Below are 124,415 nucleotides of genomic sequence, written 5' to 3'. Positions count from 1 at the left end.
TCTTGCAATTGTACACTGTTTAAAAGAATGAAACTCTGAACTCTGAAGTATCTCTGAATTTGAGATAGTCACAGATCATAAGAATCTCAAATACTTCACAACTATCTGTAAACTCACAGAATGACAGATATGATAATCTGAGTTCTTAAGCTGCTTTCATTTTACAATACACTATCATTCTGACAGCCAGAACTTGATGACAGATGTCCTCTTATAATGAGAGTAAGATATGTTATTCAATGTAATAGATACTCACTGAATGAACTGAGAGCACTGACTCTTAAATCTGAAGATACTAGTTGATCAAGATGAAACAGCTCACAGCACTATACATACTTCTCTGATTAGAACTATCACTGATATCTCAACTTCTTCTGAACCTACATTAGATAAGCTATGATATACAGCAGCTTAAACTGATAAACTTCTCTAAGCACTCACTGAAGCAGTATGACAAGAAGTATTCTGATTTCTCTCAGAATTATATGTAAGAACTGACATCTCAGAATATTCAATTGATGATAATAATACTCTATGATTTCATAAACAACACTGAGTCTCTCACTCTGAACTCTTACACATCTGAATAATGCAAGAGATGTATGATTCATGTATAACTGATTATTCAGGCTGTGAACAACTGTATAGAATGATCTTCTGAGAGTTTTATTAATCTGAGATATTAAACAGCATCAGATACTTCATTTGAAACTGTAATCACTGTTCTTTCATTACTTTATGAAAGAACTGTAGAAAAGATCTACTGAAATCACTTAATATTTCTGATAGAATCTGATAAAATATAGTGATTGACTTCACTGTTAATCTATCTAAGAGCAAGAATTGTAAAAACATTCTGATTATCATTGACTGACTAAGTAAAGATGTAATATTAAAATCTTGTGATAAGATGAATACTGAACAAGTCACTGAAGTCTTCTTACAGAGTCTATTCTATCAGATACATGAGTTACTGAGATCAATAGTATTGAATCAGAGCTGTCAATTTATAAGCACTCTCTGAACAAGAATCTGTCAAGTTCTCAAGATTATACACTGTCTGTCAACTGTCTATCACTCTGAGACTGATGATGCATCAGAATGAATAATTCAGACTGTAAAGAACTATCTCTGTAAGTTCTGCAATTACTCACAAGATAATTGACATGACCTGCTTCTACATGCAGAGGTCACTATCAATGAATGAGATGTCATTTCAACAGATATAAGCCTGTTCTTTCTTACACACAGTTATTACATAAAGATGTTGAATCTTCTAGAGATCACACAGTTCACACTGAACCCCTGCAGTCTGATTCAGATCACTGACAATATAGTAATGAAGCTCTGAGATGCCTGCAATTGAGCAGAGGTCTTCATAACAACTGTGAAACAAGATCAAGAGAATCAAATCAATGTTCACTGAGACTCTGCTGAACAATATAAGATAGAAGATCTAGTATGATTGAATCTTAAGAATATATAAATCACACATTCATCTTGTATGTTAGATTACTGCCATATCAAGTATAAAGTGATAGAAGTTCTAGATAGTCACAACTACTGTCTTGACACATCATCAGAGATTCATGATGTCTTTCATACAAGCTTGCTCTGCTGCACTGCCACTGATCTGTTCTCTTCTCAACTAACTTCTGACTGACAGCTGCCAGGGATCATAGAAGAAGATAATGAGCTTGAGTGAGAGATTGAAGATATTCTTGATAAGAGATCACACAGCCGCAGTTGACAATATCTTGTGAAATGAGTCAGCTATAATCAATCACTCTGAACTCTGAGTTCTGTGTTATCTGAAACAGCAGTTCTTGACTGATGAGAACTGCTTCTGAGAAGAGAAGACTAATGTGGCAGGCTGTGCCTGATCAATTATATAGACTATTTCATACACTTCATAGATTTCTATCATCTCATTCCCGATCACTAATCCTCAGCTGCTATGAATGTGTATGTTTCAATCACTGATCCTCGGCTGCTACAAATGTGTGTATATTCTTCTGTTCTGAAGCATCACTGTATACACCACCACATATGTGTATAAATATTCACTTCAATCACTGATTCTCATACTTTCTCTTTCTTTCCTTCTCTAATGTTTTTCTCTTTGTTATATAAGACCTATCAATATAATACTGATCTATTCAGCGTAGGCCTCTTACATATAGAGTAATATCTCTGTTGAACTGTTTGAGAAAAGTTCTAGAAAAGATAATAGCTACTAGATTATCTTTTACAAGCTCTATTAGTGATTCTCTTCTATTTAATGAATAAATGAGAGATAGAAAACAATGTTCTGCAATTGACACTGTTCTCTCAGTTATTCATGATGTTCAAGTAGCAAAGCATGAAGACCTGATCTCAACTGCAGTTTTTATTGATATAAAAGATGCATTTGATCATGTTTCAAAGTCTAAGATGATTCAAACTTTGAAGATGTTAAAACTGCCACTTTCTCTAATAAAATGAGTTAATTGTTTCATGTCTAAAAGAATTATACAACTATTCTTTGATGGAAGAAAACAAGATAAAACTGAGATAAAAATAGAAGTATCACAAGAATCTCCAATCTCACCTGTTTTATTTGCAATATACACTGCATATCTATTCAAGAATAGAGAGATGAAAATAGTGAGATCTTCAAGTTATGTAGATGATATTGATCTACTCTACAGTTCAAAGACAATCAAAGAGAATTTAGAAGTGATTGAGAAAGCAGCAAAGGAAATCTTTGTTAAAGCAGATATCAATCTAATTCAATTTGATATGAATAAAACTGAGTTAATTCACTTTTTTCCCAGGTTTAATGAGAAAGAACTAAGTCTAACTCTTTTGAATAAAGAGATTAAACCCAGTTTGAATGTCAAATGGCTAGGAGTATGGTTAAACTCCAAGTTGAATTTTAAATATCATATTCAACAAAGAATCATCAAGGCAGAGAGACTACTGAATAGTATTGTGATGAGCTGCGCCCGATCAATCATATAGACTATTCCGTACACTCCATAGATTCCTACCGCCCCATTCCTGATCGCCGATCCTCGGCCGCCATGAACATGTATGTTCTGATCACTGATCCTCAGCTGCTACGAATGCGTGTATATTCTTCTGCCCTGAAGCATCACTGCATACACCACCACATACATGTATAAATATTCACTTCAATTGCTGATTCTTGTACTTTCTCTTTCTTTCCTTCTCTAATGTTTTTCTCTTTATTATATAAGATCTATCAATATAATACTGATCTATTCAGTGTAGGTCTCTTACACTAGAAAAACATTCATTATCTTCTTATTAGAAATGATTATTCACACATTATCTTCTTATTAGGAATAATTATTCATTGAGAGATATCTGAACATGTAACAACATATAAGAAAGAGAAACAATCAGTTAAAGTGAACACTGAGTTCTCAGATAGAAGCTTGCTTATCAGTCACTCTGACTCTGTAATAAGATCTTACAAAGAGAGTAAGATCTTATAAGAGAATATCAGTGAAAGACCTGAGAGTTCTGACATTCAGATGTATGAGATATTCATACAATTACACATTCAATGATTGATAATCATGTCTAACAATAATATGAGAGAACTCTTGAATGTGAGTATAGAAGTGATATCACAGTGACTCTGAGCAATATTGAAATTACAATAGCAATAAATAGCTGATATGCATGCAACTTAATAACATCAATATGAAGAGATTTAACAATTATCATAATAAGAAACTCAGACAATTTCAACATTTACAGAATCAAATACAAAAGCACTGAAAGAACACTTAGATACTTCTGTATATTTCAATGCTTTCAATCTCACTCTCTACTCATCATGAAGAATGAAAATGCTCACAAAACTGAGTGTAGATGAAGATGTCATCAGTTCACTAATCAATCAAGATTGATATATCAATAAATAATTGAAGAATTGCATGAAACAGAAGTTTCATTCATGAATAAAAGCATGTGAATCAGCATTATAAATACCTGACAATATCATCAAATATCTTGATATTCTGTTCTGAGACACTGTCATGCAACAGAAAGTATTAGATTGATTACAGAGTATCTGACAGAGAAACACTTCTCTTACAATATTTATTCCTGACTTCAACATCAAAATTCTAGAAGCAGGAGATTAATCTTGAGAGAATCAAATGAAGATTAGTATACTCAAGAAGATATTAACTTTTGAACTCCTACAGACTCTTGTAAGTGTAGATAAAGATCAGACTTATGAAGACTTCTGTATACAGCTTCAGACATTGAATGATCATCTTATCAAGCTCAAGAGTATACAGAACAGTGACAGAAGATGTTATATCTCAGTGACTCATACACTCATGCTGAAGAATAACAATGATGCAGATGTCATAAATTGAGTAGACTTGAATATCTACACACAAGCAAGAATCTCTACTATTCAAACAGACTTCTGAGTTCCTGAGATCACTCTCAAAGAAGTCACTGATTGATGTCAATGAGAAGTGTGCATCAACTGTAACTGATCAGGGCATATTACTTTCAACTGCTAATCAACCTATATATCTACTCAATCAAGAGAAAGATCAGTGTCTTCTTATTCAAAAGATGAATCAGTACCTGTCTGCATCAACCACATTGCAGTGAAGAAAGATTCAGAAGATAACTATAAGAATGTCTCAGTGAAACAGAGAAAAGATTAGCTTCTGTTCAAATTTATAAACAGAAGCTTGAAGAGATTGAACAACAATGATTTGAAGAGAAAATAACAATGAATATGATTCTTGTATCTACTGTGATTGATAATATGTATAATATGAAAGCCATGATAGACAGCAGTCTATATCACTATATAATGATAAAATCTTCAGTTGTAAGATGTCATAATCTTCAGTATATCTCTTTATCAAAACTCTGACTCCTTGCAGGATTTGATGATCTGAAGAATGTTTGTACCTGTTACATGATAAAACTAAACATAGATATGAAAGAATATTAACATGAAGATGTCTACACATATAAAGTTGATAATCTTGATTATAATCTTATATTAGAACTTGTCTGGCTATCTGAATAAGGCATCTTACTGAATGCTTGAAACAGGAGCTTGATATTCTCTAATGATGATAGAATTCACAAAGATGATATTCACAAGACTATGAATCTTACACAGATCTCTGTCAACACTTATAAAATACTCTGAAAAAGAAGTCATTATCAAAATCACTAATAGAGTCACTAACAAGTTCACTGACAGTAGAATTATATATCAATCTATTCTGTCAGTCTGATCAATATCAAAAAGGCTCTAGAAAAGTTATTCTGTGTTATAATAACAGATTCTTGTACAAAACTCTCTTAATAATATCATGAATATCTAGATATCTTCTGACAAGATAATATTATGAATATACCTCTCTTATAAGGTTCTGAAGTGAATCACAGTATCAAGTTAGAGAAAAAGAATGATAAGAATCTCAAACTGTTATAAGGCTCTCTTTATAACATGTTCTGAGATGAACTTCTTCTCCTTCAAAAGACACTCAATGATCTGTTGAATAAAGAATTCATACACATTAGCAACTCTTTCACTGCAGCCCCTATTCTCTTTACAAAGAAACTAGATGAAGAACTCTGATTCTGTGTGAATTATCAAGAATTGAACAGATTAATAAAGAAAGATCATTATTCTTTATCTCTTATCAATGAAACTCTAGCTTGCATTGAACAAGCTCAATAATTTACAAAGTTAGATGTTATTATCATGTTTTATAAGATCTGTATCACTGAAGAAGATAAGTGACTTACAGTATTTCAAACACAATATAATCTCTTTGAATGAGTAGTTATACTCTTTGAACTGATCAATGCTCTCAGTACATTTCAGAAGTATATCAACTGAGTACTCTGTGATTCGGAAGAACGTACGACCGTCGGATAATAACGCGGCCGCTTCCGAACTTGCTTACAAGTGTAAAGGGGGCCATAGCAGCCACTAATTAATTTAGCGTATGATATTACAATATATAAGAAGCCGGCGTACGCCTGTAATCATACACTGGCTTAAGCAATCTTTGAATCACATCTGATAGCATGTCTAAAAACTGGTGAGAAGTGCAGACTCCTCCAGGACGTGATAATTCCATCTACAAAGTGATTTATAGTTATCATGCCAGTGTGGTCCTGAAATGTCTCAAAAGATAGTGTACAAAGAGCAGTGAGCAGAAGAGCATCTGATTGATGCTGCTTCACTTGTTGAGAGAAAACTCCACACCCAGGTGAATACCATATATGCGAACAGATGCAGTGTGAGAAAAGGAATAGAAGCAGTGAATCAGATTCAAAGGAGTTCACTCCCTACTTAAAAGAAGAATAAAAAGAGAGAGAGGGATGGCCATCACTGAAGTTGTACAATGATAACAGAAATCATATAATGATACAGTGATATAATGATAGACATTGTATGATTAATGAGAAAACACTGAAATGAAGACCTCTTCTAGTCAATACAAACAACATCCTTCTCTGCTACCTGAACTGAAAGATATACAGAATCTCTCAGAGGGTTTACTTGAAGCAGTAAGAAAAGTGGCTGAAACTGCTGAACTGAAATCAAAGCTCTGTATGTGTATGAGGATTCTAAACAAGATTGAGGCCTTGTGTATGCAGTGGCAGACTGAGGTGGAAGCCAAACAACAATTGACATTCACTGCAGATTAAGTATTTACTATGAAGAGCTTTGCTGACACAATCATCATCATCAATAAGAATAGAGAAAACCAGGTCTTAGATCTGCAGTGAGAGATTGAACATTTACACAGACAGGTGACTACACTGAACCTGAAGATCTCATCATGATTGTTCACAACCTCTTCAGAAGTGTACACATCATCAGAGACTGCTGCGCAGGATGAGAATCTGACCATGAGATATATCAAGCCAGGAGATCTGCTGAAGCTATCAAGCTTCAATAACAACTGAAAAAATGATGCTGCAATCAGCTGGCTAAGTCAGATGTGATCATATTATTGAATTGAATGTGAACTCACAGACAGGCAGTTAATAGAATTTCAACAAGTCTTAAGATCTGCCATGTTTCTACATGAAAAAGCAAAGTCATTATAAATGACTGATAAAAAGATGAATCTCACAGATCTGAAGTAATATTCATTCTCATGAATATGAAATGAGTTTTCCAAATGAATCTTGCATAACTTTGAGAAAGTGAATGTATGAGACAAGTGTTATAAACACTTCACTGAGTATAGACAAGTAAGTGATCTTATATCATACTTCACACACTTTAGCTTACACTATCTCACATTGAATGAAGAGCTTTCAACATCTTTCTGTTTACAGATCTTCATTCATGATCTTATATCTGAGTTGAGAGCAGAATGAAAATGCTTAACCTTGTAATCAGACACAGTGAAAGAAGTGTACAATATTCTCATCATACAGGAACAAGTGAGTCAATTGTGACAGAAAATACTGCAATCAAGTATGTCTTAGTGAAGAATGAGTAATCAGACTTCTATGATACAAGTCACACACTCAGATGCAATGAATCTAGATCTGAATGCCATTGCTAAAGTATCAAATCCTCTGAAAAAGGGATTCTCTGAGTGAAAACCTTGATATCATGAGCATCAAGCTTGCTTCAACTACAGACATCAAAATCATGATGCAAAAGATTGCACACAGCATGTGCAGTTAAGAAAAGCAAGAGAGTCAAAAAACTAGCAGAATCAGTGAGCTCAGAGACACTTGCTGATATTCTATGAAAAGCCTTCAAAGTGAAAGAGATGTCTGTGTTAGATGATTCTCTGAATTCTATAAACATCAAGAGAAAGCAGGCTTCTGAATGAGGTGTGAGCAAGAATGATGAAGTGAATACTCATCTCAATACCTTGAGACCTGAAATGTTAATGTATAAGAGACACTTGAGTAAGAATTGAGAGATGACTGCAAAAGTGTTAGTGAATACAGAAGCTTCTATACAATATATTGATGATTATATGATCTGAAGACTGAAAGAGATCTGCTGAGTGAAGAATCTCTGACACATAAGATTATCTGATAACTGATATTTGATATCACTTACAAGAGTAAGAGTTCCCTTGCACTTCAGAGAATGATCTTGCTATATTTAAGTGTGAGAGTTGCAGAATGTGAAATACAATCTTATTCTCAGACTTGATTGATTTCAAAGGTTCAATCCGCAGATTCAATGATGTACATGTTATATACAATTGACTGATAGGAAGAAAACAGTTCATACAATCCTATCAACTGATATGAGAAGGACATTTCATATCTCTGGTATAGAAGGGTTAAATCTGCTTACACACTAACAAGTAAAGAGAATGATTTGCAAGATCTCATCTGAAAGCATTCTGTATGTCATACAGAACCTGAAAGTAAAGAAAACTAAGATAAAGAATATATAGAAGAACAAGTGTATGAAGAAGCTTCTGAAGAAGTATGAAAAGATCTTCTGAACAGATCTTTCACTGGAATTGCTGCTGAAATGAGGATTTGTACATGAGATTGACACAGGGGATGCGAAATCAGTCAATCAGAATGCATACTCTCTGTCACAAACATACCTTGAAGAACAGAAGTATCAGATCACAGACCTTCTAGAATGTGATCTCATACAACTCTTATCAAGTGCATGGGGCTTTCCAGTTCTATTTGTGAAAAAGGTGAGTGAGGAGTGATGAATGTGTATCAATTATTAAGCACTCAATAAGCTTATAATCAAGAATGAATATTCACTGTCATAGATTCAACAACAGTTGAATACAGTTGAAAATACTCAATATCTATTGAAGATTGATCTTCTCTCAGAATACTAGCAGATCTGTGTAGATGAACTGTCAGTTCTGTGAACTGCATTTAATATGCAATGAGAGAAGTTTGAATTCCTGACAATGTCATTCAGTCTAATAAATGCACTCATCATCTTTTAAATGATGATGAATATGATTCTTCATAAACAGAATAAAACCTCATGTCTTATATATCTTGATGATATTCTAGTCTTTTCAAACTCATACAATGAACATCTGAAGTATTTTGATGAAGTGCTTACAACTCTGGCAGAGCATAAGCTCTATGTCAAACTGATAAAGTGTGTGTTTGAAATGAAAGAGTTGAAGTTTATAGAACATGTAGTGAGTGATGACTGTATACACCTCATTCTGAAGAAATTGAATGTCATAGTGAATTAGCCGCGGCTGAGAAACATACATCATGTATAACAGTTTCTTGAATTAGTCTCATATTACTGCAGATTCATCAAGAATTTCACATAAATATCTGCATCACTCTCAGATCTCTTAAGAGAAACAGATGCAAATCTGTGAAAGAAGAAGTTTCATTCAATTATCTGAAATGCTGTGTGTGAAGAGGCTTTTCTCACACTGAGAAAATGTGTAATAACATTCTCAGTGCTTATTCAATCAGATTGTAATAAACCTTTCTACATTGAGATGAACATATCTGAATGAGCTATCAGAGATGCTCTTCTATAGATGAGTAAGAATGACAAGCTGCACTCAGTGATGTATAATGGTAAGAAACTATCAGGCACTGAGCTCAATTATTCAGTGTATGAAAAGGAATTGCTAGTGATCAAGCACACACTGGTATTGTGAAATAGATATATCAATAATAAGCATATAACAATGATAATCACAGATTATGAAAGCCTTATCTATCTATAATTGATAATAAAACCTTTCAAACACTTAGCACATTGAATCTCAGAGTTCCAAGTGTACAATCTTCATATTAAATACTGAAAGGAATTGAATGCTGTAGTATCTGATGCAATCAGTTGCAGACCTGATTTCATGAGTAAGAGTTCTGTGAATCAGGTATAAGAAAAGTTTGTGTTAAACACACTGAGAAGATGCAAGGAATCAGAATGAGTGAACACAATGATCTCTCACTTGAAGAATGATAAGATGTCAGATAACAAGTGTCTTATGAAAGTAGTAGAAGAGATGCTTTCAAACTTCAAGCTGAGAAAATTGAAAAATGATGTTGTGCTTTATCATGATCTAGAATATGTAAAAGCTTTCTATCTAGAACATTCATTTAGACATGACTTGGTGACTTGCATATACAAGGAATTCAGTCACTTAGAAAGCCCTGAACTCATGAGTGTACTCAAATCAAGAGTATACTGGTCAAGCATGGCTGAGGACATCCAGGCATACACTCATGAGTGCCTGAATTGCCAGGTTGCAAAAGAATCTAAGAAAGGGTTAGAATATGAGAAAGTATAATATCAGATGAAGTGTACAATACAACTGTTCAAATGATGAGAGATGAATCTCATAGACATACTGTCACAGATGTCAAATGAAAATCAATGAATAATCACTGCTATTGATTATACTACTGACTGGTCAGTCATGAAAGCAGTTTCAGAGATGACAGAGAAGATAGTGATGAAGTTTCTATACAATGAGATCTATATCAACTATGAAATGCTGTGTGAGATTCTAACTGATAATGATGCGAACCTTGTAGAAGAAGTAGTGAGGCATTTCATGAGCCAGTTATAGACAAGACATTGTAGAACAATGTCATATCATCTGCAGACAAACAGGAAAGTGAAACACTTGAATGAAATCTTGGGAAACATGCTGATGAAATATCTAATGAGCAAGTCTACAAGATTATGAGATGAATATCTCAGTCAGGTGCTATTAGTCATATGAATTCGGCAGTATGCAGTCTTCAAGTGTTCATCATTCTATCTGTTGTATGAATTGCACCCGCGCATCCCGGAGAATGCTTCAGAAAAGGTGGGAGAGAGAACAGCAGTTACAGATGCAGTAGTAGCAGTTGCAGATGCAACAGTCACAGATACAGAATCAAGATTGAAAGAGATCAGCCACACACATGCAAAAGCTAATGAGTTACTTCTGAACTAAGCAATTCAATCAAAAAGAATACAAGACTCACTAGTTAAGGAATTGAGTCTCAAGATGAAAATGTGAGTTCTCATATACAATGAGAGTTCTGAGAAGTTTCAACCTAGATGGTTTGAGTCATATAAAATACTCAAATCACATTCTCTGAGAATATACACATTGAAAGAATCAGAGAGACAGATCTTATGCAACTTAATAAATGATTTATAACTTATGAAAGTAAAGATGCAAGATCTGAGCAGATTATAATCATCTACAGCACTATTATCAGTGTTGAAAAAGAAGAGACTTATAATTGAAAAGTCTCATGAAGTAAGAGAAATCATAGATGCTTACAAATCAGATGATCTCACTTATTCTGATCTTTTCACAATTATAAGAAAAGAATGAGAAGAAATGAAGAAATTAGACAAACATCACACTTCAATAAGTGATGAGACTGTAGCTGATTGTATGATAACATGTCACAGATAGCAGGCGCAACACAGCAAAGAGCAGTCTCAAAGTGACAGACTTGCACATGAGTCAGGTTGCAGAAGAAAAAGAAATTCAGAGTTGAATTTGACTATTTACATCAGTTCAATCACAGAGACAATAGAGAACAAAGTATCTGAAACATCTGTGAATATATGAGACTAAGTCATCTCAATCTCTGAGAACACTCAGAGATTGAGTGAGATTAGTTTTGATGAGTTATTCACTGTAGTGATCTGAGTGAGTGAAGAGAGACAGTATAATGCATAAGACAGAATCACAAAAGATGAAAGCTGCTGAACCTAGTCACTGAACACTGTATTATATAGAGATTGTATAAGAGTAGTGACTAGCAGACAAAGAAAAAGTGTAAGAAAAGAAAAGAGATAATGAATTAGTCATCAACTGTAAGAATCAGCTGCAAAAGATAAATGTTATTATACATATCTTATTCATTTTTATACATCATATGTTAATCTATTTCCAATGTCACATCACCTGAAAAACACTAAAAATAAAGGAAATCTCAAAACTCAAGATCTGCAAGAGATTCAAGAACTGTAAGCTGCTCTTATAACAATACTATACACATCTCTGATTCCTCTACTGCTCTGTGTACAACATTAATGTTATTTATCACAAGATTGACTGGAATGCCAATATAGAAATGTGTATGTGTATGTGTAGAAAAATTGAAGAAGAGCACAGAACTCACAGAACCAGGAGCCAGGGCAGGAGGGATAAAGATGAAAGAAATGAAAGAAGGAGAAGATGCAGAATCAGATGAATGATGATGAGAGTCACTCAGAGCTGAATGCTTATGACTCAGTGTGTGCACAATCTTCTCTGCAGAGAAGAGAGAGAAAGCAATGAAAGAAGCTTGAGAGCAGAAGAGAATAGTCTCAGTGGCATTATTATCTTTGATTAGAATGGCCTCTGATACTGAAGTAACTAAGAATCATTGTTAGTGTATGAAAATTGTAAAATCAGAGATAAGAACAGTTACTGAATGAACACTTACTGGCCTTAGAGTTGTACATGCAATTACAACACACATGAGGCTTCTCAGAAAGAGAGAGAGAAATACAGAGAAATGCAGAAAGCAGAATATAGCATGTGAACAGCTCATTCTCATAATAACATCTCAGATAAGGTATATAAGTCTCACACTCATAAGTGTAAAAGAGTATGACATCTGTGTTTCTGTTTCTGAAAACACAGATATCTTTTATCTGCACTATGAAGTTGAATGACAGATGCTAGAGAATAGGCTGATATGAATCTATCATCTCAAAGAAATTCATCAGAGCAGATGTTTCTGTGATGTTGAACTTTACAGTTGTAAAAAGCTTCTTGATGTCTATGAATGTCATGACTTCATACACAGCAAAACTCATAATAATTTTTCCTAAGAACAGGAAATCAGCATCAGAAAGAAAAGATGAAAAAGAAAAAGACTTATAATCTTGATACTGTTGAAGAGAGAGGTGATTCTCTGATATAAATGAATGATTGTCTCATCATGAATATTTAAAATGAACATAATAATTGATGTTCATGACTGAGCTTCAGATAGTCATGTCATATGCAGTCTTCATACAATAAATTATTCTGAGAGTCAGTAAGAAGAATGAAAGTGTATATATTAAGAAACATGATTCATTAAGTCTATACAACATCTCCTTGAAACAGGAAGAGCTGATAACAAAAGCAGAGATGATAAAATCAGAAGTAGCAGAAGTGAGGGTCGCGGGAACAGAGATAGTGAGAGTGGGAGAACCAGACACAGGGGCAGATGTAGAAGATTGAGAGAGAGTGACAGAGGAAGAAACAGAGAGAGCAGAGAGAAACATAGAAGACTCAGTTACATATGATATAGACAATTTCTTCATTATTGCATTCTTCAAGTTCTCAATCAATGATTCAACATTGAGTTCACTATCATTAGTGAATGTAGATCTGTCAACACATGAAGATTCTATATAAATAAAAACAAACATATCAGCATCTGCATTCATGCAAAATCATGCCAGAAAACACAATCAGAAACCTGCTGAGAAGGAAACAGTCAAGAACATATAAGAAGATGAAGAAGATGTGCTATTCATGATAATATATTCTGACAATTATTAGAAGATAAACAAGTCCTGGTCACATTTCATAACACATTACACTTACTGCTAATAAACTGCCTGGTATGAGCACTATGATGACACTTGTTGTGAGAACAGAGAGCCATTGCCAGAAATGCATATGATGTGATAGATGAACAGATAGAAAGAGTTGAACAGAAGAAGGAATAGAAATCTTGAATGATGATGACATTCAATGATGATGATGATGAAGAAGATGATTAAAGAATGAGAAAAGTTAGTGAATGAGTAGTGTATTATAGTGAAAGTTTCTTTGTGAGAGTGTACATGAAACACTAGTCAAATCAAGAATAGGTCACATAATCACAAAACACTAGTGACGAGCTAATCCACATGAAGCTAGAGTGTATGACATGATCACGTGGGCGTGACCGAATCTGGTGGAGGAGAATGTGGTTCAGAAGAATGTATGACTGTCGGATAATAACACGGCCGCTTCCAAACTTGCTTATGAGTGTAAAGAGGGCCATAGCGGCCACTAATTAATTTAGTGTATGATATTACAATATATAAGAAGCCGGCGTACGCCTGTAATTATACGCTGGCTTAAGCAACCTTTGAATCACAACTCTGAGACTTTCTTGATGAATTTGCATCTACTTATCTAGATGACATTCTCATCTTCATCAATGAATTCAGAAAGAAATATCAAGAGTATGTACAAAGAGTATTATAATAACTACAAGAAGCAGAACTATCAATTGATATTAATAAGTATGATTTCAAAGTCAAGAGTACTAAATACTTAGGTTTTATCATAGAAGCTGGCAAGGAGATTCAAATGAACTCTGAGAAGATCTCTGCTATTCTTGAATGAGAGGCTTCATGCACTGTGAAAGATGTACAAAGTTTCATCAGATTTGCTAACTTCTATCAGTGATTTATATGAAACTTCTCAGATATCATGAGATCACTTACAGAACTCACTAAGAAAGACACAGTATTTTAATGATCAGTAGACACTGAAGCTGCATTTACATAGATGAAGAAGATGTTCATTAATATCTCTCTACTGATAATATTCAATTCTAATCATAAGATAGTTATTGAAGCTGATTTCTCTGACTATGTGATAAAAGAAGTGATATTATAATATGATGATAAAGATGTTCTACAATTATGTGTCTTTATGTCTAAGAAACTGAGTCTCACTGAATGCAATTATGAGATCTATGACAAGAAACTTCTTGCAATTGTATACTGTTTAGAAGAATGAGACTCTGAACTTCAAAGTGTCTCTGAATTTGAGATAGTCACAGATTATAAGAATCTCAAATACTTCACAACTATCTATAAACTCACAGAATGACAGATGCAATGATCTGAGTTCTTAAGCTGCTTTCATTTTATGATATACTATCATTCTGGCAGTCAGAACTCAATGACAGATGCTCTCTTATAACAAGAGTAAGATATACTATTCAATATAACAGATACTTGCTGAATGAACTGAGAGCACCAGCTCTTGAATCTGAAGATACTAGTTAATCAAGATAAAACAGCTCACAGCACTATATATGCTTCTTTAATTAGAACTATCACTGATATCTCAACTTCTTCTGAATCTACATTAGATGAGCTATGACATACAGCAGCTCAAACTGATAAACTTCTTTAAATACTCATTGAAGCAGTATGACAAGAAGTACTCTGATTTCTTCCAGAATTACATGTAAGAACTGACATCTCAGAATGTTCAATTGATGATAATAACACTCTATGATTCTGTGAATAATGCTGAGTCTCTCACTTCAAACTCTTACACACCCGGATAATGCAAGAGATGCATGATTTGTGTATGACTGATTATTCAGACTGTGAATAACTGTATAGAATGATCTTCTAAGAGTTCTATTGACCTGAGATATTAAATAGTATCAGATACTTCATTTAAAACTGTAATCACTGTTCTTTCATTACTTTATAAAAGAACTGTAGAAAAGATCTACTGAAATCACTCAATGTTTCTGATAGAATCTGATAAGATGTAGTAATTAACTTCACTATTAATCTATCTGAGAGTAAGAGTTGTAGGAACATTCTGATCATCATTGACTGACTAAGTAAAGATATAATATTGAAATCTTGCAATAAGATGAATGCTGAACAAGTCACTGAAGTCTTCTTATAAAGTTCATTCTATCAGATGCATGAGTTGCTGAGATCAATAGTATCAGATCAGAGCTGTCAATTTGTAAGTACTCTCTGAATAAGAATCTGTCAAGTTCTCAAGATTACATGCTGTCTGTCAACTGTCTATCACTCTGAGATCAATGATGCATCAGAATAGACAATTCAGACTGTAAAGAACTATCTCTATAAGTTCTGTAATCACTTACAAGATGATTGACATAATCTGCTTCTACATGCAGAGGTCACTATCAATGAACAAGATATCATTTTAACAGATATAAGCCTGTTCTTTCTTACACACAGTTATCACATGAAGATGTTGAATCTTCTAGAGATCACACAGTTCATATCAGACCTCTACAGTCTGATTCAGATCACTGACAATATAGTAACAAAGCTCTAAGATATCTGTGATTGAGCAGAGGCCTTCATGACAACTGCAAAACAAGATCAAGAGAATCAAACTAATATTCATCAAGACCTCACTGAACAATATAAGATAGAAGATCTAGTATGATTGAATCTTAAGAACATATGAATCACATATTCATCTCATATGCTAGATTACTGCCATGTCAAGTATAAAGTGATAGAAGTTCTAGATAGTCACAACTACTGTCTTGACACATCATCAGAGATTCATAATGTCTTTCATACAAGCTTGCTCCGCTGCGCTGTCATCAACTCATTCCCTTCTTAACTAACTTTCAACTGACAGCTGCCAGGGATCATAGAAGAAGATAATGAGCTTGAGTGAGAGATTGAAGATATTCTTGATGAGAGATCATACAGTCATGATTGATAATATCTTGTGAAATGAGTCAGCTATGATCAATTGACCTGAACTCTGAGTTCTGTGTTATCTGAAACAGCAGTCCTTGACTGATGAGAACTGCTTCTGAGAAGAAGAGACTAATGTAGCAGGCTGCGCCTGATCAATTATATAGACTATTTCATACACTTCATAGATTTCTACTGCCTCATTCCCAATCATCAATTCTCAGCTGTCATGAATGTGTATGTTCCAATCACCAATCCTCAGCTGCTACAAACATGTGTATATTCTTCCATCTCAAAGCACCACCGCGTACGCCACCACATACATGTATAAATATTCACTTCAATTGCTGATTCTCGGACTTTCTCTTTCTTTCCTTCTCTAACATTTTTCTCTTTGTTATATAAGACCTATCAATATAATACTGATCTATTCGGCGTAGACCCCTTACAAGTATAATCAGACTATTAAATACTGAGAGAGGTCTATCCTTTCAGGCTATGAGACAGTTATACATAGCCTGTATTACCTCAGTAGCTGATTATGAAGTTTAAGTTTGATGAAACAATCAAGATAACTTCACTGAACTCTTTCAAAGTCTACAAAACAGAGCTTTGAGAAGAATTCTGAGAGCATTTAAATCATCTCCTATTAAAGCAATGGAAATTGAAGCTTCAATTCCACCTCCTGCTATTCAATTTGAAAAGGCCTGTATAAACTATGCTCTGAGAGTCATGAAGATGAGCTCAAATTATATAATCAGAGAAAGAGTCTCTTCTTCATTTCCATCAGTTAACTCAGAAAATGAACTGGATTGAAATAGATTTCTTGATTGAAATGAGAATAATGCTTTAAAGAAAATGCCCTCTCAACTGTATAGACTATGTTCACTTATTAAGAATCAATTTTCTTCATTAAATGTTGAGAAAATTGATCATGAGAAGATATCTCTCTGAAGAGAAAAGCTGGAATCTCTCATAGACTTACAAATAAGTGAACTATCTAAAGAGAGAGAATATGAACAGCATTTGAAGAAGATCTCTACAATCAATATAAAAGACTCTATTCTGATTTACTCAGATGGCTCAAAAAATGAGAATTTGAATAGATTAGGTGCAGGCATTGCTTATACTGAAGATAATATCAATTTTATCTCAGATTTCTGGAATTTAGGCTGTGAATCTGAAGTCTTTGATGCTGAACTATTTGCAATAGTGAAAGCTTTCAAACTCATTGAAATAAAATCTTATAAAAGAGGAAATAGTTTGAAAGAGGCATGAATATTCTCTGATAGTCAAGCTGCTTTAAAAAGACTTAGAAATAGTCAGATTCATAATGATCAAATGAATCTTGAACTGATTTTAAACTCTGTTTTGAAAATTCAAAAGAGAAGAACATCAAAACTGATAATTCATCTGCATTGAGTTCCTGCTCATATGAATATTCATGGCAATGAATTGGCTGATTCAGCTGCAAAAAAGAGTTCAGAATTAAGCAGATCTATTCAAAAAACAGTGTCCTGGTCTTTCATAAAGAGAAAGATAAAAGAATCTTGTTTAAACAAGTGAAATGAAAGCTGGCAGAAACAAAAGAAGAGCATACATTATTCAAGATTTGAGACAAAACCAAAGTGAAAATCTTGTTCAATTAAATGTAAAAAGAAAATATTCTCATTTATAATTCAGCTAAAACTAGGACATGGTTATTTCAAATTCTATATACAAAGATTTGATGATAGATTTGATTCAACAGAGTGCTCATTCTGCAATGCAAATGAAAATCCTGAGTATATTGTAATACATTGTGCATTATACAATAGTCTCAGAGTCAGATTAAAGAAGAAGTATGATTTAAATCAATTAAATATGAGGTTCTTATTCTCAACTGAGACAGGAATTAAATACTTAATAGACTTTCTATCAGAAACTCAAGCAGCTACAAGAAAATGGCTGAATTCAGAAGTATCTGAATATGAAGAGGCGGAAATTGATTAGATATAGTCTGTTAAAACAGCTATACACTATATTTTAATAATTTTTATTTTGTTATAGTCTCTCTTTACTGTACTTGTTTCTTTCTGTTCTTTTCTATCTATCTATTTAATGTGTCTATCTTTAAGACTATGTTCTCTTTTCCTTTGTCATGATATTTTCAAATGGTTTCAAAGTATCAGAAGGTGTTGAAATACTGCAATTTGTAAACAGTTTTTGTATTCTGAGCTGGAATTTTCTGATTTTGCATATCTGAAATTGATAAATGTATAATAGTTGACTCTATAGATATAGGAAAAACCCTGAGAACTAAAGGTTCTCAGGTAGATGTCATAGTCTCTGACTGCATACATCTATAATTGAAGAATAATAATAATAATAATCTGTGACTGCTATGAGATCAGTGACTCATTAATCAATATAACATAGTCAGTAGTCAATTTGTATTAAGAATTCACTCTCACTCAGTCTAAATCACAGTATATCACAGAACTCAGACTTATATCACTGATCTTCTTTCTGTATAATATGCTATGATTTTTCATCTTCTTGACATAACATAGAACATGCTTTAACACTGCTCAACATGTCTTATACAGATGTGAGTTAAAATATGAGAGATAGTTAACTGTGAATATCAGATCTGACTGACTGCTTGAGATCAAATATTGCAATGATCTCAATTCTTGATGATATCTCATAGCTGTAAAGTCATTATTCAATTCTCTTCTCTCATCAGATGAGAATTTCAGTTATATATCAGTTATTATTGAGATGTCAGCTGGATTTATCTTATTCATGCTGAAATCTTCAAGAATCTTCTCAATATAATGACTCTGTGTAACTGCTAGATCATCATTTCTCTAGCATTTGATTTTTATCTCAAGATATGACTTGATCTCTTCAACATTCTTTGTCTCAAATCTCTTTACAATCTCTCTCAATACTCAGTCTAATTGCTGTTCTTAAGATCTTATTATCTGATAATCATTAATATGCAATGTCAGATAGATCTTATGAACAGAATGATATAGAAATTCACTGTCATAAAATAATATCTTGAATTCTAATATAGTCAGATACTCTGTTACAAGGAAATATCATACTCTTATAACTTACTTCATTTTATATAGACTCTGATGAAGTAATTTCATTAAGTCTCTTCTATTATACTTAACATCTGTGAGCAGTTGTATATAGATCATCTCATTCTGAGATAATATACTATTTAAAAATATGAATACATAGTCAATTAATTTAATCTTTCATTCTTTAACAGTTAATATAGTGAATAGACTGTGTGATATAGACTCTGATATCACTGCAGTATATAATCTTATATAATGAATACTCTACTATTATAAGAACTCTCTAATCACTCAGTGAGCTCTAAAGCAGATAATTTCTTTCTTATTATTGAATTTCTGATTATATACTCATTTATCTGTAAGAATATTCATTTTCAGAGCCTTCTCAATGATAATATATATCTTCTTCTATTTAAATATCTTAATCTTCTTTTTCATTATCTTATATTAATAGTCTCAGTCTGAGCTTCTCTTAGCTTTCATCAGTGTAGTTGATCAGTCTGTCAGAATACTTAGAACAGAATTATTCTTATTAACAGAGTCTTCAGACTCTTCATTTATAATAAGCTGTATCTCATTATCTAGAAGATAAATTGAATCAATTACACTCTCTAAGTTCTCATTGATAATCATCTTTAAAATATCTGACTTTTTCTTCACTAGATGTTATAGTAAGCAGTGCTGTTATTCTTCTCTGACATTCAGAATGTTTAATTCATTAGGCAATTCATTGAAGTCTCTCACTGTATTTACAGATGTATTTACACTCATATCAAGAGCTTCATTAAATATAACATCTCATGCAATCTCAAGACAATATGTAACAGAATCTCATACACAATATTAATGTAATTCTTGATATTCAATCAGCTATCATTTCTTGCTATCAGTTCTATTTATGAGCTTATTCAATACTTTTAAATTCTTCTTATAGATCTTACACTCTCATCTCTGTATTCAATAAACAGAAGATTGCACTTCAGTTTAAGCTTTAAAAGATGTAAGTAATATTTCTTTCTTACATTCAAATATCTTCATTGATATTGAGAATGTGTTGATTATCATAATCATAGCTTGTATTACTTTATCTCAAAGTTCTCTTTCTAATCTATTATTAAATAGTAGACTTCACATCTTTTCTGCAACTATTCAATTCATACATTTCACTAAGTCATTCAATTATGATGTATCAGATATAGTCATTTCATATGCTATTTCTTTGCTCTGATAGTAGATCTTAAGTTCTTGACTTTTGAACTCTTCTTCATCATCTCAGTGTAGAGTTTTAACTCAATATTATATAGTTATCTCAATATCTGTGATGAAATTCATTAATCTTGTAGTAGATTCTCTCTTTCTCATTATAAGAATTACTCATCTATAATGAATTGTATTATCTGTTATACTCAATCAGTAGCTTACACTCTCTCTAGTGAGAGTGTCATTTCTGTTGAAAAGTGTTTTTACACTCTCTGCCAGATCAATGAAGAATCTCATTACTAACTTAACAGCTTATGTTATAGATATAAAGATTGAATATGTCATTTTTATCTGAACACAGACTTTGCAGAATGATAAAGCTTATTAATTAATAATTCTCATCTCTAGATATGAATCTACTGTTATTTTTACAATATTTACAGAATTTAAATATTCTAGCTTTTAATATCATTGCATTATTGTAAGTTCTATAATCTTTATATCATTTCTTTCAGATAGTGTTAGTATTATATCATCTTTCACTCATAATGTGTTTACAGATTCAAAATCATTATTGAGTATAGTAAACTGAATTAAGTCTCTGTATATAATCAGTCTTTTCATCTCATAGATATCATTCTCATTTAATCTTGCTGTAAATGAGAATATACAGTCAGAAGACATAATTAATATAGTATAATTATTTTTATATGTTAACTACTTATAGATATAACTCTGATATATAAGCTTACTTATACTCATAAGATTCACTTCTAACTTCAGAATATAGTGAATATTATTTAACAGCATATTCACTTCTTTCACTGAAATCTTCATATCTTCTATAGCTGTAGCAGAGATCACTATTTCATCTATTATTTTTAATATTACTTTCATCTTCTAAGATTTTATCATAACAAGATCTCTGTGAGATGTGATATAAGCATCTGATTTAGAGTCTAGAATTCAGATATCTTTTTCTATCTAATCACTTATATAGATCTTTTTCTTAATGTAAAATACTTATTTTATAACATTGTGAATAGAAGTAGTATCTGTATTCTCTACATTCTTGTCTTTATTCTTGTTTCTATTTATATTAAAGTTCAAAGAATATTTCTCAGAGTATTTCTTTCAATAGTCAGTCTGAATATAATTAATCTTTTAATAATGATAGCAGATTCTTACATTATTATCTTTATATTCAGGTTTGAATTCAGTGTTCTTATTCTTATTATTATCTTTCTCTTTATTTTTATCTTTCTTATTCTTATCTTATGTATTATTGATAGAATTTCTAGATATATCAGTATTTACTTCATTCACAGCAGAGAGCTGTAAAAGAATATCACAGTATAGACTTATAAAATTATTCTCTAAGAGTTAAGTATTATCTTTGTCAATTTGATTTATTTAATTTCTTATGAATGAGGCTTAATCTCTATTAACTTCTATAAGCAGTCTGTTGAAAAACATGATATCTGAAATCTCATATTCTAGACAGATATAATCAGTTCTTATAATAATTAGATATTCAATAAAAGTACAATCTAAGTCTTTTAACTTAGCAGTCATGCTAATTAGTTTCTTAAACAGACAGATTCTACAGATAGCAGATCTCTCAGAAAAGTTATTCTCTATAATAGTTTATAGAGTATAAGTAGATAACTTGAATTTCTTAAGTATAGTGAAATAAGTCTTAGTCTGCAGAGTAATTGCAGATTATATATAATTATATAATCAAAGATTGTATTCTTTTCAGAAATATTGTATATTTATAATAACATTCTTATCAAGATTATTATCTTTAAGAATATTATCAGTTTCAGACTGTTCTACAGTTAAAAGAATTTTCTCTCTTCATATTAAGTAGTTAATGAATTTAGTGAGAACTATTAATCTTTTGATAAGTCTTACTTAGCTTCTGAATTCTTTAAGAACTTTTATTATAATAGATATCTTCTCTTTCTATTAAAGATATTCTATCAGATTCACTCTTATCTTATTACTTATAAGAGTCTTATTTCTACTGATCTTTATTCACTCAATCTCATACTGAAGTCTTATAATTTTAAGTCTTATATAAGTCTTCTCACTCACTGAGCTATTATTATTTCAGTTACTTAAGCTCTCTATATTATCTGACATCTCACTGATATCTTCAACTGAGTCTTTGTATTTATTAAACTCATCAGACTGTTTCTCTGCAATGATTTTATTCAGCTTAAATATCTCTGAGACAGTCACTTTTTAATTCATTATTAACATTGATAATAATCTGTGATCTTGCATCTGCTGTTCTGATGTCTTCTCATTTCTCTGTCTTAAAGATATGTATTCTTTTGTTAAGTCAGGTATTTCTCTGAATCTTAGATTAATCATGAGTTCAATCACTTATAAAAAACATCTAGACACATGTAACAATATATGAAGACATAGTTGACACATTATTTCAGCAGTTTTCATTAGCTTAATGAGGGCTTCATAACCTCTTGAAGGATAACATTGTTGTGTTATAATCTAACTACGCGAGTTACACTAAATGGATAGGTTGGGGTGGCACGTGACTAGGGTAGGTGTAGTAATCACCAACATAGCGCAAACCTCCGGTGGCGCACAGAATAACGTAATGCACATATTTTTGTACATTCATCTTCAGCTGTACTCCGCGGCCGACCTAACTGGGTTCCACAGCTAACTAATAGTATGTGATGTGGTCTTTCATTCTGCCATGATCTGTTATTTTCTCTTCGAGTTTGAGAATTGTACTGTACAGTACATTTAGCAACCCAGAAAGGTGCAAATGCTGTATCATCACTGCCTGGCAACGAAATGAATTTTGGCAAGCCTGCTCTTGATAATACTGATATGAATTGGGCAGTTATAGGGAATTATAGCATTCCCTAGCACATGTGTAGCTGTGCCAAGATGAGCCATCAAAGGCAGTCGGGGTAATTGTAGACTGGTACTCTCTTCCGATGCGACTTAAACTACTTGTTGTCCATAATTTTGAAGGCGCCATGGACCCTACCTACGCAGTGATAGCTTCACAGTCAAGCTCCGGGGCGTAGTGGTAGAAACGTGATGAGAGAGGCCGCTAGGTGAGGCACAAATCCAAATTGGTGTCGGCTTTTCCTGTTGAGGTTTGGTGACTCCAGCGTCAGCAGATATTGTAGAGTACTAGAACAGCATTTGAAACTGCTCCAACATCCATAGACCTTTTCAGCCTTAAATGAATGGGTACAGATTTGGGACATGTCATGGCTGGCATAGCATCGTCGGCTCCGATGATCAGTAGTACCTTGCAGGTCTTGATTGTCAGCCCCTTGAATCTAAAATATGGGAGATGACATTGTGGTGAATGTTGTGGGACACTTGTCCAAACCTCCAAACGCATATCTAACTGCTAGATAATATGAGTTAAGCGTGTTAGTCATGGCTATTCCCATCTAGCACCCAGCTGGTGAAGGGAATTAACATGTCATTTTCCAGGAGTGTACGGAGTAAGCACATAAGATTGACGTTAGAATGTAGCACCGGCTCGCCAGCATTTCATCGAGTTGGCCCCGCTGCGGCTCTCCTTAACGATTATCATGGCTATATAGAGCTAGTGGACAAAGCAGATCAACGCAGTTCGAGGAATGGAAATGGTTCGATGATGGAAAAAAATAAAGTTGTAGGCCTTATTTAGCTTTAAGGCTAAACCCGATTCGAACAGCCCAAACTGCAACAGGAACGACCGCCCTTGCATTCCCTGGCAAACTTCCATGTTGTCACTCTACCATCTCATCTCGCTCCCCATCCTCTACTCTTCCGGAGACCTCAGCCAACAGCTTCATTCTAGGGAATCTGTTTATACCGTCATAAAGAATCGGCGAAAGAAGGTGAACATACATAAAATATATTGGTAACCATTCATTCCATTGCCAAAATGGTCTGTTCGAGGTGCCAAAGGAAACTCAAGAAAACCGAGCTCGCCACTCCAGCTGTCAAGCGGAAGAATGATATGTATTATGGCTCTCCAAGCAGCACCGTCGGTGGCGGTAGAGATGCAAAGAGTAAATCATCTACAACACTAGGAAATGCCGGCATATCAAAGGTAGGGATGATCACTTCTCCTATGTGCGCCCCCTGAACCTTATGAGCACGCCTAGTTATTGCCTGGTTGAGCAAATCCGATGCATGACTTGCACCTATGCAGTTCGGCAGATGGGGTTTCAGCGTGTGACTGGTGTCTTTTGCAATTTGTCTGAGCGTGGCTAGAATTTGACATAAACATGTGCAATTCTTCAGCCCTACAAATAGTATTCCACCATCACCATGCACCCCTCGTGTATATGATAGCACAACAATCTTGGTCCTAAAGCCCTGCACTCACTGCAAATTTAACAAAACCGTGCCAAAGTGGATGGTATTTAAGCCCCATCCACCAGTGACTTATTGATATCTCCTTCGTTTCGCGACCATAAAAGAACTAGGACTAAAGCAACCCGCTGACTTTTCCGAAACAGAATAAACTGCTTAGCAGTAAGGCGAAAAATCCCTATGCTGCCTACTCGAGTGCTTGCGAGTCATGCAAGGCCAAGACAGAGCAGGGCAGGAAATTCTGCCAACGGTGCGCTTATACCAAGAATGGTATGTTATTCTCCGCTTCCTCGTTAATTTAAAAGCGCCATACTAATTGTACGACCTGGTAGCGTGCGCAATGTGCGGCAAAAACCTAACCGCCACGGGTAAATATTCGAAGGACCAGCCCGTCGTTCAGGGGCAAAAATTCAATTGTAAATGAACCGGAATTTTGTGCCCAGATTTTTCTTATTCCGTCATTAGTTTATGCCCTTTCGACTTTCTCTTCTTATGTCTGCCCGCTACACGGTTGTAGAGAGGGTGTGCGTGCCTAATATATTCATTTTTTCAGAGAAGACTGTTTTCTTTTTCGTCCGGTTTGGTAACGGCTATGGCGAGGGTATCGCTAGATACATGTATGTGATATTATTTGGTAGGATATCTTTATTCGCCTTGGGTTTTGAGATGGAGTTAAGGTTGGTGTTTTAAAGGGAGGATTCTGGGATTTGTATTCTTAAGTCAGGAATGTCTTGTTCCAGGTTAATCAAGATCTTATACCATCTTTCTATGAACAGCGAATACACTAAAATATATAATTCACTAATTGATACGCTAAGGACAGGAAACAGGCCTTCCTTGACGTGAAAAAAATTCGATCATAGAATACAAATACAGCTTTATCAAACCCGACAGATCTAGTTATACAGAAGGCATACAAATATAAAAACCGACACAAGGGAGAGAAATGAAAAGGGGGGGGGGGGGAATGAAAAGCTCCAAAATGAAACCTGACCCCGCTCCTTACCAGGGCTTATTCCATTCAGCATTTGAAGCGCACAAAGCGGGAAATTATACGGATGTCCAAAACTTCACCCAAGAAAAGTCCTCCCTCCAAAACACTATCTCTCCTCCAACATATTCTTAATCGAACTCCAATATACCGGCAGTACATACTTCTGAATCTCATCCTTAGCCAGCCACTTGAAGTCGGTAATACCCTGCGTATTTTTCGTCAGGTCCGCCTGGCCAGCCATAATTCTGCCCTTAAGGAAGAATATCTTTTCGCCGCGGAATTCTATCCCCGCTTCCGGGTTAGGTTTTGGTTTGCGTAGGTTGTAAACGTAGTGGCCAATGGGGTGGTAGCCAACCATCCAGGTATTCATGTTGGGGCCAGCGGAGCTAAAGAGGGCGCGTTCTGCTCCCTGTATTGATTTCATGTGGTTAGCTTGGTCGATTTATATACTGCAGCCGGAGAAACTTTGAATCAAGGAACTGGGTAATTTGCTACCGGAAAAGGGGGAGGCACGGTACAGGGGAAAACAAAAGTGACAGGTTTTCAAAGGAAAGGGGGACAAAACAATAAAGAAGAATAAAGAACTATACGAACCATCCTCAAATTCTCCTTCTCCTCCAATTTCACACTCGGGAACATCCAAAATGCCTTCTCCCCATTCTTAACCTGTACTAACAAATACAGTGTCCGATGCAGCAGCCGATCCAAGCTCCTGTGGTCCCCTTTTTCATCCGCCTCCGTAACCCTCGGAAGCGGACGCGGGATCTCGTCCTTCTTCCCTTCCGCTTCTTCTGTTTCAGTAACGGCGCGCCCTTCAGCATCTTTCACCAGCGCATTGATCTGATGCTCCGGCTCCGACTCCACGGAGCCAACGAGCAACTCATCGTTCCACGCCTCGCTCGAATACGCATTATATCGCCCGATATCTCTCGAGGGTGTTAGGCGGTCTTTGATCTTGCGCTTCCAATCGACATCTGCGGGAGTGTCGCGCTTGAAATAAAAGTATCGAGTGAAGGGGAGGGCGAGACGGTCGTTTAAACGGCGTTGATAGAAGTAGAAGGCTTTCTCGAATGAGGTGAGCTCGCGAGTTAGTCGGGGTGGGCGGGAGAGGACGATTCCGGCTTTGATGTCGTACTTTGGTGTAAGGATTGGAGAACTATTCGTAGTGTCTGATGGTGTGGTCTGTGTTGTCGCTGGAGCTGCGGACTCTGCAGCAGTGGCATATCCGCGGCGACTAAGCGTCTCTTGACAGCTTCTGCACACAACAGAATCGAATGTTGACGGCCCTATATTCAATTAGCATATACACTCCAGACAACCTCACGTTCATTGTAGATGGGAAAAAATATTATCACATACTCAACAGCGTTGCAACACGCCTGGCGCCATTCGTTCCTGCAGACATCTCCCCCAAGCAATGTGGACACCAATTGCTCTTTGTTTTATGTCGTGGTCTGCGTCCAGGCTACTGCTAACTGTTCAATATCAAGCATCGACCAGAATCTGCGAAAAAAATGTCTGTCCGCAAATGCTTTCCACTTGGATTATACATCTTGGCACGCTAGAGCTATTGTAGTGAAAATCACGTGATATGGTTTTGATTTATATTCCACCAATAAAATTTTCTTGTCGCAGTTTGATTCCTCTTCTCTTCTCTATCTTCAAAAAACATGGCACCGATCCTTATCATCAATTGCTCTGTTTAACTTCTCCACAGCTTTTGATCATTTAGAAGTGCCTAGAAAAAGATTTTCCGTCATTGCGGTCAATTTTCGCTAGCGGTACCTTCATCCTCTAAGGTGTACAGTTAGATAGCTACTGCATACAAATCCCCCCTCCTCCAGCACAAAGCATTCGAGCTAAATCAGTTCTTCCATTCATTTTCTTAGTAGCAATTTACATATCAAATTAAAACATGTGTGTCATCTCTCAGGAGGATCTAAACCTAGCCTGTAAATCGTTTGAGGTGTATCGCGTCATTGTTATCCCTATGCTTAAATAGGTCAATTCAAATCACATATTTCTTCGAGAGTCCCAAAGACTCGGAGCTTGTTTCCATAAATCCCCCAGAAATCATCCAAAAATTGAGGAATGAGCCTGGCTCTCTTTCTCTTGTGTTGGATCATGGCCCTCTCCTGAAGTTTCCAGAAAGGCGAACTTGGATCCATAAACGGGGGCTGGCTTTTGTCAGTACCGTGTGTTCGACCAGCAAGTGGTTCCGATTGCGTTGGAGTGGAAAGGAGCGATCGTATTCGAGAGACCTCACTCTCCTTGCTCCAATCCACTGGCGATTGCTTTGGTGTTGATATGGCAACCAATTCGCTACTTGACCGCCTATCAAAAATCGACGTCGACGAGGAGAAACTCTGGGAATCACTACAATCTGGCTCGCCTATGTCTATGAGCTTTTTGGCTTTATTCTCAACGCGGCTTCGCATTCTCGACGCTGTCCTCAAAGGTGCCCTTGGCCAGTCATCCAGAACAACGGGCTGAGCGATGCATGGTCGCGGAACGTTAGCTATTGGCGCCTCTCCTTGTAACTCCACAGTCAGTTTGATCAAAACCTTTGCAGTGAGCAAGCTATCGTATCCCGCTTCATGAAGTGGCTTCTCCACAACGTATTTATCATGCTCCGGGTCAATGACTAAAAAGTGCGCGCGGTTAGAATGTAGGGCCTCAATTTGATTGGTGTTACGTACAAATTTTGGGCGTCTTCCTCATCGCCAAATTGTCGTTAATTTCTGCCAGGGAGGATGAGGGCGTCACTGATGAACAATTGTGCGTGGCCATATATTTTGTGTCAATTACAAGGGGAAATAAAGAATGGATAGCTTCCTTGAAATCTTCGATGCGATCCGGCAAGTTGCCAATAAAGCATTTGTAAAAGTTGATGAGGTCAGTGAACAAGTTATGTCCAACCAAAACAGGCTGTCTTGACTTCAATTTTGACCGCAAGTCGTCAGAGTAGTTCGACAAGGCCTCTGCGTCAACTGTGGCTGAATCTGGGATACAGGGAAGAAAGACCCTCGGGTCCATTGCAGAGAGGTCACCTCCAACCATGCCCTCAACAATCCATCGAAACCCCATTTGCTGGACAATCCGCTCTCGAAGAGTTCGCCATTTATCAACGCGTATGTACTCCTCACGCTGTTTGTTGTAGGGAATGATTTGGACGAAAGTTTTTCGACTGATTGAGACAAGAGAAGGGTACTCTGCGCGAACCAGCTGATGGACCAAACGTTTTTGGTAACTGTTTAGGGCGAACCTCCAGCTCCCTAGAGGACCTGCCATATTCCCATTTTCCAGTCCACCAGGTTCTGGAATGTTGAGATATTCTTCCTTATCCTTTCAGCTGTCAGCGATGATTTGGAATCAATGAGACTATATATTCTCCTTACCCCTATCTCGTCAATCCAAGAGTCAATGAGACCGCGAACCTTAGCTACGAATGTATGGGATTCTGGGTCCATGTTTTCGGGTTTGATGTCCGCAATTTTTGCAGTGCTGTTCTCACTCTCCGCCAATTTCGTCATTGCCAATTGTTCTTCGAGGCGCGAAAGGTATGGCAGCCCTTCTACAAACGGTGCTTCCATTCGAAATCCATTTTTTATCAAAAACTCGACGGCTTGTTCATTCAGGAAAACGTCATTGCTGGAACAGTGAAATTGTCATAATTGATAGGGGTGTACAAACCACGGCTTTGATAAGACCATCGCCTTTCAACTCCCAATCTTTCGTCAAGCACGGGATTTATATGGAGGTTATAAGGTCGTAACACATAAGTCCCTATATTCTTCTTCAGCATCGAACCGACAGTCGCCAACCAAAATGATCGCTCTAACCAGTCTCCCCGTCCTCCATTGCAAAGGTCAACCCAATTTGCAACACTTGATAGGTATCAGCTGCTTCTTTAACTTCTTCGTATCTCGTCTGTAGAGTCTGTTTCTCACCCCATAGATTGCTTCCAGGGCTCGGAGCAGACTGCCTTGGAACGATCCCGGAAAACTCCAAGTCCACGGCAACAAAAGAAGACTTTGCTAAGTCATTTAGAAGTCTCGGTAGATGTTGACTAAAAGACTGCCTTGTCACATCCATATTTAACGAACGAGCCTTGCTGTTCAGATGAAAGAAAACAAGGAAATGGGGCATGCAAAGCCAGAGAGCTTAGCTCCTCGGAGATTGAGCAAATCAGAAACCCAGGGTGAATGAAATAGTCAAGAAAGATGTTCAGATGAAGGCTGATTAATACCTGTCAGTTTGTGTGCAGAGCTCAGAGTATGAGCAACACAAACAAGAGACAGGAACCCTCCTAACTTCATCAGAAAAGAAGACATAGTGGTGTGATAAAGAAGTTGTCTGCTAGTGTGAATTTCCCTTCATGGAGGAGATTGCACATAACTTCAAATTATTAGAGTAAGAGCAAATATCGGATCTGGCAGGAAGAGCTTAAAGTCCTTTCTTTGTCTACACCACAATTGCAGTCAGCAAGTATTGAGAAGGAGACAATGGATCTGTATTTACTGAGCTAAAATATGGACGAACACATAAATAATCGCCAGCGCTCGGAGGGCATTTTTTGGAAAAGCTTATGACGGATCCAGACAACGAGACCTCGTGATCCGCAGTTGACCGAGGATGTTTGAAGCTCGGCCTACCCGAAGAGCAAGCAACAACTTGAACGACAGTATCTGTAACCTGCCAGTGTTCATCCTCGACTGATTTACTACATCTTACTTCAGCCTTCTCAATTGAACTAGTAGTATTTCGGTATCGAAACTTTGAAGCCTCACATGATGTCAGATAAAAGCTTCCACAGCGCCTCAAAGCCACCTCGCCTCTCTCCCTCCTCCTCTCTATCCCGCTCCTCCTCCACGCAAATATCGCAGGTCTACAAACAGTCCTCGCAGCTATTTCTCACACGGCGGTTACATGAAGCCTTATCCGCTGTTGAACCTATTATCACCCCACCTACGTCGCAAGAAAATGAACAGGATGACCGCGCGCCAATCGCCACAGCCTCGAGGAATCTGCGCAAAAAGGTTTGGAACCTATACATCTCCATTCTCAATGCCATCGTCGAACTTGGCGCCGAAGAGGGAAAGGAACAATTTGGGCAAAAGGAATGGAAAGCTTTGGCTTCCAAAGTCCGCGGTGGTGAGCTCTGGAACATCGTATCACAGGTCGGATACGGTGGCAGGGATGGCTCCATAGATGCGGATGTCGTCTACAACATGTGAGTTTCAATCAAGGATGCAGCGAGGCTTAAAATCATTTTTCAAGAATGCTGACGTGTCATCATCATTGTTTTCGTACAGCGCTACTCTTCTTCTTACTCATTCACCGTCGCAAAAGCTCAACCAGCAGCGCCTCGAAAATTACATATCGTCCTACGGCCAACCTGACCTTGACCTCGCAGCTCACATAGATAACTCACCAGGTCGGAAGCGAAAACAGAGAGCATCCCGTGCGAATGGGACAGATACGCCAAAAGATCTGTCTGCGCGGGTCCGGATATTAGAGCTCTTCACACTCCATGTCCTCCCTCGGAACGATGAATGGGACTACGCTAAGGAGTTCATTACACTGAGCGAAGTTCTAGATGACGAGCGGAAAGAAGCCTTCCTGCAGATGCTAGAGAATCTACGAGAAGAAAAGGAGCAAGGCGCGTTACGGGCTGCGGAACTCCAGCGGGAAAAGGAGGCAGAATTAGAACGCCGGCGACAAGCGGAAGAGGAACAGCAAAGGCGAGCAGCAGAACAAAGGGCCGCTGCGGAGAAATCGCATGCAGCAAAAGGGATGAACGGCCACCAGAGAACAAGTAGCGAAGTCGACTATGGAATCGAGAATGGAAACCCAAATGCTGGCTCTCCTTCCTCAGCCAAAAATCGAACCCTCAAACCCGCAACGAAGTCCGGTAGAGTTTCATCCTCAGCCACAGTGCCAGGCCGGTCGACTGAATCGTCAAAACAAGTTAAGAAGGTCGATAAGCCAAAACCAGCTATGAGGCAACTGCGCATGTTTGCCAATTTTCTAGTCACGCTGCTCAGGAGCATGGGGCGTTCCATGTCTGCAAATCCGCTTTCATTTCTGAGAGCACTGCTGGTTGTGTTCGGTGTTCTCATGGCGCTTAGTCGAGCGGATGTACGAAATCGGCTTCGCAGAATCACGCATTCTGGATGGCAGAAAATCCGCGGTACTTTAGGCATGGGCGTTAAGGTTAGCTACATATAGCGAAGGGTATGTGCACATAGGCTATTCTTTCTTTATAGATATATTTTCTTCGGTACGGTTACATGTAGTTTCGTGTATAGTACAAGATGGTTTCGTGGTTCAATCATTTACATATTTTTCTTTCCTTGGTATATTGGCTCTTGGCTATTTTAAACGGTCTGCATATCTGTACATAGGTAATAGCAACTCTTCATGTTTTGAAACGGATGAATAATGAAATAGGTGAACTGCAAATAATATTTCCCAAATCCTATCTCGGCTATCTACCTGTTTTCATATAGCCGTGACAAGAGCACTTCTACCGTTTGTATTTCCTTCCAGCTTAGGTAACTTTCGACCTGTGCCGTTGTATATACCAAACAAAAAGATCTATTAACTCCCTTCCCAGCTACATCTCTGTTAGATGCCATGTGTCTCCTTGCCTTGTTAATCCAAACCTATCATTTATCATCCTCCCTTGCCTCGAACAAAAATCCCAACCGACTGATCCAATATCCAATCCTCTCTCTATATTATATATAGTCGTGAAAGTTCCTAGCAAAAGAAAGAAATCCAAAATCCAAAAATTTCAAAGAATTACCGGAATCTGCATTCCTATTCCTTTTTCTCCCCGCTCAACATCAACATCAACAGTATCGTCACGCCCATCCAGTGCCCCATGCATCCCCTCAGCTGTCTCACCCTCACTGGTACTCAGACTTGTGTGCTCGCTCTCACAACCAGTTCTCGGACTATCTCTTCCCCCTTGTGCCCTTTTTTCCTTCTCAATCCACTCTGCCTGCCTCCTTTTGCCCCACTTCTTAAACAAATGTACCATAAAATGTGCGCAAAAGATCTGCTCCGTCGTATACAAGATAACTGGTACCGTTAACTTGGCGACAAGATGCAGATCTATCGTAGGATACATGGCGTAGAGCATGGGAATGCCAAGACTGGTGGTCTTCGCCGGGCCGCAGAAGCAAATTGCGATGGTTTCGAGCGGTGGCGTTTGCTTGATGAGGCGGGTGAGGACGGCATTTATGAGGAAATGTAGTTTCGCTTTCTTCGGTGTAACTACTCTTGTTGTTGTGGGCTTTGCCTGGGGTATAAGCGCTGAGGGAGGATAAGCGATTATGAAGCTGACGCATGTGAGGGAGATGTAGAATAGTACGTTAAACAGCGTGACGAAGGCAATTGTTTCATGACTAAGTGATTCGAGAGCACCAGTTGCGAAGCAGGTCGAGAAGCTGGCCCTATATATGGAGAAGATATATTAGATGGAAAGGGGTAAAATGCCACATATAGTTTCCCTGAAGGTGAATACTCTTTCCCTCCAAATAGTGTAGAGTGAAAAGGTTTTCAAACGCACAACTCACCAAAAAACCAAAATCAGGCATGCAGTACTCAATTTCGCCAAATAAAATGTCTCCATCGCCCACGCTGTCCTCTCTGCCAACTTCCATCGAACAAGTTGGCCCACCGCCAGCGGCAGGAAAACACTCAACCCCAACCCCTTAAAAACGCTCTGGTACATCCCTTGTAAGTCACCGTTCGATTCCTTCCACACATCAAATGTGCTAGACTTGGGCATTAACGCCACCGCCCAACCAGGCGTAACGAATGGACCCAAGATATTCGCAATGAATACCTCGACCAACGACGCCGCTTCATCCCCACCAGCAGCCCGAGTCATCACCACATTTGACGCAATGGTGGTCGGTAGGCATGCCAATATTACATACCCAGCCAACACAGCCCGATCGATCTTTTCAGCGTGGTCCGTGGCATCAATCAAACGCACCAGTCCAGTTATTATGGCGGGGATAACCAAAAATGAGACACCCTGGACTTGGAGGTGCAGACGAAAATTCATCATATGCCTGAGCAGTTTGTCCTTGGGGATGGAAAGGCCGCTTATCAGGAAGATGAGGGCCACGGCACCATATAAGACAGAGTATTCAGCTTTAATGATGCCGCCGTGTTTGCCCACCTCCGGAAAGTAGTATGCGAGCACGCAGCCAATGCCGAAGCCGATAAGGAGCCACTGGTGAAGAATGAATTTGAGAATAATTGTGGAAAGGGGCTTCTTCGCTCTCCCCGGGGGCAGTGGAGAGATGGATCGGGGTTCCATGACTGGAATATTTCTGAATATGTATGTTGCGTCTCTAAAAAATGTCGCCGCCGCAGGGAGAACACCTCTGATGAGTAGGATATGAAATGCTTTATATCCACCCCTCGGCTGATTGGGTTCATTGGCAAATCTTCTGGGGAAGTATCCAAAAAATGTGATAGTATATTCCCGTCTCCTCTCACTATCGAGGCGTTACTATCGGGGGCCAGCTCGCATTTATATATGCCAACGCTGTGACCATAATATATCCCAAAACGATAGCCATATATTTTGTTTCCATGGGGAATAGATGGGCTACACTATAAGCCCAGCGACACGATTTCCCACAGTCTATTTATCAAAGTGGATTATAGGTTGCGCAGAAAAGCAAAGGGAAAGCGCCTTCCTCCTCCGCAGTGGCCTTGACAAAGAAATAAGAGGGAGATGGAAATAGAAATGCAGAGACCGGGAATGTCGCTGCTCCATCCTGGGTGTTGGCACTTAACTAGTCGCTGCTTAACAGCGACTAGCTGGGGTGGTGGTGGGGACAAAATTGTAATGTGGAGAAGACATGCTGCCATGCTGTATACCATTTCCCCAGAAACTTCAGATCCCTCCCGCACGTCGAAAAGCAGTAGTGTGATACTCTTGAGACGAGTGGAACAATGAATGTGGTGCAAAACTCTAAACGGAGGGAGTATATAATAATATCTGAGGAAGACTTTTGAAATTTTCCTGTTCGCCTGATTGGTGGAAAACAGGCAACCGCAAAGAAAATCACAGCATGAAACCTATAGACGGCGTTGATTATGCATCAGTTTGTCTCCTTCTACAATGAATCCGAAGTTTAGGCGAGAGCCTCCAATTGATTTGCAAATATTAATAGTTTCAACTGCGTACATGCAGAATTAGGACTGTCCTATGGGGATTGCCGCCCCAGTGTAAGGCATTTCAGATACTTGAGGAGTCACAAGATTCAATGCACGAAAGCGGACAATATATATTTCATCCTAATTTTGATACTCTACTGCCATGAAGGGAATTGCATAGAGCAGTTCCCAGTCGCGGCGTAGAGCGGGAAATTGAAATATGCAAGCCATTCTACCCAATTTTCTCTCACTGAACCTGCCGCATCCAATCAGGCCATCATCCCTTCTGGGAAAAGAGTTTGCCTGATTATCGAAGATTTTACGCAGGCTAATTCGCCCCCTGGAAAGCTCCATCCGAATGAATATCTTCCTCTCCTCAATGTCAATGGCCATCACCGCTCCCTCCAGTTGCATCTGTTCGCTAAGTTACCGTTTCTGGCCGCTTTCGCCTGTCCAACCGCTATTGCAGCAAACAGTCGTGTCAAAGGAAGAACTACCATTCTCTTCACTTATACAGCCACCACTCTCAGCACCTTTTATGTGAGGCATAGTACCTGGCTGGCAGAGCTCCGCAATATCAAAACGCTCTCCCATATATATATATGTGGGGTCGAAATGGAAACATGTCTACAGTACCACCGATGCAATTTGGAAAGTGTAGACAGATCCGTGGAATGTTGAAAAACTATTTTATACAATTAAGTTAATGCAACGACCTTGACCTCCGAACTCGGTTTATACATTTTTGAGCCCTGTGCTCATCTACATCTCTTCGCAACTCTGCTTGGCAGTACAGACGTAACTTAACTTACACTAGGCCAAATTTGAATTCCCAAACTTACACAGTTTATGGCGGCGGAGGCATCCCATAACTCTAGTACATTACATGAACTGTAACTTATACGTTTATCTGATTAGATTCTCATAGAAAACCAGCCTACCGCTAGCCGCGAGCCGCGAGCTCCAAATAAAACTGGTCTACAAAAAATTACCGAGACTTCAAATTTAAGTAAAACCATATTCCCGCTGTATGACTCCCTCCAAGCCGTAGCTCCCGATGACTCTTCTCAACCAGGAGGTGAAATATCTATTTTTCCAAAAACTTATGTTCCTTCCTGCCTCAAGCTTGTTTAAGTTATCTTAGCCGAACCTCGGCATCTGCCGGCGCCAGCTTCTGCAGAAAAAAGTACCTTCGCACATATTTCTCGCGCGCGAGGTACCCTCGCAGCGTCGAGTGGGTTTCGCTTACATAGTTAATCACGTAGTTCATCCATTCGGCAAAGCCGCGAAAACCCAGCTCGGGGGGCTTCCCCACAAAGCCCCGAGATTACCCGTTTTCGGGGAGACAGAAGCCCTAAGCGCGAAATTGTTGCCCCGCAGAAAAAGGAAACATGGGCTTGCTGTTGCCCGCACTAAACTCCATCGGTGGTTGCCGTGAGGCATGTGAAGCACGCTGTAGAGTGCTAAGCTTGGGGAGAGATATCACGGAATGATGTTAAGGGTTATTGGTGGGATGCGTTCACATGTCTTTTTCTTTCTTTCATTCGAATCAGGTGAGATCTGGGAAGGGTCATGCAGGTCCAGCTTGCGCCAGGCGTGGTAATTCTTATTATAGAGGAGGGTGGGATTGTTACGGGATCTCCAGCTTAGCTCGTTGGACCTCGGGACTGAGAGATCTGGACGTTTTCAACTCTCGCCACGGGCCATGGCGTAATATAGAGGAAGGAAGCTGTATGGAGAAATGGTAGTAAATGAGGTTGATTCTTCTTCGGATGCTCAGCGATTTTTCTTCTTCCCTACCCGTTTTCACAAAGGCAAATGAGAAAAAAGAATCCCGGTTGGTATTTCTCTTGGAATGGCCTTTTTTGACCCTGCTTCCGGTGTCAGAGGTCATCATCCTCCATCCTTCCGCTCGCCCATGGGATGGGCCTGCACAGCGAGATAATACCGCTTCCTGGTTGTTCAAGGCGCCGTGTTTTAACTGTACAAATAATTTCGGGGATATTGAAAATAAAATAGAGCTTACCTTTTTTGCATCATTATTAGCTCCAACTGCTACCTACTGGGTCTCAATTTCTAAATTTCCCGTCCTAGATATATTATCCTCTTGTTATAGAAAAAGCTTATTGCGCCTTTTTTTTTTAATTCTCTTCCTCGGCATTTCCGATAGGCAGTTACTCATCCTTTAACTCTCCTTCTACGACTTTTTCTTTTCCTCATTCAATTGCATTGCTCAAAATTGGATATTAGAAACTCCGCCGTTTAAAGATAGCAGTTAGGGGCCGTTGAACCTGCGCATACTCTCTCTTCACCTCCCTCTCTCCTTTCGTTCCCTCTCCACTCCTTCACACCATATCAACATGTCTTCAAAGAATGTAAATGGTCCCAATGGGAAAAAGCCCGCCTCGGCGGCTACCAACTTAATTGGTTCGTTCAATAACCCTCCATCCGAAAGCCAGATTAGGGCTTCATTGTGACTGACTGAGAATATAGCTGGTGGTACTGCTGGAATGATGGAAGCACTCGTGTGCCATCCTCTAGGTATGGAATTTTGCCTTTTTTTGCCTGTATCAAGGCTTCGAATTTTAGGTATGCGTTGGACAAGGGCTCATTTTCCTGTGGTCTAGATACCGTTAAGGTCCGAATGCAACTGTCAAAAAGAGCGCGGGCACCAGGGGTAAGCTCTCATCTAACTTGTCTGGCATTTAAACTACGATCCTGGCGTTAAGGCTAACGGTGTATGTGGTGCAGGTAAAACCTCGGGGGTTCGTTTCGACTGGGCGGGAAATTGTGAGGAGAGAGACAGCTCTCGGTTTATATAAGGGTCTTGGTGCTGTCTTGAGTGGAATAGTACCGAAGATGGCCATTCGATTCACATCATATGGGTGGTGCAAGCAGGCTCTCAGTAATAAGGAAACAGGGAAACTTTCCGGTTCTGCTAACATGCTTGGTACGTTAGATGGAGTAAACCTTTGATAAGGGTTTATTTATCCCTTTCTCAGTTCAATATCACTTACATTTTATGTCCAATTTTAGCTGGTCTTGCGGCTGGTGTTACAGAAGCCGTCGCAGTCGTCACGCCCATGGAAGTGATCAAGATTCGTCTCCAGGCGCAACAGCACAGCCTAGCTGATCCTCTCGACACCCCCAAATACCGCAGCGCGCCACATGCTCTCCTCACTGTTGTGCGGGAGGAGGGTTTCGGCGCTCTATATCGCGGTGTTTCTCTCACTGCTCTCCGACAGGGTACCAACCAAGCCGTCAACTTCACTGCATATACCGAACTCAAGGCGCTCCTTCAAAAATGGCAGCCCCAATATTCCGAGAAGGAGCTTCCTAGTTACCAGACCATGGTTATTGGTTTGATATCCGGAGCTATGGGCCCCTTCTCCAACGCGCCCATTGATACGATCAAAACCCGGCTGCAAAGAACTCCCGCTCAACCCGGCCAAACGGCTCTTTCACGCATTACGACCATTTCGAGCGAGATGTTCAAGCAGGAGGGCGCCAGAGCATTCTATAAGGGTATCACACCTCGTGTCATGCGTGTTGCACCTGGCCAGGCCGTTACGTTTACCGTGTATGAGTTCATAAAGGAGCGCCTGGAGCGGTCGCCGTGGTCGATTGTGGGTGGCAACAAGTATACTGAGTGATTTAGCTCGTGGCTTTTTGTCCCTGAGTGTCTGCGCTGGGTATCAAGGGGAATCACCTTGTATTTAGAAGTAACAAAAAACTGTGGCAGCGGCTCTTACTTACGCTTTTCCATTGCGGGTAACTATGGGTTATACAGAGGTGTAACCTTGGAACTTGCATGTTGATTCCATTTAAGATTTCCTCCCGGGTTTCCTTTTCCTTTTTTGTTGGGCTCTCAAACATCTAGTTACAGCGTATTGCTTTAGATAGATATCCAATTTCTTTGTGTGGATATTAGCGCCATTATTGTTTTCCTGCCTCTACCCTACCCTCATCTCTTATTTTTCTGCTTTTCTTTCTGGAGCTAAACAATTTTTATTCCTGTATCGATAAATTCTGGCATTGTTTATTTATTGCCACTTGGGCAAATGTATATAGGGAAAGAATATAGAGGTTATTTTAATGCTATCGCCTCTCTTGAGGTTCAGCCATGCTTGAGGTTTCCAGTCCAATCCATTGACAACCAATCACTGAAATAAAGGGGGGAGCAGCATTTCCGCAGCCAAAACCATAATTCTTATAATGTCTCTCAGATAATAAAATAATAAAATTAATCGCAAAGGATATAGATTTCGAGATAGAAAAAACAATTGGATTGAAACACTACTATGTAGTTACTCCGTAGGTTAGACAACATGGATGTTGGCAAGTAGTAGGTAACTAGGAAGGAGGGGTAGTTAGTTAACTAACTAGTAACTAAGTTAGTTGGAAGCTGAGGCTAAGCCAGGTTAACCTCGCCCAAGTCGACAAGCAAGTTCATCCCGTTTCATCCTCTCTGCAACAAACGTACATACAATTATAGGGCAGCTTTCACATCCTGAAAGAGAAGTACAACATGCAGTCTGGAATATCAGGTATATCATCACCTCTAGATTTCGCCATTTACACCCCTTAATGAAACCCCAAACGCTAACAAGCCAACCACCCCGCGCCGCTCCCCAGTGTCCCCTGAGCTGCACGACGCATTCAATGCCTTCGTCTCGACGCCTTCTCACTTTTGTCTCCCCGCAACAATCTCCTCCGAGCGTCTCACCCCTCTGGAACCGATCGCTTTCCCCTTATCCTCCGCTGACGATGATACCAAATTCAGCAACTCCCTACCCCTCCTTGCCCCGCACACGCAACCGAAAACCCCCATCTACCTCATCCTCCGCCGCAACGCCGGCTCCAACGCCCTCATAGCTCTCACATATATCCCGTCCACATCGCCCGTACGTTCAAAGACCCTGTTTGCAAGCACACGGGCAACTCTCGTCCGCGAGCTTGGCAGCGAGAAATTCGCCAGCACGATCTTCGCCGCGGATGCGGAGGAGGTTCTTGATGCTGCCGTTTGGAAGGAGAGGGATGCGGATCGGAATGCGGCCACAGGCGGAGCTGCGGATGATAACGAAGCGGAGAGTAGGAGGGAGGATTTGATGGGCAAGAAGGAGAGGGAATTGAATGAAGTTAGGAGGCAGGAGGAGCAAGCGAGGAGTATGACCCGGAGGGATGTGGGGATTGGAGGGACCATTGGGCGTGGGAATGGAAACGGGGAGAGTGAACTGCATATTGGAATTGGGAATGGGGTAAAAGAGGCATTCCAGCAGGTGCGGGAAAGTGGTTCGGTTATCCGGTTGGTGAGTTGTTTTCCTATCCTATTGTCCTACTGTCTGACCTCCTAATCGATGGCCATGGGAGTCGTAAAGTGGCCACACTTTTTGGAATCAAGACATGGCGTGCTGACTATTCCATTATGCTAATCTAATTTGCTTTTGTGCTATAATATACAGACTATTGACGTGCCAACCGAAACTCTCACTCTAATCTCCACTGAGTCGAATGTCGAACCTGATTCCATATCAAACCTGATTTCAGACTCGAAGGCCCAGTACACATTTTATTACTATCCGGACCCCAAAGCAGTCATCTTCATATACACCTGCCCATCTGGTTCCGTAATCAAGGAGCGCCTATTGCACGCTAGCTCGCGGAATGACGTGGTGAAGCTTGCTGTTCTACAGGGTGTAGAAGTTGCGCATAAGGTACCTATGATCCATGTGAAGAATAATGAAGGGCGTTACTTTCGTGTGCAAACGCTAATTTCGCGGGGTTTTTCTCTCAGGTTGAGGCATCGGAACCCACAGACATCACACCTGGAAGCCTTGCGGAACAAGTCAATCCACGAAAGGAAGAGGTTCGACAAACATTTGCAAGACCCAAGAGACCCGGCCGGTGAAAGGTTTGATGTCTGCCGCCCTTGAATTGGTCCCGTTTCTCAGGATTGGTCTAAGCTGGTCTGATCACGAGTCCAGGGTGCTGTTCCAATTTCAAGAATCGTCGGATATTGCTATTGTCAGAATGTCTTTTTCGTATTATTGCTCTCCGGTATCCCCCTATATATCGTAGCCAGTTCCGCACCCTCTAGAAATCTAAGATCCTTTTGGTATTTGTAAAACCCGTAGCCTGGACGCCGTCGCAAGCTCGATATCCCGTTAAAATTCGTGAATCAAAATCAATAAACGGTCAACATAAATAATTGAACGCCTTCTTCTTTTCTCTGCCCCTTTCCAATATCTCACTACCTCTCTCTCTGCTCTCCCCAAGAAAGGACAGGTTTCATCATTCCCATTAAACCCAAAACCCGTAGCTCAGATACGCCCCATCAAGATACCCCTGCCCGATGCTGTTTCCGCTGGAAAAACAAATCCGTCCTCGAACTACCCAGGTTGATAATCTTCGGGCACCCATCGCGATCCTTCTCCAATCGAGTACACTCGAAACAGTAGAAGGCGTCACTAATCCCCTCCCCGCCACATACGATGCACTTGTTCTGGTAGTTGCCGAAAGAACATTCATCGCAGATGCGTACGAGGGTAGTGGGCCGCACGTACGAGTCGCAGACCGGACATTTACCGTCGCATTTATCGCAGAGACGGCCGATGGCAATTCCGGTTTGCTTGCGGCACATTACGAGATCGGGGTGGTGACGGGACATGGTTGTAGCGGTGGTTGTGGCTGTTCAGGATGTGGGAGGTTGCGGCTTGTTCTTCAAGTAGCGGGCGTGCCCGATTACGAACGGCTTCGTGCTATGGATTATAGGAAACAACCGCTTCTTGTGTCCTCGCAGTATTTTGGAAGAGATCGTGTCAAGTTACTCAGTTTTGCGTGGAATTGACGCGGATTGCTGGACACTGTCTGGGTCTGGCACAGAAGCCGCCACTATTTGCTTGGGCTTGGTAGTCTGTCAGGCAAATATTCATTCGCTAGTATAGAGCTTGGGCTTGAGTTATAGTTAACAAGAGGACAACACCCGTTGGCTCTTAAATATGTAGAGAACTGGGCATTGCTAGTTGGAAATATGTCAGTTTCCGGAAGGAAATTTGTAATTCAAGGGTCTGTATTGCGCTAGACCCAATTAAATAACTTTCCCATCCCGCGTCCCGTCCACGGATAGCTCCCTCCTTGAGACTCCGTTGCGGCGAATCATCTAGTTCATAGAAGACAGATTAGACCGACGCGGGACAAAGACTCCTCTCTGATCTATCGGTCTTTCTTTTTAGCGGCGGTGTCTCTCTATCTTAATCCACTTAATTCTTTGATTTATTATACCCGAACACACCTTTACAAGCGATGGAGGAGTAAGTCAAACCTACGTTTGGCATTGCGTTCAAGTGACCAGCTGGTTGAGCACACGAAACTAACATGATATTTTCTGTGTCCTAGGACAATCACATCGGCCGTTGCACTTCCCGAGCAGGAAGAAAGCTCAGATAGCAGGCCAAAGCGCCGCCAGTCCCCAGCGGACGACAATGAGAGCAAACGTCGCCGGCTGAGCGCAGACAACGAACATCTCGAACCCAAGGAGAACCAAACATCCTCCCCGATAGCCACATCTAAAAGCATCAGTAATGCCACAGACCAGAGGGATGCCCGACGGAAGAGTGGCGTAGCGGAGGAGCGCAAGCGTGGTCAAAGATTGTTTGGCGCGCTGCTGGGTACACTCTCACAGAGCTCATCTACAGCAGCACAGAAACGACGCGCCGATATCGAGAAGAAACAACAGGCAAAACTCCGTATGCAGGAGGAAGAGTACAATAGACTGACACGGAAGAAGCAAGAAGATCTCTTGGCGATGCGAAAGAAGCAACAGAGAACTTATGATGCGCAGTCGGTATGTTAGCATTTGCTGCTATCCTACAGTGTGTTCGCTTCGCGCTGAATTTTCCTATATATTAATTTCGTTTGCTTTCTTTAGATGCGTCTCCGACACTCGAACCAGCTAGCCATGGCTCATTTCCTCAAAACAACAACTGAACCAGTTCTTGTACGTAAAAGAGATACTTCGCATGCCGCGTTGTGTAGTGTGGGCTAACATTTTAATAATTAGTACTATAAGCCATGGGAACTTCGACCTGAGGAAGAAGCCAGGATTGAGCAGCAAATCGAAGATTGCAAAGCGGCCATCGCGAGGGAAGTCGAGGAGTTTGAAGCCAAAAATCCACCATCGCCCTCCGATCCTGTACCGGAGCAAGGTGACAACCAAAGAACCGTTACAGATTCAATAAGCTCAGCCGTGCTTCCAGGGAATAATACGCTTTCTGATACTCAGGACACAGTACATTTAAAATCCGACACGGTGGGTGCTGACAATAATAGTAATAACAACCCTCCTGAACTTGACCATAAACCTAAGCCAACCACAACTACTAAATCTGAATCTCCAAGACACATCCCTACTCTTACTGCCCCAACTACCTCTGACCATCCTACTGTTTCTGATGCTACTAACGAACCTTCATCCCCTACTAAAACTCACAACGACCACCCATCCACTGCTAGCGTTAGCCACCATCAGAAGTCAACTGAAGATGATTCGGGAGAAGTCATGCTGGAAGACAAGGAGGATACTGTTATATATTAGACTAAATTTGCTTCAACCTTCTCGGGCAGCATATGCGTTCAATTTCCTCAATTTTTGGTCATATATACCCCACGGAGCACCCCTCTTCGACACTTGTCCTCCAAAGGTTCAAGCAACACCACCTTCCACCCCAATACCCTCTGTTCGTTCTCCTTTACTCCACCTTCCGGCAAACTTTCCACGTTACCCTGTAAATCGATCAAGCAACTTCGCCTTCTCGCTTGCACCCCCTTATTCCCATCGGTCACCTTTTTCCTGCATTTCTTTTTTTTTGGCGCGCCTACTTATCATTTCCAGTCATTCGACCCGCAGTGCAGCTTGTGAGCGTCCTTTATTTTTTTCCCTTCCTACCTATTTCATATCCACCATATATATGTGTTTGTGGGCATCTTATTAGTTGCGAATGGTTTGTCGGGTAAGCTCTATCTGTCTGGTGTGATGGAAATCAAAGACCAAGAACATGGGAGCGGGATAATGAAATGTTGAGCGAATTTATTTGATTGCCCTTTGCCCACTTCTTTCATTCTTTCTTTCCTTGAATCACGGGCTTGAAATAATGATTGATTTCTAAATTGTCATACATTATTATTCATGGGTGTTCTATACATTCGATCCTAATATGCTTTCCATGTGATGCTGTTGGATACCCTCACGAGGGTGTTTCATAGCACGGCAATTCCCCCGTCCAGCCTTCAGACATCATATGCTGGGGAAAGATGTGTCAAAAAGTAGTTACCATCCCCGTGTTGGAAACTATCAATGACTTGTATAGGCAAATTTATGGAGTGGGCTGATCAATTAGTTATTATTAGACAAGATGTCGGTGGAGGGGACGAGCCGTTCCCAGGCGTATTCATAAAGGGTTTTGCACCAAAACTGTCATTTGCATTTCCTGGACTCTCCGTTCACCGGCATTTCCTAACTCAGCGAAAATGAACAGCCACCTATTGCCGTACCCTTATAACCAAACGACGACTCCCCCTGTAATCTCTTGCGGAACATTGGGTAAATTTCTCTACGAAACTCACCTTCGTCTTCGGCAGCCTCAGCCACCGCTATCCGTAGCCAGCCCGATTCGGGTTGTTTGTATCTCAGACACACACAGCTCCACACTAGAGGTTCCCAAATGGCGACCTTCTCATCCACGCTGGTGACTTAACCTTGTTATAGTTGGTAACCACGATCTCGTGCTTGGTCCAGATTTTGCCCGACGATTTCCTTCTCGCCTTTCTCCGGCCCATTCCAAGCAATCGCTACTTGACTCACTAGATTGGATGCATATTATTTACCTCCAGGACCGTTCTGTTACCTTGACTTTCCCACACGGCAGGAAGCTGAATGTTTACGGTTCTCCTCACACGCCAGAATTCGGCGTCTGGGCTTTTCAGTATCCACCCATCAGGGATGTCTGGACTGGCCGGATCCCTGATGACGCTGATATAGTGGTACTCCATGGTCCGCCGTTGCTTTACTGCGATGTTGAGAGAACAGGTGATGGGTATTTGTTGAGAGAGCTAAGGAGGGTGAAGCCGCAGCTTAGTGTTTTTGGGCATATCCATGATGGATACGGAGTGGACAGGCTAGTGCACGACCGAGTGCAGAACGCACGAGATGAGATATACCTCCATAGAAGCGGACTGTCTGCAATATTTCGAATGAGCTTTTGGATGACTGTGGCATGGGTTCGGATGTTGTTGGGTCTTCCTCAGCCACGGGAGACGATATTGATCAATGCGGCTATTGCGCCAGGAGCGAATATTATTAGAGACCAGAAGACGCCCGTTGTATTGGAGATGTAATGGCCCTTGAGTTAGTCAGAGAGTCACATACTGTAGGAACAAACCACTAGTTCTATGTCGAAGTGAAAATGTATGCAAATGCCCTTCGGTATAGCATTCGTTCGCACAAGGAGGTTTCGAACATTGAAAGGCAAATCACTCACATAGATGTAGCTATCCATCTCTTATATATCAAAGAACTAGCATCGTAATTCGTTTCATCAAAAAGATTACATACATATTTGTGCACATATCACGCACGTACAAGATATAAAATGCTCTCTCAGTAGGCTTATATGAAGTGGATATGTGGCTGCCAACATAAAATACTCTTTTCTTGCAGTTCCCTACCTGCTCTTGGGTCCTCAAATGATTCAAGCACTTCGCCATCTTCAACACTTCTTCCAGCGGCTCAACCTTCTTCGGGCACTCAGGAACCGTTCCGTATATCTTGGGCGCATTCAGATACATCTCCATCTCTTCAGGAAGTATAATAGCATCAGCCGATCGAGGTATCCCAATCTCTACTCGTTTATTGAACGAGGTTACCATGAGCGCAGGGATAGCGGCTAGAACAGCTCACGCTCTGAATGATCTTTTGGGTCAGCGATGGATGAGACCGACCACCTATTGAACCAGAACCTTCCCAGTTCGTTGCGTATGTCTATGGTGCGATTGAGATCAAGGTGTTCGTAAAGGCGATAAAGATCAAAAAGAGGTGTATCCTCTGGAGTATCGGCAGGAGCAAGATAATCACGCTGGCTCAAAAGGTCATCGTAGCAGCTTACTTTTGCTAAGAGGTCCTTTGGGGGAAAGCGTGGGATACGCGTGAGGATTCACCAGCTTACATTTGCTGTCGCATCTTTGCTGAAAAAGAAATGCTGCCGGATGCGCTGGATATACTTCCGCGGTATATTAAAATTGATATGCATCCCTTGAATCGACAAGTTCAAGCACAGAAAATCCGTTTGATTTTAAGCCAGTCATCTAGTTACCCAACCAACCACGAACCCTGGAATTATTTAGCGTTTCCACGCCGGCTAACCCATCCTCTAGCGATCGAGCCTCGGCATCTTTCATGTAAGTTACTCCATATATCAGGACAGGGACGCCGTGAAGCTGAGTGTTTCCATATACATATAATATAATCTAGGTAATCCAGAGAGCTGGCAATAGCAATAGGATTGAACAGGTTTAGCAGAGAAATTCCAGTACCCAATTTAATCGCGGCTACTGGTTCAATCCTGTCCATTATTTTGAACCCTCCCTACACCATGGCGGACAAAATATCTGTCACCGGAGATTCAAGAATTCGGCACTGCACCGCAGTGTTAAATGGAACAACTTACGGTATGAATATTTAGTCTGAGACTCTCTCCTTGTTCGGATGGGAAGGGCAAGGAGACAGAGATGATTCCCAACCACGTCTTTGCACATCAGTGTCGTTACCTTTTCCCGCTCTTGATCTGACTCGGGAACAGGATATCTTTTGAGTCTGCCCGAAGGGGGGAAGTACAAAGCTACAGTTTTCTTGGTATGTTCCAATTCCCCTCTTCCTGGAAGCTAGTTCTACCCCTTCTTGAAGTTTATGCGATAGCCTATGAGCTTGAACAAGTGTTCCATTTTGAGTAGAAATCACATTTCATTTGCAACTCCTTGATACGAATATCTCCCAATCCTATCTCTTGTTTTGGTTCACTTTCTCGGGTGCTTTTTTGTCTATTTTGATATCCATAGCTCAATAGCAAGTTTAGAACAGAAAGCAGCGTGTGCTAATCCTCCCAGATCCATGGCTTTCCCGATATATCGATGGGATGGCGGTACCAGATTCCTGCCTTGACAAAGCTGGGCTTTCGAGTTGTTGCTCCTGACTGCATGGGATATGGAAGGACGGTACGTTTCCCTTATTCTCTGAAAAGGCCGTGGTTTCCCAGTGCTGGAATTGATTGCGGAATTGGAAAATGGCTCAAATTTTTGTCTTTAAAACCTAGGAAGCTCCAGAGTTTTCGGAAGAATCGGCCGCGCGATATGGATTCAAGCAGTGCGCAGATGATATGAAGGAGCTCGCACGCCAGCTGGGCACCTCTCAAATTGTCCTTGGAGGGCACGATTGGTATGTACAACACACGTAACGATTCCCTTAAATTTCGATCACGCCATGGGTATCAAATGCCGTCTTCGAAAGCTCTGCTGTGACTTTTAATTAAGGAGCTGTTCAGCTCCACGCATCGTCAATCCATTATGCGGTCTGTCTCTATAGAGCTGTCTAACGCTGAGGTCCAGGGGCGGATCTGCCATATATCGCATTGCCCTATACCATCCGGGGTTTGTTACCCACCTCTTTTCAGTCTGCACTCCTTACAGCCCTCCAACAAAAGAGTACATCCCCCTCGAGACTCTCATCAAAACAAGGCTCCCCTATTTCGGATATCAGTTGCAGTTCGTCAGCGGGGAGCTAGAGAAGAAAATCAAGAGTAAGAGGGATATAAGGCAATTTTTGCTATCGTTATATGGGGGAAGGACCCCCACGGGTGAGTTCGGGTTTGATGTATTTAACGGGGTTTTGTTGGATAAGTTCCAGCACTTGCAGAGGTCGAAGGTGATAAGTGAAGAGGTATGCGCCTCCCACCTTATCTTGAACTTGTTTATATTTGGCATCGTCCAGTAAACCTATGCGCACACATCTTTGTTTTTGTTAAAGTTGACAGAGTAATGTCTCACTGACAATCTTATGGTAGGAGCTGAACTACTACGTCGATGAGTATGCAAGAAATGGTGTTCACGGTCCATGTGAGTCTACCTGCTTTGAAACTTTCTGCCTTGTTAACTTCACAATTAAACCTGACGAATCAACTAGTAAACTGGTACCGCACACGCGAGCAAAACTACAAGGATGACCTTAGCCTTCTGGGCCGCAAGCTGGACATCCCTGTCCTGTTTATCCTTGCAACTCAAGATGAAGCCCTCCGCCCTGCTCTATCTCGTAACATGAGCAAGTACTTGCCTAACCTCACCACGGCGGAGGTTACGGCGGGCCATTGGGCACTCTGGCAAGCGTCAACGGAATGTAATGAGGCCATTAGCAAATGGATGGAGGCGGTGGTGTTTGGTGGGAAGAGCAAATTGTAAACACCTTGAAATGTTCATCAGAGGTGGATTGGTACGAGTAACGGCAGGTGGTTGCTTAGGTCGTTGGCTTTCACCCGGCCATTGTGCATTCGTGTGCTATAGTTTGTATTGTGTTAGATAAATACTTCTCTGTCGAGGGACTTAGAGGAGACTCCGCTGGCGACTGATCCCTTTTCACCCTCAGGCGGCCATATGATTAGCTGATGCTGACATATTCCTTGGCACGTTCCCGGTTTCTGTTGATGATGCTTGCTCTTCATATATCGTTATCCTTTAATGGGGGCTGCCTTCAGCTGGGAAACTCCGTCCTATCCCAGAGCCTTCAGTTGAACTTCAGCTCTGAAGTCAACAAGCAGGGATAATTTGTGGAACAGCCCGGGTGCTAAAGAAAACGAAGAACAATAAAACTGTCCCCACAACCTGATGTAATTATCATATAATTTACTATGATCCTCAGATGTTGTATTTATCAATGTGCATATATGTATATGCATATATAAGGAAAGATAACAAGCAGTAGAAGTCCGGAAGATGCCACTTCCTAAAGCACTCCGAATTATGTTATCAATACTAGCTGGGCATGAGTCGAGCTGTGAAGATTCCTTGAAAAGAGAAAAAAAGGAACGACATACAAATGTCCTCTCCTCAACCCTCCAATACATTCGTCTCAATCGTAATCCCAATCTTCTCCAACCGATCAATGTACTCCTGCCCCAATATCGCAGGCGTCAAATACCCACCTTTAACCTCCTGTGAAATCCGCTTACTCTTCAACAGAACCATAGCCGACTCTGCAAGCAACACTCCCGTCATCCAATACGCATCCCCATTAGTCTTGTACGTCCCAAGCACTTTGATGGGTTTCCCTTCAGGAGATTTATGTTGGGCAGTTGCCAGGGCTCGATACTCAATCCGGTTACCCGTAGTGTTCTTCTTAGCCGGCCCTTCGCCCGGTGCATAGATGAGTTTACTCACCAGCCAGCGCACGGGCGGCAATGTCAGGGCCAGCATTCCAAATATGACGGAAAGGTGCAGGACGACTCCGACTAGGACATTGCGAACGGCCGCGAAAGCTTCGAAGCGGAAGTCCGGCCCGTATAGGTCTGGCATTAGGGAGCTGCTGCGATGAACGATGGCGATGTCGCAATGATCTGTGACATAGCTGGTCATCGTACCTAGATCAGGCACTATGCGGACGCCGAGAAGTTTCTGGAGAAGGGGCGGAGAATAGGGTGTTTTAGGTCGGCTGGCGGAGAGGTAATATGGGTTCTGTGCCTTGAATAGTTCCTTCAGAGGCACACTACCCATCATGCCTATGACGGTTGAGAGGGTTCCACCACTCGCTCCCGCGGTTCTACATGGACCAGAGCGTTAGAAGGCTGAAGCTTGGATAATCTTCGGAGGACATTTACTTACTTCAGTTCGTATATAGAACTAATGACTTCCTTAGTGTGGACAGAGAATTTATCCTTGATATGTTTGACGAGCGCCCAAGTCAATAGATCTGTGGGAGCGCATTCAAGTCCGTCTGCTGATATTATCTAAGTGAGTAGTGGTAAGTATAAAGGTCCTAGCTATCCCAGGATTTATGAAAGTCAGCTTATCACTCACTATTGCCCCCGTCTCCTTGGCTTTTTCATGATATTTCTCGATCATCTCCTTAACCCAGGGCATCTCGCCAGTCCTGTGGATCAAGTATCCAGTAAATACATGTGCAATGTATGTACATACCTTTGGACGGGATAAGTGGGAGTATGAGCAATACTTACACATCAAGATAATGAGTGCCATTGTTCGCACAAGCTTCCACGACGGGCGTCGAGTACAGATGATACGGCCCGACACAGTTAAGAAGGACTCGAGTCCGTTTAGCAAGTTGATTTAACTCTGCAGCCTGTAGTTGCACAGTCACGATCTCTGTCAACATCTCAGGGAATGAATATCAGCAATCCTCAGAACAAAACCATACTCTTAACAGAACAAGGAACTGAAAAAGAAAAGGTCCATTGAGTAAACATACCCGGTCCTTTGCGCTCGGGGTTAATTTTGAGCAGTTCCTCCGCGAGGGCGCTGAGTTTTCCTGTAGACCGTCCAGCAATTGCCCACTTCAGGTTCGTGGGAAGATTCTGAACAATATGTTCGGCGCATAGCTTCCCTGTGTATCCCGTCGCGCCGAGAAGAACAATGTCGAAATGCCGGTTTGATGCCATTATTTCATGCAGTTATGAGCTCTGATACTATTTATTGGCGCGTGCCTTATTACATCAAAAGATCCTTCAGGTTGTATGGGTCGAGTTGTTTTGGCCAATTTGGGCCAAGCATCAAGAGAAAAAAAGCGAAAAAGACGACCACTAATTAGAACCGAAGGAATATATCGCATACAAAATCAGTCAGTTCTCCGTCTGAGGTGCCTCAACAATGGCTCACGATGATATCATCATATCACAATTTTGGAACCCATTAGTTACTGGGAAGGTCTTGGAATAACCTGGTTTGTGGTTTTATCATGAAGGTGAAAGGAAAATCATAGTATGTAATTCCTGTTCTTATTTATTGCCGCCCCCCCCATGTGATAGGTACACTAATGGCTATTATACTTACATACTTACCATGGCCGGTGATGGGGCATCCATGACCATAGAGTTGAGCTCATTGGTGTACGTGCCATATATTTTCATCAAGACGAAATTGGAATAATTCAGGTTTAGGTTGGAACCCTGATTCTGATTTTCCCAATGTCATAAAGAGTGAAGGATCCAAGGAATATTTTGATATGATGCAAATTTGATCGATTTCTTTTCTAGAACATGAAATATCCCGGTTTCTTTCAGCGTAAAATTAACTAGTGTTCCGTTGGGGGAGCAAAAATTCCGTTCGGGGGACTTGCAAGAATGAGATAGTTAACTTGTGTATGGATAATCCAGCAAATATCATCCATTTGCATTCCAGGTGCGCAAATTTGAGCTACAAATTGTTGTGGAATTAAATAATGACAGATCTAGTTAATGGGTCGGGATGAAAATAATCTCAAAGTCAAAAAATCCGCACTTGGTCAAACTGTAAAGCTCACGTGATGGCAATTCACGTGATGTTGCATCCGCTCAAACCACCGCGCCAAGTCTCGAATTTTGACCTAAGCGAGCCCACAATCTTCAACGACGGCCAACACGCAACAGTCCGATTTTTGCAGCTTCACACTTCCACCTCTCCTTGCCCGCATCTACACATCCAGCGTGACAAGATGACGAAGCGCACCAAGAGTATGTCCTATAATTGACACTTTTCACTTTTCACTGTTCTTTTTGGTCGATTTTGAGACAACCACGCTAATTCGATCTTTCTACAGAGGTCGGTGTCACCGGTAAATATGGTACCAGGTACGATTGAATCCCACAGTCGAATGCTACGTTCTCTCAGATTTTCCCTACGACGGAATTGGTTTCATGAAAAACTAGGGTGGAAAGCGATGTATATCTATATAAAAGAAAGGGCAGGGCGGCAGATAAGGGACAAGTTGCATGGGAGAAAGAGAAGAGATGAAAACAGAATGAAGGAGAAAGCAAGACAGGAGAAGCGCTGAACTGACGCAATAATCTTTTTTCGTTGAACGACAGATACGGTGCCTCGCTCCGAAAGCAAGTGAAGAAGATGGAAGTCTCCCAGCACGCCCGATACGTCTGCACTTTCTGCGGCAAGAACAGTGTAAAGCGCAAGGCTGTTGGCATCTGGGAGTGCCGATCGTGCTCAAAGGTCGTTGCTGGCGGTGCTTGGACTGTCTCGTACGTTTACACCTCCTCGGTTGCGCTGATAAAGCTCTCCACCTCCTTCCTCTTACTCCAGCAATTTTATCGAATAGAAACTGGGCTGACAAAACGCGCTTTTTACTTTGATGCTTGTGATATTAGGACTCCTGCCGCAGCCACCACCCGATCGACCATCCGTCGTCTCCGAGAAATTGCGGAGGTTTAAAGATGATTTAAGGATGGGAGTTTTGAGCTGTCTTTTTATTTTTTCTTTCTGCGTCTTTTAATGTTTCTACTTTTTTTTTTCTCGAATGAAATGAACGGAAATTTGGGAGGATGCAATTGAGCAAATGAAAAAGAAATCTCAATTGGAGTTTCACCTCTTTTATCCTTTCCATTTGTTTTAGCTGCCCGTACATGATGAGAAACAAGAGGACAATGTCTGGGGATAAATAGACACTCCGTGCCGTGGGATCCTCGATTCGATAGTTCCTCCCCAACTACTGCGATCGAAACCTTCTTCCAACCAAGTAGAGAGAGAGAAAAGACAAATCGAAAATACCATTTCTTTCCACGACCAGGCCATAATTCGTCGTTGGTCAATTTCTCTTTCCCATGGCCCATGCAGCTGGCGAGAATGGTTCAGACGCTTGTTCATGCTCAATTATCAATGAACGTTATCAATGATTACGAGGAGAGTATTGCCTAGGCTTGCTACTAACTACTTTAGAAACTACGCATCTAGCACAACCAATAAGAAGTGCTGCTCTACCTTTTCGAGGCTCACCAAACTCTAGCCAAACTAATTATGTTGCACCGCCGCTAACTAACGGAGTCAGGAGCGGAAGTGGCCAGTTTGTCGAGAAATACTGGCTACTAAAAGCGCTATTTTGGTTAGCCCCCTCACGCACCCATTCAGTAACTTTCACAATCCGTGGGAGCAAAATGACAGGAAAATCGTCCTCGACACCCAAATCCACTACCTGAATCAGAACCTCGGGAGTCGCAAATGAAAAATCAACGCCAATTATGATTCTCAACTTAGCAGGGAAGGTCGTATGAAGGGCCTTCCGATAGAAGGCTTGAGGTCACTCTCCGGCTTGCGATATTTACCCCCGCACCACCCCACCTGCAGAAATCAAGCATACCATTCGTCACAGTTCTCCATCACTGGCGTGATAAAAAGGCCAATGATACTAAAATAGGGCAATTCTTTGAGGTGGGCGGTGAGGACATCTATCCGCAGCCAACCCCAACAAAAGAATTGCTCTGAAATTGCGGTATTTGGCTGGTGCTGAAATAGAGTCTCCAGGTGTGTTCCCTGCTTGAACACCTGTTTGTTGAAGGATCCAATGACATGACTAATTTATCCACGAGTAATAATGCATACGTGGGATTATTTTGACTTGATGACTTTCAGGTGTTGTCATACTACTACATAGCACAGCTTAAATAGTCCGATAGTGGCCTAGGTAGGTACATGTAACAAATGCATAAATCCATCTCTTTCAGCTGTGCTCCTAGTTACAGAAGGTCGAAGCAGAAGCGGCAATCTACGTTCGTGGCACATATCACGTTGTCGTACTAGGGCCGTATTAGGACTAGTGTCATTCCTTAGCCCAGGTTCAAAAGGCGGCCCTCGTTCCCCACAGCTTCCACTTCTTTACCTACTTCATCCCATCTCCAGTCCTTCAAGAAACTGAAATTCAGCTCTTCATGCCGCCGCAGAACATCCTATCCATTCATTCACTCTTCCATCCCCTCGATAATGCCAGACACTTGCATAGTGTGTCTAGGAGACCTTGGCGATGGCGCCAGCGAGCCCCCTCGCCTTCCTTCTATTGACGACGTCCTCTCGCCAAGGCCGGTCGATGATGAAGGAGCTCATTTGCTGGAAGTGGTGGTGAAATCCCCGCACGTAGACTCCGGTACTGATTCGGGGAAAATTGCCCATCTTCTTCCATGTGGCCATAATCTTCATGACGACTGCCTGAAACCTTGGGTAGAAAGGGCAAATAGCTGTCCCATTTGCCGGCAGAACTTCAATATGGTGGAGCTTACGGATACGGTTGGAGGTATGTGACTGATTTCCTAAAGGGATTTTCACATTGCTGTATAGGCGAAACCGGGCGCTTTTTGCTTGCTCATTAGATGGGACTTAGATTGCTAACCCTTTTGTTTTTTGTTCTGTCATTTTAAATAGGCCCCGTTGTTTCCTCATATTGTGTCCAGGACCGTGTCCAGGTTGCGGAGATCGACCCTTCAATGATAATGGATGATCTAGGCGATGAATCTGATTCACAACCATGTCCAATTTGTGGATACGATGATAACGAAGAGGTCCTTCTCCTCTGTGATGGTTGCGATGTTGCCATCCACACCTACTGTGTCGGACTGGATTCTGTCCCCTCTGGCCCGTGGCACTGTTCCCAATGCGAAATACAGCGACCTATCTCAGCAGTTGGCCAACGCCCACGAAATCGGTCTGGGCGCCGCACCCGCAGCGATCAGAGAAGAACGCGCAGCCGGAATCAGATGAATGCATTTCATTGGGCCCGCGTTTGGCAAACCGTCTGGGACCACCTCAACCTAGATCTAGACTTCCCTTTCGACGACGAACAAGCGCACGGCCGTAGGGTAGAACAACTAAGAAGCAACGCTAATTATCGGAGAGAATCCCGCGCCTGGGAACGTCGTTTTCAGATTGCTGAGCGACAGGGAGCAGCTAACCGATTTAGAGATACCGCCTCCGCGCTTCTCGAAATCGGACGAGGCTGGCCCTCAAGACCAAGACAAAGAGTGGAGACTCCAGAGCCCGAGTCTTTGGACGAAGTAAGGGCTTGGAACGCGTTTGAAAGAGCAAGGGAAATACAGGATGACCCCAGCTCGATCCGTCGGAAACGCAAGTCCCCGACTGCTTCGCCAGTCGAACCACAGCCGCCACAACCCGAGCGGAAATTGAAACGCCCCCGAACGAGACGGCCGGAAGCTCTTGCTGCTGACTTTCTTGATCACGGGGGTGAGTCTTCCAGAGCTGGAAGATTAGCTAATGGTTCTACTTCTTCTGGAAGGGTTCCCGCTGATAGCAATGCTAGTACGGGCCCAAGTTTTTTGCAATCCCTTCTCAAAGAGGTCGAAGACTCTTCTTCTCCGAGTTTGACGAACGGCGCATTCAGATCAGCTGTTTTCTCGTCGACACCAGGAGATTCAAACTCTCCAAGACCATCATCGCCCGTTCAGTCATCCCTCTCTAATCGCTCCTCTCCCCGGCCATCATCCGCCACACCACCTCCATATAACAATAACAAACTCAGGCCGATTACACCCATCATGTGCTTTGATCCTGCTTTTTCCTCTCCTGAATTTTCCCCTTCATGCTCTCCTAACCAAGACGAACCTGGGACAGCAGAACAGCCTCGACTACCTCGCCAAATGGACCGAACGCGGCGAACTGGACATAGCTCATCGACATCACCGTCGCGATCACGGTCTAACGAATCGTCCCCAACACGGTCCTCCTTATCTCTATCCGTAAAATCAGATCTACAGAAAATGGTCAGCGCGGCCCTGAAACCACACTACCGCAGTCGTGGCGTTTCAAAAGATGAATATACGGATATAAACCGACGGATCTCACGGATGTTATACGATAAAGCTGGAACCACGATAGCACTAGATACAGAATCAAAAACTAAATGGGAAGCTGTTGCGAAAGAGGAAGTAAACAAAGCTATCGCCAAGCTCAAGGAGTCGCGGGAGTTAAATAAGGCGAATGAGGCAAGTGACAGCGGTCAGGCCTCATCATGAACTCACGATACATATTAACGATCCTTATGACGATCATATTTTCCGGCGTTGGCCTTGTTTTTCATGTTACCCCTTTGGCGAATTGTTTTTTGTTAAGCCTATTTGAAATCATATATTGTGGGGGTGTTGGAAAGAATCGAAGGCGCTTGGCGCGACCGGTTTATTCATCTTGACTGGGACGGGCGTCGGGATTTCGCTCATCCCTTGTGGGGTGTGTGTCCTATAAAGGAAATGGGTATTTTTCTTTCGTATGCGAAGCCCCGTCTTTCGACATGGCGGCAGCTTGGAAGGGTGTGCACTTTTGTTTTTTTGTCACAATGGCGCGGGTGGTGGGTATTTTACTGGGAAATTATTTGGATAGATACCCTGATTGCTCGGCGGCTGTCTCCTTTTCTTTTGGCCTTTTGTTTTCTCAACGCCTCGTCGGTCGAGTTCTCTATTCGCCTCTGTATTCGACTGCCCCTCTTGATAGCTCCAGGCAAGGCAAGACGTTGCATGACAGAGCTAGGCCATAGTATGATATAATGCTTATTTATCAATCTTGTACTCCGTACGGAGTACAGGGTTGACAGACGGCGGACACCCATGATACGCCAAAAACGCCATTTTCAGCCATTTTTGTTGTCTCCACCAACAATTCTTCTTGATATGTAAGAGAACCTACACAGTAAGCATTATAGATCGTCCTGGCAAGCCCGAGACGGTACTTACAGACTGTTACACTCCTTGAAAATAACGCGGGAACGTCGCTCTTGGATTTTTTTTTGTCTGAGCAGCACAAGTATACTCAGTATCCTTTAACTCCGGTAGGTCTCAATGATTGTAACGGTCCTACAGATTAGAAAAGTGACCATTTATTCCAACCCATGAACACCCAATTAAAACTGCATAATATCTCACCGTTCTCTATTTTCACCACGCTCCTATAAATTTCTCATATTTCTCAGGCTTCTATACTCTAACAAATCCTCTCATCCTATGGTGAGGTGGGGTCAAGGTGCTATTCGTATTTATAAGGCGTACTAAAAGTTGGCCCCAGCATACGACTTGCCAAGTAAGTTACGGAAACATCTGACGGCATTCGGCGCTTGGAAATGTCCAACAACCCTGCGACGGGGTCCGTTGAAGCTTGTTTTATGAATGAATGTCTTGCTCAGCTTGACATGATTCCTTTCAGAATGGGATGTCCGCCTTGCTTGTCTTTTTCATACTTCCCACAGATAAAAATGAGATGTATTTTGAAAAGTTAAAAGCATCATGATGTAAACTAGATCCAGCCGTGCAATAATACTGGGGAGCATAGACAAAGCTACAGACCGAATAATGAATATAGCGAGCGGAGCAGCTATATATATCACCCACTCAGCAATCAACCCTTTACTTTTTAAGTGTGATAACAATAATGTTGGCCAGCCGAACCTTGCGATTTTCCATCTTTATCAAATCAATCCCCCTGCCGGATGGTCAAAAGCCGCCCTGGTCCACCACGACCCCACCCCTCTCGGGCGCCCCGTGGGTTGCTCAGCTCTGAAATAATGTTAGCTTACAAGGGCCTAGATTTGAGAACCTAGTTTTACTATTGGATATACAGGATCGAAGGAACAAAGGCGATAGCCCTACGCAGTACTATGTACAGAATCCTCAGACGAAAAAAAGACTTGACATGGGGGTTTTAGGAGTGGTTCTCGGACGTAAATTCACATTGCCCAAACACTTAAATCCTCCGCATTGGTCGCCGAAAGAGTTCAACCTTACGAAGGATGCCGAAGAGAATCCTCGCCGAAACCGTTATCACAGCCCCTGAAGAACTAGCGGCCGAATCCATGGCAGTTCATACGTGGGCAAGGTTGAACCCTCCCCCATGAAACAAGTGTGGCCTACGGTATGTATATGTAGTTAAGATTTTCTGACCGTGCCGTTTGGATTTTACGCAGTTTGGCCGTCGGGTTTTACGGATATACGGTCGTGAGGGAGAGCTTGCTGTGAAGCAGGCTGTATTGATTCTATTGCTAGAAAGACATCCCTTCATCTCTCCAATCTTGGTGAGGATAGGGAGCAACATTCCTGCTGGTGCTTGTCACAATATGTGTTGTTATGCAGCGACAGGGATATTGCGGGGGCCATCTGATGAAGTCTTTTTGGCACTAAAGGCCTTCTCGGATACATATATGGCAAGATTTTTATCCTGGGCAGCGGAGGTCTGTCCCAATGCGGAGTACTAGAATGATTAGCCTTCAATGCCGCTAGCCGCTAGACGTACAAAAGTTATACGGAATTTAGTATACAAAACCTTTGCGTTCGCGTTCTCCTGCGTATATTTTCCTCTCTTCTTTATATTTTCTTTTGATCTTTTTTCCCTCCCTTCAAAACTGGATCAATATTATCTAGCCAGGACCAAGCAAAGAGTTGATCGTGCTTACATGAAGTGATGGACCGTGAAACACGGCAAGAGGGAGAGGTCATTGGCTCAACGCCAACGGTTCCGTCAACCGCAAGTATTCCGCTGCCACGGATATCAAACGACGGTATAAATGACGCACGGCCACATGTACCAAACAATGGAGTCGAGATAAAACATGTTCCCCCAGGAGACAGTTTGGAAGGGGCTCAACCCAACGGTGATATCGAGAAAGACGCACAGGTCGGAGAGGCTGCATGCTCGCCGGATACCACCACTGAGAAGGACCTGAATCTGGTTCAGTGGGACGGGCCGTCCGACCCAGGAAATCCTTTGAACTGGAGTCTCGCCCGGAGATGGTATATCACCATGATCATCTCCTTTGTTGCATTATTTGTCATGTTCTCGAGCAGCGTTTTCACACCAGCCACTCAGGTAACTGCAGCGCTGTATCACGTTTCAGAGGTGGTCATGACACTAGCGACGAGTTTAGTTCTACTCGTAAGTCCTAAGCAAATCTGCTCCCCACGTTAACAATGGTGTTGATGGTATTTAGGGGTTCGCATTTGGGCCATTGATATGGGCTCCATTATCCGAATTGTACGGCCGAATGATCCCTCTATGGGTCGGTTTCAGCGGTTTCGTCATCCTCCAAATACCTGTAGCAACAGCTCACAATGTTGAGACGATTTTGATTTTCCGATTCCTGATCGGAATTTTCGGCTCCGCCACGACCGCTACTATTGCGGGCATCATTTTTGATATCTGGGATCCTGTTAGACGCGGAGTTGCAGTAGCGATATTTGCTGTGGCAACATTCGCTGGGCCTGTTGCGGGTCCTATTTTAGGGTCGTTCATCGTCGATTCGGATCTCGGATGGCGCTGGACCGCATGGCTGACCTGTATTCTCTCTGGACTCTGTGCTATTCTTGGAATCGCCACAAGTCGAGAGACTTATGGCCCTGTCATCTTGCAGCGTCGTGCTGCCCAGCTCCGGCAAAGTACAAGGAACTGGGCGCTCCACTCCGAGTTGGATGAACACAGGCCAACATTGGGCGATATCTTCACCAAGTACTTCTCCCGCCCGCCGCAGATGTTGATTATGGAGCCCATCCTTCTATTCATGACGATCTATATCGCCATCACTTACGGCATGCTCTATCTCTTTTTCTTCGCATATCCCGTCTCCTTTCGCCGGGACCGCGGCTGGGAAAACGCAGGTGTCGCCACTTTACCCTTGCTGGGTCTATCCCTTGGTATCATAGCTGGTCTGGCTGTCATCGCCTATGGCACGAAAACCCACTTCACCCGTAAGATGAAGGAACATGGCAGTGTTCCCCCTGAAGAGCGGCTCCCCGAAGTAATCGTTGGCGCTATCTGCCTACCCATCGGCCTTTTTTGGTTCTCATGGACGTCCAGTCCAGATATATCCTGGGTAGCGCAAACTCTTGCTGGAATCCCCATTGGTATGGGCATCATTATCATTTTCCTGCAGGGAGTCAACTATCTTATTGATGTGTACACGATTCTTTCGAATTCTGCCGTCGCGGCGAATTCGTTCGTGCGATGCATTTCCGCCGCCGCTTTCCCCCTCTTTGCTGTGCGTATGTATGAAAAGCTTGGGGTTAACTGGGCTGGGAGCCTGCTGGGCTTTTTGTCTCTGGCAATGGTTCCGGTGCCGATTCTACTTTATGTTTATGGGGCGAGAATTAGGAGTATGAGTCGCTTTCAAGTTAGGAAGTAGAGTAGATATAGCGAGATTGGTAGTTACCAGAATCATGTGCGATACTTTGCAAAATTTCGCTCTCAATTTCCTGGGAAGTGTTTTCAGATACTAAGTGAGGTGTAAAATTGAGACTTCGTAGGATAAGAAAGATATCCTTGTAACACCTCACATGACCAACAATCTCCTCGGCGGCACAATTAGCGCGGTTTTTTAGCGCGTACCGTAGAATATTAAATATCGATTGTATTGATGTGTTTTAGTGTAATTTATGTAATCTATTTGATCTAGTTAAGTTACCCCTAATTAAGAGAGACATTAACTAGATATTAGAATAGAACTCCTGTCAACATCAGCTTTTCTGACAGAGAGGAATATTATTATACAGCACACGGATCTTAATCTTGAAGCTCTATCTTTATTCTCTCTTTCTCTCTTTCTTTTATACTAATATCAGATATAAGTTTGAGTAGATGGCTAGGAAATTTGATGATGATGAACAGCAGTAACACAGAGTAGAAAATATGAGATAGTGAATCTGTATCAACAAATCAGATTGCATAGAATTTAGTATGAGAAATTATTGGTGGTACTTCTGAGCTAGTAACTGCTTAGTTGTTACACTAATGGTATCGCGCTAATTGTGCCTCGCGGCCAGACGAGGGGACAGGGGCGAGGTCGAACTCGGAAGAAGCATTCAACGACAAACATCTTTGATTTTTTCACAGCTAGGGTTAAAATACACAGGCATACAGTAATAATTAGAGGTTATATTACCGTCATACCACGTGACCAACCTGGTACCTTGAGTTTAACCCCGACGCGTCTCTCCGGAGTCGCGCCAGCGAAAAGAAATTCACTTCGCATTTCGAATCCAGCGTAGAGATAGCTCGGGACCACCTGGCCTCCCGTTGAACCCATTGCTGTCACAGTTGCGGCTTGTGAGCCTGGCAAAACCTCCCCCGGTTTGTCCCAATCAGACCAATCATAGCCAGATTTCTGCGACCTTCCCCTTTCTTCTCTCTCTTCGCCAACAACCACATGGTCGACTAATCCATTCAGACACGCCCCCCCTCTCTGTAAAACGACGATGCCCGCGCGCACTCGACATTCGCTCGCCACTACGCCTGAAGTTGCTGAGCCTGAGGAAGAACCAAGTGGCCTCCGCCGCCTCAGGTTCAATGATACGCTCTCGTGGCGGGCTGGTCGAGCGATCCCGGTTGCAGACTTGCTGGAGAGACTGGAATCACTCGCGCTTGAGCTGCGACAACTAGACCAGGAAGAGACGGATAAGGATTCGCTGAAGAATGTTTCCCAGGATTTGGCAAGTGGACATTTGCTGGGACACAGGGATAAAGGTGTGCGAGCATGGACGGCTTGTTGCGTGGTGGATATTTTGCGCCTCTGCGCCCCAAACGCCCCCTTTACAGGCAATCAGCTAAAGGTACAGAGAAATGCGAGTCGAGGCGGCATTCTTTGGATAGGTCCTCAGGAAGCGAAGGAATGCTAACATAGAGAACTGCGATAGGATATATTTACCACCATCGTCACCTCTATAATTCCTGCCCTCGCGGATCCCTCTAATGCATACAATGAGCAGCACGTTTACGTTCTTTCGTCACTCGCGGACGTTAAAAGCATTGTACTCCTGACAGATCTGGACGCTCCTGATACCCTAATTCTCCCGCTATTTTCATCATGTTTCGATATCGTGTCGGGCTCATCGAAATCTTCCACGGGCGAGGAACTGGCGAAAAATGTGGAATATGATATGACACGACTTTTAGCGCCTATTATTGATGAATCCTCCGTTCTTGCGCCGGAAATCATTGATGTTATTATTGCGCAATTCCTGCGCGTCGATCCGCGGATCGTAGAGCACTCTACCAGCAGCAAAAGTAAAAAGAACAGTGTGCATATAGATTCAAAGCAAGGGACATTGCTACTAAAAGAGTATCCTCCGGCTTATAACATGGCTAAGGCCATATGCAACGCGTGCCCTGAAAAGATGACGAGCTACGTGAGCCAGTATTTCAACAATGTGATCATAGATGCTTCGGGTCCTTCGGGGGCGAATGGACTGTCGAAGGCGCATCGTCGCGCCAGCATTGATGACTCCGATGATGAGGCTGAAAACATTAAAGAGCTAAGCAAGGCACATCGCCTTATACGAGAGGTGTGGCGCGCTTGTCCGGATGTTCTTCAAAACGTGATCCCACAACTTGAAGCGGAATTGTCCGCAGAATCTGTATCACTACGGCTTCTCGCCACGCAAACAATTGGCGATGTCACCGCTGGCATTGGCGTCGCAGGCCCTCCAACACCACCGACCATGGATCCAGCTGCCTACCCTCCCGCAAGATTGACTGACGATTCTCAAATCACGCAACCAAATGCTCTACTACTACCGCTCGCTCCTAAACCCTTTTCTCAAGCTCATTCTACTGCATACCAAAGCTTTCTTAGTCGACGTCAGGATAAATCTGCATCAGTACGGGCTGCTTGGGTTACAGGGATCGGTCGAATCATACTTACATCCGCTGGTGGTTCTGGGCTCAGCACAAATGAAGAGCAAGATCTCGTTCATAGTCTAGCGAAAATGCTTGGAGACGCGGATGAAAGGGTCAGAATTGCCGCAGTTGAAGTAATTGGAACGTTTGGTTTCTCGGATACTGTCAAGAAACTTGGAATCAGTGGTGGGATTTCCGATCAAGGTTCTGTTCTTTCCGTTCTGGCTGAGCGCGTTAAGGATCGAAAGCACGCTGTCCGTGAGCATGCCATGAAAATTCTGGCGCGCATGTGGGGAGTCGCATCCGGTGAAATTGAGGTGGGTAATGAGCAAGTTACAATGATTCTGAAGGACATTCCCTCAAGAATCCTCGACGCTTATTACACGAATAATCTTGATATTCAAGTTCTTCTTGACCATGTGATATTCGAACTTCTTCTACCGCTGAATTATCCTCCCCTGAAATCAAAGGCTGTGAAGGGCGATTCGAGTCAGTTGCGGAAATTGAAAAGCGCAATGCGAGAGGGTGAAGGTTATACAGAGACTGATATTGAAATGATCCGTGTTCGACGTATTCTTACACTGGTTAAGGGGCTGGATGAACGGGCTAAAAAGGTTTTTTTCGCGCTTCAGGCCCGTCAGTTAAGCATGAGGACCTTTATGACGTTCTACTTAACGGCATGTGAGGAATACAACGTAAGTTTAAGTCCCCTGCGTATTCATACGAATGGTACAATGTCTAACAGTGATTTTAGGGCGGTGTAATGGACAGTGATGAGGAAACTACCAAGTCAAAACTAACCAAAGTCATTGATAACCTGGCCAAAATGCTTCCAGACCAAGCCAAAGTTTCAGCGGACCTCTGGAAATTTGCAAAAATGCATGACCGGCGTAGCTATCAGCTTATTCGTTTCGCTATGGCTGCTGTCAGTGACTATAGAACTGTTACGAAGGCAATCAGGGAGTTATCGAAGCGGATCCAAGGAAACACGTCTGTTTCTACAAGCTTGCTCGAGTCTTTAACTCCGTTGGTTTACCGGAGTAGCTCTTTAATCTTCAATCGGAGTCATATCCCTGCGATTATGGACGTGGCGAGAAGTGACGAACTCGGGCTTGGGAATACTGCACATGAAATGTTAAGAGAAGTCTCATCCCAAAACCCGGAGGTTCTCGAGGCACATGTCCAAGACATGTGCAAAGACCTGGAATCCCATGCTCCAAGCGCGAAGCAATCCGATGAGGCGGGCGTGGAAGAGATATTAAAAGCGTGCGCAGGGTTTGCGAAGAAGTTGCCTGCTAAGCTTCCCACGGAGCGCAAATTTTTAATTGCTCTTACCAACTACGCCCTATACAGCTCGTCACCCAAAGCCGCAAAACATGCCGTCTCGATAATTATGGCCACGTCAGATAAGAAGCAGATGTATGCCAAAGACCTGATAAAGCAATCAGTCCAAAATTGTACCTACAATTCGCAATACTTTCTCACTAAACTTGCGACAATATCCCAAATCAATCTTCTAGCGCCAGAGATTGCCGATGAGGAGGGCGATGCCATTATCTCCATCGCTACGGACGACATTCTATTAAATAATCGGACATCGAACCCGTCCGCTGGATATGCATGGTCTGACGATATCGACAATGAGACGGCTGCTAAGGAATGGGCCCTAAGGGTCCTTGTGAACAGAGTCCGTGCGAAGCAAAGCACCGAAGACGAGGAGTCTTTCCGTTCTTATGCCGAACCTGTTTACAAAATTCTCAATACCCTTGTTGCCAACGATGGTGAACTGTCTAAGAAACAGAATTCTCCAGCAACACAAAAGTCAAGACTTCGTCTACTCGCCGCAAAGCTTATCATCAAGCTCAGTAGCGCTCACGCAATCTGTGAAAAGATGGTGACGCCGAAAGATTTCAATGCTGTTGCCTTGGTTGCACAGGATCAATTAGAGCCCGTGAGGTCAAGTTTCATTGGACAACTAAAGAAGAAACTTACACAAACGACACACTTGGGTACGAGATGGTATACTGTTACTTTCCTCCTGGCATTCGAGCCAAATAGAAACCTGAAGGACAGCACACTTACCTGGCTGCGATCTCGAACACATTTCTTTATTCGCCTGTCGCAAAACAATGACAAGGGATCAGAGCAGACAGTCATGGAGTCACTGGCCGCTCGTCTTCTTTCACTTTTAGCATACCATCCTGATTATCCTCCTGAATCATCCGATGAATCCACTAAAGTGGATGACCTAGCAGATTTCGCCAGATACATCCTTTTCTATCTGTCCGCTGTCGCCAACGAAAACAACCTCTCCCTCATCTTCCACATCATGCAACGAGTCAAGCAGGTTCGAGATGCCATCACCGGCTCAGCAATGATGTCCACTCGCCTATATACCCTTTCCGACCTTGCCCAGGCCACCACTCGTCGCTTCGCAGAATTATATTCCCAGCAACATAAAATTGGCGGCAGCGGTGGCAGTGGAGCAGCTAACATCCTACAAACTTATCCTGGCAAGATGCGACTACCCAGCTCGCTTTTTACAACTATACCCATCCACAGTGAAGCACTGTCCATTGCCGAAAAAAATTACTTAGCAGAGGAAGTTGATGATAAGCTCGATCGCATTGTCCGATTGTTCATGAAACCAAGGACTCAGTCAGCATCTAATGGGCCGAGCCAAACGCGAAAACGGAAGGTGGACCTATCGTCAATGGGCAAGACTAGTGGTGCTGGCGCCAAATTTTCGAGTTTTTCATCTAAAAAGGCTCGCAGAGATAGTAAAGAGAAGTCTCTCCCGATTCGCAAATCTTCACTTGCGGAAGCGGGTGTAAAGCCTGCCAAGCGGAGGAAGACGAGCGACGAAGATGATTGGGAGGGGGGTGGCGGACGGCTAGGCGAAGCTGAATCAAAAGCCCGCCGTAGAAGCGGGCGAGGAACCAAGGCTGGTATTTCATATGCTGAGGGAGATAGCGACGAGGATGACATGGAAATGGTGGAATGGGAAGAGGAACAAAACAAAGCGGAGGAAGAGGGGAACAATAGTGACGAATCAGAAGAAGACGGCAGTGGGGAGAGAGAATCGTCTGAGGCAGAAGAGGAAGCAGAAGAGGCGGAGGAGGGAGGACAGAAGGAAGGGGAAAAGGAAGATCAGAACAACGCTACGCCTAGCTCTCTCTCTGGCGATGACGATGAAGGTGAACCGATGGAGGACGCCCAGAAATCTCTCCCTCTCCCACCGTCAAGGTCTAAGCGCCAAACGCCTAGAAAGAAACAACTGCAGCAAGACAAACCCTCCTCGCCTGTCGCTGCTACGAGAGGTAGGGGCAGGGGTCGGGGCAAACCTCCCGGCAAGAGACGGACGAGTAATACAGAGACTGAATCTCCAGATCAGAAGCAGCCTGCCGCCGCTGCTGTTGAGGCCGGACCGATTAGGAGGTCGACACGGAGGGCGCGTTGATGCTATCGATCATTTTTCTGATGATGTGTTTATGATTTGATCTATGCTACGTGGATTTGCTTCTCTTGCATCTAGCTGACACCTTTTTTTGCCCTTTTTTTTTTCTTTCTTTTTGCCTTTCCTTGTGATCTGATTTATATGGTTTTGAGTGAGATATTCAATATGGGTTATTCCTCCTTGTCAATACGTTGAATGTCAATTGTTAATTTGTCTGTGGAATGTTGCTCAAATCTTCTAGCCCTATCTCAATTTCTGCGGTCTATCTACATATTCCTATCAATCTGACATTCGATTGTTAATCCATCGTTTTACGTAAAATAGCTATTGTCATTTTTATGTTATTTCCTTTTTTTAATAGGGAATAGTTTGCTCCCTATGTAGTATATTCACCTGGTGATTCTTTTTCAACCCCAGCTCGTTTACCCAAATACATATATCCTGCTACGCCATCCAATTGAAATTACTTCTGTTCATCCTTTGAAATCGGAGAAAAACTTTGATTTTTTTTGTATAATTTTTTCCTCTCAGCTTGTTAACTATTTAAATAAATACGGAATATAGTTCCACAGAGAAAGTACAGAGATTTCGGGACATAGGGAAGGAATTGAAAATGGTAGCTGTAGTTATTTACTAAAGAGATAATTGGCTCGTTTCCTAAAATCAAGGGCAGCATAGAAAATGGAAGGAAACAAAAAGAGGAGGTAAATTAATCTACTCCATACAATGTGGTAGGCAAGATAATCATGATGCTGATGATAAAATAAGGTAATAATAATGACATAAAGGGATAAAATGGAGGGAGGCTTCTAAAAACGACGCTCTTTTCACGCAAACTTCCCCACTCTCAAATCTCTCACATCCACGAGCGAGAAGGGAGATAGATCATCAGCATTCTTTCCGTGTCCAATCGATACAAAAATACTATGAGGACCTCCCCTTGATCCGCCTGAATTCACTAATCTACGAGGCAGTATCGGCAGACGACGCAGTGGTTCCGGTAGCAGTAGCTGCAGTGGCATCGATACCGGAAACCGTAGTATTTTCTCCGGCGCCAGAGTTAGTCTTCCCGGCACCATCCCCAGCACCCGCTTCTTCACCAGTACTGGTGCCAGGGGCAGAAGGAGCAGCATTGCCAGCGCCAGCAGCACCACCTGCCGCCGCCTCCGCCTCCGCCGCCGCCTTCGCATGCCTCTCCTCCACCCTCTCCTTATGCTGGCGATTCTTTAAATGAACCTCGAAATTATCTACAGTCATCGCTGGGCCGGGTGTGTATAGTTTCCCGGGACAATCGTGGCAGCGGATGCGCGGGAAATATTTATATGTCAGCTTCTGGCCTGCATGGGTGGTTGCGGCGTTTGCGAGGGGGAGGCCGGTGTGCGGGTCTACGGCTGTGTATCGCATGGTACCTTCGAAAGAGTCACGGGGGTAGGAGCGTTTGAGATTATTTAAACCACGGACGAGCCAGGATGGGGGTGGAGGCTGGAGGTAGGATGTTAGTGGACGTGGTGTAGACATTTTGTTGGTTAGTAGGAGGTTGGTTGCTGGATGTAACTACGTACCCCTGGGACCCCTGGTTGAGGGGGGTTAGGTGCATCGATTACACCGTTAAGCTGCGATGCGGAGGGACGTTTTGGTGGTGTTGGCTGAGGAGCTTGGGATTGCGGCGGACCCATGGAGCTGCGAGTAGTTGTTGTTGTGGCTGTCGTCTGAGCTACATTCTTCGTGCCCGTAGATGGCGTGGATCCCCTTGCGGCTGAGGATTTATGCGTCTTGTTGCTCTTTATGTCCTTTAAGAATTGGCGGAGTTTTTCGCGGCCAATTTTCAATTTCACGATGAGTTTATCAGGCACGTCGGAGCTCTCGTCCCTGTAATCGCGATGTCGAGCTGAGGTTCTCGGTTCGTGGAGGCTCATGACTTCTGGGGTGGCAGACCGGACGAGATTGGCGCGCATTGCAGCCTGTGCAACGGACGCGGCACCTCTCATGCCTCTCGTCCTGGCGGTGCCTTGGGAAAGGTGAGATACTGCCGGCGAGTCCGCAGACGACTCGTCGCTATCAGAATCGTCTGATTCATCACCTCCATCCCGCTGGCCGGCAGTTGCGCGTCTGCTCCGGCTGGTACCCGAGCGCTTGAACAAGCGGCTCTCTTCTATTGAAGATGCTGCTCCAGGTATAACAGAAGATACAACCAGTGTGCGGATAGTTCGTTGGCGGTCTTTAAGATCAGGCAAAGCAGGACCACCACGCCGGTTGACGGAGCGTTTTTGCCGGCGTTGTTCCCGAGAGATGGAGACTTCTGTACGTTCAATCTCGGCTTCGTTAAGCTCGTAAAGGTAGGGTGTGAAATCCTTGGCGGATTGGAAGAGGCGGAAGGGCGAAAGGAGGGGAGATGGTTGAAAGGATGCTTTAAGGTCTGGATCCTCGATCGGTCGACCGTCGAAGGGGTGTGACAGAATATATAAGCTTTTGGTGAATAGTTGAATCTGCTCCCTGATGGAGTGGGCGATAGCAGTAGTAAATTCTCCTGGAAGGGAGAGATCTTTCGTCATTTGAATTGCAAACTCCTCTGGTGAATTAAGTGGGTTATTGATTTCCCATTCAAATTGGTCCACTAGAGTATGCTGGCCGATAGTGATGTTGAGTTTGACGAGGATGCGCATCTCATCATTTTTATACGCGTGATAAGGGAGGTGGGGATCTAAAGCCACTTCCTCTATAAATACTTGAGGGTAGAAGTCGGCTAGCTGGTCTTGGATGCTTTGGGAGATCTGGCGCACTAGTGGCGCGCAAGACTCGAGAGGAAGACGCAAATCCTCAACTAGTTTCTCTGCAAATACATCTGGCGGCGTGACTCGATCATGGAGGTTCCAGGTGAAGGTGTCTCGCAGTTTAATCTTGTCCCAATCGATGTCTAACCGGATGGGAACCAAGTCCTCGAGCTGTTCTGCCTGCGCGAGCATATCATCTCGCGATATACGAAGATCCTTCGATTTCCTCCCACCTGGTCGCCTTCGATGGGAGGGATAAAGAAGCTGGGGATGTTGGGATTTTAGGTCAGTCCGCGCGTTTCCGTAGCCTTCGTATCCAGGTCCGAATATTGCGCCAGGATTCAGCCGGCGCTCATGCTGTAAAGACAGATAGTAGTCTCTTTCGGCGCGCTTTTTCTGGAGAAGCTCCTGGTGCGGGCTCTTCCAGGCCATTAGCCCAGAGTGGTGAAATTCTCGATTGACATATTGTTCAAGTAATATTTTGTCGGCAGGAGTTTCACGGGGGCGGACAGGAAGGGCTGAGGATGGTGGGGGAGGGGACGTAGAGCGTATTATCGAACCCGATCGAGATCGTTTTCGGCTGAGTGTGGCGCCGCTTGCCTGTGAGATTGTAGAATTTGGTGATTGCGGCTGGCTTGGAACCTTTGATATTGGCCCTTCGAGCGCATGTGTATTAGGTACCCCAGAAGGTTCTATCGTTCGTTGTTTCTCTTGTGTCCCTTCTCCTGCTGCAGCTGCTGGGGCGGAGCCATTAACGATTTGTCCGTTGGAAGTCGCGTTCGCCGTAGAGCTCCCATCCCCTTGAACCCCTATGTTACCATGTTCCGGCAAGGTAGTCGCATCTTGCGGAGGATTATCCCGGGTTTCGGTTTCTTGCACAGGGGCATCGGCCACCTGGCTATCCGGAGAAGGCATTGTCGTTAAAAATGGAGTCCTGTTGTGTCAAGGGCGGTAGAGGCAGGGGGTTATGGTGCGGTAGTTTTTCTATGTGTCACTCCCGGATGGATGTTGAGCGGATTCGCGAACTGGATTAGACAGTGGCTATTGACGCATCATCTGCATAAAGCTTCACGAAGACACAAGGACCTGAGGCGACAATAGTTAATAACGTATTATCCCTGGGCCGAGATATACCCAACGACGCAAACCTAGGGAATTTGACGCGCAGAGTTAGGATACTCGGGAAGGAAAAGTAGGTAGGAAGAGTCGCGACGCCATGATTGGAGCGTTGATTCCCCTTCACGACCAAGAGCCCGGGGTACGAAGCAAGAATTGCAGAAGAGAAAATAAATAATGAGACCCGATAAAAGCCTAGGAGGGAATTGGGGCCGGGAAAAACATACCTGCGGTGGCCGAAAGCCGATGTATGAATGAAGGGATGTGTCGCTGACACCCACCGTGCGAAGTTCGGGCCACCCAAAGGGCGAGTGACAAGCTGCGCCTCTTATTGGGAAAAAAACCTTAAAGCCGAGTTTTCGGATCCGGGCTCAGTTTGTTTTTTTGCGCCGGGGTGTTATTTACAATTGTAAACCCTCTTGCCGTTTTTTTTCAGCTTTTTGTCTTGGTCAGGTCGACTTCGCTTTGGGCATCCTATCCTATCGTCGCTGCGGCTCTGAAAACTGAGGAGGAGGCTGGAATGGCCACGGTTGACTCAGCAGGGTCGGGGCCCGGATTAATATATATACCGAGGTAAGCCATAAAAGGAGGTACACCACTGAAGGAATGAGCCTGTGAGTCGTATTTACAAAAATATATAGGTATTTACTGTTAGGTATGCTATTGTATTACTACCTGCAAATACATTCCGTTTATCCCATGCAGCCTATGTGCCTTTTATATCACATGAGTTCTTGTGGAAAGGAGAAGTCAAATAAATGTCATGAAAATGCGGAAAAAATCTCGTGGTATAGTAGCGGGTTGGAATCAAAAGAGGGGGAAAAGAAAGGGGGAAAAAAAAGGGGGGGGGGAGAAAGATAGTAGCCAATATAGCTACATAGTTTAGAATAATTTAGCATCCGCAACAACTGCGCGATGATCCGAATTGAGCACCCCATCATCAAATTTGTTAGGCAACACAGCATAGCCGTCAACAATCCAGGACATGTTAGCTCCGCGCTGTGGGCCGAAAAGAACGTAATCGATTCTCTTTGGCCCTTCATCCTCGTAGCCAAAGCCAGTATAGGTATTTTCGCTGCCATATCGAAACGCAGCATTGACCTGCTTTTGGGCATCCACAAGTTGTGAATCTGCCGCAGTGAGCACGCTATAAGCTTCCTGGTTCTCTTCACTGTTGAAATCTCCCGCCAGGAAAACACCATTGATATTTCGGCCGGCCAATTGGTTCTTGGTGAGAAACTGGTTGATCAGGCCGAGGATCAGTTTCGCCGCTTCGTATCTAGACTTGGAACCCTGGTCGTCAAGATGCGTATTCATGCCCAGCACCCGCTTTCGGCTCACAATGTGCTTGAAAACGCCAATTGTGATAATTCGGACGGAAGAAGCGTCCCAGCCTCTGGATGGGACCGAAGGGGTTTCAGAGAGCCAGACAGTTTTGGACTCTTCGAGTTCCCAGACCGCGGGGCGGTAGAAGATTGGAGAGAATTCCCCTGCCTGCTTGCCGTCGTCCCGTCCGACGCCAATATATGCCCATTCAGCAGTGGCGTCTTTGTTCGCGTTGGGGTTGAGACCTGAGAGGATGTCGGTTAACTGGACATGAAGTACCTCCTGTAAGCAAATGAACGTCTCGGGATTGTGCCGGGAATGATAATGGAGTTCGTTTATCAACCGTTGCTTTCGGTCCTTCCAGGGCTTTTCACCTCTGAAAGGCGCCGATGTGGCATAGCGGATGTTATGGGTGAGGATACGCAGGGGTAATGGGCGGTCCACTTTCATGTTTCGCTTGGGGGAGAGTCGTATCTATATAAAGTCAAGTGGTGAAACACTAGCAAGGAAAAGTACTCGTAAAACATTCAAGCGTGTCATCTATGACGCGCTAGCATTCAAGACGGAAGCAGCACAAATCACTGTAAGGTCTGAACAAAGGAGACAAAGACCAGCCAGCAAGATCGTCCATATGCCCAGCTGCCCCATGATCACATCCACATCGTTTCTCTCTCCCCGCTGCAGGCTAGTAGTGAGGATGGTTTGGCGCACGAAAGTGCCAAGAGACAGCATCATGTGATCGTAATACACGAGTATCGAGTACTCTCATTAGTTACCGTACTGTAATATTAGCCTGGAGTCTTCCCAGCGAGTGAGTGGCATCTACAACGTAGGTAACTACTCGTATGGCAACAAACCTCGCAATTGCTCCTATGAAAGCCCAAGGGAATCCCACAATTATGATGAAATACAATGATTTATTGCCCCTTCGCAGGGATCATTGTGTCTGCCGTCGTATTCAGCCCGTAATGGTAGTCGACCTATAAGCTCCTATTAAATTCCCACGTAAAATTCCACTAAACTCTTCGGTTTCGTTCCTCTGTGCCATAGTTACCTTTCGTCCCCCCACCCCACCACCCCTCACTCACACACCTAGCTTGCGACAACAATCCTTATTTAAAACGTTCTCCTTCTGGTATACGCACACACAACGAGCTGCCAGTTCATTCTATACCTCCCCATATCTTGACTTCGATTTATCCCTCGCATCCTTTGCGAGGCCACTTACTCCGCAATGGCCGAATCTACCGAGATTGGTGAGTTCTATTGTTCGTTGGACAACCACAATTTCTATACGCACGCACACTTTTCGGGCAATGAATTGCCTGGTGTTCCCAAGTGCTGGTACCACCAGCTTATAACCCTTTATTTTAACCCGGTGTATTATGTGTATTTTGGTCATTTATCCTGTGTGGTGTTTTTATTTATATTTTCTTTTCTCTTTGTGAACTAGGTGCACTTCCGGGATAACGGCTGTACCTTTAAATTACATCATTGATTGACTGACCACCCTTTCTTTACGTACAGACTACACCCTCAACAACCCGGATACTTTGACGAAGTACAAAACCGCTGCCCAAATCTCACACAAAGTTCTCGAGGCTGTTACAGGTGCTGTGCCCTTTCCCCTTTGTTCTCCTTCAAGTGTTTCCGCTTTCTTCCTTTTCTTCTGAAGATCTTCCGAAACAAAGGAAGAAGAAAGCAAAGAAAGAGAAAAAAGAAGCAAGAAAAATAAATGACTGAGAAGATGTCGTCTGCTCAATTCCCCCAAAAAGAACCACTCGACCAACGCTCCCCTCCCAGAAGCTGACTTTGCTGCAAATAGGATGGTGTGTCGAGGGCGCGAAGGTGGTCGAGATATGCGAGAAGGGTGATAAGCTTCTGGATGAGGAAGTTGCCAAGGTCTACAAGGGCAAGAAAGTCCCCAAGGGTATGTGGATATAATATTATTGGCGGTTGAAAACCGCTGCTTCAATCCGGCCCTCATATATACGTACCCCTTCATCAATTCCGGGATCATGCAAAAAAGAAAATAACAAATTCGTCGTCCGCGTATATTTGTTTGCTCTCCAGGCATTTCCCACCCAACTACCGTCTCTCCTAGCTCGTTCGTCACTCCGTATACCCCATTAGTGTCGGATGCGGAGGAGGCCGCCACAACGCTCAAGGCCAATGAGGTCGTCAAGATTCAGCTAGGTGCGCAAATCGACGGGTTTGGCACCATTGTCTGCGACACAATTGTTGTAGGCAGTGACGGAAAAGTCACTGGCCGCGAGGCAGATTTGCTCGTGGCAACTTACTACGCGAACGAATTGCTCCTGAGGCTTATGGTCCCCCCGGGCCTCCTCGCAAGCGGCTCCGACGAGGAGAAAAAGCAAGCCGCAGCTGCAAAACCACCCACGCAATCCGCCATTTCGGGACTTTTGGAGAAAGTTGCTAAATCGTATGATTGCACTTTGGTGGAGAACACGACTAGCTGGTTGTTCGAGCACAATGAGATCGAGGGGAAGAAGAAGATTATTCTTGCGCCTAGCGCGGGCATTAAGGGGGAGGGGTCTGCAGAGGTTGGAGAGGCGTGGGGTGTCGAGGTCGGTCTTAGTCTTGGATCTGGGAAGGTCAAGAATTTGGAGTACAGAGCTACTCTGCACCGCCGTACCACGACTACGTATATCTTGAAGAGACCGAGCTCGAGGCAGACGCTCTCGGAAATCGTTAGGAGGTTTGGAACCTTCCCGTTCAGTCTTCGCCAGCTTGAGGATGAGAAGGCTGGGAAGGTTGGTGTTGTTGAGTGTGTTCGTGGTGGGGTTGTTCGACAATATGACCCTGCTGGAGAAGCTGATGGGTCGCCAGTGTCGAGATTATTAACCACTGTTGGTACGTTTTAAACCTGATATTTGTGATTCCCCTATGTGCAATCCCTCTTTTTTCTAGGGAAGGGATTGAGATATTCAGGGGTTCTGCTTGCTAACATCTGTATTGTAGTGATTACCAAGAATGGTTTGACGAGGGTGGCCGCTCCTCCACCCCTTGACCTGTCCAAGGTTCAGTCAGACAAGAAGATTACTGATGAGGAGATTTTGAAGATCCTCGAGCGCCCGTTGGCGCGATCCACGGGAACGAAGAAGAACAAGAAGAAGAAGAAGAAGCCGGCCAAGAAGGCTGCTGCTGATGAGGAGGATGAGGAATCCAGCGGCGAGGAGTAGAGGAAATGGTTCTTTTATTGTCTTTGCCTTGCTAGTCCAGAAATATGGACCAAGTTCACCTCTCTTGGAGCGAGTTAATTTTGTGCTATCCTTTTCCTGCTAAGGAGGCAGTCTGAATCGCAAGGGAAATGGGTTGCTTTATCTCGCCGGTGGTTGCGGTGTGCGCCTAGCAAGAAGAGAAATCCACCAGGCAAGGCATCGCTGTTCTCACTTTCTTATATTAAGAGGGGCACCAAAGGGCAGGTTAGGTCCTTAAGACCATGCAGGCTATAAGAGAATGAAATTTACTTTACTTTGCTTGCTATGCTATTATTGTTACTTCATGCGGTTCTTCTCTAGATGCATACACTATACTATCTGCTTCCTTTTTGTCCCTCTTTACTGTTTACATTGTTTCTCGTGACTTCTTTTGCTCTGTGGTTGGGAGCTGGATTAGACAGCAAGATCAGGAAAACGGGAAAAATTCTGATATATTGTGATGAAAAGGGGTTTATAATATATTTTCCGGACAAATACCTAGTGCATGTACATGTACATGTACATATAGGTACATGAACGGGTCATACCACAATACTCCTCCTTTTTTTTTTTTAAAAAAAAAAAAAAAAAAAAAACGTAGTGAAAATAGTAGTTGAAGGGCAAATTCAATTGAAGAAACCCCTCTTCCCCTCCGCCCCCATCGCAGTCTTTGTTGAGGCTCTTCATTCATAGCCACGGGAAGTGAATGAATGGGGACAGCATTCCCCTTGTGTTGTTAGGGAGACTCCGCAGTGTTGTTTGCGGGGGGGGGGGTGTGATTTGTTACATTGTTCTTGTTGCCCTGTCAGTGTTGTTGGGGTGGGAAGTTCCGGCGTCCGTCTGACCCCTTTAGGGTTTTAAGAAAATTCTCCCTCTCCCTCCCTTCACTTGGATTCTCTCCAAAACCAACAATTTGGAACTTCCAACAACTTCAGAGTTACTTACATTACTCACCCCGCTTGTTTACATATATTTCTCTACTCGATAATCTACTCATCCGCGACAATTTAAATCATCAATCGATCCCCTGTAAGGTTCATATGCACTTCGGACATCCCTGAGTAGCAACCAACACGATTTCTCCCTCGATTACTGCTTGCACCTTGTCCTGTTCAGCTTCAGTCTCTTTCTAAATCATTCGAGATTTCTCACTGTATGTAGCTTCGTCTCTAACTTCTCTCTTTTTCTTCCCTGTGTCCCCCTCCTCCAGAAAAACACACTCTTTTCCCGCTTACTTAGCCATCCCCTTTTTACCCTTCCCACACACACAATAGCGTGCAACCAACACGTCTCTCCTGTCAAAAAGGGTTACAACTAGTCATCTCTACTCGAGATCCAGAACCCCTATTAAATATCTCAAAGCCATCAGTTTTTAACTATCAGGCCCTTTTCCACGAGCTTCTAACACGAGAGATCTCCCTCTCACATCCAACTCATTACAATCTTCTCCCTATTTGTTGGGCGCCACATTCCACACTTGCCTTGACCCTCAACCCCATTCTTGTCTCTTCATCAAACATCAATCACTTTAAACCAGAATAAACTGGATGCATCGATAATTCCAGCTATCTCTAAGAATCCTCCTCATCATCATATTCCCCCCAAATCCTGTCAACTTTGCACCCTTTTCAGTCCCGGAAGTGAGAGCCCCTGACCAAGCACTATATCTCCAAACAGCCTCCACAACACCAAAATTCACCAACTAAATAATCCAGTCTAGGTTTCGCTACAAGGTCTACCATTCTACAGTTTTTCAGGCCCGAAATCAACAGGTTGTGGTTGACGTGTTTTTTGGTGTTGTCCACTGTGGGTGTTGGCTGCTGCTCCCTCCTGGGCCAAACCCCTCGGAAAATCGTGTGACTTGGCTGGTCAAATCTCGCTCCCCTTTCGCCCTTGCACCAACGAACGCTTGTTCCTTCTCCCGCTCCAAATCCTCAACACCCGCCAGGCAACCCGCCGGCCGCACCACCGATTCCCCGAGTAACCAGCTGCAGTTTTGTGGCTAGTTTGGGGATTCCTCTCCTGTAGGTCCTTCCGTTTTGTTTACTTCGGCGTCCCTGAGCTAACTCCTGCTGTGCAGCCCCAAGAACCCTCGTCGCGAACCGTGCAATTTCGCAGAGAAAGCAAATGGCTCCTAAAACCCGATCTTCCCGCGCTACTTCCCACAACAACTCTCGCCCCTCCACTCCTCTAGATTCGTCTTTGCCATTCCCTTCCTCATCCGTCTCAGAGGCGACAAGACCGAGGAAACAACGAAAAACAGCGCACAACGCGCGTGGCCCTACGGAACCGTCTCAGGAGCCCCTGTATGGTCAGGAGACAAAGACATCTGCACAACACCCAGATCAGCAGCCCAGTAATCAATCAACAACACTAGCCGACACACAGTTACCCCCCTCACGATGGGACGAGCCGTGGGTTGAGCCTGAATTGCCCCCTCCAACTCCAAGCTACAAATTCGACTCAAAGAAAGGTGAGAAGACCTATCATCTAGCTAGTACTACTCCGTTAGGTGTACTTCCGTCGATCAGTATACGTCGACGACTCGGTTTGATACCTACTGTGAAATCTTCTACTCCAATTCCTGCCAAGAAAAACGGCACTAAATCTGCAAAATCAACACCCACTGGTGACGACAGGCCGGGAACTGCTTCGACTTCCGCGGAGGAGCCTGCGCCATCAGAAAGTCCATTCATGGAGGGCGGGTTTCAACCCTTCGAGAACGGAGATCAAGTCTTAAGCTCGACGCGCTCTAGAATGGGGAACAACCACTCAGAAACGGAGACCGCACCCGTTAACGGTCATCCACATCCACCAACACTACTTTCCACGCCGCCTACTTTGAAATATCCACCGGAAAAGATTTTACAAGTTGTTGACGCCGCCATCGCGCGCGCAGAGGAGCGTAAGGATATTAAAGTTGTCAATGGCCTGCGACGCATCAGGGATGCGACGAGTAAAGATCAATTCCTCTTCGCTGTTCTGGAGGGAGTATTCAGCAAACAGGCTGGGCCTCATGAGAAATCACTATTTCAAACTGTTATGCGAGATGCAGTCAAAAAAGATCGACGCGAAGCTCCCACCCACGAAGCTACTACCATGACGCGTACCCAGTCTGCTGCTAGCACCTCGTCATCGCTATCCTCTGCAAAATCTCTCGATGCCGAAACCTTCGCCCCTGCAATGACCTCTGGTCGTGCGGCTAACTCTGTTCATGCAAAAGGCAAAGGAGCACGAGGGTCACACGCCAAGGGAAAGACACGGTCCGTCCCCACCAGGTCTCAGTCCATCTTCCCATCTTTAGAAGACGCCGAGATTCGAAAACGCAAGAGAATAGACGATCCAGAGTACTCGGACGAAGCCCTTGCAGCAAAGCGTTTAGCGTTGAGAAAGACCTTCAATGACTTTCCTGTACCAGAAAGCCACATTCGACCCTCCAGAACCCCTGCCGCCAGTTCAACGGCCTCTCCCACACCGCAGTCAGCCCCTTCAACCCGTAGCAAAAGATCAAGAGAGACATTCGAGTCGAGTGAAGCCGGAGATGAAGTTGCCCCAGTAGTTCAGCAGAAACCTCCCAAGAGAACACGGAAATCTGTAGCGTAAGTGATTTCCATATGTTTTAGCTCACATACCATCTGTTGGATGTGGCTTATTTTTTAGTGTTTACCTTCATACTGACAGATTCCGTTTTGCTTATAGGCCACCGGACGAAATCGATAACATAGATTTCTGTCGCTTGTGTAACGGTAGCGGACAGCTTCTGTGCTGTGACGGGTGTATTGACTCGTTCCATTTCGAATGTTTAGCACCACCCATGGACCCAAAATCACCCCCCGAAGGAGAGTGGTTCTGCCCTACTTGTAGGGTCAAGGGAACAATGGGTCCCCTGATCGAAGCGGTGGAGAACATGCCGCCGAAGAACTACGAGCTACCACCCGAGATCCGTGAATTCTTCGAGGGAGCGAAAACGGGCGAAGACGGGGTATACAAAGAAGTCCCCGTTCTTCCGAGGGGCGGTAGTCGCCCTCGAGGGAACCGCACGGGTCGTCTTGACGAACGTAACGCTTTGTTACGGCTTACTGATGCCAAGGGAAAGCTGATCACCTGCATTAGGTGTGGCTTGACGTCCAACGGGCGCCGGCCAATCATCCAATGCGACTACTGTCCTTGTTCGTGGCATTTGGATTGTCTTGACCCGCCGCGGTCCAACCCACCGCCACAGGTGCCTGGGAGCGAAAACCGGGCACTACATTGGAAATGCCCGAACCACATCGATCACGACCTGGCTAACCTGGATGGTATCGGGCGGGGACGTCTCGCACACATTCGTCGCCCGCGCAACCCGAAGTTCATCGACATTGAGATCATTCCCAGCGACAGCGAGGCGGAGCACTTCGATGAGCAAGAGATAGCCGGTGCTGTATATCGTGTGTCAGAACGCGGCGTTGTGATGGATTTCGTCAGTCGTGTCAAACGGTATGTTGTTATAACCTGTATCATAGTTTTGCTGTGTTTTACTTGCTGACCCTTTCCAGTGATTATGTGGAAACCCAGGCTTTGGCAGCTATTAAGGCCGCTGCGGTGCGAACCGTCCAGGCTACAGCTACTCCGGTGGCGCCGGAATGTGATACGAACGCTCAGGATGCCAAAGACACTGTATCCTCCAACAGTTCCGCCCAGGAAACTGCCGTGGCTTCCACCGCTCAGAACCGGGGGGGAAATACAGATGCGGATGCGGATGCTGCTTTGTCTCAATTGGCACCGGCCGAGCGCGACGCTGTCATCGCACTCGGAGGCATGGCGGCAGCCACTCAGCCGGCTGCTCCCGCGTATCCTGAGCGGGCCGCACTGCTGGTCAGCCAGCTCCTTGCGAACGTTCCGGAGAGTGCTCGCATGGACACTGACGAAATCTCTCTCCTCCGGGCCATCCAAGATTCGGCCAATCAACGCATCCAGGCATTGACCTCGGGCTCCGCTACTGCTTATTAGTATCTCTTCTCCCGCTCGTGATCTTCGGACCACCCTGCTGCTTGAGAGGGTTGGGAACGTTGGTGCGTTAGTAGCCTTCTACTAGCTAGTACTCGCTCTCTTATATCCATGGTACACCCGCCACGTGGTGTACGGACAGGTCTTCGAATCATTGTCCCCAGAGCTGAGGAAAGTTAGGTAGTTTAGCACCGAGTGATACGGTCTCCGTACCCCATGTGTTATGATTGCAGGTCTTGGTTAACGCAGCTGCCACCCATGATTGACCCGCTCAGGTTCTTGTGCTTTTTCTCGTGATATAGAACATGACATCCAGAAACCGCATTCCAACGCGAATCTCGGTGTTGGTGCCTCGCTTTGTTACCTTTTGTTTTTTTTTATTCCTTCGTTCCTCGGTCCCGCGTCTCAATGCCCTTGTGATAGGGTGTAGTAGACACAACGATTCTCCGCCTGTGTCCGGTATGCGGCTATGGTACTGGCGATGGTTCGCTGTGAAGTTCTGGACTTTATGTTTTTCCCTTTTTGAAAAGGGGAGGGTGAATGATAGCGTCTTCTGCTTTACTTCGGAACTCGCCAATCCCGTCTTACCACATCTCTTCCCGTGAATGACTGCGCTATTTCGATGTTTTCCCGACCCCCTAGCGTTAAATCCATACGGCGATCTCCCCCTCGGACATAAGAATCCCTCTCGCCTTCCACTGCCGCCTTCTACAAACGAATACGTCTTCATTTGTTATTTTTCTTTCTATGTCGCCCTTTTGAGCATATTATTCTACTGTATAAACTATATTGAGCAGAAAAGCTGTTTTTTTCATTTTATCTTTTCGGTTTTTCCTTTTCAAATGCATTGGGTCGGAGTTAAGGAAGACATCCGCTTTTTTGTCGAACAGGAGTTTTGGTTTGACATTTTCTTAGGTTTTCCTGTTTATCTTGTATCTTGCCATTGGAGATATTTCTCGGATTTCTTCTACAAAAAAGGACATTTATTACCCAGCGAGGGTGGGTTTGCTTGGAGTTTGGGAGTCTGAAATTTCTGTATTGAGACTTTGATGATTTTTCTTTTACCTGTCTCTCACAGAGACATTGTTTTGGGTGATTGATACCCTGTACGCTCATGTGTTTTGTCTCCTCATCGACCCTTATCACACTCATCACGGGTCAACGATTTGCCGGGTTGAAATTGGATCTCCGTGGTGATCATTGTTGCTGTATACATGTTCGATTACAGAAAATAACTACCGTTTTTGCTATTGCTTTCGGTTGCTCTTTATGTTCTGTACCATCCATCGTGTTTAACAGGCTAGACAGCTACTTTTGTTGTTTGTTTCTTTGCTTTGCTTTTATCTTCCGCTCATGTATGTACAGTATAGACAGAACCACTCGAACCGAGTGTGTGTGTGAACAGAAGCCCCCGTCTTCTGGACAGAAACTTGATATTTTTTTTTTTTTTTTTTTTTTTTTTTTGGCTAACTCTTTTTTATTGCATGTATATATATATATATACATACATGACATTCCAGCGTGCAATTCGCGGCGTCGTGTATGTATTGTGTAGGCTACTGGGGCAAAAGAGCTCGATCACCACCAGCGCTGCTGGTAGAAGGGCCGATCAACCGCGGGAACCCCAACATATTGTGTCAGGTCACGTGATCTGGCTTACTAATCCTTCCACATATTGTACGTGAAAAATTGAAGAAAACGTCAATTTGTACGCAGCGTAGATGTTAGAACCTATCCGCCTTCCCCTGAAGGCAGGAAGGGCCTCGGGAAGCCAGTAATTAATTTTAGGTTTGGCATTTCCTTGGGCGACCATCAAATCGCCTCTCACAGTGCGGAGAATGTTAATTAGCGGGTAAATCGGGATGGCCACGAAGTAGGACTTTCTTTCTTTCTTTCTTTTTTTTTTTCTTTCTTTTTCTTTTTTCTTTCTTTTTCTAATCTTGTATTCTTTTCTTCTTCTTCTTTATTCTATGGGCTTCTTTTATTAATTCGCTAACTAGTTGGTAAAACATTGATCCTTTAAATCATTATTAATCCAGGAAGTAGCCGGAAGCAATAACTTTTCGAGTGTTATTTCAAAGCTCATTAGTGAAGAGAAATGAATATATACTACTATTGACGGTGGTGAAATGGTATTTGGGGGTTATATTAATATAATATTCAATCCAATCTAAACGCGTCTGCTGCCATTTTGATATAACTTATAACTTGAAAGGAAAGACAATAAATAATAAGAACGTTCCTAGCCGTTAGCAAATGGGGGTATGGAGGGAAAAATCATGGATGAAATTTAAGCATTAGCACAACAGGAGCGGACATATATGGAAAAATAGGTGGTGAATTTGAAGAATAGAAAAAAAAGAAAAAAAAAAAAAAAAAAAAAAGATAGAGAGAGAGAGAGAAAAAAGAAAACCCCCAGAAGCACAACATGAGCAAGAAACGATCAATAAGGTGAGATTGGAAGGAGGAAGAGAGAAAGCGAAAACATGGGAGTGGGAATTTTCAACCTTGCAACTGATGTTGCTGGAACCGAAAATCGAGAGAAAAATACTGCCAATAATAGTAAAAGGGGTAATATACAGGAGGTTAGCCATAGAACAGAACAAACAGAAGGTGAAGCAGGCTGGTTGGCTGGCAGTTAGGGTAACGGTAAACGAAATTCAAAGAAAGGCTGTCGTCTAATGTGAAGTGTAACAAATATGGGGCAAGAGGTAGTTTGCCAACCGAAGAAGGCACAAAAGCTAGCGGGTTGGGTATAAATATCTCATTTCGCTCCATGTGGGTTTTTGCTAATCTTTCCTCTCCATTCTCCATTCTCTTTCCGCTTAAATAACCGTATCGATTTCCTTTGTTTGTGATATCATTCCTTATATTTATCGCGTTGTCATGTTTCATTTTGCTGTTTCGTTCGGTATTTTGGTCCGTCATTTGAGCGTGCCCGGGGGTTTCTTTTTCCTTTTTCCCCTCCTTCTCTGACAGAGGAAGCATGGTGAAGAGTAAAGTGCTATCCACCTCACAGGAATTTTTTTGGCATGTTTGCGCGACGTCGTTTGTACATGATATACGAAGCGGCAAGGGCAAGTTGGAACGCAACTATTAGGAAAATGAAGAATCCCATTCGTGGCGTGGAAGATAGTATCTCTAAAAGCAAGGAAGTTTCTATAGTGAGTTTTGGGGCTTTCTTTTGGATAATTCCAGTATGGCAGGTCATAAAAAGGTACTAAAAATTTTCAAGAGAGCGAAAGATATATACGTACGATGTGAAGTTGACTGGAGTTGCTCAATCACTCCCGAGTGGGAATTTTTCAAGGAGTCCTGCAGTTTGTTCAGTTGCTTCTTGAGCTCAGAGTTTTTCACATCCTTCTGCACGGCCTGGATCATGTTTTCAATACGCTGCATCCGTTGTTCTATTTGACCGGCCTGGTCACGACTTGGAGCTAGCTTTTTCAGTGTATCCTGATGACGCTCATCGACTTTGCTGGATAGTGAATGCATCTCAGTCAAGAGTCTTTCGGTAGTGCCAACTAGCGCATTCAGACGACTTTGCAGGTCATTTAGCCGCTGATCGATGGCACTGTTGTCAACATTAGGCGCTCGTTGCTGGTTTGGGTTCGCGTTTTGGGCGTTGCGGTTTGGAAACTGCTGGTTTTCGTAAGGCCGATGCTGGTATCCCTGCTCTCCAGGAGCTGTTGCATCTGGTATGCTCAAGGCAAACTTGAAGACTTCAAAAGAGTCTGGGTTCTCGGCAGACGCGGCTGTTATTCCAAAAGTGTTGCCCAATGGAACAAACACCTGTTGGCTGTTAGTTGGATATTTATTTACACAATGGATGATTTATATAATGGTGGGGAACTCGCCTTTTCTGTTGCAAAGCACTCACGGCCGTCAACCAAAACCTTGAACCTTGATCTCGTTTGTTGGATTTGAATGTGAGAGAGGCGTCCGAGATTTCGGTATGCATAGTCACAGTGTCCAAATGCTAGGCTGTCAACGTTTGTAGTTTTATAATCTGTGGTGCCGTCATTTAAAAATCCTCGGATGCTTCCACCCTAGATAAAAACAGTTAACAAGGGGACCCGCACCGGGGGCGGAACGTTATATATAATATAAGCCTCAGGGCCATCGACGACTTACCCTTCCACCCTGCACATCCAATACAAGAGCAAATCCATCAAATTTACCAACAGTGTATATACTCGATGTTGAGACCGTAGACGGTCCATCCTTCACGTACCACAGCTGGAGATTTCCGCCTCCCCTATCCGCACCATTGGACCTGAATTCGAAGTCGACAGTCCATTCGGCTTTATCAAACCTTTCCAGTAAGTTAGTATCTCTCAAGCTCTCTACATCTAGCAGGGTAGTAAGAGTATATACTTACGGCTGTTCCGACCACAGCGAACCCCGTTTGTTGCCCGTATACGGAGGCGTCAAAATGATCCGATCAGACAACTAGATCATTTTTTTTTAGAGAGAAAGCCTTGTCATACTATATTCAGTAAGTATTGGATCACACCTTATGAGGGGTATGCCCCGTGCCAGACAGCTGCCAGCCGGGGATTAAATGCTTGTCTGCCGATATCCTGAATGTAACTGTCAGAAAACAGTCTTGGTGTCAAAGAGAGATACGACCTTGGAATAGCATAAACATACCTCCCATTGAGACCAAAGCTCGCCTTCTCAATAATAGAATCTGCCTGTGAAACTGAAACAAAGGCTGAAACCAGAGTCAGGAATTTTGTAATTCCCCATGATTGAACCATTGCGGATTCACGGAGGGGGGTATGATATTACAGATCCCCGGAAATGGTAGATCCAAGTGAAGAAGATTATATGAAAAGGACAAAAGACAACCGCCGCAAGCTATTCCCAACAGCACCCCTATTATCCCGCCCCTCACAGCAACAAGGCCGAGTTATATCTGCAAGGTTTGTTGAAGTCTCAAGTTCAGACTGGGAGAAAAGCTTGCGGGGCTCCAATAGTCTATGGTTGAGATGCAAGAATGGGACACAATGAAGGAAATAAATGTATGATCAGATCTAACAGAAATTGCTAATGTAAGCTGATCTAGCCTATAATTTCGTTCCTCATTGGGCGCGTGTTTGTTCAAAGAAGATAGATGAATTAGTATTCAAACGCTTTATTTCGGCCAGCTTGTCCTCAGACGTTTTAAGGGGAAGTTGTTTACAATCAAACAAACGTGCCAAACGCGCCAAGATGTAACTTGGCTTTGTGACAGGGAAGTGGAAGTTTGACAGATCATGTGACCTCTAAAACGTCAAGGGTTCCAAGGTTCGACTTGTCAAACAAAGCAAACATCCAAGCTTCAACCTCAACTTCACCCCGAGAAATATCGAGCTTCAATTCGGGCCCCATCAGGAGTGACAGGTTGGGCGCCGAATTTCTTCTCTTCTTCTCCACATTTTGTGTATTATTATATTTTTTTTTTCTCAGTAAACTTCCCCACAATCATGTCCTATGGAGGACTTTTACCCCTCGTTGGCGCAATGCGCGGTTATTGCTACCGCGTTCAAGGTCCTGCTCTTTCCAGCATAGTATGTTTTAAAGCCTGAAAAAAACAATTCGATATGAGAAGTTGAATACTCAAACAGGCATGAAAATCAAAGTGCTTGAACTAACGGATGTTTTCTTTGTTGAAGTAAATCAACAGATTTTGAAGTCCACCGTAATTGGTTGGCAATAACCCATTCCCTGCCTGTGGAAAAGTGGTACTACGAGGTATGTTGTGTCGAGAGCTTTGTTGTCTATGACTCCAATTATTTTACTTTAATTTTATTTTTCTATGCTATTTTCAATCAAGGTTATTGATTTTGGTTAAACGAAACTAACATTTGATATCCAGAAAACTTCCGAATGGACTCTGGACTACCCACCGTTCTTCGGCGCGCTAGAATGGCTACTCTCGCAGGTGGCTGTCTATGTTGACCCAGCTATGCTGAAACTGGATAATCTGAACTATGACACCTGGCAAACCGTTTATTTCCAGCGATTCTCTGTCATTGCGCTGGAGCTTGTTCTTGTATTTGCACTTCACCGGTGCGTTTCTCCTTTCCGCTTTGAAAAAAAGGGGTTGAAGGGTGGTTTGTCCTAATTCGGGAAAAAATTAAATGCGTAGACATATCCAATCAGTGGAACTTGGGAGTAAACGGCTCGCTCACGCAGCAGCGCTTTCCATCCTCCTATCCCCCGGCCTCCTAATCATCGACCACATCCACTTCCAATACAACGGATTTCTTTACGGGATTTTCATCCTGTCCCTTGTACTGGCCCGGAAGCAATCCACTCTCCTCCACAGCGGGATCACATTTGCCATCCTTCTCTGCCTGAAACATATCTACCTCTACCTCTCGCTAGCATATTTCGTCTACTTGCTCCGCGCCTATTGCTTGCACCCTAAATCGCCATCAATCTTCCGCCCCAGATTCGGTAACATCATCAAACTTGGTGTCGGTGTGTTGAGCGTCTTTGGTGCTGCTTTTGGGCCGTTTGTTTACTGGGGCCAGTTGGGCCAGATTAAGGCCCGGTTGTTTCCGTTCTCGCGTGGACTGTGCCATGCGTACTGGGCGCCGAACGTATGGGCTATGTACTCGTTTGTTGATCGGGTGCTTATTTTAGGTAATGTTATATGCCTCGGCTGGCCCAGTCATTTTTTTTTGCTCCTTCCCATCCCTATAGTCAATGGCAAAACAAATAGCTAACAATGCTTTCATTCCACAAACCCCAGTCGCACCATCTATTGGTTTAAAAGTTGATCCAAGTGCTCTGGGTAGCGTCACGAGGGGGCTGGTGGGAGATACCTCCTTCGCCGTTCTTCCCGAAGTGACAAAAGAACACACCTTCGGCTTAACTCTTTTCTTCCAACTGGTATGCAGACCTTTCACTATCCCCGATTTTCCCCTTCCACCCATCCATCCCTAGCCAACACCCCTCCCTCTCCTCTCTGCGTACTCAGCTCAAACTAAAACCAAAAAAAACAGCTCTGCCTGGCCAAACTCTGGTTCCAACCAGACTGGGACACCTTCATCGGCGCCGTGACCCTCTGCGGCTACGCCTCCTTCCTCTTCGGCTGGCATGTCCACGAAAAGGCAATCCTCCTCGTAATCATCCCCTTCAGCCTGCTCGCCCTCAAGGACCGGCGATACTTCAGCGCCTTCCGGCCGCTCGCCGTCGCGGGGCATGTCTCCCTTTTTCCGCTGCTATTCACCGCCGCCGAGTTTCCCGTCAAGATCGTCTATACGATTTTCTGGCTTGTGTTGTTTATGTTTGCTTTTGAGAGGCTGGCGCCGGTGCCTGTGCGGCCGAGAGTTTTCTTGCTGGATCGGTTTTCGATGTTGTATGATAGTGTGGCTATTCCGTTGATTGTGTATTGTTCGTTTGTGCATGGGTTGGTCTTTGGAGGGGGCAGGTATGAGTTTTTGCCGTTGATGTTTACTAGTTCGTATGCTGCTTTGGGGGTTGTGGGGAGTTGGGTCGGGTTTATGGTTGTTTATTTCACTGCGTAGGATGTGTAGAGTAAGAGAGATTTTGGACAGATGTAGAATGATAGTAATGGGTATTTGAAAGATATTTTTCTTTTTCAAAGGGTTGATAATATAAAGTTTATTACCTATTTGTTTTTATCAGATTATTGCTACTCTGGTATATCCCACCTAACCTCGTGTAATTCCATTAAGGTCTCAAAGTAGTATATGTTAAATTCCATTCCTGAGGCGGTAGAGACAAAAAAGTATGATATCCCCCTTCAACTATAGCGGAAATTAAAGCAGAAATTAAAAAGTGGTATCAAATGAACACGATGCCAGGTTGATATAATGGGTTAATCTATACAAATGGTTAAACCAGAAGAAAGCGCATTTACGCCTTAACTGAGGTATGATGCATTGAACTTCCTCACTCGCCTCCTGTTCCAGTTTGAGCGAGGAGTATAGTATGCTGCCCGTGCTAGGCCGATCATCCAAGGGGGGTGCGTGCAAAGGGGAACCAAGCCGATGGCCCCCCCTTTCTTTTATTCCTTGAGTTAGTTAAAAATAGGCACATCAAAAATCGACATATAAATGAGGTTGTGAGAAAGCTCTGCCAATTCTGCGTCGAACGAGGGTAGATATGGGGGGGTTGGCTAGTGGGCCGGGGACGGGCGTGGAGGCGGTGGGATAAGCAAAAGTTGAGGATGGAAGCAGGTGGGTTGGGGTTTCGTTGACGAAGGGCTTTTTTATTATTATTTTTTTTTTTTGGGGTGAGGCTGTTTATGGTTTGACGCCAGGCCCGCTTCATGGGCCCGCAGCGCCCTGTTGTTTGTACGATACGGTACGATACGCCGGGAAAATTACGGGGAACGTCAAAATTGACTGACGGGGGGTTGGTGGGATGGATCAGGGAGGGCTATGGCCGCTGGGGATCTATGAGAGAAGATATAAACTAGAAATAAAGGATGGAGGATAGCTAGAATTTTTGAATGGAGTTTGAAATTCGTAATTGTATATGTATTCCGTATAGTCGGATGTATACTCGAGCACTCCCGACGGACCAACTTACAGAGTTACGCAGCGGTAACTTGTATTGTTGTAAGAGACCCGGTACGATGAAACGTCTCCCGCCTTTTGCATTATCCTCCATTATCACTGTCAGAGACGAAGGAGACCCCAAACCCAAAACCTCCAGGACTACAGAAAGATATTGGGTTCTGTCGTACCATACATCCCTCCTACCCTACCTATCTATATTCTCTCGTCTATTTAATATTGTTCAATCGGGACTAACACACCAGTCCGTCCGCCTCAGACCTCTTCCGCCCGTCGCAGCAGCCGTATCCCTCGGCGATAACCCATGGCTGAGCGACCCCCGGTGCCCGACACCCCCCTCTCCCCCTTTTGCCTATCTGGGACTTCCTGGGAGCTGTGGCCATGTCCGCCTTTAATTGGCCTCCTCCCCCTCCTCCCTCGGGCCAACCCCCAATAATCCGCACCCAACCCGTCCTAGCTGCTGTGCCTTACCCTTCCTAACCCATGAACCTAATCGCCCGCCTTAACTTTGCTCTGCTACCATTATTATTTATTATTATTGCTTGTCTCTGGCAAACAACCAACCCCCCCCCCCCCCAAATGCCCTGCCGAAACTTCTTCCCTTTTCTTCTTCCTCCTCTTTTCTTCCCGCCTCCACCTCAACCACCCCCGTCTTCTTATCCCGACCTCAACTGCACCCTCAACCACCGCAACCAACTCAGCCTCTATCTCTGTCCTTCATTCCTCTACCACCACTATCAGCTGCAGCAACACCCTCCTCCGTGTTTTATACCCGATGATCGGGTTCTAGACGCGTTCCCGTCTCCACAGGTATGCCTGCCTCCCTAGGCCCCCCATGGCCACCAGAAAATATCGCCCGCCGGACGCGTATTTAAAATCCCTTCCTACAATTGATTCTCCTTCCCTCATCCTGAATAGATGAAATATTTATATTTTCTTGGCGTATTTGCGGAGCGAAGAAAAAAAAAATACTAACAATAATAACAGCTCGAAGCCTCCACAGACATTTTTCGGTCCTTCCTCTCAGTCGTAGCCGGATATTCTTACCCGAGCTAGTCGGGCTTGACAGACAGGGGGACTGCTTGGACAATTTATTCGGGTTCCTATTGCGTTTTCTCGTTAACGGGCCCGACTGGCCAAGTATAGCTCTTTCGTTGTTATAGTCAAACAATATGGTATGTGGACTGTTATCGCGCTTGCAGCTGGTTTCCGACCAGCGGAAAATTTACTCAATCGTGCGGAGAGATATATATTAACGGAAAACTCTCCTCTGTCTCTCCATCAGGTCCTATTCAAGCGCAAACCCGTCCAATACCTCCCTCGACCAACCATTGAAGATGATAGCGAGGAGGTATGTGCCTACTGCCCTCATTCGCGGATTTATTCTTTCAGCGGACAATCATCTAACTTGTACCGTGCTTTTCGTGCTTGTGCGGAATGCAGGTCTGGGTTATCCCGGAAACAAATGAAGTGTTCACCAAGTATCAGCAATTTCTTCATAGGTGCGTTCACACACTTTTCAAAACTCTATTTTCCTCCTCCTCTCCTCCCTTGTTACTTTTATATGCGCGGCGCAAATCGCTGATTATATGGTCCCTATTCAGAATGAACTTCTACAAACAGGTATGTACCCATGAACTCCCCCCCTCTCGAACTCGACATCAACAAGGCTCCGCGCTTGCGTTTCGTCCGCCGCCCGGAGAACTTTTACCTTGATCAGTCATGTCCGAACGCGTCGACGAGAATGGATGTGCTTAACAAGTCGATATTGGATATAGAAACGATTCATCTGCGAGATAACGGGTCACTCCTCTCTTACTTTTTTTGAGGCTCTAAGAAGTGAAGTACGTCGCATATCAGCTTTTCTTGCTTTTCCTTCAATTGCGTTTGAGATATTAAGTACTTCCTGTACTAACTGCGCAACAGACGGATGGTTCGCGCGAAGTGAATAGCGCCTTTCCGGAACCGTTGAAGGAACCGGTTTTGCGAAAAGTTCAATTTTCAACTATTTCGCGAATTGACAGCCTTGGTAAGTCGTCTTTTTTGCGCTGTTTTACAACCCGGGCCTGAAGCTGATCTCAATTGTTCTTAATAGTCGACCAAGTTTTCGAAGTATGCTCCTTCCGATCTCCAACCAAGGATTCGTATTATGACTAACGAAATTGAAGGACTTTAAACAAGATTTTTACCCTGGCGAACGCGTTACTGTCCTCCTGACCAACGGATCCCGCCTGCAGGGCATTGTTCGGGAGAAAGCCCGATTCCCAGAATTAATCAACGAGGATGGTACGGTAGAGCGAAGGGCATCGTCAAGGTATCTAGTAAAATTGGTAAACCGACCGAATGAGGAGGCATTGCTGGACGATGAACACCTGATCCGAGACCGGAAAATCTTTACCAAACAGATGCTGCGTTCGTTCATCAGAAATACTGTCACTAGGGAGTCGTGGACCGGTGCGCCATGGCTAGTCAAACCCGAGATCGCCAAGGAATATAGGATTGATACGGAGGTCCCGAAACACCTTCAATATGTAAATAGGGTTGCAGGGAAAAAAGCCAACGTGGCTGTCGATAAAGAAGAAGACGAAAACCTCTTCAGGTTCTTTTATTCCAAACAAAGATGGCCGAACCTAAAACCTGCTGCCAAGGGGCAAAAGTCCAAAACCAACGTCCGGGAACTTGCGAAGGCAAGGGAAGATCAATATTTAGAATACCAACGAGCCTTGAACGAGAACCCTTCCTTTGCTGCTCCAGGCAGTTTCGGCCCGGACAGAGTCTGGCAAATACCCGAAGATAGCGCCAACTCGTTTTCCGTCGTCATTCAAAATGGCCCGCCGCCGCCTCCCCCTTCGCCCCCTATCAAATACCCTATCGAGGATTTAGATATTCCACCTTCTCACAGCAATAAACTACGACCGCCAGTGAAATTCTTAACTGATGATCAGCGCTCGGAGCTGCTGGAAAAGTCGTCGCGAGAAGATAGTTTACTCAGTGGTGACATAAAAATGGAATCTATGGGACCTCTTCTCGAAACCTGGAACACGCTGAATGTATATTGCCAGGTTCTCCAATTAGACTCCTTCACATTCGATGATTTCGTCGAAGCAATGCAGTTTTCTTCTCACGACGTTACCTGTGAGCTGTTTGTGGAAGTACACTGTGCGGTGTTGAAAACGCTGGTGAACGATGAGAAAGATCAGGATGGCGCTGTTCAGATCTCGCTACCCGCCCTTCCCGACGAAGAATCCGAGGACGAAGAGGACGATAAAGAAGAGGAAGAAATTGAAGAGCCGGACCGAGAACCGACACCGCCCAGAAGAACCACTAGAAGTAGTTATGCAAAGGCTGAAGCCGAAAATTTGAAGCGGAGATTGGAATCAAGGAGCCGGTCTGGCACGGCTGAAGTACAGATACATCGCGCGGCGGAAATGTTTGGAGAGTATGGGTGGATCGATCGCCTACGGAAACGAGACTTCCAAAAAGGTGGTTGGGAATTAGTTATGGTCGGACTCCTTCATAGGCTATCCTACCGACCGCGACTACAAAAACCCTGTGACGAGATCCTAGCCCATTTGGCTCCGCTTGACCGTGAGCCAACTCAAGACACCTCGCAAGAACAATATGTAACCCTCGACGTCAATTTACGAGTGAAGGCTCTTCAAATTATCTGCATGTTACTACTTGAAACGAAGGCGATCAAGAATTATCTCGAAGAGTGCAGCATTCAAATGACTGAGTTCCGCAAAGAGAAAATTGACTATCAGCGGGCTCGTAAAGCATGGTAAGTTATCGCGTTGGGGATTTGTCCCTTTTTTTCCCTCCATTCTGGACGGTAGCTAATCGTTTTCGCTAGCCTTGAGGAGATTCGACGGTTGCATGAAGAACGCAAACAGCTTCAACCTGAACACCCACCATCACCAGTTCCTGAGTTGGAAGAACTAGCGGATGTAAAGATGACTGGTTTGGATGAAAACTCAGAGGCTGCTGGAGATACCGATGAGGAAGACGTGCATGGAGGAAGATCGCTTCGGCGTGGAGCAGATAGGGCCGCAGAGCGCAAACGACGGCAAGAGGAGGAGCGTGAGAGAAAGGAACAGGCCGCCAAGGCACCCAAGGGATCGAAGCAGTATCAGCGTGTCCTAAAGAAAATCGAAGACGAAAAAGCCAAAGTCAAGTCATACGAGGAACATATCGCCGTGCTGGATAATGATTTGCGAGAGGCGGATTGTCCCCGGACGCGTGTTTTGGGTAAAGACCGGTTTTGGAATCGGTACTATTGGTTTGAGCGGAACGCGATGCCGTTTGAAGGTCTCCCGAGCAGCTCCACTGCGTCTGCAAACTATGCGAATGGACGACTATGGGTTCAAGGTCCCGACGATATGGAACGGGAGGGCTTTATTGATTTAGCGGCTGAAGAAAATGAAAAGTACATCCAGCGGTTCAAAATGACAGTGAGACAGCGGAAAGAGCTCGAGGAGGGTTCGGTGGGTGTTTCCACCGCTTTGGAATGGGGCTACTATGACGATCCAGAGTCTCTCGACCAGCTTATCAGCTGGCTTGACTCCCGCGGTATCCGGGAGGTGAAGCTGCGCAAGGAACTGCAGTTGTATCGTGATAGCATCGCCAAGTACATGCGAAATCGAGCGGATTACGTTGGAAAGAATGCTGATGAGAAGAAAAGCACAGAGCCGGAGGAAGAGGCGCCAGCGATGCCGACACGAATGTCTACCCGGACGAAGCCCTCTGGGGGAGAGGACCTATCGAGCCGATACCGCTGTCTGAGATGGAAGAACGGGACTGCACTGCGGGAAAACGGACACTTGCATGTCGAGCCGGCGCGGCCGACGAAGAAAGCTAAGCGGTCCACGGCTACAGCTGCAGCTTCGGATGATACGAGGGAAAAGGAGAAGGAGGGGAAGGCTACGAATCGACAAGGAAAGCCGCTTACAAGGCAGGGGACGAAGTATCAGTTTTGAGCAGATACCACTTCTGTCACTCCCGTCGCAGTCACGCCCTTCCACAGTGACGACCAAGGGCAAACCGTGTGCCTGCCTCCCGACAACCCGTAGACCCTCTTCATCCGAATCTTGTGTACAACCCGGCGTATAATTTTGGCCAAGGACAGCACAGTTCTGGCTCTCATCTTAATCACCCGGCCCGCGCAATTTTTTTTCTTTCCTTGAGGTTTTTATATCTATGATTTCTATTATTATATTTTTCTCAAGACAATTTCTGGCATGGCTTTTCTGTTAGCTAGGGCGCTTCATTGCATAGACTAGGCGTTTCCATCCCTTAAACCTTCCACACATTTTTTTGATATATAACTTGGCTACTATTGTTATTATTGCTGGCATTTATATAGTTTTGGGCGGAGACCCGGGGGGGGGGGGGGGGAGGTGTATTTATTACATTCAGGTTTTGGTCGGCGGGATACTTTTATTTTTATTATTCTTAACCTCTAATTTTTCTTCTCTTAAGGGTATGAAAGGGACAAGGGCTTTCGTCCTGGGAGGGACGCGATGGGGGAAAAGTACTCCGTATATTGAATCAAAATTGTGGGAGCCCTAGGCTTCCTAGTACGGACTAGCGCCTCGCACCAAGCATATAGCCCACACTAGATAGCAACCAATAACATTCCAACAAAAATGGTAATGCCACAACAATCACGTGACCTTCACCGAGCGGCAAATGTTCAGCCCTCGCCCGTCCAGCTGGTACAGCGTAATAATACAGTGCCAATACCAAAACCCCGGGTGGTGGGGGCGAAATTTCACGCGGAGCGTTGCCCGAAACAGCCTAGTTTGCCGATGCCAGCCGACGTTCTTTCCCCTTTCGTGTATTTGTTGGCATGTTTCGCTGTATTGTGTTCGTATCTTTTCTCATTTGGCCGATGCAAGCAAGGGACGATCAAGGGCGGGCAGGGTAATTACGGTACGGTACGGTGGACGGGAGCTACTTTCCCTCCCCTTCCCCACGCCTTGCTTTCCCTCCTGTTTCTTTCTTCCAAACCACTCCACCAAACCACCAAAGACCAAAGTGTTTAAACAACTCCGCTCTCCACACGATGCATTGATTAATTGCTCGCGGTACCGAAGAACCCTTAAGCAAGAAAGAAAACAAAACTACATCGCACATTTTCACCCTGTGTTGTCTCCCTGTGGTTGGCACGGAGCTAAGGAAGAAATGCCGGCGGCACAGACGATAGCCATATCCCACCACAAGACTGCCACCATAAGCATTCCGTTTCTTCCGTCTGTATTACGCCTCGAGGAAGCGATGCTCTGATAATCCAGGTAACAAATAGGACGGAGTAGTGTTATTCCTTTTTTGGAAAAAAGGTTGAGAATACTAAAATTTTTCTGTTTCTTTCATTTCATTTCTGCTTCCTGGTCAGCAGGATCACGGAGGTTACCCGAGGTTCGGGAATTGAGGACGCACCTCGCGAGAAAGGTAACGCGGTAGGATAGAATACAGACGCCGATGCAGCAATCGCATCCTACTTCGCAGACACACACACATACTACACATACCCAAGCGCATGCTCCTTCGTCCTCCTCCTCGCCTCCGAAACTCTCCCCTGCGACGACACCAATAACAACAGCTACGTCGCAATTTTACAATCTCTCCGCCGGCGATTCAGCTCCCCCGCTACACGGCGCTGGTCGAGGAGGTATCACCGGTACGGAATCCGGATCCCCGATGGACCTAAGGATGGAGATGGTGAAGGTGAAGGAAAATGCGTCGACTCTTCCGCCTGCGAGCGTTTGTCCTACCGACCATGAGAATATAGAGCCCTTGGATGCTGGGGTGGGGGAGGGGAGGCAGGGAGGGGGGGCGGATGCGCGTGCGCATATCGCCGCCAATGCGGATGTTAAGGCGCTTGATAAGAGGAGTTTGGATTATATACTTAAAAGCGGGTTGGCGGGAGGTTTGGCGGGTTGTGCGGTATGTTTTGCTGGTTATGTTTATGTTTATGTTTATGTTTATTTTCATTTTTTTTTTGTCCCCTAGATGTCACTGGTGCTTTCGTCCGTAAAAGAGGAAAAGATAACTAATCACATATGTAAAACCTATACAGGCGAAAACGGTCGTCGGCCCTCTGGACCGTGTCAAGATTCTCTTCCAAACCTCCAACCCTCAATTCGCAAAATACTCCACTGGCTGGTTCGGTGTCGTGAGTGCCATGAAAGACATAAACAGCCACGAAGGCGTCAGGGGGCTTTTCAAGGGCCATTCGGCAACCTTACTTCGCATTTTCCCTTACGCCGCTATCAAGTTCCTGGCCTACGAGCAGATCCGCGCCGTGGTAATCCCGTCACGGGACAGAGAGACGCCGTTCCGCCGATTGATTAGTGGCAGCACTGCTGGGCTGACGTCCGTGTTCTTTACATACCCTCTGGAGGTGATGCGGGTGCGCTTGGCGTTTGAGACGAAGCATAATGTCCGCTCGTCGCTGCGGAGGATTTGTCGTCAGATTTATAATGAGAATAGACCTGGGACGGTATCCGCTACCGCTACCGCTGCATCTACATCTACCTCATCAAAACCCCTCACACCTCCCACGTCCTGTCTCCCATCCAAGCCCCCCCGCTACGGCCTCTCAAACTTCTACCGCGGCTTCTCTCCAACCCTCCTCGGTATGCTCCCCTACGCCGGCGTTTCCTTCTTGACCCACGACACCGTCGGCGACTGGCTCCGCCATCCAAAGCTCGCGGCCTACACCACAATCCCGCACTCCGACAAACCACCCGCCTCCTCCCCCGCCTCCGCCCCACAGCCCTACAAGCGTGTGCAACTAACGGCCCCGGCCGAGCTGCTATCAGGCGCATTAGCAGGCCTCGTGTCACAGACGAGCTCGTACCCACTTGAAGTCATCCGGCGCCGCATGCAGGTTGCTGGTGCGGTGGGCGATGGGCATCGGGTGGGGATTGCGGAGACGGGGAAGCGGATTTTTGCGGAGAAGGGGTTTCGCGGGTTTTGGGTTGGGTTGACGATTGGGTATATGAAGGTTGTGCCTATGGTTGCGGTGAGCTTCTTTGTTTATGAGAGGTCGAAGTGGTGGTTGGGGATTTAGGAAGGAGGGGGAAGGAAGGGGGGATGTTGGTCTGTTTTACGTGTTTATGTTTTGATTGGTTTCCTTTTTTGCTGCATTGAGCGAGATATATCTCTGTCTTTCTCTGGTTTTTTGTTTTCTCATTCCTCACTGGCATGGCATGATATATTTTGCATTTTTTCCGTTGTTGCATATATACTCCCATCCTCAGCCTATCTACCTACATAGGCATAAGCTGCACATATGTCTCGTTTTCTATGTCTATATGTCTCATAACTAGATATTCCTATTGGCATTGGCTTTGTCCGTGTTAGATATTCATGCGGGTTGGCTTTTTCCTTTTCTTTTTTTCTTTTTCTTTTTCTTTTTTTTCTCTCACTTCTCGGTTTACCCTACCTTCCCGGGTGTGGATGATCAGTTGAGGAATTGGTGGGATATTTTCCAATCTTTTTTCTTTACATATACTCCGTAGATGACAAAAGATAACCATGCAATATAACTATCTATTATTAGCTGGAATATGATAAGATTAGCTTCAAAATTTAGACGAGGTAAAGGTGAGAGCATGGTGCAATATGAACGAGAGCTTTGGACAGACATCTCTACCCGATTGCAAATATTCCTTGGGGTTCTTATGCTGAGCTAGATTATTATTAAATGATGTAGTATTATGATGATATTCTAATGTAGTTAGTTATCTTGATGAGGAAATGCTATCTACATACATCTATGATACATATCTCTAAACTGAATTTGAGTATCTATATATAAATCATGTCCATCCCATCCTACCCAACCAACCTTGACAAAACCAGTACGAAAAAAGATTAAAAAAAAACATCAAACAAGCACCCTCCTCAGCCCCTCCGAACCACCCAATACCCTGCGCCCAGTAACCGCACACCGCCCCTCCCCGCTCTCCCATCTCCCAACCCGACTACTCTTATTGTCAAGATCATTCCCTTTCCCGCCTTCCCCATCCGTACCGCTCATCTCTCCAGTCACCGTTTGTACCGTATTCTCTCTCCCATGACCATCACCATCACCATCATCTTCCCACTCCGAACCTTTCCCATTCATAAAGTCAATCTGCCGCTCATGCTCTCCGTTTATCCAGCGGAAGATGCAGCTGTAGCAGAAGACGTACCCTGTCTGGCAGGCTGTAGGGTTATTAAGAGGGTTGAGACAGATTGGGCAGGGGGATTGAGTGGAGGCAGAAGCAGGGTTCGCATCAGCAGCGGCCGGGTCGACGGCTGGTAAAGGTACGGTGAAGATGGGGAGGTATGATGTTGAGGAGATGGGGGGCGGATTGGGACGTTTGGGGATATGTGTTTGCGAGCTCGAAGGCTTGTCGGACGATTTGCTGGTAGTTGTGGATGTGGTTGCCTTCTTCGCCGTAGCAGACGCTGTTGCAGCCGCGGTCGCTGCTGTAGGCGATAACATGCCCGAGACAACCGGGGCGGGTAGGTCAAGTGCCTCTGTCGCTTTGCGAGCGAGTTGGCGCGAGAAATCGCTCGCGTGCCACCACTCTAGAAACTTTAGCGCGAATATGGAGGTTGGAAGGAAGATCTTCAGTGACCCTAGAAGATGCGGGTATATATTCTCCGGGCGGAGGAAGCCCAATGCACCGCTGGGCCGGGTGCCCGGAGTTTTCGTCTTCGCCTTTGGAGGTTGCGTAGCTAGCTCTATTGCAGCGTGGTCGGCAGGTCCCAGCCTTCGTATCCGTGTGCCTATCAGCCATAGGAAAGGCGAGGAGTACTTTGTGTTATCGAACAAATAGGCAAGATTAAAAGCTAGAATGGCAAAATAGTACGCCGCGTTCAGCGACGGGTAGACATTCCGCAGGAACCATTTGTAATAGTGCATTAGCCGCTGGCGCACGGTGGGGTTGTGCGGGAGGTCGTCGTCCGGATGATATCGTGGCCCTCCTCCTCCGCTGGCCGCCAGCGCAGCATGCGGAGCGGCGTGGATATCATATCCTTCATCCAGTTTCCGTTTCAAATAAGGTATCCCGACCATCACAGCCAGATTCTTCCATATGTCTGACGAGCGGAGCTTAAGCGTTTCGCGGACGGGCCCCGCCGCGCCGAGCTGGGCGCGTGGAACCTCGCCATTTTTGGTCGCGAGGACGCGTTCGCGTTTTAGAGAGTAGAAGTTCTCGGTAAAAGAGCCGCCGAAGGTGCGAAGGTAGTAGCGTTCTACGAGGAGGGAGAGGAGGGCGTATAGTTCGTCGTATGAGTTGAGGGCACGGAGAAGGTAGCGGGGGTGTCGGTGCGTGGCGACGGCGAGGACGTAGCGGAGAGACGGGGGTAGAAGGGCTGAGAGCTGCTGCTCTGAGAGGATTTCTGGGGATTTTGGTTAGCATGGAATTAATGAATGAACGAGCTCAGGAGACGGCGTCGAGTTGGTATTTCAGCACATAGAAACGAGGCGTATGGGAGAAAACGGAGATGAGCTTACCGAAGAGCGAAGGCTTGAAATCGTCGAACTCGTTCTGTAGAGCGGACATATACTCCATGCTAGCGAATTGATGTCCTTGACTGCCTCTCTGTATTGCAGGGAGAGATGGGAAGTTCTTAACACAGGCTAGGCCTGAGGAGACGGTCTGCCGGCTTGTCGCCGCTAATGTTCTCCTAGAAAGTTGGGGATGGCGGCTTTTGGTCAATAAACAGCCGAGGTAGGTAGCGATGAGAAATGCTGACTCATCAGATTTCAGTCTCGTAGCTCATCATTGATTTATTTATTCGTCTAATTTTCGTTTTTCCATTGAATTTCGAGCTCTATGCTATATACATGCGGATCTCATTGTATTGTCCAGGAAATTTATTAGGGGTATATAAACTAGAATATTGAGGGATCGTCAAGACATGGTGGAAGGGGGATTTTGTGCCCCTCTCAAAGGAACCTCCTTTTCAACCGCGATTCGACAGCGGTGCCACAGCCGGACCAAGGGACTCGGCTCGTTTCGCTCAACTCTATCCATTATCTCTGGATGTGCTATAGCAAGGCATCTTGCTATAACCTCTGCTAGCTCACGGTCCATATATACTGGGGGATTTTCTCTTTCCATCATTGGAATACAGTTCAGAAGGGTCGACTTCCAACCTTCCCAGCCATCCGATTCGGCGTGGAGCTGGAAAAGAAACACGTAAAGCGATTTGTCTCGAGGCATCCCAGCCAGCGCTATTTCTTCCCATGTATCCCAGAACATTGAGTACCATTCGTGGTCGAAGAGCACACGAAGCAGGCTCAGATACTCGTTTGCGCTCAGTTCTATTTTGGCGGCTGTTTTGACTTTGAGTAGACGCGTCTGGACGCGATTTACTGTCTCGTACGTATCAAGGGAAACCGGAGTACGGTTGCCGATAACCGGGGCATTCATAAGATCCCTTACTGGGCAGACCGGCACGCGAAATGAGGCGCCGACAAAAAGTTTCATCCAAACAGTCGAGTTAAGGAGGTCGATACCTCGGAGTCCCACATGATCTATGGTTTGTAATGCCAATTCCATATCAGCGGCTGGAAGAAGCAGATTGGGAGGATCCGAGGTCAGATCGGGTTTGAATGAGAGCAACGCATCCAAAATCTCCAGGAATTGGGGGGGCGTTACACCGTAGTTTGAGATGAAATGCTCTTGGGTCACCTTGAAGAGGTCTGTTTTGCCATAACCGGGATGATGAAGCATGATTGCAATGCATATAAGTTTTATTCTTTGAGCGGACGCCAGATCATCGGGAGCTTTCGAGAGTTTCCGGTAAAATTGCTCTAAAAATGTCGTAGAATTTGTATCATTAACGTCTTGTCCGAGATGATAGATCGCTTCATATGGAGAAATATTTCTTAACCGGGAAGTCAGCGATGTTAGGGGAGTTGATTCAGAAATCAGTTCCGGAAGTTTAATTGTTCCGTCTGGGTTTATCGGCGCGTAATTCAACCCGTCCTCTTCGAGGTCTCGGTTCTGACGAGACCCAGTAGATATACCCCTTCGTTGTTCATAGTTGACCGAAATTTGGGCCGCGTGGCTAACTCGATGACTGATGTGAGCTGGTGTAACAGATGAAGGTTTATGGATATCACCCGCCTCTTGTGGAGGCTCTTCCGCCTGCGGTTGCGGGAGGCCTTCATTCTCCAAGGAGTTTCGTTCCAGCGTCCGACGCCAAAGACCCTCTAGGTCAACTTCTTCCCTTTTCTCCTCTGTCATCAATTGCACAACGATCCGAGTCCCCTGCACAAACGTTCCGAAGCCAACAAAACCGACTTTCCGAGCCTCTTCCTCCGGTTTGCGGAATTGACCGCCTTCAACGGTTCCCACATCGACACATATCCAACCCGTTGTGATTCCATCGTCGGGCGCCGTAAGAGTTGATTTGGCGCTCTTGGCTAGCTTTGCACGACGAGCCTTTCTTCGGAGCTTAATCTTTAGCTCGTTTCTGCCTAGGAGACCATCGGCATCAGGCCGTAACTTATAGGTAGTACGCAGCCACCGACACAATCTATCTGCTGAAACATTGAGATGTTTCACGCCTCGAGCAGTACCGAAAATCATAATGAGATTTGCTCCCAGAGCGGGAGGAGGATCAAGTTTGCGGAGATCAAGCAGGCTAATATCATCGAGGCCAAGGTCGATAGATATATGTTCAAGTAGGCCATTTAATATTGGGGGTGGGTTCTCCGGAAGAGGAGGCAGCGGTTGTTGCTTTCTTAGGGGGTGTGATGTTGTGGCTTCAAGTTCTTCTTGAAGGTACCAGGGTATATGTTCTTCGGGTTCTTCTGGTGGCTTCACCGTCTCTTCCGTAATGTCCTTCTCAGGCATAGGATCAACAGCCACTTCAGCATTGTCAGAGGGATGGCTCGAAAATAATTTCGCGTGCTGAGATGAAAAATTCCGTGAGAGAGGTGGAGGGCGGGTCTGAGAGGCAGACCATGAACCACTTGCTAGAGGCATGAATGTCACACCAGAAACGGAAACAAACGAACGAACGACATTATTTCGACAAGCATGGCATTGGATGCCCGTTAGTAGAGCCCGACGCATTGTGAATATGACAATTGCCCGCAAATTGGGCCGATAGGTGCAAATACTGCTTGTCCGTTAGCAAGAGGAAGAAGGAAGAAGAATCAAAAAAAATGGTTGCCGTGTTGAGGATGTCGGTTAAATGTAAATCCGAGACGAGGCCCATTAATAATCTACTTTATGAGATTCTAGAGGGGCAAAATGCTTTTTGATATTTTGCGATGACATCCGTTCTACTTTACAACACTCGCTCGAAATACTAGAGTTATCTCAGTTTCCCATTTTATCTACCATCATGTCGATGGACTTGGATTCCCCGATGCCCATGCAGCAGGTTGCATACAAACCGCAGCAACAAACAGCAACGTGAGCACTTCCAACCGCCTGTCTTGACTTACCGAGAAAGAAATTATCTAACAAATTATTTAGGATCCTATGTTGTAACTGCGGTGCTCCTATCGATGGGACAACTTCTGCAGGCGCCCTTTGTGAAGATTGTGTGAAGCTTACAGTTGACATATCACAAGGAATACAGCGAGAAGCCACACTGCACTGTTGTAAGGACTGCGAACGTTGGCTACAGCCACCTTCCCAGTGGATAAGTGCTACCCTCGAGTCGAGGGAATTACTTGCGCTATGTCTCCGAAAACTGCGTGGTTTGGGCAAAGTTCGCATTATCGACGCCGGATTCATATGGACAGAACCTCATTCTAAACGAATTAAGGTCAAAATTACAGTTCAGCAAGAGGCCTTCGAAGGGACCATTCTGCAGCAGACCTTTGAGGTAGAATATGTGGTGGCGTCTCAACAATGCTCCGAGTGTGCCAAATCGTATACCCCTAATACCTGGAGAGCGGCTGTGCAAGTCCGGCAAAAAGTCCCTCACAAACGAACGTTCTTGTACCTAGAACAGTTGATTCTAAAACATAACGCCCACAAGGATACGATTAACATCAAGGAAGCCAAGGATGGCCTGGACTTCTTTTTCTCACAACGAAACCACGCAGAGAAGATGGTGGATTTCTTATCTTCTGTTGCTCCAACTCGAGTCAAGAAATCGCAAGAGCTCATTTCCATGGACGTTCACACGTCGACCAAATCTTACAAAATCTCCTATTCCGTTTACCTGGTACCTATTTGCAAAGACGACCTGGTCGCCCTCCCCATATCGCTAGCCAAATCCTTGGGTAACATCCATCCTCTTACTCTGTGTTATCGTGTGGGAACTTCGATTAGTTTGTTGGATCCAGCTACCCTTCAAACGGCCGACATCCCTTCCCCAATATACTGGAGAACTCCGTTCAAAGGCGTGGCAGATGTCCAAGAACTTGTTGAATTCATTGTTATGGATATCGAACCTGCTGGTCGATCAGTTGGCCACTTCCATCTCGCTGAAGTCACCGTCGCACGGGCGTCCGACCTCGGAGTGAACGACACTACTTATTTCACTAGAACGCACCTTGGTGGCGTCCTTCATGTCGGGGATTCTGTGAAGGGTTATCTGTTGTCGGGGTCAAATTTCAACGACGCCAACTACGAGGCTTTGGAACAAAGCCATACATATAGTTCTACGATCCCCGACGTGATTCTCGTGAGGAAGCACTATCCCAGGAAGAAGAAGCCCAAGAGAAACTGGCGCCTCAAGCGTATGAACCGCGAGGAAGAGGAGGCTGCCGCCTCATCACGGAAACAAGAGAGAGATCGTGCGGAGGAAGATTTCGAGATGTTCTTGCGGGATGTCGAGGAGGATAAGGAGTTGAGAAGCACCTTTGCGCTTTACAAAGCCAAAAAGGCGAAAGCTGATGCTGAGCGTATGGATGGTGTCGATAAAGATGCGATGAGTGTTGTGGAGGAAGATGACGAGGATGACGATGATGATGGCATCCCTAAGATAAACATGGATGAGCTTCTTGACGATTTTGAGGAATTGAACGTGAACGGTTAAGACAGGTTTTGCCTGTTCTGCTTTTCTTTATAGCCATGACTAATATTTTGCATTTATGATGGGGCCATTGGCGTTACTATGAGGGTAGATGTGATTTAAAAAAATATATATATATAAAGTATTCAAGAATCACGGAACTGTGGCAGTTTCTTTATTTGGATAAAGGGTTAACTGATGTAGACGCAAACGAATCTTGTCCTCGAGTGTATAAATAATATCTATAAGCATAAGAGAGAATGACCACCCTTAGAAGATCTTCCCCAACACCCTCTTCGCATCCGCATCCAATGCCTTCTCCCCCCTATCCCTCGCCTTCCCACTACCCAGCACCTCGTTCTGCCTAAACACCCTCCGAACATCCAAACCAGCCTTGGCCTTAAAACCCTTCTCCTCCCCAGCCCCAACCCCATCTACATTCCCACCCGCAGCCTTTTCTCCTTCCACCACCTCCTTCCCCTTCCCCTTCGCCTTCTCCGCCCTCTTCCTCCGAATCCCCTCAACAACCTTCCCCCTCTCCACCCCAGCCAAAAACGCCTTCTCCTCCCTCCTCGCCCGCGCATCCTCAATCCGCCTCCTCGCCTCCCTCTCCGCCCTCTCCCGCTGCACCTGCTCCATCAAATCCGCCCACTTAAACCCCCTCAGATATTTAATGTTCCACACGTCGTCATGGTACCAGCCGCCCTTCTTGCCGCCGACGATGGTCGCATTGAGGGTCTCGGCGCATATCTTCGCGGTGCGCTTGGAGGCAAATTCGACCCAGCCGTCTGTGTATGTGCGGCGGCGGTTGCTGCTTGCTCTTTTGCCGGTGGTGGTGGACGAGGAGGCGTTGGGTGGGACGTAGGGGGAGAGGAAGATTTTTGTGATGGGGCTGAAGCCGCGTTGGGTTAGGAGGGATTTGAGAGCGGAGGGTTTGAGGTAGGGGGGGAGGGAGGAGAAGTAGATGACGCCGGTTTTGTTTTTCTTGCGGGTCTCCTTGGGTTTAAGAGGCTTGGACTTCGTGGTGGGGGCGGTGGAGGATGTCGATGAGGTGGGTTTCTGATCTGATTGCGAATCGTATTCTTGGTATCCCTCCTCCTCCTCCTCCTCCTCCTCCCCCCTGCTTCCTTCATCTTTTTCTCCATCACCGTTCTCTTCTTCGTCATCGGTATCCGCATTATCCATAACTTCGTCCTCATCCCTATCCTCCTCATCTTCCGCAGAAAGAACCCCGGCATCCCGCCCGCCCTTAGAACCCCGGCCGTTAACGATACCAACCCCACCCTCATCCGCTAACGCAGATTCTGATGCAGATAGAGACAGCTTCCGCCTTTTCGTCGCTCGTCCAGTCACCTTCCCCTTCCCTTTCCCCTTGCCTTTAGCTTCTAGCACAGCTTCAGAATCGTACCCGCCGTCACTCTCTTCCCCACCACTGGATTCTATATCCAAATATTCGTTCCTTTTTCGGACCTTCATGATTATTTTCGTGTGGTGTTCTGCGACTGCAGAGTAGAAAGGAGTGCAGAATGTTTGCACTGATGTTTTTTAGGTTTTATTTTTTCCCTAATATCACTGCTTTGTTGCGGAGAGGCCCAGGTGGTCCGTGCATTCTCAGCCATCAAAATATTTTTGGCTCACTACATGCTCCTCCTGCCAGTTAAATGATTTCTACTTATTCCCTTTTGTTCAACGATTATCAGAATTCAAGAGTTATTTATTTATTGTATTTATTTATTTTTCACCAGTAAGGAAAATTGCATATTTGGGCCATAAAAATGTAAACAGAAGTCTCTTATGTCACTTACTAGCTAACCAAAAAAGAAACAAAAGCGTAGGTGATATATATCATAAATAAAACTATATCTAATTACAAAATTCCCAACAGTAAAAACTGCAAAATTATCTTGCACCCCCCCCCCCCCCAACCATCCATTTCATCTCACTCCCCAACTATATACGGCGCGGCCCCCTTCTCGAAGATAAGATGCGGTTTCCTTACCGCAAGGTCTAGGATAGTTTGGGCAAACACACTGTTCGCCCACGCGAACCAGCTACGCGTGTAATCGGCGACATTGTTGACGTTGACGCTCTCGTGGATGAGGCCGAGCAGACTCGCGTCGCGGACCATGTTGATAGATTCGAGGATTTCATCGTCGTCGTCGGATGTGTGGGCGCGGACGAGGACGGACATGGGCCATGCGTTTTCAACGCCGACTGGGAAGGATTAGATTTAGATTTAGATTTAGATATATTTTTCAACAGAAGAAATCTCCGAAAAAAGTGAAGAGGGAGATGTCCAAAGTCTCGAGAAATCATAAGCTTACTGTGAGGGCCACCGATGCCATGGAATGCCGAGCCAGTCAGATAGTACGGATTTCCTGCCTTGGACAATATCATCTTGCGCGTGTTCTGGTAGATTTTATCGTGCTTGTCGACGAAGCCGAGAAGAGGCAAAGCGAGGAGGGAGGGGAGATTGGCGTCGTCCATGAGTAAACGCGAGCCATACCCATCAACCTCAAACGCGTATACCTCCCCAAACTTCTTGTGCAACACAACCCCATGCTCGCGGATACCCTGCTCGATAATGTTTGCTCTATCCTCCAGCTTCTTGATGAGGTTGTGAGGCCCGCCGGCGGCTTTGATGGTTTTCGCCGTCCGCTTCAGCTCGACCGCCATCTGGGCGTTGGCGGGGATGAGGAAGCCGAAGGTACTGGCGTCATCACTGGGGCGGAAGGCGCTGCGGACAAGGCCCGTGGCGTTGTTTAGGGGGTTCCCAATGCCGCCCAGATTCAAGGTTTCGGTTCCTACGTTGGTCATGCGCGTGAATGTGTATTCGTTGCGGAAGTACTGGCCCTGTTCGTCAAAAGTAGGTTCGGATTGTTCCTGGATAACTTGAAGGACAGTATGCACGGCCTGGTACCATCTATCAGAGACAAAGTCTGTGGATTTGGTTTCGGCGTAGAACTTGTTTCCTAGCGCGAGGAAATTGGCTAGGGAATCGAGCTCGTATTTGCATTCGAAGACAACGGATTCTTCATAGGCGGGGTGAACGGTGTCTTCCTGGGTTGGGGGGATGGGAGCGAGGCCACTTGGAGGGGGCGGCTGGAACGCATTGCAGTAGGGAGATTGAAGGACGAATTCAACCTGGGTGTTGATGGCGCCCAAGATAAGGGCCTTGATTTTGGGATCTTTATTCGCGAGGGCTTGATACGGCGAAAGTTGGTTTGTCGAGTCGCGCAGCCATTCCGCATTGATATCGCCTGTGACAATGAAGGACTGCGGCCCCTGCCAGGCTTCATCTTGCGGATGTTGTTTCGATTTTTTGGATCGCCGCTCCTTCCCGGACACATGCCATCGGACAGTGGTATCCACGGTATTGGGGAATGCATTCCGAAAGAGTTGGGCAAGGTCCTTGTCGACCATGCGGGATGTCACATCCTCGATGACCTTTTCAACGAGCGGTGATGAGAAGGTTCGACATGGCTCAGCAGGCCGTTGGAAGGAGAGCTTGAGAGGGCCTTCGGAGTACGGGCCACTGCATAAAGAGAATCATCCATGGATCAGTAAAAAACCATTCGAACGTGCGCACAGTTTTCTTATCTCTTAAGGAACGACGAAGTTCAGTAAACGGGCGCTCACTGTTTAACCTGAGAGTACTCGAGGAAGTCAGGGCAAGCTTCCGCGAGCGATGCGGGATCATCCTGAGGGTTAGACCCAGTGTTGCCCGCGAGGGCAGCAAGCACCGCAGCTGTCTGGGGAAGGATTTTCATGCTTGCAAGCTGCCGAGCATGCACGAGCTAGTCAGAGTTACTCGATATTGCAACGAGATAGGTGACGTGATAGGCAACTTGTTTAAGCTGGGCTTGTAGAAATGCGTGGGCTGCTTGTTCTTATTGCATTCAAGGACATGTAAACCCCAGTTCGGCCTTTCACGCGCCAGAAATGTCCAGCCATGTATTTACTCAGGACTCCAAGTTACTTCCCATCCACTCCACACCAGGATTCCAGGGTTGATTTTGCGTCGAAAAAGTGTGGAGAGAGCTAACCAAGAGACTCACACGCGATGCCCAGGTGTAACCCTTGGTCCATCCCCCTCCCGGAACGCGCCAGTGGGGAGATCATATGGTTTTATGCAAAGCTAAATAATAACAGCCCAAGCTTGGACGACAATCCACGACGGAAGCTACGACTAAATATTTATATGACTTCCCCCGGATTTCCAGCCAAGGTATTTATTAAATAGCTTCTTCCCAACAACTGGGAGTTCTGATCCATTCCGTTGCGTTTCGGTGAAACCCGACCTGATCTGCCAAGCACTAGATCTCCAGCCTTTTTAAATACTACCTAGGTAAAGAGTACAGTGCAACTTATATCTTTCCTTCTCATTCCTTCGTAATTTACACATTCCCTCTTATTATGTGATATAGATATTAGAGAGTGCTGATCTGCGGTTTAGTCGGATGTACTCCGTACAGTACAGCCATAGGTAGCTCCCCTTTCACGGAAATACAGCTTCTTTCTTCTTTCTTGTAGTTGGTGGATGTCCTACAAATGCCCACGTTTTGGAGATATGGTTTTCATTCACCACGACACTTGTGGGCTTGTGGGATTAAAGTGGAGGGACCTCAGGACAAGGAGGAAATGAGAAAAAAAAAAGGAAGCAACAAGAGAAATGGAAGAAATCGAGGGCGAAATAGGAGAAAGAGGAAAAAGACAGAAGGAGAGAGGAAGAGAAAGGGGGGGGGGGGGGGGTTTATATGATTTCAATGCGGCTCTTAAATAATTTCCCAATCCCAGGTACGGAGTACTGCGGATGCTTCCACACTACATCGAGAATGACACATGCCCAGGTGGTGGTGGAGAGCACCTTCCACATTCACTACCTTCAGTATATTCTGCGGTTGGTTTCATGTACCTCATCTGCCTTATCAAACTCACTAGGTACATGTACATGAATGAATGTTATCATTTGACAGACCCATCATCACTCTCTGATAGATTCACTTCTCTGTCCCTACTAACTAACAACACAGCACAGTGCATACTTCAATGGTGATATGAATTCTTAAGTGCGACCTTTCTATCAAGCATTTCATTTGAGTCCCCTGATCCTGTGCCTGTCTGAAAATAGTAATAAATACCCGCTACTGTAGTATTAGTTACTGTAACTATATGGTTTAGTCAGTCTTGGCTTTAAGAGAATGAGCTCCACAGATCTCTCCACCCCTTTCAATGTGTGTTTCTATTTCATACAACCTTCAATGAGAAGGTCTCAATTACTAATACAACCAGTATCAATGGTGTATGTTCATTGTAACCCTGGTATAAAATACCCATCTGACAATCCCAGTTCCGTGGCCGAAAGAGGAACGGACGTTACCCTTGCTTTGAAAATGAACTTCCCTGTCATTTGGTGGCTTGGTGGGTGGATCGGTTTGCGGGAAAAAGCTTATCTGGTATTTCCATCCCTGTGAGTGTAACCTAGTGAGTGACTTCGGTGCTGCTCCTTTCTCCTTGAAGGTTACCATGTCAAGTTTCCGACCTTTTTCCCCGATCATCATGATGATTTTATTGGCTTCGGGCTTCTCCTTCGAGGCTTGCTTACTCTTTTTTTTCTTATGGTTATGGGTTTACCCTACATACTGTGTCACATACTGTGTCACATATAGATCGCCCGGGGAGAGAATGATGTCAAAGGCATTAAGGAATCGGGCAATAAGTACGGGAATATAATAGAATCCAAAAAAGAATCTGACGTAGAAAGATGCTAAGTGGTTGATGTTACATTCATAACTTTGGGCCTGCTACCGCTGGAGACGAAAGCGATCATCCATTGTGGAGAAATCTATTAAGGCTGTTTTCTGCCAAAGAACGACATAATGTTACCCTGACCCTGACCCGTTTTCTGGGTTCCCTTATGACTAGAAGACTTTGGAGTCACCGAGATGGCCTGCTTTCTTTTCGCCGGTGGTGGTGCTTCGTCTTCTGAAAATGATTCCCAGACAGGTTCCTCTTTCGTTACTGTGCAATTGGAAAACAAGAAAAGGGAGTGTGAGCTGCTGGCCTATCATGTTTCGTATGTGCTAGAAAAGAGAAGGAGAAGGAGCAAAATAATTGTACGTACCGAGATATCCTTCTGCATCTTTTATCGTCATCTTTTTCATCACTTGTCGTCTCCCTCTCCGTCGGCCCTTCCGAGCGCTCGCTTCCTCATCAGGCTCGGGCTTCGGTGCTTCTTCGGGCTGCGAGGCTTCGGCAGACTCTGGCTCTTCCGTGGTGAATGGTTCTGGCGCATCTGTCATTTCTTCATCTTTTGTTGTTTGTGACAAGTCAGCCCACAGCGAAGTGATCTGTAACGTATTCCCAGAGTCACTGGAAAATATACCTTCCATCATTTTCCGAAGCTTCTCTTCTCTCTCCTTCCTTGCCTCCCTCTTCGAGTTGCTGGTTCTCGTCCCTGTGTCAAGGAATAGGTCCTCTCGCTCTTCTTCCGATGAATCATCGAGAGCAACTAGAATATTATGAGCAAGGAAAATGAAAGAAAAAGGAGTAATACGTAAAGGTATCATACCATCTTCAGGGTCACTGGGTTCAGCCTACTCATATAAATCAGTATTTACTCTGACAAGACAATTGAGAGTGATGTTTTGGACATACCGATTCTACGTCAGGACCGCTCGATCTTTCAGGTGTATCTTTCTTGACTTTGGGCTTCGACTTGGCAAAAGCCTTGAATATATTCGAAGTGTCTCGTTTTAGAGAACTGGGTTTATCAGCCGTTCCACCTTGACCGTGACTACGATTGGATGGCCGTGAAGATGCTATAGATGATGCTTGAGGAGCTTGATTTTTAGCTTGTGACTGAGGAGGTTCCTCGACTTTGATGGTCTTGGGTGCTTCATCTGTTTTGGCCGGCTTTGGTTTTTTGACTGTTTCGATAGGAACAGGTGGTGGGGGCGCTGGTGGAAGTCCCGATCGCCGCTTTTAGATTTTCGACCGTTGGTTAGCATATCCAAAAATTGAGCGAGACTCGTTGGCCTTGGGTTCCTACCTTGACGTTTCTATTGAGGATCATGCCGTACTGTTTACCGTGCTCGAGGGGATCTTCTGGCTGGGGCTGCAGTATATCATGTCCAATGTCGCTTAGAACATTTAAGTCCTGCAGACGGGTGGGCTCAACGCTATACATAAAAATTGAGAATATTGTTTGATGCAGGCTCTTGGCTTCTATAGCAAGATATTAGGTCATTGTCCGAGCAAATAAGGTGAGAATTTAATTAAAATTTGAGAATACCGAGCAAGTCTTCCTCGCGCACCAAAGTTATCGTAGTCGTTGGGATATCATCGTTCTCATCATTATCTTCTTGCTGTGCCACCTGGCTGCTCATGAAGGGACTGCTTTGCATAATCTCATCGTCGCCATCCCTGATGTGGCCCTTGAGCGCATGTTGCTGCGTAGGAGCTTGAGTGCCAGTGATGAGATAAGTTGCATTGACACTTTGGGGTTTTTTGGAGTTCTCAACGCGGTGGAATTCAGAAAGCATCCTTCAGAAGATGGGTTAGCACATTTTGTTCCCACTGATCAGAAAGATATTTGAAACCTCCGTACTGTTTGGCTAAGTTGGAATGGACTTTTAGAGCTCTGCTCAGCGAGCGGTAGGTAACCTATGGGGAAGGATTAGCGTGTGTAAACCGCACGATATATGCTTGTAGGTTGCTTACAATCTCTTGCTCATTAAGAACCTTTTCGGCAAGGTATCTTTTATAATTGGCAGCCATCGTGAATTATATATCTCAAGCTTATGTCTCGATTACTCCGTACTTTGAAGCCTCTTGGTAGATGCTGCAGCTTGTCGTCAACGCGTGGGAGCGTGATCAATTAACGCGTCTTAGTCATCAAGCTTTGATGATGAACTCGGACTCTTCTTCACGAGGTTTGGAGACGAGAGATTTGGCCGCAATATGAGTACTTTACAGCTGCAAGATCATATATATTAGTTAAAGAAACAACGGTACTCCTTTATGTTTGAATACCCCTTTCTTCCCCTTTACTCTCAATTTCACCACCCTTCTCTCCGTACACGAAACTTCAGTGTAAATGGATCATGCCTACGACATCACGGACTCGACAGATTGGCTCGGCACGCCCCTCTCCCAGCTCGCCCGTGTAGAATCCGCCCTACGATGTCAAGTATGCAAAGACTTCTTCGATAATCCCGTCATCACCTCTTGTTCACATACCTTCTGCTCTCTATGTATACGCCGATGTCTAAGTACGGAGGGGAAATGTCCCGCCTGCAGGACCGCGGATCAGGAACTCAAGCTGCGAAGGGACTGGGCGATGCAGGAGATGGTAGACTCTTTTAAGCTGGCAAGACCTAGCGTTTTGGAGTTTGCGAGAACTGCCACTGTGAGAACGGATGAGCCGGAGGAAGACCTCCAACTGCCTGCAGCGAAGAAGCGGAAGATAGATTCAGGGGTATCTGCGCCGGAGAATGGCAATGCAGCGACCCGTGCTAAGGGCCGGAGAACACGTTCACAAAGTAGAAGATCGGAGGATAAAGGTCTGCAAACACAGGTGGAGGTTATTGAAGATACGGAGGATGAGGATTTGGAACGAGGTATTCCTCTCACTTTTCGCGACGTCTGTTTTCTGCACAAGCTAAATACATCTAGATGATGCCCTTGTTGCATGCCCAGTCTGCCAGCGGAGAATGAAAAATGAGGCTGTATTCGCCCATTTGGATAGTTGCACTGGCTCCTCAGATCCACCGAAGCCGTCCGTATCATTTGGGTATGTTAAGCAATTTTCGAATTAGGAATGAGAGATATGATAATCGTTACTAATATAACCTAAGACCTTTACGAAGTCATGCTCCAACAAATACCCCAAAACGCCTCCCGACATTAAACTACTCGCTCCTGAAGGACACAGTTCTGCGGCGAAAGCTCAAGGAGCTAGGAATTGCCGACTGGGGTCCTAAACCCTTGTTACAAAAGAGGCACACGGAGTGGATGAATATATGGAATGCAAACTGTGATTCCAAGGTACCTAAATCGAAACGGGAGCTATTACGGGAACTCGATATCTGGGAGCGGACACAGGGTGGTCAGGCACCAACTGCTGGTATCTCAACATCTTCAGTAATGCGCAAGGATTTCGATGCCTCCGCTTGGACGACAACGTATGGTGACGACTATAAGGCACTCATTGCCAATGCTCGCAGAAAAACGCAACAAATGGTGCAGGTGGCTCATTCCGAAACCGCTCTAACAACAGATGAAGGCGCGGGAACCGCAGGCAATGAACGTGATCCAGCTATAACCAAATCAGCTCCACGTGACACTCGACATGAGACTCAGGGAGTCGAGAGTGAATCGAAAAATGATGCAATTGGTGGTGCTGTGAATGAGGTAAATGGAGAGGATCAAAGTGTGGGCATGGAACTTGATAGACAGAGAATTTTAGAGGACGCTGTGGAGTGATATATCTTTCTCCTTTTCGAGATCGAATGGTGTTCTAGTGGCGTTTTAAGGCTAACGAATAAATGTATCCAATACATGGTAAGAGCAGTATTTGTCTCCCAAAATTGTGCCATTGCCTCCGGGGTATCTATTCTGCTATAACCTGTTCAGCTTTCTGCGCCTCCGTATTCTCCCTGTCTTCGATAGACATATTTGATAATTTTCCAATGCTATCGTCAAGCTCGGAGTCGTAGTCTACTACCGTTGCATTCTCTTTCTCAGCTTTACGCCGCGCTTCAGCTTCAATCGCTGATTTCTCGAATCGTTCAAGCTCCGCCAATTTTCGTTGCGTTGCTTCCGCTTCCTCAGCATCGCGTGCTTCTCGTTCCTGTTTCTCCATAGAGGCAAGCTCATCGTCCAGCTCGTCTTCATCAACTGCTTCTCCAGCCTCATTGATGATATTCCCAACTTCATCGACCTTACTCATCTCCTCTCGCAGCTCTTCCAGAACGTCTTCGACTCTCTCCACCCCACCGACTTGGGCATGTAAGGATCGAAGGGCGCCGGCGCTGGCTTCCATGACTCGTACGATATCTATCTGGTCTGCTGCCTGCTCCAGTTTCATGTAGACTTCTTCGAGTTGGAGTAAAGTATCTGTCCGTTGCTTGAGATTGTTTTCTGCCATCTTTTTGGACCTCAGTGCAGACAGAGCGACCACTCGGTTCTTGTTTGTCACTGCATCCTTCGCTCTCAATGACGATTCCTTGATTTTCGACTCGAGAAGTGCGACTTGTCCGATCAAATTTGATATTAACGTTTTCAAAGACGCGATCGTCCGATCTTCGTGTGTTATTGAGTTAACGTTGTTTTTGGCGCTTTTAAATTTAACCGTCTAAATACTCCTCAGTTACGTATTTATCGAAATACAATAGATGTGCATACCTCTCCATCATAAAGAATCGCGTTTTCATCCCTAGATAAGAATGTCAGGAGGACATCGACATCCAAGTTTGATAACACGGCTCCTCCACCTATATTTGCAAATCGCTTCGTGAAAAGTTCTTTTGAGTATATAAGGTCGGTATTTGACCTATGGGAGCTTGAGGCTGTTGCAACGATGCGTTTCCCAACTTCCTAGACACATAAATATCAAGAGATTCAGTTAGAGGAGTTTGACTCGGGAGTGGAGCTTGACTAAGAACATATTTCAATGTGAAAAGCTGAGGAGAGTCATTTCTAGTCATATATACCTTTAAATTATCCACCAAAACCAAATTCATAACTTGTAAATTTCCTGATCCACCTGAATGACCTTCGGAATCGGATAGGAAGGCCCTTAACTGCTTCATACTCCAACCCATAACTTGTGATATTGTTGGAGGGGAGGGGAGACGTATCCACGATGTTTTGAATGGACTAGTGGAGCTAGTTTGAAAGGCATCTAGGGGTATCATGGAATTACATCGGATCGCTTCATCCTGCGAATCGAGGTCGAGAACCAATTAGTGAGGCAACCGTAACGCACCCCATAGCAGAGAAAATCAAGCCCCAACAGTGGATGGAAATACATATTATGATAACGTACAATGGTAGTCTGTAATGCTACCGGGCGGCCCCATTCTTGCGTCTCCAGCTCTGCCATAAGCGCGTTGCCCGTCCTCAGCACGAGCAAATCACCTCTGGCTGCTGTTCCTTCCTCTCCATGGTGTCTGCTTCCTGGCGAAGAAGAATCTATGACGCCCGCAAGAGCAGCATGAGCTAGCGCTCGCTGCCATGCAGCGACGTTTGTCGCATATCCGTCTGGATTGGTATTCCGTTGGGTGGAGAAGTCTGAGTAGAGAGAAGGAAGTCGAGCTCTGTATTTTGGATTATTAGTTTCCAGATCATTTTGGCTTCTAAGACGGGAGTATGGAAGATAAAACAAAACCGCAAGCCTGACCTTCGGAAAGACTCTTCATGTGCAAGGATGTATGCTAGAAGTTCACTCATAGCTGTTTGATTGGGGTTTGTTGTTGGTGCCAGGAGGGAACGGCTAGTAAACCTTTCACTACCTGTTTACACCTTGTTATTTCGGCGCATAACCCTGTTTCCCGTTCATTTCAAAAGAGATCTTATGGAGTCCAGAATCCATCCGTTCTAAAGTAGGATTGCTAGGATTGCTTCTCCTGGAGACGCGGAGCTGTCCACGGGTGTTATCGATAGGACGAGCAAATATGATCACGTGATTCGGATGCCGTTAGGCAACTGAAATAGAGCTGCAACCAAGTGATGAATGAATTATCTAGTTTATTCAAGAAAATGAGTACCGATATTATGATACTTGGCTTGTTTCAATACCCCACGTCAAGCTCTAGTAGAACTGTGGATATCACCCTAGGAACAACAGTCAAAATGCCTAGTCGAAAAACCAAAGTTGGCGCCTCTACGCTGCGTACCTAGGTATATGTAGGCTTCTCTACTGGGGCAAAAGAGCTCTGTCACCACCAGCGCACTGCTGGTAGAAGGGCCGATCAACCCGGGACCCCCAACAGTATAGACATCATAAGCATGTGACATTACTCGATAATCCGTCCATTTATTTTTCTTAGACCAAATCATCCTGAACTATTCGAAATCATCATTTGGGTGACCTTCATCATCTGATTTAACCGGGACACGGTTACAGGCGTAGATTCTAGTGGGTTCACACCTCCTCTTAACGATTTTCGGTGAACGCGATCATCCAGCTTCTCTCTCGTCTCTTCCGCGTCAAACTCTATCGGACTAGATATTTCGGCATCGTTGCCGAAACCGCGGGTGCCAAAATATTCCATCTGTATGGCATTCCGTAGATTGTCGATAAACTGTTGCATTTCTGGTAGAGGCCCCTTTCCTTCATCTAATACATCGCTATATAGGCGATCTGATTCTTCGAGGCAAATAGAGGCAAGATTTGGCTTTCCTTGTTTTAGCCAGGAGTCAGCAGCGAGAAGGGCCCACATAGCGGCTTTCCTTCGTCTCATTCCCCATTTTGCACCGCCCGATCCGGTTTTAGAGGCATAGCATGCAGACACTCGCTCGGAGACAAGAATTCGCCCGTTGTCGCCCACAAGACCCATATTGAGGATTCGTATTGCCCATTTTGCTGCAGCATCAGAGGCAGGGCCTCCACGAGATTTCAAGAGTTCCACACCTAAGACAAGGGTTCGTAAAGCATTTTGAGCATCGGAACACCTTGTAAGATATGAATAGCTGGCGGTATCTAAGAGGTGGTCGATGGATTCAAGTTTTGTTCTAGCAGTCGATGCCATGGGGTTTAGCAGAGTGCTGACGGCGCACATTTCATGCGCCCCCGCCTGGTATCTCCATGCTTTATCATGCCCATAGTCTCCTTTCACAAGCTCATAGGTTGACGACGCAAGTTTCCAGTCACGGAGCATGAATGCAAAGTCTGCCAACTTCCGTAATATTGCCTCGGGTGCATCGGGTTTGTAGAATCCCTGAGAATCATAATTGGTCCCTGATCCAGAGCCATACGCACCACCGGACGACCTTGTATTTGCTCCAAACCCGGCCCAACGCCTTGACATTGACATAAATCGACCACTCAAGCCTCGCCTCCGAGATGCAACTTGCTCATTCCAAAGAGCAACTCGATTTTCCATATGAGGGATCACCGACTGAGCGACCATTTCCCGAATGAATGCTTTGATAGCGGTGACGTCAGATTCAAAAATATATGAACCTTCGGACTCAACATCAATAAGAGTTTCTAAACGGATATTAGCAGGTATATTCCAGTTTTAGGAGTAGGGAAAGGTACATACCTTGTTCGCCCAACTCGGAAAGATCTTCCGACGGAGTTAGCCATTCACAGGAGGGAAATTGGGTGCTGTCATCGTCCGTTATGACGCATTGGTTGCTCCGCAGCCGTAAAAGATGGCAGTGGAGGCCAAAGTGCCTCTTCATTTGATCAAACAAAGCTGTTGACTTAGTGATGTCATCCTTGTCTTCGTCATGGACGAGAACGTAGTATCGAAGATATTCGGGATACACCCATTGAGGAGGTCGCTTATCGCCCTGAATTGTATGTGCATACAGTTGACGTAGCGATTCAAGAGGCGTAGGGGTATGTGAACTTATTGCAATAATGCAGGCAACGGGGTGCATGAAGGTTTCGTGAGGCGAGGTATACGCCGGGGAGAGTAGACGTCGAAGGAATAGTTTATAAACTGGAGAAGCTAGGGGTAAACGGCCATGTCCGCCATCGCCACCCCGAGTCCAACTTGCTAATGGGTCGTCAATTGAATGGATATGCCTGTCAAGTACTTGCTCTATCTGAACGAGAGAGGGAACGGGTTCCGTTTTGCTGGTCTCCGTGTCCTGTTTTTTCGTATCCAAATCAATAAAACGAACCCCGAAATCCTCCCAGGTCCGACTAGAGCCGCTGTTATCACGTATAACTATCTTTCCCGCGATCGTTTCCCCAAATGGCCTTATTAGTTCATGGAATCCATTTTTGAAGCCCTTTCGCTGCACTAGAGCATCCGTGTCTGGCGAGGCATATACGCCTATTACCGGGGAGAATGCTCGGATTATTAGAGAACGGATGTCGTCGGTAGTATCAATTTGGAACCCCAGCGGTGAAAGAGTACTTGAGCGAGATAGATGTGAGGCGGAGGCGGAGGCAGAATACGATAGCCTCCCATTGGGAGATGCTGTTCTCGATGATCGGCCGGAGGATAGGGACGAGCGTCGTTCCAGAGGAGAATCAGTCAAGACGGATTCAGATAACGAAGAGATCAGCGGCTGGGTGGTCTGAATCTTCTCCGGATATCTAGCTTTAGATACGTTGAGCGCGGCTCCGGGAGAAAAGGACGGCGGAGGCTTGACTGGCGCAACATCGTCCGGTGATGTCATTGGACACTTCGAGGACTCTATAGAATAGTAGTTTGGCTGGTAGCTGTGAGCATCTGTAGTAGTGCGAATAAAGAGAACCCGTCAGATGGTATATATAGGAGCAGTGTGTGCTGTTGGGGGAGGGGTTGTCGTTGCTGCTGTCGTTTGGTTAAATAGAGCTAGAGGCGCGGAAGCCAGAAAAGAAAAAGATCACTCCTCGTAAATATTTATTTAAATATTTAGCTCAAATAAATATTTAACGTGGCTTTCCTTTCCACAACGAAACCAACAACCAAAATTTTTGGAAGTAATCCACAACAAACGCGTTAAATATACCATCTCCCAAATACTTTTAACTACTCGCCATTATGACAGACCCCTATGCGCTCGTTAATCGGTCCGTTCCCAGATGACTGCTCGTTTAGCACAAGCAATCCTTCCTTGCGCCCAGCCCACTCGCCGGACGCTATTGACTCATTCCGCAACCAGACACATCATCGGGCGTTATAATCAACCTTCCATAAGCTGGACAGGAACCAAATCTGTGGGCTTCTTCCAAAAATTACGCTGTCTAACACAACCACTCCGGAATCCTATGTCATTTCGAGAGAAATCAAGCCTCTCTCCTGAAGAACGACCTAGCAAGCGGAGACGAATTTTAGGGGCCTTTGTAAAGGAGGACACCCAGAGAGCCATGACCAAAGACTCGACTACCTCGTCGACCGTTCCCCGAATAACACTTACGCCCATCGAACAGACTTTGCGATTATGTCTCCTTGATGCGGTGGAGTTTATTCAGCAACGAGACAAGGAAGATACCCAAGCGTTGCCAACAGACGTCGAGCCACTGGTTTTACGGTTCGCTGGAGGATGGGTGCGCGACAAGCTTCTCGGTGTTGATAGTCATGACATTGATGTAGCAATAAACTGCATTACGGGGGAAAGATTCGGGGAGGGGTTGAAAGAGTATCTGGACACCCCGGGAAACCTCGAAAAATACAAGGCGTTTCACTCTGACCCGTCTATTATTGATTGCATCAAAATCCATAAGATTGAGAAGAATCCCGAAAAATCGAAGCACCTTGAAACTGCCACTACGAAAATATTCGGCCTGGAAGTTGATCTGGTAAATCTGCGGAAAGAGACATATACTGATGATAGCCGCAATCCACAGATCGAAATAGGCACCCCAGAGGAGGATGCACTTCGTCGGGATGCTACTGTGAATGCATTATTTTACAACATACATACAGACATGATTGAAGATTTCACAGGAAAGGGGTTACAAGATTTGGAAAATAAAATTATACGTACACCGATGGCTCCCTTCCAAACTTTTAAAGATGATCCACTCCGAGTTCTACGGTTGATACGCTTCGCAAGCAGACTGGGTTACAGTATCGACAGCGACACAGAAGAGGCTATGAAAATTGAGGATATAAAAGCGGCTCTAAAAGCAAAAATTACGCAAGAAAGAATTGGTGTTGAGATGGAGAAAACTCTACGAGGTATGGTTTCCCAGGACCTAATCCCATGTTATTTACATGCGGCTAATTGAACACCTTTTTAGGACCCGACCCCTTAACCGCTTTGCAGCGGATCAACCGACTTGGTCTATATGATACTATTTTTGCTAATCATCGGGATAATGCCGGAGTTGATACATCATCCTGGGAACGAGGCTATAATGCCCTTACGCTTTTGTTAAGCGAATCGACTGGAAATATTGATGAATCGCAGAAAACGCGAGAATATGTCCGAGATACGCTTATCCGCGATGAGAATGAGAGATATTTTGCTTGGTTTCTCACTGCGCTTGCCCCGTGGGTCACTATTGCGGACCCAGTACCACCAAAACCCTCAAAGCCTACAGTACCACGCGCTACAACTGTCGCTAGAGATAGCCTTCGTGCAGACAACAAGGCTGCCAGTATTATCTCTGCAGCCTCCAAGAATTATCAGACGATCTGGGATATCAAATCATCTTTTCTTAAGAATGAGATCGCCGATACGCCTTCTGAGACCCGCGTGAAAATTGGACTCTTCATCCGCACCCTGTCTCATGACTGGCGATTATGTTTTGTTCTTGCTATGCTCCTTGAAGTTATGCGGGGACAAGAAGCTGATCATGGTAAGTCTTTTCGCAAGATTGTCGTCATTTTACAAGGCTATAGCTAATGGTACGTTTTTTTCGATAGTATTTCACAATTATGAAAAGTTGCTTTCATACATTGAAAATACTAATCTTCTCGACGTGTGCTCATTACGACCACCTATCAACGGACGCGACATCATCAACGCTCTCGGCGTGAAGACGGGACCTTGGATGTCCAAGGCCGTGGATATGGTTATCGAATGGCAGCTTCGCAACCCCGACGAAGCAAGTAAGGAGGCCGCAATTAATGAGGTTCTTAGAAGGAAAGATGAGTTAGGACTAAATAGCAAAACAATGGGGAAATAGAAGTAGACAATCTGAAAGCAGGTTGATAATGAATATGCGGGGTATAGTAACTACAGTACAATCCATTTATTTATCATATTGTAGGGCGGTTGTTGGATACCTAGAGTCGAGTTAGGGTTTTTGATGACAAAGCTAGCTTCCACACACCTAACTACACCAATGAGGTGTATACAGAAAACTTGACCTCGCTAATCTTGGAGGATAATGTTGTTGTGTTGTGTTGTAATCTAACTACGCGAGTTACACTAAATGGATAGGTGTAGGCTACTGGGGCAAAAGAGCTCGATCACCACCAGCGCCTGCTGGTAGAAGGGCCGACCAACCGCGGGACCCCCAACACCCCCCCTCGGACCAGCTACCACAGAGTACAGTACTTCCTCTCAGTGGCTCCCTTCAGTGGCCTCCCCACAATGGCTCCTTTTTAATAATGGACTGGACCACTCAGTCCTAGGGCTCACAGGACTTCTAGGGCACACTCCTGGGATGTCTCTTGGCACTGTTAAAATGTCCAGGGTATTTGTTAGGAATTTTTAAGTCTATTCTGGGATCAAATCCATGCATGTTGACCACAGCGGGGCTCACGCTTAACAGTCTCATAACCTGTAGGCTACTGAGGCAAAAGAGCTCGATCACCACCAGCGCCTGCTGGTAGAAGGGCCGACCAACCGCGGGACCCCCAACAATAGGTTGGGGTGGCACGTGACTAGGGTAGGTGTAGTAATCACCAACACCCCCTCTTGCTACACTGTGGCCTATAATAAGCCACCACCCGGGGCCTCTCTCATTCTCAAATCTTTCAAAAATGCAATAATAATTAATTACATGAATCAGACCCTGATTTCCTCATTAGGAAAGGCGTCTGTACAGCAATAACTGTAAAAATCAAGAAATACATGTAAAATTCATTGATCTGCTGTATCATCATTATCATTCAATCATTTCTTCTTCTCAATTTCCTGAATGTCAATTCTCTTGACAAATTCTTCAAATGCAGGCTTTGCCAGTGACTTAGTGAGCTCATCAGCTATGTTCACTGTAGAATTAACATACTTCATCATAATTTTCTCTTTTTTAATTAAATCACAGAGAATATAATATCTAATCTTAATATAATATGATCTTCATATTAAGAATTCTCTCTTTGCTAGATCAATTGCTCTCTTATTATCAACTCATAGATATGAGTATATTTTCACTTTTTCATCATTCATTAACTCAGTATTATATAACATATCATTCAATTAGATTATCTTATAAGCTGTCTCACTAGCTGCAATATATTCAGCTTCTGTAATTAATTTAATAATAGATATCTGTCTCTGTGATCATCATGAGATCAGTGACTCATTAATTAATATAACATAGTCAGTAGTTGATTTGTATTAAGAATTCACCTCTGCTCAGTCTGAATTACAGTATGTCACAGCCTCAGTGGCTGAATGGTTAATGCGGCCACCCGGTAGCGCCTTGGCGTGGGAAACCAAGGCGTGTGGGTTCGAAACCCGCAGGGGATACATTAAATCCGGAACTCAAGCACCTCAGGTTTCTAATAAATACAGAGGTGTACAAATCGCTTCAATAAATCGCTCTATGTTCCTGGGCTGGGAAGTTATTATCGCATGTATCTAATTGTCACTTCTTTGTATTTCCTATGTTCTTGTTATCTTGGCGTGGTCTCAACTAGACTGGCCGGCGGGACCATGAATTTCACATTTGGTCTCATTTGGTCTGATCTCATACATTTCTTGGCATGAGTCTCACCAGGACCAAGCCTTAAAAAAATCTGAAAATGAACCATTTCTGAGAGAAATGATGTGAAAAATAACTAGATTTAATTTAAAAATAGTGAAATGAGAGTAATTTCTCAGAATAAACTGTGAAAGATAATCATTCTTTCAAAATCAGAATAAGACTGAGACTGAAGATTAAAATCAATCTCATTCAGTTTATTCAGTGATTGCTTATATAATCAGAATTTGATAATAATTATTAATAATACTTATAAAATAACTAAATACATTCTTATACAAGTTTATTCTTTACTTTCTTATGAAAACTACACTTCTCTGATATACTGTAATCAGAGATATTAAACTGTCTGATAATTTCATATTTTATAATTATAAGTTTCTTAATTATTTCTTCTTATAATTATTCTTAGTAATAGTGATAAATATCTCAACTTGAGTTAAACTTTCACTTCATTTTCATCTCTGTTAATAAAATTATTAGAATATTATATATTATCAGTGCAACAGTTGAATATATACTCTTAACAATTTTTTATAACTCTAGAATTGATTTAATATATAAATTTATCAGATTATCTTGAAGATAGCAGTCAAATTCAGTTTTATAAGTATATAGTTTTATCTGATTTTCAGTTGTAATCAATGTATACAAGTTCTGTTTCAAAGTTAGTATTATAGTTCTATAAGATATAAAGTATTATCAAAGATTATTACTTACTAGAGAATTATATTTCACTGTTTTTATATCTTAAACATCTGCTTATTCAAATCACTGATAGTTAGTATTATAGTAGTCTCAGACTAATTTAATATATAAGTCTCATTTCTTCTCTATTTAATCTTGAGAAGTATAGATATTAACTTAATAGAAGAGATTTAGTAGAGCTGCTATAGTATAGTACTCTGTAAAAGATTGTTCAGTTTTACTGTAGTAATATACTAGTTTATCTCTTACAGTAATAATAGCCTGCACTATAGCATTATTTCAGACTGAATTTCTTTTTAAGTGATTCAACTGCTTCTTAAGATAAGTAAATAAACTATTATATACTCATCAGACTGACTGCAGTATTAATATATAAGTGATTAAAACTGTCTTTATTATTTTATAAAACTGAAACAGTAAATCAATTATATATTTTAACTAAGTTTACTTCATATCAGAAAGTTTCAATATCTGAATCTTTTCTTAATCAGAGTGTTGCACTCAATAATTAATTATCTAACATAATTAAAGAGTCTGAATAGTTATCTTATATATTAAACTTCATTATATTCTAATATTCTGTATCATATTCAGTGATGTGACTGATTTATTTATTTATTAAATATCATGAAATTATTATTATTGTTTAGAAGAGATATAAATCATATTAATAATATTTCAAATCTGTAATATTTAAATTATTAGTCAATCTATTCAAAATTAACAGTAGTATTATTCAAAAGTATTATCAAAAAGCAATATTAAAAAGTGTTATTAAAAAACATTATCTTTTATAAAGTGAATATAAAAGTTACTTAAATAATTACTTTTATCTCATTCTCATCTCAAGAATCAGTCATCTTATTATTTTTCATCTCAATATTAAGATTCTTTATCAGTGTTTATATTATAAGTTGAATCACATGAGTAATGTAGAGAATATAATCTTATTTATTATTTCAGAAATACAAAGTTAATTTTTACTTCAAGCTCTTCATCATAGTATAGTTATTCACAGTATTATCAGTTATAATTATAAGAAAACTGAGACTAATATCTTAATAGTTGTTTTTAATCACAGTTATTAATATCTCTATTATATAATTCTCAGTATAACTACTGATTAATAATTTAAATTCAATTAATGTCTCTTGATAAGTTCAGTTCTCATTAATATAATAATATATAACTCTTATAAATGTAAGATTGTTTATACTAGTTCATGCATTCACTGTAAGAGATACTCTTCAATGATTCTTCAACTCTGATTCTAGATATTATATATTGACTTTGTAGTATATCTTGAGATTGAACTGAAAACAGAATTAATATAAAATATAAAGATTTGAATTAAGCATTTGAAGAAGTGTTCAGAATTCAGAGTTTTCAATTGATTAAAGAGAAAGATTCAGAGATATATATATACAAAGTAATTATTCACAGAAGTTATTAGATAAGAGTTATGAAATCAGAGTACTGATATATAGTTATTTTCATATGATTTTCTTCAAATTAGAAAGTTAGTATTATTAAAAATCATTATCTAATAGAGTAACTTATCAGCTCAGTAGTAATTTTCTGATTATTTTTCTTTTATTATCTGTATTCTAATGACTTCAGATGTTGAAAAATTTCTTCAGAGCTATGATCAGTTTATAATGAATATTTCTGAATAGAGTTATAGTAATTATAGTAGAGAGATAACTCTTCAGTAATCTGTAATACAATCTATTAATAATTATTTCATAGTT

At 44.1% G+C, this 124,415-nt stretch overlaps 36 protein-coding genes and 1 pseudogene across 43 annotated transcripts; 20 read left to right on the top strand and 17 right to left on the bottom strand.

Annotated features, from left to right (window-relative positions):
• The first annotated feature begins 24,381 nt into the window (after positions 1-24,381).
• On the top strand, positions 24,382-26,079 carry BDBG_02824 (cript family protein). Its single transcript, XM_002626601.2, has 3 exons — positions 24,382-24,868; positions 25,281-25,404; positions 25,467-26,079. The coding sequence occupies exons 1-3, from the start codon at positions 24,701-24,703 to the stop codon at positions 25,556-25,558; spliced, it is 384 nt and encodes a 127-aa protein (XP_002626647.1). The 5' UTR covers positions 24,382-24,700; the 3' UTR covers positions 25,559-26,079.
• Positions 25,776-27,655, bottom strand: BDBG_02823 (mitochondrial 54S ribosomal protein YmL17/YmL30). Its single transcript, XM_002626600.2, has 3 exons — positions 27,488-27,655; positions 26,723-27,414; positions 25,776-26,537 (listed from the first exon to the last, which is right to left on the bottom strand). Exons 1-3 carry the CDS (start codon positions 27,531-27,533, stop codon positions 26,235-26,237), a joined length of 1,041 nt encoding a protein of 346 aa, XP_002626646.1. The 5' UTR covers positions 27,534-27,655; the 3' UTR covers positions 25,776-26,234.
• Positions 27,656-27,659: 4 nt separating this feature from the next.
• Positions 27,660-30,658, bottom strand: BDBG_02822. 2 transcript variants are annotated; one of them, XM_031720970.1, is made up of 5 exons: positions 29,971-30,658; positions 29,822-29,914; positions 29,527-29,753; positions 28,828-29,473; positions 27,660-28,772 (listed from the first exon to the last, which is right to left on the bottom strand). In XM_031720970.1, the coding sequence occupies exons 1-5, from the start codon at positions 30,275-30,277 to the stop codon at positions 28,132-28,134; spliced, it is 1,914 nt and encodes a 637-aa protein (XP_031577326.1). In that variant the 5' UTR covers positions 30,278-30,658; the 3' UTR covers positions 27,660-28,131. The 2 variants fall into 2 exon arrangements, with proteins under 2 accessions (XP_031577326.1, XP_002626645.2); XM_002626599.2 differs by having other exon boundaries at positions 29,822-30,632.
• BDBG_02821 (peroxin 26) lies at positions 27,783-32,812 on the top strand. The gene is made up of 3 exons (XM_002626598.2): positions 27,783-29,023; positions 29,142-31,361; positions 31,444-32,812. The coding sequence occupies exons 2-3, from the start codon at positions 30,919-30,921 to the stop codon at positions 32,357-32,359; spliced, it is 1,359 nt and encodes a 452-aa protein (XP_002626644.2). The 5' UTR covers positions 27,783-29,023; positions 29,142-30,918; the 3' UTR covers positions 32,360-32,812.
• On the bottom strand, positions 32,440-35,236 carry BDBG_02820 (solute carrier family 10). Its single transcript, XM_031720969.1, has 2 exons — positions 33,715-35,236; positions 32,440-33,591 (listed from the first exon to the last, which is right to left on the bottom strand). The coding sequence occupies exons 1-2, from the start codon at positions 34,467-34,469 to the stop codon at positions 32,928-32,930; spliced, it is 1,419 nt and encodes a 472-aa protein (XP_031577325.1). The 5' UTR covers positions 34,470-35,236; the 3' UTR covers positions 32,440-32,927.
• A 1,627-nt stretch (positions 35,237-36,863) lies between these two features.
• BDBG_16659 (uncharacterized protein) lies at positions 36,864-37,259 on the bottom strand. Its single transcript, XM_031724564.1, has one exon. The coding sequence runs from the start codon at positions 37,212-37,214 to the stop codon at positions 36,948-36,950; it is 267 nt and encodes an 88-aa protein (XP_031577324.1). The 5' UTR covers positions 37,215-37,259; the 3' UTR covers positions 36,864-36,947.
• A 418-nt stretch (positions 37,260-37,677) lies between these two features.
• Positions 37,678-38,970, top strand: BDBG_02818 (succinate/fumarate mitochondrial transporter; the record flags this gene model as incomplete). The annotated part of the gene is made up of 5 exons (XM_002626595.2): positions 37,678-37,744; positions 37,811-37,858; positions 37,945-37,994; positions 38,069-38,267; positions 38,354-38,970. 5 exons carry the CDS (start codon positions 37,678-37,680, stop codon positions 38,968-38,970), a joined length of 981 nt encoding a protein of 326 aa, XP_002626641.1.
• An 875-nt stretch (positions 38,971-39,845) lies between these two features.
• BDBG_02817 (actin monomer binding protein) lies at positions 39,846-41,225 on the top strand (the record flags this gene model as incomplete). Its single annotated transcript, XM_031720968.1, has 4 exons — positions 39,846-39,864; positions 39,953-40,626; positions 40,780-41,031; positions 41,112-41,225. The coding sequence occupies 4 exons, from the start codon at positions 39,846-39,848 to the stop codon at positions 41,223-41,225; spliced, it is 1,059 nt and encodes a 352-aa protein (XP_031577323.1).
• BDBG_02816 (pre-mRNA splicing factor ini1) lies at positions 40,620-42,381 on the bottom strand. Its single transcript, XM_031720967.1, has one exon. It carries the CDS (start codon positions 41,982-41,984, stop codon positions 41,652-41,654), a length of 333 nt encoding a protein of 110 aa, XP_031577322.1. The 5' UTR covers positions 41,985-42,381; the 3' UTR covers positions 40,620-41,651.
• On the top strand, positions 42,251-44,750 carry BDBG_02815. Of its 2 annotated transcripts, XM_031720965.1 has the most exons (6): positions 42,323-42,627; positions 42,713-43,160; positions 43,245-43,313; positions 43,377-43,644; positions 43,715-44,638; positions 44,723-44,750. In XM_031720965.1, the coding sequence occupies exons 1-5, from the start codon at positions 42,620-42,622 to the stop codon at positions 44,305-44,307; spliced, it is 1,386 nt and encodes a 461-aa protein (XP_031577320.1). In that variant the 5' UTR covers positions 42,323-42,619; the 3' UTR covers positions 44,308-44,638; positions 44,723-44,750. The 2 variants fall into 2 exon arrangements, with proteins under 2 accessions (XP_031577321.1, XP_031577320.1); XM_031720966.1 differs by having other exon boundaries at positions 42,251-42,627; positions 43,377-44,638.
• Positions 44,751-44,842: 92 nt separating this feature from the next.
• On the top strand, positions 44,843-45,709 carry BDBG_02814 (phosphoric ester hydrolase; the record flags this gene model as incomplete). The annotated part of the gene is made up of 2 exons (XM_031720964.1): positions 44,843-44,915; positions 45,081-45,709. 2 exons carry the CDS (start codon positions 44,843-44,845, stop codon positions 45,707-45,709), a joined length of 702 nt encoding a protein of 233 aa, XP_031577319.1.
• BDBG_16658 (uncharacterized protein) lies at positions 45,521-46,753 on the bottom strand. Its single transcript, XM_031724563.1, has one exon. The coding sequence runs from the start codon at positions 46,238-46,240 to the stop codon at positions 45,881-45,883; it is 360 nt and encodes a 119-aa protein (XP_031577318.1). The 5' UTR covers positions 46,241-46,753; the 3' UTR covers positions 45,521-45,880.
• On the top strand, positions 46,693-50,244 carry BDBG_02813 (epoxide hydrolase). The gene is made up of 7 exons (XM_002626590.2): positions 46,693-47,038; positions 47,170-47,222; positions 47,474-47,581; positions 47,680-47,801; positions 47,972-48,302; positions 48,427-48,478; positions 48,546-50,244. Exons 1-7 carry the CDS (start codon positions 46,963-46,965, stop codon positions 48,815-48,817), a joined length of 1,014 nt encoding a protein of 337 aa, XP_002626636.1. The 5' UTR covers positions 46,693-46,962; the 3' UTR covers positions 48,818-50,244.
• On the bottom strand, positions 46,786-51,743 carry BDBG_02812 (saccharopine dehydrogenase). Its single transcript, XM_002626589.2, has 5 exons — positions 50,838-51,743; positions 50,587-50,734; positions 50,429-50,501; positions 50,234-50,358; positions 46,786-50,171 (listed from the first exon to the last, which is right to left on the bottom strand). The coding sequence occupies exons 1-5, from the start codon at positions 51,025-51,027 to the stop codon at positions 49,463-49,465; spliced, it is 1,245 nt and encodes a 414-aa protein (XP_002626635.1). The 5' UTR covers positions 51,028-51,743; the 3' UTR covers positions 46,786-49,462.
• Positions 51,744-51,890: 147 nt separating this feature from the next.
• Positions 51,891-52,786, top strand: BDBG_02811 (50S ribosomal protein L37Ae; the record flags this gene model as incomplete). The annotated part of the gene is made up of 3 exons (XM_031720963.1): positions 51,891-52,077; positions 52,164-52,194; positions 52,432-52,786. The coding sequence occupies 3 exons, from the start codon at positions 51,891-51,893 to the stop codon at positions 52,784-52,786; spliced, it is 573 nt and encodes a 190-aa protein (XP_031577317.1).
• Positions 52,787-54,328: 1,542 nt separating this feature from the next.
• On the top strand, positions 54,329-56,367 carry BDBG_02810 (PHD and RING finger domain-containing protein; the record flags this gene model as incomplete). The annotated part of the gene is made up of 2 exons (XM_002626587.2): positions 54,329-54,635; positions 54,764-56,367. 2 exons carry the CDS (start codon positions 54,329-54,331, stop codon positions 56,365-56,367), a joined length of 1,911 nt encoding a protein of 636 aa, XP_002626633.1.
• Positions 56,368-57,929: 1,562 nt separating this feature from the next.
• On the top strand, positions 57,930-60,648 carry BDBG_02809 (MFS multidrug transporter). The gene is made up of 2 exons (XM_002626586.2): positions 57,930-59,266; positions 59,322-60,648. The coding sequence occupies exons 1-2, from the start codon at positions 58,796-58,798 to the stop codon at positions 60,507-60,509; spliced, it is 1,659 nt and encodes a 552-aa protein (XP_002626632.1). The 5' UTR covers positions 57,930-58,795; the 3' UTR covers positions 60,510-60,648.
• Positions 60,649-61,164: 516 nt separating this feature from the next.
• On the top strand, positions 61,165-67,101 carry BDBG_02808 (sister chromatid cohesion protein PDS5). Its single transcript, XM_031720962.1, has 3 exons — positions 61,165-61,932; positions 62,017-63,693; positions 63,753-67,101. Exons 1-3 carry the CDS (start codon positions 61,579-61,581, stop codon positions 66,456-66,458), a joined length of 4,737 nt encoding a protein of 1,578 aa, XP_031577316.1. The 5' UTR covers positions 61,165-61,578; the 3' UTR covers positions 66,459-67,101.
• Positions 66,948-70,816, bottom strand: BDBG_02807 (SWI-SNF complex subunit). The gene is made up of 3 exons (XM_002626584.2): positions 70,570-70,816; positions 68,018-70,312; positions 66,948-67,937 (listed from the first exon to the last, which is right to left on the bottom strand). The coding sequence occupies exons 2-3, from the start codon at positions 70,139-70,141 to the stop codon at positions 67,419-67,421; spliced, it is 2,643 nt and encodes an 880-aa protein (XP_002626630.1). The 5' UTR covers positions 70,142-70,312; positions 70,570-70,816; the 3' UTR covers positions 66,948-67,418.
• Positions 70,817-71,170: 354 nt separating this feature from the next.
• Positions 71,171-72,118, bottom strand: BDBG_02806 (endonuclease/exonuclease/phosphatase; the record flags this gene model as incomplete). Its single annotated transcript, XM_002626583.2, has 1 exon — positions 71,171-72,118. The coding sequence occupies one exon, from the start codon at positions 72,116-72,118 to the stop codon at positions 71,225-71,227; it is 894 nt and encodes a 297-aa protein (XP_002626629.1). The 3' UTR covers positions 71,171-71,224.
• A 407-nt stretch (positions 72,119-72,525) lies between these two features.
• BDBG_02805 (methionyl aminopeptidase) lies at positions 72,526-75,485 on the top strand. The gene is made up of 5 exons (XM_002626582.2): positions 72,526-72,924; positions 73,196-73,279; positions 73,494-73,598; positions 73,742-74,542; positions 74,651-75,485. Exons 1-5 carry the CDS (start codon positions 72,903-72,905, stop codon positions 74,869-74,871), a joined length of 1,233 nt encoding a protein of 410 aa, XP_002626628.1. The 5' UTR covers positions 72,526-72,902; the 3' UTR covers positions 74,872-75,485.
• A 101-nt stretch (positions 75,486-75,586) lies between these two features.
• On the top strand, positions 75,587-81,333 carry BDBG_02804 (nucleus protein). Of its 4 annotated transcripts, none has more exons than XM_031720961.1 (5): positions 75,587-76,042; positions 76,610-76,913; positions 76,970-78,488; positions 78,589-79,365; positions 79,425-81,333. In XM_031720961.1, the coding sequence occupies exons 3-5, from the start codon at positions 77,017-77,019 to the stop codon at positions 79,876-79,878; spliced, it is 2,703 nt and encodes a 900-aa protein (XP_031577315.1). In that variant the 5' UTR covers positions 75,587-76,042; positions 76,610-76,913; positions 76,970-77,016; the 3' UTR covers positions 79,879-81,333. The 4 variants fall into 4 exon arrangements, with proteins under 4 accessions (XP_031577315.1, XP_031577314.1, XP_031577313.1 ...); XM_031720960.1 differs by having other exon boundaries at positions 76,605-76,913; XM_031720959.1 differs by having other exon boundaries at positions 75,587-76,529.
• A 914-nt stretch (positions 81,334-82,247) lies between these two features.
• Positions 82,248-85,041, bottom strand: BDBG_02803 (lectin family integral membrane protein). Its single transcript, XM_002626580.2, has 7 exons — positions 84,529-85,041; positions 84,392-84,458; positions 84,257-84,327; positions 84,010-84,190; positions 83,733-83,924; positions 83,133-83,667; positions 82,248-83,016 (listed from the first exon to the last, which is right to left on the bottom strand). The coding sequence occupies exons 1-7, from the start codon at positions 84,636-84,638 to the stop codon at positions 82,889-82,891; spliced, it is 1,284 nt and encodes a 427-aa protein (XP_002626626.1). The 5' UTR covers positions 84,639-85,041; the 3' UTR covers positions 82,248-82,888.
• Positions 85,042-85,199: 158 nt separating this feature from the next.
• Positions 85,200-87,550, top strand: BDBG_02802 (dolichyl pyrophosphate Glc1Man9GlcNAc2 alpha-1,3-glucosyltransferase). Its single transcript, XM_002626579.2, has 6 exons — positions 85,200-85,430; positions 85,536-85,614; positions 85,739-85,932; positions 86,012-86,511; positions 86,621-86,760; positions 86,874-87,550. Exons 1-6 carry the CDS (start codon positions 85,354-85,356, stop codon positions 87,396-87,398), a joined length of 1,515 nt encoding a protein of 504 aa, XP_002626625.1. The 5' UTR covers positions 85,200-85,353; the 3' UTR covers positions 87,399-87,550.
• Positions 87,551-88,492: 942 nt separating this feature from the next.
• On the top strand, positions 88,493-94,049 carry BDBG_02800 (DDT domain-containing protein). The gene is made up of 10 exons (XM_031720958.1): positions 88,493-89,225; positions 89,403-89,590; positions 89,701-89,766; positions 89,859-89,917; positions 90,020-90,038; positions 90,194-90,259; positions 90,342-90,444; positions 90,511-90,527; positions 90,584-92,196; positions 92,269-94,049. The coding sequence occupies exons 2-10, from the start codon at positions 89,588-89,590 to the stop codon at positions 93,389-93,391; spliced, it is 3,069 nt and encodes a 1,022-aa protein (XP_031577312.1). The 5' UTR covers positions 88,493-89,225; positions 89,403-89,587; the 3' UTR covers positions 93,392-94,049.
• A 251-nt stretch (positions 94,050-94,300) lies between these two features.
• BDBG_02799 (mitochondrial carrier protein) lies at positions 94,301-97,009 on the top strand. The gene is made up of 2 exons (XM_002626576.2): positions 94,301-95,360; positions 95,494-97,009. The coding sequence occupies exons 1-2, from the start codon at positions 94,896-94,898 to the stop codon at positions 96,487-96,489; spliced, it is 1,461 nt and encodes a 486-aa protein (XP_002626622.1). The 5' UTR covers positions 94,301-94,895; the 3' UTR covers positions 96,490-97,009.
• A 117-nt stretch (positions 97,010-97,126) lies between these two features.
• Positions 97,127-99,103, bottom strand: BDBG_02798 (peroxisome assembly protein 12). The gene is made up of 2 exons (XM_002626575.2): positions 98,929-99,103; positions 97,127-98,813 (listed from the first exon to the last, which is right to left on the bottom strand). Exons 1-2 carry the CDS (start codon positions 98,984-98,986, stop codon positions 97,309-97,311), a joined length of 1,563 nt encoding a protein of 520 aa, XP_002626621.1. The 5' UTR covers positions 98,987-99,103; the 3' UTR covers positions 97,127-97,308.
• Positions 99,104-99,160: 57 nt separating this feature from the next.
• BDBG_02797 (ATPase synthesis protein 25, mitochondrial) lies at positions 99,161-101,560 on the bottom strand. Its single transcript, XM_002626574.2, has one exon. It carries the CDS (start codon positions 101,501-101,503, stop codon positions 99,329-99,331), a length of 2,175 nt encoding a protein of 724 aa, XP_002626620.1. The 5' UTR covers positions 101,504-101,560; the 3' UTR covers positions 99,161-99,328.
• Positions 101,561-101,648: 88 nt separating this feature from the next.
• On the top strand, positions 101,649-104,518 carry BDBG_02796 (60S ribosomal export protein NMD3). The gene is made up of 2 exons (XM_002626573.2): positions 101,649-101,848; positions 101,912-104,518. Exons 1-2 carry the CDS (start codon positions 101,778-101,780, stop codon positions 103,425-103,427), a joined length of 1,587 nt encoding a protein of 528 aa, XP_002626619.1. The 5' UTR covers positions 101,649-101,777; the 3' UTR covers positions 103,428-104,518.
• Positions 103,417-104,948, bottom strand: BDBG_02795 (pre-rRNA-processing protein esf2). Its single transcript, XM_002626572.2, has one exon. It carries the CDS (start codon positions 104,877-104,879, stop codon positions 103,674-103,676), a length of 1,206 nt encoding a protein of 401 aa, XP_002626618.1. The 5' UTR covers positions 104,880-104,948; the 3' UTR covers positions 103,417-103,673.
• Positions 104,949-105,050: 102 nt separating this feature from the next.
• On the bottom strand, positions 105,051-107,553 carry BDBG_02794 (DUF1237 domain-containing protein). The gene is made up of 3 exons (XM_002626571.2): positions 107,043-107,553; positions 105,728-106,938; positions 105,051-105,617 (listed from the first exon to the last, which is right to left on the bottom strand). The coding sequence occupies exons 1-3, from the start codon at positions 107,171-107,173 to the stop codon at positions 105,343-105,345; spliced, it is 1,617 nt and encodes a 538-aa protein (XP_002626617.1). The 5' UTR covers positions 107,174-107,553; the 3' UTR covers positions 105,051-105,342.
• A 1,153-nt stretch (positions 107,554-108,706) lies between these two features.
• On the bottom strand, positions 108,707-111,370 carry BDBG_02793 (DNA polymerase delta subunit 3). The gene is made up of 9 exons (XM_031720957.1): positions 111,126-111,370; positions 111,013-111,068; positions 110,698-110,948; positions 110,455-110,630; positions 110,061-110,384; positions 109,975-109,999; positions 109,789-109,914; positions 109,528-109,713; positions 108,707-109,424 (listed from the first exon to the last, which is right to left on the bottom strand). Exons 1-9 carry the CDS (start codon positions 111,180-111,182, stop codon positions 109,252-109,254), a joined length of 1,374 nt encoding a protein of 457 aa, XP_031577311.1. The 5' UTR covers positions 111,183-111,370; the 3' UTR covers positions 108,707-109,251.
• On the top strand, positions 111,348-114,240 carry BDBG_02792 (DNA repair protein rad18). Its single transcript, XM_031720956.1, has 3 exons — positions 111,348-112,024; positions 112,080-112,197; positions 112,262-114,240. The coding sequence occupies exons 1-3, from the start codon at positions 111,502-111,504 to the stop codon at positions 112,887-112,889; spliced, it is 1,269 nt and encodes a 422-aa protein (XP_031577310.1). The 5' UTR covers positions 111,348-111,501; the 3' UTR covers positions 112,890-114,240.
• BDBG_02791 lies at positions 111,375-115,057 on the bottom strand. 2 transcript variants are annotated; one of them, XM_002626568.2, is made up of 5 exons: positions 114,808-115,057; positions 114,454-114,724; positions 114,119-114,346; positions 113,811-114,002; positions 111,375-113,760 (listed from the first exon to the last, which is right to left on the bottom strand). In XM_002626568.2, exons 1-5 carry the CDS (start codon positions 114,855-114,857, stop codon positions 113,017-113,019), a joined length of 1,485 nt encoding a protein of 494 aa, XP_002626614.1. In that variant the 5' UTR covers positions 114,858-115,057; the 3' UTR covers positions 111,375-113,016. The 2 variants fall into 2 exon arrangements, with proteins under 2 accessions (XP_002626614.1, XP_031577309.1); XM_031720955.1 differs by having other exon boundaries at positions 114,119-114,339.
• A 297-nt stretch (positions 115,058-115,354) lies between these two features.
• BDBG_02790 (uncharacterized protein) lies at positions 115,355-118,198 on the bottom strand. Its single transcript, XM_002626567.2, has 2 exons — positions 116,675-118,198; positions 115,355-116,619 (listed from the first exon to the last, which is right to left on the bottom strand). The coding sequence occupies exons 1-2, from the start codon at positions 117,765-117,767 to the stop codon at positions 115,463-115,465; spliced, it is 2,250 nt and encodes a 749-aa protein (XP_002626613.1). The 5' UTR covers positions 117,768-118,198; the 3' UTR covers positions 115,355-115,462.
• On the top strand, positions 118,001-120,383 carry BDBG_02789 (poly(A) polymerase). Its single transcript, XM_002626566.2, has 3 exons — positions 118,001-119,254; positions 119,317-119,877; positions 119,945-120,383. The coding sequence occupies exons 1-3, from the start codon at positions 118,156-118,158 to the stop codon at positions 120,205-120,207; spliced, it is 1,923 nt and encodes a 640-aa protein (XP_002626612.1). The 5' UTR covers positions 118,001-118,155; the 3' UTR covers positions 120,208-120,383.
• Positions 120,384-121,632: 1,249 nt separating this feature from the next.
• BDBG_16657 lies at positions 121,633-121,721 on the top strand (annotated as a pseudogene). Its single transcript has one exon. The product of its transcript is annotated as a tRNA-OTHER (tRNA).
• Positions 121,722-124,415: the final 2,694 nt, after the last annotated feature.

Source organism: Blastomyces gilchristii (assembly GCF_000003855.2).
Source record: "Blastomyces gilchristii SLH14081 genomic scaffold supercont1.4, whole genome shotgun sequence".
NCBI classification, from domain to species: Eukaryota; Fungi; Ascomycota; class Eurotiomycetes; order Onygenales; family Ajellomycetaceae; genus Blastomyces; species Blastomyces gilchristii.
This window is presented reverse-complemented; position numbering and strand designations above follow the sequence as displayed.

What these genes read in the sequence shown, in the direction of transcription:
- BDBG_02812 (XM_002626589.2), bottom strand. Translation starts at nt 51,027, where the DNA reads ATGGCATCAAACCGGCATTTCGACATTGTTCTTCTCGGCGCGACGGGA. An exon ending in CCCCGAGCGCAAAGGACCGG is followed by an intron (nt 50,735 to 50,837) that starts GTATGTTTACTC and finishes AGATGTTGACAG; the next exon opens with AGATCGTGACTGTGCAACTA. An exon ending in GGCACTCATTATCTTGATGT is followed by an intron (nt 50,502 to 50,586) that starts GTAAGTATTGCT and finishes CTTGATCCACAG; the next exon opens with GACTGGCGAGATGCCCTGGG.
- BDBG_02815 (XM_031720965.1), top strand. An exon ending in GAACTTATGATGCGCAGTCG is followed by an intron (nt 43,161 to 43,244) that starts GTATGTTAGCAT and finishes TGCTTTCTTTAG; the next exon opens with ATGCGTCTCCGACACTCGAA. An exon ending in CAACAACTGAACCAGTTCTT is followed by an intron (nt 43,314 to 43,376) that starts GTACGTAAAAGA and finishes TTTAATAATTAG; the next exon opens with TACTATAAGCCATGGGAACT.
- BDBG_16659 (XM_031724564.1), bottom strand. Translation starts at nt 37,214, where the DNA reads ATGATGACCTCTGACACCGGAAGCAGGGTCAAAAAAGGCCATTCCAAG.
- BDBG_02791 (XM_002626568.2), bottom strand. Translation starts at nt 114,857, where the DNA reads ATGAGTGAACTTCTAGCATACATCCTTGCACATGAAGAGTCTTTCCGA. An exon ending in TTTTGGTGGATAATTTAAAG is followed by an intron (nt 114,003 to 114,118) that starts GTATATATGACT and finishes TTATGTGTCTAG; the next exon opens with GAAGTTGGGAAACGCATCGT. An exon ending in CGATTCTTTATGATGGAGAG is followed by an intron (nt 113,761 to 113,810) that starts GTATGCACATCT and finishes AGGAGTATTTAG; the next exon opens with ACGGTTAAATTTAAAAGCGC.
- BDBG_02798 (XM_002626575.2), bottom strand. Translation starts at nt 98,986, where the DNA reads ATGGAGTATATGTCCGCTCTACAGAACGAGTTCGACGATTTCAAGCCT. An exon ending in TTTCAAGCCTTCGCTCTTCG is followed by an intron (nt 98,814 to 98,928) that starts GTAAGCTCATCT and finishes CAAAATCCCCAG; the next exon opens with AAATCCTCTCAGAGCAGCAG.
- BDBG_16658 (XM_031724563.1), bottom strand. Translation starts at nt 46,240, where the DNA reads ATGGTAACCTCGTTCAATAAACGAGTAGAGATTGGGATACCTCGATCG.
- BDBG_02809 (XM_002626586.2), top strand. Translation starts at nt 58,796, where the DNA reads ATGGACCGTGAAACACGGCAAGAGGGAGAGGTCATTGGCTCAACGCCA. An exon ending in CGACGAGTTTAGTTCTACTC is followed by an intron (nt 59,267 to 59,321) that starts GTAAGTCCTAAG and finishes GATGGTATTTAG; the next exon opens with GGGTTCGCATTTGGGCCATT.
- BDBG_02799 (XM_002626576.2), top strand. Translation starts at nt 94,896, where the DNA reads ATGCAGCAATCGCATCCTACTTCGCAGACACACACACATACTACACAT. An exon ending in GAGGTTTGGCGGGTTGTGCG is followed by an intron (nt 95,361 to 95,493) that starts GTATGTTTTGCT and finishes AAACCTATACAG; the next exon opens with GCGAAAACGGTCGTCGGCCC.
- BDBG_02816 (XM_031720967.1), bottom strand. Translation starts at nt 41,984, where the DNA reads ATGTCCCGTCACCACCCCGATCTCGTAATGTGCCGCAAGCAAACCGGA.
- BDBG_02813 (XM_002626590.2), top strand. Translation starts at nt 46,963, where the DNA reads ATGGCGGACAAAATATCTGTCACCGGAGATTCAAGAATTCGGCACTGC. An exon ending in GTTAAATGGAACAACTTACG is followed by an intron (nt 47,039 to 47,169) that starts GTATGAATATTT and finishes ACTCGGGAACAG; the next exon opens with GATATCTTTTGAGTCTGCCC. An exon ending in GTCCTTGGAGGGCACGATTG is followed by an intron (nt 47,802 to 47,971) that starts GTATGTACAACA and finishes GCTGAGGTCCAG; the next exon opens with GGGCGGATCTGCCATATATC.
- BDBG_02804 (XM_031720961.1), top strand. Translation starts at nt 77,017, where the DNA reads ATGGCTCCTAAAACCCGATCTTCCCGCGCTACTTCCCACAACAACTCT. An exon ending in AGAACACGGAAATCTGTAGC is followed by an intron (nt 78,489 to 78,588) that starts GTAAGTGATTTC and finishes TTTTGCTTATAG; the next exon opens with GCCACCGGACGAAATCGATA. An exon ending in TTCGTCAGTCGTGTCAAACG is followed by an intron (nt 79,366 to 79,424) that starts GTATGTTGTTAT and finishes GACCCTTTCCAG; the next exon opens with TGATTATGTGGAAACCCAGG.
- BDBG_02802 (XM_002626579.2), top strand. Translation starts at nt 85,354, where the DNA reads ATGGAGGACTTTTACCCCTCGTTGGCGCAATGCGCGGTTATTGCTACC. An exon ending in TGGAAAAGTGGTACTACGAG is followed by an intron (nt 85,615 to 85,738) that starts GTATGTTGTGTC and finishes TTTGATATCCAG; the next exon opens with AAAACTTCCGAATGGACTCT. An exon ending in CTTGTATTTGCACTTCACCG is followed by an intron (nt 85,933 to 86,011) that starts GTGCGTTTCTCC and finishes TTAAATGCGTAG; the next exon opens with ACATATCCAATCAGTGGAAC.
- BDBG_02820 (XM_031720969.1), bottom strand. Translation starts at nt 34,469, where the DNA reads ATGGAACCCCGATCCATCTCTCCACTGCCCCCGGGGAGAGCGAAGAAG. An exon ending in TGCCTGATTTTGGTTTTTTG is followed by an intron (nt 33,592 to 33,714) that starts GTGAGTTGTGCG and finishes CTCCATATATAG; the next exon opens with GGCCAGCTTCTCGACCTGCT.
- BDBG_02795 (XM_002626572.2), bottom strand. Translation starts at nt 104,879, where the DNA reads ATGAAGGTCCGAAAAAGGAACGAATATTTGGATATAGAATCCAGTGGT.
- BDBG_02824 (XM_002626601.2), top strand. Translation starts at nt 24,701, where the DNA reads ATGGTCTGTTCGAGGTGCCAAAGGAAACTCAAGAAAACCGAGCTCGCC. An exon ending in GAAATGCCGGCATATCAAAG is followed by an intron (nt 24,869 to 25,280) that starts GTAGGGATGATC and finishes TTTCCGAAACAG; the next exon opens with AATAAACTGCTTAGCAGTAA. An exon ending in GTGCGCTTATACCAAGAATG is followed by an intron (nt 25,405 to 25,466) that starts GTATGTTATTCT and finishes ACGACCTGGTAG; the next exon opens with CGTGCGCAATGTGCGGCAAA.
- BDBG_02789 (XM_002626566.2), top strand. Translation starts at nt 118,156, where the DNA reads ATGACTGCTCGTTTAGCACAAGCAATCCTTCCTTGCGCCCAGCCCACT. An exon ending in GATGGAGAAAACTCTACGAG is followed by an intron (nt 119,255 to 119,316) that starts GTATGGTTTCCC and finishes ACACCTTTTTAG; the next exon opens with GACCCGACCCCTTAACCGCT. An exon ending in GGGACAAGAAGCTGATCATG is followed by an intron (nt 119,878 to 119,944) that starts GTAAGTCTTTTC and finishes TTTTTTCGATAG; the next exon opens with TATTTCACAATTATGAAAAG.
- BDBG_02808 (XM_031720962.1), top strand. Translation starts at nt 61,579, where the DNA reads ATGCCCGCGCGCACTCGACATTCGCTCGCCACTACGCCTGAAGTTGCT. An exon ending in TTACAGGCAATCAGCTAAAG is followed by an intron (nt 61,933 to 62,016) that starts GTACAGAGAAAT and finishes GAACTGCGATAG; the next exon opens with GATATATTTACCACCATCGT. An exon ending in CGGCATGTGAGGAATACAAC is followed by an intron (nt 63,694 to 63,752) that starts GTAAGTTTAAGT and finishes CAGTGATTTTAG; the next exon opens with GGCGGTGTAATGGACAGTGA.
- BDBG_02822 (XM_031720970.1), bottom strand. Translation starts at nt 30,277, where the DNA reads ATGCCCCATTTCCTTGTTTTCTTTCATCTGAACAGCAAGGCTCGTTCG. An exon ending in AATGGAGGACGGGGAGACTG is followed by an intron (nt 29,915 to 29,970) that starts GTTAGAGCGATC and finishes AGAAGAATATAG; the next exon opens with GGACTTATGTGTTACGACCT. An exon ending in ATGGTCTTATCAAAGCCGTG is followed by an intron (nt 29,754 to 29,821) that starts GTTTGTACACCC and finishes TGAATGAACAAG; the next exon opens with CCGTCGAGTTTTTGATAAAA.
- BDBG_02807 (XM_002626584.2), bottom strand. Translation starts at nt 70,141, where the DNA reads ATGCCTTCTCCGGATAGCCAGGTGGCCGATGCCCCTGTGCAAGAAACC. An exon ending in CTCAACCAGGGGTCCCAGGG is followed by an intron (nt 67,938 to 68,017) that starts GTACGTAGTTAC and finishes TCCTACCTCCAG; the next exon opens with CCTCCACCCCCATCCTGGCT.
- BDBG_02792 (XM_031720956.1), top strand. Translation starts at nt 111,502, where the DNA reads ATGGATCATGCCTACGACATCACGGACTCGACAGATTGGCTCGGCACG. An exon ending in GGATGAGGATTTGGAACGAG is followed by an intron (nt 112,025 to 112,079) that starts GTATTCCTCTCA and finishes AAATACATCTAG; the next exon opens with ATGATGCCCTTGTTGCATGC. An exon ending in AAGCCGTCCGTATCATTTGG is followed by an intron (nt 112,198 to 112,261) that starts GTATGTTAAGCA and finishes ATATAACCTAAG; the next exon opens with ACCTTTACGAAGTCATGCTC.
- BDBG_02821 (XM_002626598.2), top strand. Translation starts at nt 30,919, where the DNA reads ATGATGTCAGATAAAAGCTTCCACAGCGCCTCAAAGCCACCTCGCCTC. An exon ending in GCGGATGTCGTCTACAACAT is followed by an intron (nt 31,362 to 31,443) that starts GTGAGTTTCAAT and finishes GTTTTCGTACAG; the next exon opens with CGCTACTCTTCTTCTTACTC.
- BDBG_02793 (XM_031720957.1), bottom strand. Translation starts at nt 111,182, where the DNA reads ATGGCTGCCAATTATAAAAGATACCTTGCCGAAAAGGTTCTTAATGAG. An exon ending in GCGCGAGGAAGACTTGCTCG is followed by an intron (nt 110,631 to 110,697) that starts GTATTCTCAAAT and finishes ATCTTGCTATAG; the next exon opens with AAGCCAAGAGCCTGCATCAA. An exon ending in ACCCAGTGACCCTGAAGATG is followed by an intron (nt 109,915 to 109,974) that starts GTATGATACCTT and finishes ATAATATTCTAG; the next exon opens with TTGCTCTCGATGATTCATCG.
- BDBG_02794 (XM_002626571.2), bottom strand. Translation starts at nt 107,173, where the DNA reads ATGAAAATCCTTCCCCAGACAGCTGCGGTGCTTGCTGCCCTCGCGGGC. An exon ending in GAGTACTCTCAGGTTAAACA is followed by an intron (nt 106,939 to 107,042) that starts GTGAGCGCCCGT and finishes CTCTTTATGCAG; the next exon opens with TGGCCCGTACTCCGAAGGCC. An exon ending in TGGCATCGGTGGCCCTCACA is followed by an intron (nt 105,618 to 105,727) that starts GTAAGCTTATGA and finishes AATCCTTCCCAG; the next exon opens with TCGGCGTTGAAAACGCATGG.
- BDBG_02790 (XM_002626567.2), bottom strand. Translation starts at nt 117,767, where the DNA reads ATGACATCACCGGACGATGTTGCGCCAGTCAAGCCTCCGCCGTCCTTT. An exon ending in TTCCGAGTTGGGCGAACAAG is followed by an intron (nt 116,620 to 116,674) that starts GTATGTACCTTT and finishes ATATCCGTTTAG; the next exon opens with AAACTCTTATTGATGTTGAG.
- BDBG_02797 (XM_002626574.2), bottom strand. Translation starts at nt 101,503, where the DNA reads ATGCGTCGGGCTCTACTAACGGGCATCCAATGCCATGCTTGTCGAAAT.
- BDBG_02805 (XM_002626582.2), top strand. Translation starts at nt 72,903, where the DNA reads ATGGCCGAATCTACCGAGATTG. An exon ending in GGCCGAATCTACCGAGATTG is followed by an intron (nt 72,925 to 73,195) that starts GTGAGTTCTATT and finishes CTTTACGTACAG; the next exon opens with ACTACACCCTCAACAACCCG. An exon ending in AGTTCTCGAGGCTGTTACAG is followed by an intron (nt 73,280 to 73,493) that starts GTGCTGTGCCCT and finishes TGCTGCAAATAG; the next exon opens with GATGGTGTGTCGAGGGCGCG.
- BDBG_02796 (XM_002626573.2), top strand. Translation starts at nt 101,778, where the DNA reads ATGTCGATGGACTTGGATTCCCCGATGCCCATGCAGCAGGTTGCATAC. An exon ending in CCGCAGCAACAAACAGCAAC is followed by an intron (nt 101,849 to 101,911) that starts GTGAGCACTTCC and finishes CAAATTATTTAG; the next exon opens with GATCCTATGTTGTAACTGCG.
- BDBG_02803 (XM_002626580.2), bottom strand. Translation starts at nt 84,638, where the DNA reads ATGGTTCAATCATGGGGAATTACAAAATTCCTGACTCTGGTTTCAGCC. An exon ending in AGCTTTGGTCTCAATGGGAG is followed by an intron (nt 84,459 to 84,528) that starts GTATGTTTATGC and finishes AGTTACATTCAG; the next exon opens with GATATCGGCAGACAAGCATT. An exon ending in AGTGCTTTGCAACAGAAAAG is followed by an intron (nt 83,668 to 83,732) that starts GCGAGTTCCCCA and finishes AACAGCCAACAG; the next exon opens with GTGTTTGTTCCATTGGGCAA.
- BDBG_02800 (XM_031720958.1), top strand. An exon ending in TTGAAGATGATAGCGAGGAG is followed by an intron (nt 89,767 to 89,858) that starts GTATGTGCCTAC and finishes TGCGGAATGCAG; the next exon opens with GTCTGGGTTATCCCGGAAAC. An exon ending in TTGAGGCTCTAAGAAGTGAA is followed by an intron (nt 90,260 to 90,341) that starts GTACGTCGCATA and finishes ACTGCGCAACAG; the next exon opens with ACGGATGGTTCGCGCGAAGT.
- BDBG_02823 (XM_002626600.2), bottom strand. Translation starts at nt 27,533, where the DNA reads ATGTCTGCAGGAACGAATGGCGCCAGGCGTGTTGCAACGCTGTTGA. An exon ending in GCGTGTTGCAACGCTGTTGA is followed by an intron (nt 27,415 to 27,487) that starts GTATGTGATAAT and finishes AATTGAATATAG; the next exon opens with GGCCGTCAACATTCGATTCT. An exon ending in AGAAGGAGAATTTGAGGATG is followed by an intron (nt 26,538 to 26,722) that starts GTTCGTATAGTT and finishes AAATCAATACAG; the next exon opens with GGAGCAGAACGCGCCCTCTT.